The following is a 101,499-nucleotide window of genomic DNA, read 5'->3' on the forward strand; positions in this document are numbered from 1 at the left end:
TTCAGCATATTTCTACATGCCACAGAGCCTGATAGGATGTTAATTGCTTAATTGTATCATGCAGTACACCTGTTTGGAGGCATCTGCATTTGTTATGTTCATCCACTCATTTATTCAGGTTTTTCCTTTAAATTGTCACCTGTCTATAACTAATACTACTACTAATGAAAATCTAATGATGAACAATAATTAATAATAATAATCTGCTAGTGAATCTAATGGTGCCTTTTTTAAATCACCATAATATGACTATGACTAGGTTGTACGCTTAAGGCAGCAGCCTCAAGGACTGTAGCACATGCACTTCAGCAGTAACCTAATTAAAACTACTTTCTCTCTTTCTTCTTGAAGTCTCTCAGGTACTTTATATTTGTATCACTTCGATGGGGTTCTTGAAAGTCCTGAAAAATAACACAGATGAGATCTTTGAGCAAACAAAAGTAACATGACAGTGATCATCTTTACATTATTTCACAGAAGTCATGGATCAACTGTGATTTTGTTGTAAAGATGTTAATATTAAAAACATTCTTACTTTCTGGTCAGATACAGAGGTATATTAGTATAAATTGAACAATTTGCATCTGAATGTCCACCACATATTATGCAATTGTTCCAACTAACAAACTGGTAATATTTCACTTTTTCTGTTAACTAACAGTCTGAGTAATCATTGTATCAGAGTTATACAAGATGATAACAGTTGCAGTGATTCAAGAGATTGGTTTAGCTTATAGATTCCATATACAGGGCAGCAGCATGGAGCATTAGTCAGGGCTCTGGACTCCTCAGCACAGGGTCCTGGGTTCAATCCCCCTGCTGTTGACCCTTGAGTGAGGTACTGAAACTAGATTGCACCATTAAAAAAACAGTATAAATGGTTCATCCTATGTAGAAAATAATGTGCCGCCTTGTAGCAATTGTCACTCTGGCAAAGGGTGTCTACTGAGAAATAATTTTATTATTTTGTGATATTTGATTTGGAGTATTCTCATGATATACAAACATCAATAAGAGCTTACTTTGATTTCAAAAGCTTGGATCACAAACATATCATGAAAGAAACTACAAAAATGGCTGAAGGCAGGAACCTCCCACCAGTCATTCCTCTCCAGTGTCAATGCGATGGCTATTGGGGGTGTGCGCAACATTGCAATTTGGTTACGATGTAAACTTTACACGCATATACACACTCAATACACTATAATATTTATTATACAATATACATAGCCTACATAAACATATATTAAAGACTTAATAAAGTCTTTATATTCGGCAACAGTCAAATTACAAATTATATATATGGGAATAGTCCTGAAATATACAAAATTAACTAAGTGAAAATTAAATGATGCTGCAAGAAACAAATGTGAATATAGTGTCAATATATCTGCTCCCCAGAGAAACTACCAGAAGACATGCATAAAGAAAGAAATTCAAGTGATGTGTGTGCAGATGTGCCTATAGTAATGAAAAATCCTTATATACAGAAAATGCAATTAAACGGCAATGATTTTCCTAGAGAAGATTTGTAGAATTATTACTGGATTTAGAAGTATATTTTCATTCCAAATAACTGCTTTGTAAAACTTTGTCAGATTTAACTTGCTACAAAATAGACCTGACCAACTTGAGAACACAGGACAGCTGCATTAGAAACAATGTGGACTGTGGACATGGGTATGGGTTCAGATATTTGCCCATGTTACTGAAGTCGACTGCGGGTGCTGGAGGTGTGATTAAATGATGCTGTTCTTAACTGTGCAGAAAAGTTAAAGTTTTTAATGCTCTAGTCTAATGTACAGTGCCTTCCAATGCAACTGACCGGTCCATTTGAACAAACAACACAACCTCAGTGTCCTCGTTTAGTAGGAAATTTATTTTCATGTATCAGAAAATAATTGCAGTGTGTAACACAGCTACACTTGAAAAGCAAAACTAGTCAAATACTGTATGCATATTCTGGTTAACATTGAAGCAAACTTGTATTAACAAAGAAAGGAGATTACCTCAAGATATATATAGTATACAATATGTAATCAACATATAAATGTATAGTTTTTTTTCCATAAACAATGAAAAGTGTATTACAAAGATACATGAAACAAATTCAACCACAATATTTTCTTCTGTGAAAAATACAACTATTAGTGAGATAAAATGTACATTTGTAAAGAAAAAAAAGTATAAAGGCAATTTCATTTTTTTTTATTCAAACAGAGAAAATAGTTAAGGTCATTGCATTTCATTACAATAAAATATGTCACAAAAAGCAGTATTAGGATTGCACCAACTCCAAGTTCAGACTTATAACCATTGTTATAATAAAAGGAGTCTTTAAAGCAAAAAAAGTAGATTTCTATATTATGTAAATTTATTTATTTAAAGAATTTAATGACACTGGCTCTCTTTACAAAATTTACAATAGTCTATATAAATTTGGCATTCCATTACAGAAATGGATTGTTTTTTATATATATTTATTTATATATATAGATAAATATATATAAATGTATTTATATATAATTACCCCCACCATTTGTTTTTTTATTATTTCTTAATGACTGATGACAGGCAAAAAAAAATATTAAAGCATTTCATTTCCTGTGATTTAAAGTGTTTTGATTCCTATGCTAGTAATCCTGTTCCTATCTAGCGCATGCTTTGACACTTTGATCCGTCACGGAAGGCTCTTTAAAGGACAAAAAAAAATTAGAAAGTAGAAAAAAAAAAAAAAAAAAATGTTGGCCAGCATTAAAAACATGATTCAGAATATTAAACAGAGTAAAGTCCAACTCTATTGTTTCAGCACCATGTGCAGCACATCCATTGTTGAAGCAAAGAATGCCCACTTGTTGTAAGAGCTCGCCTGGCACTGCAGGATGCCAACATTTTATGATGTCTTTACTGTATATCAATTAGTGCTTTAAAAACGGTAGATTTAAAAATGTGTTTAGTCGATCACACTTTGTTTCATTGCTACAAACAGGTTTGCTGTACTTGTGTCAGAAGTTCACCAAATTTGTCAAACAGACTCTCCACCCATTTGGCATTTTTCATACAGAGCTGAACAGTCTCTTCCTGTCCCAGATCCTCACTCTGCTTCTGAAGCGCTGCAATCTGGGGACGGAAATCACAAGATCATCATCAATGCCAGGGATGGCTCGTTACTCGTTGGAGAGCAAGGACTCTTATGGTCTTACATGTTCTCAATTTCAAAAGATTGATGTCATTACCATTAACACCCTTACTCACACCCACACGTGCACAGACACGATTTGAGAATTCAAACAATTGAGAATTGGCATGATGTTATCTTTGTAATGGCTTTAATTAAAGAGATCTTTGCTATGGACTGTAATTGTGTGTGTGTGAAAGGGTTAGAAGAGAATGATGCATTGTTAGCCTCTTGCTCGGTAAAGCACCATACTGTTACAACAAAGGAAACATGCAACTCACCTCATCTTTGCACATCAGGTATGTGTGGTATTTGTAATGTTGGAGTGCATGGTACAATGAGAACCACTGGGTTTTGTCCTTGTCCACAGTATATTCCTGCAGGAGGAAAACAATCTCTCAGGCACGGTTGAAAGGTCTCCTGGCCACTTGGCCAAGACAGTATGATCACTTAATGATGAGCGAACTGAGATTATTGTATGTAACATAGGACAGTGTTTGTCCTCATAATAAATGATAAAAACAGTAAAAGGGCCAACTGTGCACTTGATAGAATATGATCAAGATATTTCTGTCTCTTGAGTTTTACTCCCCGACTTAAAGAAACAATGCGTTTTAACTAGAATTACACAGTCCAGAAAAAAATCATAGCACTAAACATCAGCTTTGTTATTATTAGAAAATGGGAGGGAGGTTAGATCTGACAGGGTTGCACATGTGAACAGAGCAGACGAATCTGGTCTTCAGAGTGTGAAAAAATAACACCCTTAAATCATGTCTTGTTGGAGAGCGGAGGGGTTAGTAACATTAAAAGGTTTCTTAGGAACTGGCCATGAGACCTTGAAAACATTCTTGGTCCTTCTCCCACCTCCGCCCTTGAGTTAAGAAAAAGCCTGGCGGCTCGGGGAGGAAATTGAAAGGTAATGCCTTTCAAAATAAAGATAACCTTTATCAGGTGTTAAGTGCATTAGGGATGGAGGAATTCATTACACAATGTAATGCACTGCATTATTATCAGCAGTGTGTGGGCACTCAATGGTCTGTGAGGAAGTGATGAATGAAAAATGAAACCCCAGCCCATTACATGTCTTGGACACCACCTAGTGCCCTAACTTCACATTACAAACTATTTCCCTTGTTATCCAGATTAAAACCACTTACAAATAGAAAGACCCACAGTAAGGGTTCATTCAAAACAAGAGTCACGATGTAAAAGCTTCTGGTTGAAAGACTTACTAGTGGCAGTTTGCTAGAGGCTTTGGCAGGTCTCAGCGTCTTCTTATTGTAGGATTTCCCACTTAATCGGACTTTAAAGGAAGGCGTCTCCCCATCCTTCTTTAAGTCTGCGACAACTGCCAGTTCTGGAAAGCTGTCCAATGCGTTCTGGGAAGGAAAGTGGAGATGGTCACATGTTAACTGCATTCTGTGTGGGGAATTATATGTACAGGCTAAATATCCAGAATCTATAAACAAATGGAACAAGCCTCAACTGGAAATGAAGCCAACCACACTTACATGTAAACGCTAAAGGCAAATATGAGGGCAAAACCTCACGAACTAGAAATAAGATCATTTCAGCAGCTGTAAAATCTTTGCTTTTTCAAATCGGCATAAAGGCTCTACCTTGAACAGCTGCCCAACACGGAGCTTCGGAAGGAGCCTCCTCCTGTTATCGGTGATCATCCCATCAACCTTCTTCATGTGTGGAAGCAGCAGTTCGTCTGAAAGGTAGGAAAACAGACAACGCTTAAATGCTGGCATGGATTTACTTCAAAATTAAAACTGATCAACTAATGTGACAAACCCATCAACCCCCTTTTTTAAAATTTGTATTTATTTTAATAAATCAAAACTATACGGCATCTATTTGAATGTAAAGGAGTTAGGGCTTTATGAACGCATTGTACGGCTGTAACAAACTACTATTTTGTTAATCAATTAATCTGTCGATTACTACTTCGATTAATCGGATAAAAATAATTCCAGCATTAAATGCATTTTTTTTTTTTTTTAAGTTTTGAGTTTTCCCTCATCTTGCGTAATGCTCTCTTTAAAACAACTTGAGACTGCAGTTACAAAACCAATAGAAAACATATGTGCAAAAAAAAGGGCTTTATTGCATATAGTGTATATATTAACAGGTGTTTTTACATCGATCTAAAAACACAAAGCTGTTTTACTCTTCAGTTTGAAAGGTGGTAAACTCTTTTGATTAATAATGAAAAATAAAGTAAACATTAAATTCAGTGTTTAGAGGCTTTTCTACATCAAATAGCTTCCACGGCAGTCCAATACAAGAGACAATGCGAGTATGCATAGTATCACAATATTTAAATTTACATGCACACTGGATGATGCATACAATCATAACGTGCTTGAAAAGAGAAAAACACGAGTGTGTTCATATTCCCTTTCCACCTCGCACACTGACTGTGAAACGAGTGCGATTCAATCTGATTTTATGTCTCAAAAATGACATCGAACAATGAAACGAGGAAGACGTGGATTGGAAAAGCTTATGATCTGCGTGTCTAACCACGAATAACTACAACAGAGCAAATACAGACAGACAATACATGGCAAGCTTTTGTGGAGGATCCGGGCAGGAAAGATACCGACTGTCTGGTGTAGCTAGAATTCTACAAAGTGGTTAAGCACAGATCAACAGCAACGTGACTTACATTACTTACACTTTTAAATAAATAGTTTAACGTTGAAACATGCACTGCTTTTGTGTCTTTATGGTGAGGTGTAGTTTATATGCAATATATATGTTTTTTGGTTTTTTTACATATTTTGTAAAAATGATGTAAAAGCTCCTTATTTCTTCAGCAGCCCTATTGTAAACTCAAAACAAAACTCAAACATTTTCCATTTGTTTTTTCATTTACGATTTATATTTTGAATTCAATATTTACGGCACTAATTTGATCATATAGTCGGAGTCTTCTGCAGCGCTGCGCCGTGGCAGTGCACCACACCTCCAGAGGCTGCGAGAAGCGCCCCTACATTTCAAAGAAATGTCTTAAAAATTGCCCCTTTAAATAAGTTTTTAAGGATCTCTGTTACTTGCAAGTTTTAAAATCCTGTTAGCCTTTTTTTCTTGCTTGCTCCCCTTTATTGGCTATCCTGCTTGTTTTCTTGCTTACTTTGTCTTTTTACTGGTTTGACTCTTGCTTGAGTGTAGCATACAGGTATAATAAGAATGCGTTATAAATAAAATGTATAATATGAACATTAATAATAATGTAGTTGAGGAGGTAAAGAAACAGGCGTAAGTTGTTTGACACATACCAGTTCAAGAAACGGAAAGGCGGTGTACTCAGTGTGGTTTTAACGGATCCAAAGTGTAATAATGATATTATTATTATTATTATTATTATTATTATTATTATTTGCCATGTCGTTGATGAACACCTTTTTGGATGTCAGAGTATAACCGACGTGTCAGATCCAGCGCCCCTGCCTGTACCAGCCGAGCTCTTCCTCCCAGTCTTCACGGCTCCAGTGTTTTCTCTTCAGGTGCTCATGCATCATTGTCATCAGTGCTCCATACTTTAGAAGACTTTCATGGCTTTCCACGGGTGGAGCTGCAGCCGGCGCCGTCTTTAAAGTTTTTTTTTTTTTTTTTTTTTTTTTTAAGTAGCTGCGCCCCAGTAGAACCAGATAATCAATGATGAAATTCGTTGGCAACGATTTTTAATTGACGTAATCGAATTAATTGATTAGTTGTTGCAGCCCTAATGCATCGCCTATACTAGAGCATGACAATACAAAGACTCCTGCACTACAATGTACGATGCTCTAGCCTAGAGAAAACATACAGCAATTTGAGGAAGAACATTTTTAAACTGATGAACACATTATGAATAAGTGCTTGAATCTATTCAGAACATCATTAAAAACAATTCCTGCAATACATGCTTGATGACACTTTTTTTATTTTATTTTTTTATTTTTAAGTCTTCCAATAAATCTGAACTCACCGTTCTCCTTTTCCAGTGCCTCCATCATATCTGCATCCAAGGCCACGCTGATCAGGAGCTCCACGTAGCTCTTGAACGTCTCCTTCATCGTCCTGGTGTTCAGGAAGCGAGTGGCAAAGGGAACGGGAGGAATAAATTCTGAAACGCCAATGAGAACAGACATTCAGCGGTAATGTCAAAGGAGCTGGAGACAACAGTCAAGGCTATTCAGAAATATGGAAATTGCAATTACGACCACTTAGTGCATCTTTACGTATACAATACACACTCAAAACAACACAGTTCATGTGACTCATCACCAAATTAATCCACTCCCACTTTACAAAAGAGAGAACAGCACGAGAGCACGACTCACACTGTAGGGATTTATGTTAAACCAAAAAAACAGAAGCCCAAAAAAATCCCCTTGGAATGCCCCAAGACTCACTTCCCCTGTGAAATGGCCCACTCGGACAGGACTCGGGCAGGGGGATGCGAGACTTACCGTCGTCTTCGCTCACGGCCTCTGGGGATGACTCCGAGGGAGATGAGGAAAACTCCTCTTTCCATTTTTTCCGCTTTTTAGGTGGAGGTTCTGCCTTGACCTTGGGCTGCTTTGCTTTGGGTTTGGAGGTGGAAGCTTTGCTGATCGCAGGTTTAGGGGCCATGGGGTCAGGTGCGGGAGCAGAAACCGATTTGTTACTGAGCATAGACTTGGATTGAGATCCCCTGAGAGACAGACAGAAAAACATGTAAACCTGTTACATTAACACCACTACACTTTAAAGTAATAATGCATTTAGGTAAGACTGAGTACAACAACAAAAAAACAGGGCAGCAGTAGTAAAGACTTCTGATCAAATAAAGTGATACAGTATCTAATTGTGTAGATTTGTGTAGTACAGATTTACAATGCAAGATTAAGATTTTGTCACATGTGCTATACAAACCAGAACTGCAAGGAATTGTTATCCATCCTAATAACCCCCCCAGCCACTAAAGGATGCCCAAGTATGATCCCTAGCTACTGGGAGCTGAAACCTGCCCAGGATCCAGATTAACATAATTCTTGCTCATCAAATCTCCTAGATAAACCCAACATGATTAACAAATGCATGTATTACAATACTAAAACGGACGCCTGCTTCATACCTCATTGAATGCATTGGCTTGCATCTTGGTTTCCTGTTGCAGACCCTGACATATTCCCTCTTGTTCACAGTGTCTATAAACTTCACATACACTCTCCTATACTTGGTCTTTGCATCCCCAAAGTAACCAAGGTACTGCAAGAAAAAAAAACACAGGATTAAGTATAACACAAAGGCACAGTACAACAAAGACACGAGAGGTAGTCTTTCCCTTTCCATTCAAAATGACCTTGCACAATTTATATTGCATCTTAAAATGTACATAAAAGTTTCTTTAAATTTGAGGCACTTCTATTGTAGTGGCTGTGTGTGCTTACACTGTTAGTTGCTGAAAATACTCGGTTCCCATCTCTCAGTTCAGGTACAAATTTCTGCAGCAACGCCTTCTGTACTTTCCAGATGGCAGGAGGTTCCCTTCCTGCTTTTAGTGTTATCTGCTCATGAGAAAAGCCAAATGTTACTGCTCTGTGTTGAAGACGCACTTCAACAAATGTGGGCTGTTGAACAAACAATTAGCAAACCATACATGACATTGTATTTTCCACTTCATTAACGCATTTCTAGGAGTGAACAGGAATAACCTCCAGGAGATGCAGAATAATTATTGAGAGTGCTCTAATCTCTCACATCTCAATCAGCATGACTGGCTACAATGACATACGTTGATAAAACCACAGTGTAAATCTACTTCTCCTTTTAAGACACCTGCTAAGAGCATAACATTACGTTTTACAGAAATAATTGGTTTTATAAACCCATATTCAAATTAAGCCAGTGCTTTATAATGTTCCTTTACGTACAGCAGCGCAGCGGTGCTAAGTGTGACAGAATGCACTGCTTCTCAATACATTATTTCTCCTACTCCTTCTCTCCATAAATGCAGGAATGTGCATTATTTTCCTTTACGGTCGACAATAATCTGTCACTAACCCCCTCTTAGGCTAAGAGGATTATATGAGCACATCTGTGAAGATAACATCAATTTGTGATCTTTCGCATTAAACTGCCCTGTTAAAATATTAGCATCTGGACCCAGATGTGAAACACTTATTGGCTGACATTTCCTTCCACCCCCCCAACAAAATGGAGTTTTAAATATTACTCATCCTACTCCTGCTTCTGGAAGAGGTAAAAAAAAAATAATAATAACGAGAAGAGATCTTAAAAATAGTGCGAGAAGGAACTGCAACATTTTACTGTAAACAAAACTGTTCGCTGTGAAAAGGAAGCTCGTATGTTTGTTGTTGTAAAAGCTGTTGCAATAAGGCGATACTGTGCAGAAACCTGCTCCTCCCTCTTTCGAGCGATTCGAACAGCAGGTGCTGTCACAGCATTCACTGACTGAGCGCCTGTTACCTTTAGGCAGTCTATGTCCTCGATCTTCACAACAAATTCATCCCGCTCTCTGTACATGCCCTCCCCGCCACTGTCTGACTGATCTTCATCTGTCAAGCCCTCTATCGCCACAGATGTCAGTTTCACAGCTAGCTGGTCAGAAGGAATGTCCTTAAGCTCCTCGAGTGCTGGGTATTCAGCTGCAGTGGCTGGAGGTTCCTGCGTCTTTAATACTGAGGAAGGCGTGCTTGGAGATTGTTCTTGCTTTATTACAGCACCTAGGAGAGTCTTCTCTGCAACCTCTATGGGAAAAAACAAAACAAAAACACTTGTACAATTTATATATACATGTTTTGTGCATAAATGTATTTTTTATTGAGAAGCAAAATAAATGCATTTTAATGTTTGGTACATTGTCAAGTCTGAACAACGGGAGACTTGCGGTGGCAGGATCATGAATTTCCAACACTTTGTTCAAATAAATGGAAGCGTGCTGAATTTATAGTCACAGTTTACCTGCACTCCAGTTTCTCATTCCTGGCAACGATGAATCATAATGTTAGTTACCTGGCTTGGTCTTCTTCTCGGAGGGCTCGTCCAGTGCAGAGAGCGCCGATGAAATGCTCTTCTGGAGGTCCTGATTCTTTCCTACAGAGTCATCTTCATCAGAAGAAAAAGATGGCAAGGTCTCCAGGTTCTTTTTGAGTTCATCTTCAAGTCTCTTGGATGGACTGATGACATCGGCCTCTGGAGAGATCAGCGATGTGGGGGGAGGCTGAGGCTTCACTGGCAGCGGCAGAGGATAAGGGGGCCGTATGGAGGCGACGGGTGGCTTTCTGGTACGATTGGGCATTCTTATCGGAGGAGAGGAAAACTGCTGTTTAGGTCCCGACTTGAGGAAGTCCAAAAACGATCCAATGAATCCCGTTTTTACCTCGGGCTGTTTCTCCTCCACCTCCCGGATTTTTTGTCGTATCCTCTCCTGATGCTGATAGCCGTCATAACAGTTGTCTGAGGTGGATGGTGAATTCGTGTCACTCCCTCTGGAGTTCTGGCGCTTGCCCTGGCCACGTTTCATTGGTTTCTGGTTGCCGTTTTCATCCTCTGCCATCAGCTTCCCAGGCCCTTTAGCCTTGCCTTTTTTCTTTGGAAAACCATCAGGAGAAAACTCCAGGATCACCTCGTCCGTCTTGCTGTTCATTCTTCCTCTGGGCTGCACTGGTACTTTACCCTTTGGCTCCATTTGCAGCTTTGTCTTATTCAGGAGTCCAGTGGGGTCATAATCTTCACCAGTTAAATTAAATTCGTTTTCTGAAACCACACTTTCATCGCTTATACTCCTGCCACTGGGGATGAAGTCAGCATCATTAGTATGGTTCAGAGTCCTGTCATCTGGTATCTCTTCGTTGTCCTCCTCCGACTCTTGGCTAGTGCTTCGTGGCTTTTGTAGGGAACTCACATTCTTATCTCCAACTTCATGCCTAGAGTTAAGTGACGGAGATGTCAATGCTGACTGCATGTTTGAATCCGAAAGCCCTTGGTGATCGAGGACTGTCTTGGGCTGCACCGCCGACACTAAATGGATCCCCATGTTTAGCTGACCACCATTTAGAGTCATGCTCATATTCTGTGGGTTAGCAACAATCGAGTGCTGGGAGGTGTAATTGGGGGAAATGTGTCTGGTCTCAACCACCTGAAAATGTCCCTTTGAATCAGAAGGGCTTCCAAGCGCAGGCATGTCACCTTCTGAGGAATCTTGAGGAGTAACCCCACAAGCTGCAGCTGTGGCAGCTAAAATATCATCCACATTAGACAAAATGTTCCTCTCATCTGCCAGCAACATTGAATCAGGAAAACAGATTGAACTGAGAGCAAAGTGATGCTTAGATTCATGCTGATTTGGTTGGCTGAAATTATCTTTAGGCGACAAATGCTGCTGTAGCGATTTGGAAGATCCCACCACATCCATCTTCATGACTTCCGAATTTGGAGGAAGAATCTGCTGTTGGTGATTCTGACCACCATTGGCATTTATGATCTGATCGTCCATTTGAAGGTACTGTGTCGGGAGCTGTTGCATCGTGGAGATCTTGGAAGGATCAAGGCCTGAGTGAAGTAAAGACTGTTGGATTAAAATCATCTGCAAATCTCGTGAGGGCTCCAGCAGTACCTGAGCACTAGGTAGACGTATGTGCTGGGTTTGTCTCGAAGCATGATTTTGACCCTGCTGTTGCTGCTGAGCACTGATAACCTGTGTTTGATGATCCTGTGACCGAGACTCCTGTACCTTATGCAAGAGAGAGTGCTGCTTCAACTCTTCTGAACTCATGGTAACATGTGATGGCTGTGTCATATTAGAGTTTTTCTTCAGGTCTTGGTTCACTCTGCTGTTGGCACTAGTAACATGTTGTCCATGGTGGCTCAGAGAACTCATTCGGTCTTCCTTTTTAGATCCCTGAAGGGCAAGGCTAACAATCTGATCTTCGGGCCGTGAATTGCTCCTGATCACGCTTTGTGAATTATACCGGTCATCTGTCTTGGAGACCACATACACGACACTATGTTCTCCGATGTCACTTTCTGCAAGAGTTTGGGCCGACGCCTCAAGGGAAGCCTGCTGTAATGCTTGCAGATCCTGAATAGGGAACTCATCTTCCTCCTGCTTAGAAGGAACAAATAGGTTTGAGTCTGATTTTCTTTTACCATAGGATGGCTTTAATTCAGTTGAGGGTCTGTTGTTCTGCAAGGCCTGGGAATGGGAGGATGGAGAAAAAGTAGGTGACTGGACTGGAGGAAGATACTTCTGAGACTGTGGCGAGGATCCATTTTTCACCTGACTGCTGGGTGAAGAATGCAATAACATATAGTTCTGGGTAGGGCTTGAAGCTGGCAAATTCTGGGCACGAGTGGAAGAAAATGAAAGCGATTGTGAGGTCAGAGTAAGCGATTGTCCTGAAGCATAACTCTGTGAGGGACTAACCGATGAAAGACCCTGGGACTGTGCAGAATAGCTCACAGTAGGCAAACCCTGAGAGTGGCTGGAAGAATAGCTTTGAGAAGGATTTACTGAACATAAACCCTGTGTTTGAACCGCATATTGTTCATTGTGTCCAACTGAAGACAACACCTGCTGCTGCTGCTGACTGGAAGAGTAACTAAGCGTTTGACTTACAGAGGTCAAGTTTTCTGACTGGCCAGAGAAAGAAGTTAGAGTTTTATACAAAGAAGGCAACTTCTCTGACTGACTGGAAGAATAAACCTGTGAATGGCTGACACTGCCGGGCATGGTTTGTGAAGTCACGTAGCTTTGCGATTGGCTTTCTGACATTAAGTTAGGCAGCTGTGCTGAAGCGTATGCCTGTGACTGGCTGGCTATCACTGTACTCTGCTTCTGCCCAGGAGAGGGGTAGCTCTGCGTCTGCTCATCAGGAGATACGCTTTGGGATTTAGTTGCCTTCGAGGACCGTTGAGTGTGCTTTGTTGAACAGTCTTTCGCTTTTGTGCTAGATGCAGACGAGAACCCTGGGGATGGGATAGAGGATGGATACGCCTGAGATTGCTCCAGTGTGGCTTGAGATGTCTTCTGCTGCGATCCTCCATTGCTCACCTGAGTAGTGTCTCCAATTGGGCTGCAGGGCATCGCTGATTGCCTTGAGGGATCCTGGAAAGTGACATCACTCCCACTGGTTAGATAACCCTGTAAGGAATGCTGAGCACTGGACAACTGTGCCTGAACTGACTGTGTGCTGGAAGGCCGCTGATGGTGCTTGATAACACTACATTCCCGCTGAAGTGCTCTTTCTATGGAGGCAGTCGAACCTGTAAAGACTGATGTGCTGTAAGGCTGGGAGGCCTGCTGTGCACTGCCTAGTGACGAGGGCAGCAAGCTGAACTGAGGTTGCAAAAGATGAGGGGCCGATTCCTGGGCTGAACGATATGTTGAAGACTGAGGCGGTATGCTGGTACTCAAGACAGTGCTTCCGATGCGATCGAATGCCAAAGCGGTGGGAACGGTGCTCTGCGAGGACTTGATCTGCAGTAGAGGGTCGTGAGGAGACAGCAGGCCATTGGAGGAAGGGCTGAAAGTCGTGTCCTGCAGCGTCAAAGAGGGGGTAGTGGCAAAGTTCCTGGTGGTGAAAGTATTGGGGTGCTGATAGGCAGAGAGCGCCGACGCTGGGGGGAAAGTTCCCGAAGCTGGTAACGCTCCAGTCACAAACAACTCCGTAGCAGCTGAAGAGTGCATGCCTAAGTGGAGACAAAGACCAAACAAAACTAACATGAATGTTCTTCAAAATAAAAAGCCTAATAACACATGTATGACTCTATACTAAATGTGCAAAAAAAAAAAAAAAAAAGATGGACATTAAGCATTGTGATGTTTTCAGATCTCCGCACCCGGGGACACAAATGGAAATTGGGCTTCAAGGCATTCAAGACAGAAAACAGGAGACACTTCTTCACACAGAGAGGCGTCACAATCTGAACAAACTCCCCAGCGATGTGGCTGAAGAGACAATGTGGGATCATTCAAAAACAGACTGGATAGGATCCTTGATCACTCAGTTATTAATGGACACCAAACGAGCACGATGGGGCGAATGGCCTCCTCTCGCTTGGACACTTTCTTATGTTCTTATTTGACTTGAAGAGAATGCAGCAAGGAAAACGCTTGCTTAGTCCCACAGAAAGCATTGATTTTAAACACAATGAAACGTTTACCTGTCTGCCACGATGGAGTCCTGAACTGGGGGAGAAGGGAGGCTGTCGCAGGGCCAGCCTGGGGGTTACGCGACTCAATAGCAGTGAGGAAGTTCATGACTGATGTTTCAGTAGTGTTACTGCCAGCAGTGTGCAAACCAGTATCAAATATTCCAGACAGCCCTGAGAATACCAAAAAAAAAAAAAAAAAAATGTATAAGTATGCAAAGCTTATTTTAGAAATGAAATTCTGTATGATTTAATTGGATATATATTAATTATATATCTGCAGCAAGCCTTAGATGATTTTATAATCAGTTCCACTTATACTATGCATGGTTTGCCATGAATTTAATTTTAGATTTTGACACGTTTCTATGCTTTTCCAGCTATACATAATACGTGCAAAGTCTTTAAAGCAAAGCACTTGCGTATGTCTAGCTGCATGTGTTATTTAGCTGAATAAGACGCGACTTAATCTCCCACATGCTGTACCAGGAAGTACGCGTTACATTAATACAGTAACTACACACACAGGAAAAGCTGGAAAGAAAACTGGATACTTTCAGGAGGTATAATAAAGCGGGGGTAAACAAGACAAGAATTTGAGTGGTGACCAAATCAAATCGAGTTAGGCCTCTGGCACCTCCTCACCTGTAGGGTGATGTGTGGCGGCATATGTGGGCAGCTGATGGGAAGCAGCATACGTCTGTCTGTGGAGAAGCTCTGTGTCAGGATGTGTGGCTCCATAGCTCAAACTGCATACAAAAAAACAAGCCATAGTCAGGCAAAGCACCACAATGCACATCCACATCCGAGAACACATAAATGCTGTATTTCAGGGGTGATGATTACCCATTTAATAAAACACAATAGGTGCACGCTCAACTCTAAATTCACACAATGACAGTTTTATAAAAGTCAGCATATTATATGTTGATAAGCATGGCTGTGACATTCCAGTTATCGAGCAAGCTCATGCTCTATTAACTCTATACTACAGCATGTTAATATTGAAGCTCGAATGTAACATCAGCGTTGGTAACCCTTAAACTTCGATTTGCAAGATGGGCAAAAAATATGAATCAATAGTGATGTTAAGTAAAAGACAGATCATGCTAGGGAATATATTAAAGTTACAGATTAAAGTGTTGCCTTATTTTGTAGCACAGATAAAACTATGATATTATACAATGGATTATAAAGATTAACAATTTGAGTTTTTTTCTGTTCTAAATGCATTTCCCTCCCCCCATCATTCAGTGGAACATCTTCGAGTTATTTGATGCTTAGAACAGTGTGGAATTCCATTCAGTTCCACTAATACAAAAAAATGACATATAGGTGGGGTCCATATAACTCTCCAAATTATTCACAAGAGAAACAGAATGTAATTTGTAGGATCTGGAAGTGCGCGAGCGTTTCGACAGCAACTTTCACATCATTAATAAACAAACACTTTTAGGACTCTGATCTTTCTTCCTTTAAAATTACAAATTAGAAACTTTCAAATGATGGAATTAAATTCAAAACATCGTGTAGGCTGACTGTCAAATTATTTTTTTTGTTTGCAAGTAAGTACAGAATTTTGGTTGCGAAACACATGTTTCCAGCTCCTATTAGATCAAAGATATTGCACAATCACTTGCAGGTAAATCTAATTCGGATGCAAGTACTGGCCTATACCACAGAAATGACATACTGATTTGAAACTAGACATTTGTATTAGTCGGGTATGTTGCATTTGTCAGTCAAAACGACGCTGTGACAATTACAAATGAGGTACAGAAGTCCCAGTTAACTGGCACGGATAAGCACATTAGGCCAGAATTGCTATAACATGACATTTTCACAACCAGATTGAAATACTAATATCTTCCTGTGCAATCAAGATGAATAATTAATAGCAACCTTAAGCCTAGCAGGACTATTAACACCCTGGAAAAAAACATCAGTTATTTTATGGATCTTATAGTTATTTTTTTTTAATTGAAATGAATGAGCTAGAATAGTACAGGAATAGTATTACAGAGTAGGCCTATTTGAATTTAAATGGACATATCACCTAGGTCATTATTTTCTTGGGCTTTATTTTCAACGCATTTCCCCATTTCATATACACAAAGTGTGAAACCTTTCTGTTTAGTATAATAACCATGATGATGATGATAATACATTTACAAAGTTAAAAAACAAGATATCCTTTCGTCAGTTCATGTTGTTAGTTCCCATGTTGAAGTCCAGGGGTGAGGGGCAGGAACGATCTTTGCCCACCTTAAGGTCTTACAATGATATAAATACCTTATTTATCCCCGTATACAGGTGTACACAAATCAGCATGTCAATATCCAAAAATGTGATCCCTGGCAGTAGGAAAACATCCAGATCAGGCATTAGAGCCCTGAATAAATGCCTGTGTTCACCATTAATTCACTTCTCAGGTTATGTTAATCCAGGGACCTGTTAGCTCCATGCAATGGCACATCTCAAAGAAATACAGAATTGTTCATATTCAGTGTAGACAGAGCTATGTTTTTATGTTGCCTTCCTCCATTTGTTTATAAATATACAGCAGAGAGGGATTTGTTTTATAAACCGGATTAGGGTTTTCTAACCTTTTTTTGAAGCTTTAACATAACCGACAATGTCAACCTACAAACACAAAACATCCAGATCTTTTCTAGCCTCAGAAAGCATGAGATTTAAAAAGTATTAAGTATGACACTCACATTACACTCCCAAATAATGAATTTAAATAAGAAAAAAATGTAAATAGAACAATATTAAAATCTAAACGGTTAAAAAACATAACACGTTTGAAGAACCCCTTTTCCAATGCAAATATATATATATATATATATATATTTTTTTTTTTAATAACTACAGTTAATATTTATACATTTCTTACACAATGAAGAAGGAAGATCTCAAAAGGTTACACATGCATTTTCAGGTTGGCAGAATTCGATATTTCATGAATGTTTATCCAGGACAGCATATTGTTTGTTTCATCCAGTACTAAGACACTAGGAAAACAGGGAGCTCTCGTACGAACATGTCCCTTAGAAAACAATGCACTACACAAATCCTTTGCAGAACCAATTCTTAACATTGAATAATATTAACACTAGGCCTATATCAGCAGCTCAGAAAAAATAAAATGAAGAAACCATTAATACACATGATTTTAAAATCTTATGATGGAAAAAAATAATATTATAAAGAACACATACATCAAAACTTGTTGTACCCATTGACAGCCAGTGTCACGGTGTGATTTACATAGATAATGGCCTCGGTAACAGGTGTCTGTCCATAACAAAGTAGCCAAGTGTTTCTCACCACGTCAAGTCACTGAGGAGTTACAGATGGCGCTCTGCAGTCTCTACAGGTAAGGAGTCTCAGTGCCATTTAATCCACGGCAAAGATCAATACAGCTACTTAATATGCTGTACACCAGCAAAATGGGTTTTAGATAGTTCTATCATCATCATTATTTGTTACAAAGTGTATATAATACATCATAACAAAATCAGAGGGACCAGAAATGCATCCTAATTAGTTGGGACATTTTGCTTTCAAGGCTCAAACATGACAGTATTAATATTATAATGGAAAGATTTGAACCACTAAGTTAAAGTGTCTGACACATGGTCACTCTCCTGCATCAATGTTCAGATATTCAAGAAAAAGCCAGATCTTAACTTTATGTTATTTATCTTTGTCCTTGTTCTGAAAGCCTGCTTTTTCATCTAAATATTTGGCCAAGGTCCCCATCCCAAGAATCAAAATGCAACAAATGTTCCAGGTAGTACACAGATGAAAGTTCAATGTTTCACGTTTCAACAAAATGGGTGTAATAAGAGCTTTTTCATTAATGTAAATGAGATGAAAAGCTACTTGCCAAGTGATGGCTTGCCAGAAATACATAATGAATCTACTCTGTCAAACCTACTGACGCCAGTCTGTAAACTCCCTTATTTCAATGCAGAAGAAGTTGTCTCAAATAGCTCCGTAAATGTAGCCGTTTTGTTGAATAAGAGCTATCTCAATATAGCGCTTTTAAAATAGTACAATTATAGATCCTTTCCTACTTCCAAGGCTGTAGATCATTGATGTTGTGGTATTAAAGTTTCCTTTATGACTCCTGTTAGAGCAATCCACCAGTTAAAAATTAGAGATTAGAAAGAACAAGAAAAACACCCATTCTACACAGTGTCATGTCATTTGACGAAGTGGCAGTGACTTAATAGGAAGGTTGACAACAACAACAAAAGAATAGTATAGGAGAGATGAAAAGGCAGAATTAATCAGATTAGAGTCTGAATAAGTTCTTTTTTAAATGTGTACTTATTGTGTAACATGATTATTAGCAATTGTGCTACATTGCATCCTAACGTTTAAAAAAGTAAACAGATTTGCGCATTAGCCAACATTCCCCCAATGGCAGGATATGAATTGTTTGCTGATGTAACTAAGCCTCATACCAGTTAAACCATACAATAAAAACTCTGCAGATGTGACTAGCGATGTAGAATATGTACCTGTCCATCACCTCTGTTGCATGAAATAGAGCTAATGTAAATTTCAACCTCTACAGTAATGTTGAACAATTACACTGTTGCACGAATGAGAACAACAAATGAAAGTTACCACCACTTTATTTCAATGGCTCAGGTCTCACTTAATGAAGTCACTTTGCTCACTAACTCATGAAATTAGCAATCTGAGCTGGTTGCAGTTCCTGAAATTTGGGAAATCCCTGAAACTGCTCCAGCCTGCAGACAATACAGTGCAAGGCCAAAAAACACACTTGTGTGTGCCCTATAATACACACACTGCAAGTGTCCTTGCTGTTGTTCTCTTACAAAAAATAAAGCTTTTCTTTCTCCATTAAGAGCTGCATTATAAAGGTCCTGTAAAGTACACTGAAGACTTGATCAAATATCAATACACAGCGAACAACACCCACCCATGTGCTGAACTTAGAGTAGAATATGGGAGCAAGCAGCACAAAGCAAAGGGGTGGCTCCAAGGATCTAGACTGAGGTGAATTGATGTTTTAAAAGGGTTCTTATGAACTTAAATCCAGGACTAGAAAATAGAAAGCGGTTTGTACAGCTATTGCTTCGTTTATCTGGTAAACCTACACAGTACTTTCTGTGTAGTTGCAAACAAAGGCAAAAACATACTTCACTGTTCAGGCATCAGGACCAAATTTATTGCCAGCAAAATACATCAGGACTAAAACTCTCCTATCTTTTTATTATAAAATAATAATAAAAAAATTAGTACTCGACAGTACAGAACACCACTGAAAAACTAAAATCACTAAACATAGCTCTCGTCTGTTATTATCCATTTACAGAGAAAGCCAGTGTTACATTGATGCAAGGCCTCAGGTACACACTGTTTTCTTGTGTAAATGAGGCTATTGGCAGCATGTTAGTCATGGCTCAAAAAACAACGTATCACCCTGAATGTGACTTATATAATGTTCAAGGTACAGTTTTCACTAGCTGAGCTACTACACATGGCAATCCTATTTCAGATTCCAACAATTCCTGTATTAGGCATTCCTGGCACTATTGCTACATAATAGTATTGTGGTGGCAACATACCTATACTCTGACTGCAAAGGCATGCAAAGTGGTTTGTTCCCCTTTTTCCTGGAATGTTTGGCTGGACACTGAATGTTGATATACATTCTCAAATTTGTATATTAATGTCAAGCACGGAACTGCCTAAACAGATCAGTGAAGTGCAAAATGTACTTGAAATTAAAAATGAAAAAGAAGATGGGAGTGTGGGGGATCCACACAAACAAAGATATTTCAGTTAATAAAAAATAAACAATCCTGTTCAAAACTATTGCTGAAGATTATATTTACTGGTTGAGTCCAAAAGGGAAAAAGAAAAACTGTGGACGCCACAGATTTATAGTACAATTTAGAGTAACAATTCAGTAAATGCATTTCTCTATTGTTATTACTGGTAATATTAATTATTTTAGATCATAATAAGAAAAATACTAATCAGTTATTATTTACCTTCTCATTGTGTGTAGCATTCTAGACGTGTGTTAAAAAGTAACATGACGTAAATAAATACATACATAAATACAAAAGTGTACTCTTCCCTCCCCTTCACTAAGTTTTCTTCAGGGCAACTCCTTTTTCTAATTTTGCACGTCAACACGACTTCCATAATGGGCCATGTTGCAGGATAACACTGCTCCGTTGAAAGCAACAACAACAATAATCAAAATAATAAAACGCTTGCCAAGTAAATGAACAATTTCTAGTATAATAAAATACGAGATGACTAGTATGTGATGTTAACAAATCGTAACAAACGGTGTCACTGCTATATAACGGACACAATCAATGTCCATGATTATTCTGCACTTAATTTTGGAACAATGCATCCTTTGATGTCGGAGTTCTGTTGACAAACAAGGCCACGCCTCCACGTCAATTTCGCTACGTGTTACACCTAATTTAGCAATATTATATACATGTATTATTAATTCACATTCCTGCAACAATATCGAGTTATTCCCTCCGGTTCCCTACTAAGTAATCTTACGAGAAAACAGAATTGAAAATGAAAACATGAAAGTGAGCATTGAAGAAATAAATCCCTAAATACATCATATGGATGTATACACATTTTACCATAAACATTGGTAGATTACGAAACTGCAATACATCGTAGGGGACGCGTAGGGAGAAAATGATCAACAAATCTAGTACTAAGTTGCACAGTATCCCCCCCACAACCCCCCACCCCCCAAAAAACCCGTCTGTGACAACTTGTTTAAAAAATAGATTTACTCACTATATACATTTATTTAAGTTACTTGTACTATTCTCGATCGGATCAAATTTTGCATTTCCATAACATTCACCATCGACCTTTTGATCAATGTTTACGTACCCATATGCAGATAGTCAATTAAGTTGCAACATTGTAATAAGTGTGTCACAACGTCCCGATTTCCCAAAGTCCTCCATTTCCTTCGGATGCCCCACTCGCACCTCGGACTAGGACACAAAGAGGAATAACAATCCCCAACTCGGTGTCCCAAATGACGCCAAGTAAACTTTACAAGCTCGACATCTTGTCGCGCTAGGCCCTGCATCACCGGGATTTTCTTGGGAAGGTGACCCGCCCTCCCCGCCTCCTCTTACCTAGGCTTGATGCTGGCGGTGTTGCGCTCGTAGGCCCACACCGCGGACTGTTGTGATTGAGCCAGCGGGTCTGCGAAGCTGGAAGTCGGGTAGTTCCTGTCCATCATCCGGCAAAGATTGGGAGTGATGCACTTTCCCAGTAGAGCTTCCTAAAGCACGCACACATACGAGCACAGGGCCGGCCAGAAACCATCACATTGTCTCGGAGTATAGATCGGGAGCCGCCGACTCGCTGAACGGTAGCACGGGGTCGGGGGGGGGGGATCCACACAGTGACTCTTAATATCAGATTATTGTATGATGGTCATTATTGTTCCTGTCCCTCGGTCAGTCATGATGTGGGTAACTGCATGGTGCTACTTGGATCTGATCCCCATGTTGGTTTATTTCCCAGGATGCACCTCCCTACCAGCTGGGTTGCATGTTACACTCATTATCTGTCACTGAGCACAAGGGAGAGGCAGGTAATGCTTGGAAGTGTGGGCACAGAACATGGATGCCAAATAAAGACACAATCTGATGGTGTTTGCATCTATTAGAGTCGTCTTATTGTGTCTTTTGAACTTCGGCTTTAAAGGTTTAATCTTAAACCATCAATTATTTTAGGATAACAACTGGACATGCGTTCACAGTATTTAATAGAATCCCATATTTATACTCTAGCCTTGAAGCTGTTCTCCTCTCTCTCTCTCTCTCTCTCAATTGAACGTGTTTTTCATGTCATTAACAGGTGCACTCAATACCAGATACAATTGATTTGTGCTATTCCATGATATATCGTCAGTCAGTTTTATCTGTAGGAAATCATGAGGACATATTTAATGTTCAGTATTATTAACAGATTATTATAAGCGATTTTCAAATAAATGAACACAATCAGTGTTATCTGCTATGTGTTGTGTGTCCTATAAATGTGTTACAGTACATTAAACTGTTGCATAGTCTTAATTCGTTTGATTGTTACTTACAAGGAATGAAAAAGCTTAAAAAACAAAACATATTTGGAACAACTCAAAATACTGTAATACCCTAATTCTTCATTACCCTGGGTATATTCCTCTTGGCACATCAAACCCTGACCTGAATTATTTATTGGTTTTATTTATTGAAAGACAAGCATTCAAGAAATATAATTATTGTTATCATAAACATTTTTCACTTTCATGATATAAGAGCATATGCAAGAAGGCAAGTTCATTCATTCAGCTCATTTGGCTCTGATAGTGAAGTTATTGATCCAAGAATCCCTTTATGGAAAGATCATAGAAAATAATCACAAAGTAATCATGAATCAGCAACATAATCTATTGAATTGCTTTTGGAATACTATTGTGTATTTTAACTCTTAAAAAAACAAAGAAATAAACAAATCTAATATTTACATTTCAGATTAAAAAATATACAACCATTTAACTGTTTATTGTAGCTCATTGTATTATAGCATGGCATAGCAATTCAACTAATAAGACTTCACTGCAAGATGATATAATGCTGGAAAACATTTTCAGAAAATACATAATTACTCATCTGATTTAAAATAAATGATCATATACTTCATAATGTAATATAATATCAATCTATCTACCTACCTATGTATGTTTTAATGTATCATGTATGTATGTATTTATTTATGAATCTGTTGTCCTTTAACCGTTTGAACCAGATATGAATATCTCCTGTTGAGTGTCTGTGTGGTGATCGATTATAATTTCCATGTTCCATATCCCTGATGTATCTCCCTGTACCATCTGGAATGGAAGTCACAGATTTGGATATAATAGGACTGTGATTCATATTATAATCACTGTGCTAAACTGAAGACATTCAATTTCCATGCAATGAGATTAGCTTTGATTTGGGCATTGATATACAACAGCAACTTCCATGTTTAATTTATGACTGGAGAAATTCAAATCAATCATTGGACATTTTACATTTCATGTACAGGATTTAAATACCTATGTTAATTTGGATTTTTATAACAAGATCCATTCTTAAACAATTAGCTATGCATAAATGAACATTCATTATGTCATAACAATTTTCCTTAATACTTCGCTCTCATTTCAGTTTTTCTTAATTTATATCTTCATTTACACTAAACTGAAAAGGAAAATTCTCCCAGATTTGAAAACAGATTAAGTAATATACAGCATTATTGTATTGCGGTAAAACTTTGTATATGTTTTTATTACATAATATCCACTTTTTCAATGTAATTCTTTTTTTAAATTGCCATAGTTTTTGACAGTTAAATAAAATAATGTTCACACTGAATTTAATTGTCAATTCTTTGTTTTTTTATATGTGTGAAAAAAGTATTATTGTCTGGCCTAAACCTCTTAGTGTGTATCAGAAAAGTACACCTTATGGCATCTCCTTCAGAAACATGACCTAATTTTTACGCTACGCTATAGGAATCTTTAAAGGTAACAGATTCTTGTGATTGGTCAGAAATGCACAGAGCTTGATTGGCATTTTTGTTTCTGTTTTGCATTTTTGTAACCGGTTTTTGAATCTCAGTGAAGCAGGCAATGTCTTCATCAGCAATATTTGATTACAGCCAAAGGTGAAAACTGCTGCTACACTGCAATAGGGAGCGCAACAGGAAATAGTGCACAAGTCTTTCCACTACACCTTGTGCTTAACATGTTTTTATGAAGAGAGTGTATTGTAAGCAGTACTCTCTTGTGGCCGCAGCTGCAGAATACTAAGTGACTACTTAAGGTTTGAGTATTTTAAAGAAATGTAATTTTTTCCACCAGATTAAATTAAACGTTTTCAAATAGCTCAGCAATATATTTCCAGAATCTTGTATTGGAACTCATGTTAATTATATGACACAATTATTAAATTACCAGCAACAATAATGTAACGTTTGGATCAAGCAACAACTGGACTATAGTAAAAATATATAAATAACTACACTGGTGAAAATAAAGTCTTGACTCTTTGATTGAAGATTTTCCAGTCACATTTGTGTTTAATCCTTTTTTGACTACCAGACTGGTGCTATAGCTTTGTGTATTTGCATTGTCTTCAAAGCTGTTCAGTGCTCATACTTTGCACATTATTAAGCACAATACAAAGAAGTTTATATACACTTAATGGCTTAAAAAATATATTTTTTATTTTTGTTTTGTAGTCATAAAAATGTAGAAGCAATGCTGAATAAGTCTTGATTTTTAACTCCAGTAGTTAACATCAGAATGCAAATAGAATCATGGCACTACTTACTAAACACAAAAACAAAGTACAAGTTTTGTAGTAACAAATCAGTGAGGCTATTTTAAAGGATACAAGTTCTGCCATGGTTTTTGCCCAATACGTATTGATCACACACTGTTCAATAAACTTAGAAGAATCCTACAACTAAATAAAATGTTATTTTTCTTCTATTATCCTGTGGGAGCCAATTATTTTCTTTATTCCTAAAAGTGATAAACATTAATTAATTCCTTTAGTTGTTCCAAATACTGGGGAGATGAGCATCAAGATCTGCAGGAGACATCTGCTGACATCTTATTGTGTGATTCAGTCACAACTGTGCTTTTTCAATGCAAATTTGAAAGCAGCCCATGGTGGCATACTGTACTATTACTGCACACTTCAGAAAACATGTAAAGGCAGCACAATGATGTATAAACCTCATGGAAAACACCATTCTGTTGCAGTCAGGTGTTGTAAACATGGCCTAGTTAATAAGCTGTAAGCTGCAAACTTACTTGTGTTCACAGATGAATGCACAGACTCGAGTTCAGTAAATATTCACTATTTAATTAAAGCTCTTTACATAAATACATCTCAAGCAGTTAGGAAGGGTATTGATACAACTTATTTATTATCTTCCAATTAACTGTTACAGAATGCATAAATGACTAAAGAAAACATACAGCATACTGCTCTATCTGGTACAACCCCCCCATTTGTCTTAGATTAATACAATAAACTGTAAGATGACACAGAAAGACTCCATTGTATAAAATGGTTAAATTAATAATAATAATAGATCTATTTGTTTAAATTACAGTTTTTGACACTGCTCTTGGTCTGATTTCAACATTTTCATTACATTTATTTTGTATCATACCTATGTTTAGATGCCACTTTCCCATATATTCAATTAGTTGGGCCTTCAACAAAATTAATATTAATGGTACACAAGAGGTTAGCACTCAAAACTGGATGTAAAGGTCTGACTAAAAAAAGTATTTTGTAGAAAAACAGGCATAGCCAGAAAACATCCGTGCTTCCTTGATTTCGTTTTGACAAAACTAAAACTAAATATTTTCGAAAAACAATCTGGCACTCTGAAGTACATGCACGCTAACACCGTGACCATTACCAAAAGCCATATAAAAATACTCCCTATCTAAGAAATATTTGAGCAGAAAATATTCCAGACAATACAGTATTTAATAAGACCAAGTTAATCATCACTTTATTTATTATTTAATGACCTCTCCTGTACTCATTAAAAATTTCTTAGGGATGAAGGAAAGGTAACCCAAATTGCTTTTAGTTCATGTGCAGAGTAATACATGCAAACTACAATCTCTAATAATAAACAACTCATTAGAATGCTCTGGTAATCATGACATGGAAGTATGAAACACACAGCCTCTATCATTATTATTTTTAAACAGTCCATCTCATTTCACCATGAACACAACAATCATATTTTATTTTTTCCCCTCTCATCAGTTAATGAGTCGCTCAATTCCAGAACGCATCCATTATCTAGATGATCTCTTTATATTTTTTAAATTAAAGGGTCAGCCATACTGAGGTATTCAAGTTGAATATATATTAGTTTATTAATCAAATATATTAATAAATGCATAAATATATTTTAAGAAAATTACATCTGTTTTAATAAGTAATTAAGTGCTAAAGTCTACTAAACACCATGCCCTTCAATTTTACACAAATCACAGATCGTACCAGCAGTCCGCACATTGGAGATAAAACAGCACAGAATGAAATCACAGCAGTAGCTTGAGGCAACACGTTAGCGGCTTTTCCCCCACACCTACTCCTATGGCATCTTTTTACAATCATATGTAGCCTCTAAATATAATGTACAACGTTCATGGGGAAAATACCAGTGAATAAATATACGTATATAAACACTGCAAATGAAAAAATCATTACTCTGTGCCCAACATCTATTATTGGCAAGGATTAATTAATACTTGACATTTTTGTAGTGTTTTGCACACAGATAAAAACAGCTACAGCAACAGATTGTCCCCAAACCCACTTTTAAAATCCTGCAAAAAAGATTAAACAATTCTATTTTAATATAGTTTACAAATAAAACACGGCAGTTGCATCTGAGCTTTATTAAAGAGAAAAAACACAAGAAAAATAAACTTTAAAAAAATCAAAAATTCAAGCTACTACATTTATAGGAAGAATACAAAATCTGTGAATTAAGCTAACGAAGACGGATGTCTTTTAAAATCCTCAGAAGCCCCCCTTCCTGCTATCGCCGGATACTCCCGGGTCGGGATCTAGAGACAGAAGACAAAAGCGTCAGTATGTTCACTAACTGCATGACATTCATTAGCTCAAATGCATAGTAACTACAGAGAAACAAGAAGATAAAATGTCTGTGAAGGGCAGGAAATAAAGTTTGTAAATATGTGAACTGGATGTGTTGATTATTTTCACTGATGTCAACATTAATATTATTTTGTTTGGTACCGCTACACTTACATCTCCACAGCCAGGGTTCAAATGAAGATACTCTCACTAGGAAGGCAATGCTGATCAATGCAGCACTCAGAGCCTTCTACTGAGCGGACCCGGATATGAACTCGAATCTTCTGGTTCACAGAGATCAGACAGAAAGCCTCATGGGAAGAGGGTTTTCAGAACAGAAATCTAAAATGTGTGCCGTGTCAATACCCAGGGTAAGGTGGGGGGGGCGCGTCGTGAGGTCCCGATTTGGCGATGGCTTGTTCATACGAAGGGAGGCCCGGACACATTTCCTCAGGAGGCAGGGCGACTGGCTGAAGAGACACTTCTTCTAGCCTTCTGATGATGAGGGATGCATTGCTTCGTCTTGGACGGTCTCTTACAGAACTGCAGCGCAACAGAAGGCGTTAGATGACAGAACCTTCTCAAAATGGCAACATTTTAACTGGAGCACACAGCAAATCAAATACAAGATCACATTTACTCATTTAAACATCAATCCATTCTTCAATTACTCTTCACAAAACCCTGCATTTTTGTTGGTTGGCTTTCTTGCCTGGATCTCATAGAAAGCCCTCCCCCCTATTAAAAATAAGGATTATAATTTGGGTCTGGTGATGGATCAGTTTGGATATAATCCAGGTCTTTGAGCCACTAGGAAGATTGTGTTATACAGATTATAAATGCTGATGTCCTTACCCAGGTGATCGGCCAGGTTTGCACTTTCTGTTACAAAAATACCAAAACAGAAGCCCAATGACGACAACGGCGATTCCAGCAGCGATCAGACCAATAAGAAGAGCGGTCACATCTACCCCCCGAGATGACTGGCTTTCTGCACATAAATATAGTTTTTTATTTACAGTTAAGTTGTTCCTCCAATAAAAAAAAGTTAGCACAGACTTCATTCATTTCAAAACAAATAAAGGAAGAATGACAGAATTGTTGAAGTCCAATGTAAATATAATGATCCACTAACACGACATTTTCCTTTTGGTACAGACTCAGTTTCAGCATTCGCCTGGCGGAGCTCAGACCTCTCTCTAGGCGTACTGGGATCTATGTGCTCATGAATTTAAAAATAAAAACTGAAAAACTGTAACAGGTCAGTGAAATTAGATTAAGTGCTGAATGTATGTTATTATTTCATTAATGTTCCTTACCATGTTTTTTTATGTATTCTTTCCAAAACGTGTTCTGTAAAAAATAAAACAAACGTTTTTTCAGATTTTTTCATGACCACATTTATATAAACCCTCCTGGTTGATGGACAGCACAATCAAATATAGGTCACAGAAGAATAAAAAGGTCATACAATTTCAAGCAAATGATCTTGCTTCCAGGCAAGCTAAAGATGATCTTTATTAATTTGTAACAGAAATTTTGAAATCGATACTTCTGATTTCGACCTTCTCCTTAACAAACTGCAATGCTACTTTGCCTCTATCATTTGATAAAGAAAACACATTGATATCCAGGCATAAACAAGCAGAACATGATGGTTTTCTAATGAATGACAAGACAGGTTTCATTCTTGGTTGGCCGGGCATGTTATAACTGAAAAACTCAACTGTTTTGGCCGTATCTTCAAACACTTCCCGGGCCTCCTCAAAGTTGCACAGCTCTTCATTGCACTCCCTCTCCAAATTGCCCGGAGTGAACAACTCGAAATCGAAACGGTTGGCCAACAGGTGGCGTCCAAGAAACGTGGCCGCTTCATTTTCGTTCACAAACACTAATAATAGACAAACGAGATGAACACCTTTACAGCGTCGAGAGAGTCAAGTGAACCAGGACAATGAACATGTGGGAACAGAACATTAATATGCGCTCATATACAACAGTAGTTATTGCTATTAAATATACAGGCTACATCACATTCTTCTCATGGAAACACACACACACACACACACACATATATATATATATATATATATATATATATATATATATATATGATACGTTACAGGAGTATCCGCATTGTATTATTTGCATATTATAAAAAAAACTTAAATATATAGTATACTTTTGAGACATTAGTCCAAACATGATTTCAAGCTGCGATTATATAGACTATGTATACACACACGTCAACAACTACTGCACCATGCACAGTGCAAAAAAGGCTCCTTAAAGATTTTTATTTCCCTCTAAATGAATTGATTAATTATTTATTCATGTTTTATACGTAGGCCGGCTAGGACAAAATTCAAGCACTGCTACGGACACGACACAACAGGGGCAATAATATGTTCAAAGTCCCAAAGGGTGAAATTATTGATAATAAAAGACTGCCATGATTCCCCTTGTTAGCCAAGTATCCCATCTATGTCAAACAAAACGTAAAGCTATAGTATATCGTCTATACTTGAAATAGGAGCTGTGTGAAATGTATAAATTGTGAAATACCGGATCATATTAATAGAAATGGTCGATTAACTCCGTAGTACGTGTTGATTGCGTAATTTCAGTAAAAAAAAAAAAAAAAAAACTATCCGCTTTGAGTGAGTTGTATTCGTAATATTTTTTTATTACAAACCACTTCTATATAACTACTCCTATATATGTATTGGCGGCATGCAAGGGCCGGGTTTTTACTGCCTACTAGACATCTTCATAAAACAATAACACATTGAGCTCCCTCATAACTTTGCACTTACCATGATCTGATATCTGTTCTTCATTTTCGACCTGAGATAAACTTCTTGTACATCTAGTAAACCCAGAAGAGATTAGCTGGCAAACTACCACCAAACGCAAAGTCATTGCCGGACACCTGTACAAGATCATGAAAACATCAATGTATACACCATAGAGAAACCATTTCGAAAAACATTTCGAATAAACCGGAGACATTCAACATTTATATTAAAATACTCACAGTGTCAATGACTGGATAATTAATCAACTTTAAAGTCTACATTCTAAAAGTTGCCTACATGAAATAATGTATCAATGATAAAGTCATTAGCCTACCTTGCCTTTCCAAAAGGGACAAAATACATTTTCTGCAAACACACGAACAGCTACATGTCGTTTAAAAGTGTATTATTTATATGTACGAATGGTTGAATTAGTTTTATACATTATATGTGTTAATTAAAGCAAAACTACTGAACAGCAATATATAGTCTCACCCGAAACTACACAACCTGGATCTGTAAACGCTCAAAACGAAACCACCAGTCACTGAGATAAGCTGTGTAACTAACTCATATATTTTTGTTTCAAATATTGGATTTAAAATGACAATAATAAATCATAGCTATATACGTAATTATTTAAAGTGAAATGCGACAACACTTCCCCCCGTATTATAGTTAAAACAGTAGGAAACAATTAGTTCCACTGTCCATTTTCTTCAGCTGCTATGACCTCACCTCCTGTCTGTCATCACGCTGAGCAGCACCTGGCCAGGCCTGACTAGCAGAGCTGCTCACCTGGATAAACCGATCGATGGTGCAGAATCATTCAAGGATCAGCCTAATAGAACGACCGAAACTGGAATTACATAATACAATGGACAACAACAACAACAATAACGTCACAATTCTCACATTTTCGTGATATAGTATTGTAGTATATTTTAATTGGTTTTATTTCAACCAAAGTGTTCTTCGTTCCTTCATTTGCTGTATTATATTATATTTTTATTGATAATCTTAAAATTGTCTTCCGTAACCAAGACACTTAACCATTCATATTGAAGGGAAACCATCCACACATATCGCCATGCATTATATTTATTTTGTACGAATATATTCTCAAGCAATCCAAAAAATACAACGTGTTTATTATGTTTGATTTTTTGTGTGGTTAATTCAGTTAAAGTCTAATAATCATGAAAAGAGCTTATCATATTTCCTATTGTAGGCTATTCCTATTTTTAAAACTAGATGGCAGCAGTAAACTGATATGCTGGTATTTGAACTGTTGATGCAGATATCAGTTTAATATAACATGTCTGTGTTGTGTTGCAGAGGCGTAAATGCATTTGTGCAGATCTGCGCACAGGTAATGCACACTACAGCGACCGCCGCCACAAATACAGCATCGACACAGACAGCATAAACGACTTAAAACACAAACAAACGAAACAACTAGATATCAATCAACCCTGGTGTTTTCATGCTGGTTAAACGTTACAAAACCTTTAAAAAAACAATGTACATCTTGCGACATTTACATCACTTTACACACACTTTAATTTCCTGAAATGTCGATGGGAATTGAAGATCTGTTAAACCCTGATAATTACATGAACGGGGTGACATTGCCACACGATACCAGAACATGTTTGTTAGCTCTGTGCTCAGGGTTGCCAGACACTTCTCTCAAAATTGCAATGGGAGTTTCCCCCCATTTCACTCTAAATCCGCCCTTTTTCAAATCATTTCCCTCACACCACGCCGCCGCGATCCTTTCCCCTATTTCCCGCTACAAATTAGTGTTTTTCAGAGCTGCCTGTGATTGGCTGGGTTCTCACACGTGATGTACAATGCGCATGATGATTGGTTGATCTTGCTTATCTACTCTCGCGAGAGGCCCCGTGTCTCACAGCCGGGCGGCTTTCGACGGGCGAGCGGATAAATCGCAGCTCCTGCCAGTATATCCCGCTTTATTGACTTATTTTACCACATTTTTATTTTCAATGTGGGAATTATCCAGTCTATATACACACTTTGTCAGGTAAGTCATGGCCAACATGTCTGTGTTTTTGATTAGAAGCATCTGGGCCTAATTATTAGTCTGCGTATGAGTCCCGAACTTCATGATACCAATAACGTGTGTTTTTTGCACGGATATGATCAATAATTATTTATAATCGATAGAAAACACCAAAAATCTAACTGTCAACAATGACGGTATACAATCCCCACGGTAGGGTCGCCTTAAGAAAACAAATACCGCGGTAACCATAATATCATCAGTACGGTATGTGAAGCCACTTACTTCTCTAGTCTACAATTGTTTAGATAATAAAATAATACACTCAACTTGTTTACTATAGTAAGGGGCTTTTTTTGTCATCTTTAAGGCCGAGAGGGACAGCAGAAATAAAAGGCAGCCCTCATTATTATTAACGTTAACCACGTGTTTAGCACGCTACCCCACACGGTGACTTAGTTACTGCATGTTTTACCACAGTACACCACACTGCAATCTCACAGGGGAGACCTGGTAACTTATGACATTTATTTTTCACTAATTACATTTTTAGCTTATCTACTGCAACTTTCTCTTCTTAATTGAGCTCGTATTTGCATATTAAAAATGGGTTGTTATGTAAAAATAGATTTTTCCATGGTCAGTAATAATAACAATAACAATAATAATAATAATAATAATAATACTTAAATATACTTATACTAGTAACTTACATACTATCACGAACATTAACATCTCTGCTATTATACTACAGCTTCTAATCTACTTACCTTTACCTTTACATACTGATACTGATGCATATGAGCTACTTCCTAACCTAAATTATACCTCTGCTACTTTGATTACAACGTATCACTGATATTAACCTGCATGCTACTATAAAAATACATATCCATTAATATTTCTTGCAAATACTCGTCTCATGTGCAAAGTATCTTCTATAATACGATCGTACAGTAAACATAAAAGAGGGAGAATGGCAGCTTGAAAATCTTAGTGTTATTAATGGCGATTAAGTATTACAAGTGTCTCAATATGTGGATTTTTGTGTTGGAATTGTTCTTTCTCAACTAACTTAACCTGGAGTCCATTCGCAGGTCCGTGTTTATGAAAATGAAATGCGTGGGAATGTGTAGTAACTGAGCATCAAAAGGTTATTTTAGCTTCCCCACTAGGTGGCACAAAAATACACACATATTAAAACCAAATACGATGCTCCGGTCTCTGGATTGCAGAATAGGCTACTACTTTCCCAAGGAAGAGATATGGTTCCACCTTGGGCTGTGTTTAAACTGTAATCTTGTTTTTGTACCTTGATTTTTGTTACAAAGTATACAAATGTTAATAATAAGAATATTAATAAGATCATTGATGATAGACTATTCTATATATTGATCTATATTTGAAAAAGTAGGAGGCAGGGACAGGTATTAATGCTCAGGGCTGATACGTGTTTTAACACTTATCTCCCACTTGGTGTACACTTTTATTGCTTACAATAAACATGTCCAACATGACCTTTCTTTTAAGTTATATTCATAAATCTCATCATTGTGTTAGGTCATAAGTTATCATGGATCAAAGATGAGCTCTGACCACTCTATTTTAAAGTGGTAACATAACGATTAGGTTTACAATCCAACTTTAATAGTGGGGGGAAAATAAGTGTAAAAATATAGGGCTTATTTAATGTATATGTATAATTAACATTGTATGATGAAATTGCTATTTGCTACTGTATGTTGTGACCCTTACAATATTTAAAAAAAAACAAATGAGATTAATTTAGGTATTTACTTTACAGTGGGAAACACTGTTTTCCTTTTAAACGAAACCTCTGAACTGCTGTTTAAGATTTAATATCATTGAAGATGATTTCTTGTTTCTGAGGAACTATATTGCATTGTTAATACACACAGTATTACAAAACTCTTCTACTGGACTTAAATTGCTATTTTATAGGCATTACAATCAACAGTCCTGATAAATGGATTAAAAAAAATGATTAAAAGCATATTATTGTTTGCCCAGGGGCACTTGTTATGGCCATCTTGCCTTCATTACATTCCTGAACTATATTGCTGTATAATTCATAAAGGTAATACAGACATCATGTTGCTGATAGGAATTATTCAGTTTTATGGATGGTGTCCTTTTAATTTTGCCTTTCATGGATTATAAAATTGTTTAATATCTGCTGAAGTGAATCACTGGAGAAGCAAATAAAGCCATTGGCCTCAGGTCACAATGTCATTTGTGATAGTAGCAAATTCTAACAGGATCATTTATTCCTGTACATGATTGATAACAGCATGGGTTAAATGGAGAAAGGTTCCCTTCTATTAAAGGATCATCTTGAGTGAAGACCTCCCACTTAAAAGTCAGGCACAATGAGGAGACAAGGGACTATCTACAGGTCAAATTAAATAACTTATATAATTTAAGCAGAATGACAGTGCAATTTGTCCATTCACTGTTATTACTCTGACCCCTATTAGACTCACAGACCAGTCTCCTTTCCACCTTGAGGAATTAAAACTTTCAAAGTAAACACAAATCCTAAAAAAATCTGGACTAAATCTTGTTAATAAGGGATTATACAATGTTTTTTTATTTTTTAGGTTTTTGTTGAATAATTATTCAAATATCATCATTCATATTTTAACTCTTAAGTTCACTGAATTATGGAGTGCAAGTTTACATTGTCTTCTCTAATCAAGTTTTATATTTGCTGTGACTATATTTGAAATGTTGTACAATCATTCATATACATTCATGAACGATGTTTCATTTGGTTTATTCCATTATTTGTTTATTTAAAAAAGATTATCTACAAACCTGTCATGAACATTTAAAACAACATATTTAACATAAGTAATAGTACCACAGGAATAATGTGTACTTAATTTTTCAATCTTTATTCAGCTTTCATTCAAAGCGAGGCTGCCAGATGTCAATATTCATGATTTGAAAAAGAAACACATTTTTATTTTGGATGAAAAATCTGTGAACTACTCAAACTTAATTCACAAATGGATTTAAATAATATGGCTTCTGGAAATGACTTCTCTGAATCCCAGGTAAACCCAGTTTTATTTTGTTAAAGTGCTAAGAGAAAATTGTGTTCCAACTAATAATGTCAGACTGCATTATAGTTTCAAATGAAATAATCAAAACATAAAATGCTAAATATATATATTATTTAATGTGCTGTTTTTAGACGAAGATTATGCTTATTTAGTAACATATTACTGTTGTGTTTTCTTCAAATTACAATGAGGCTACAGTAGTGTTATCCATTTGTACATTTACTAATGTTTTTATTTTAGAAGAAATTTCACTACAAGAGTGGAGAAGACCTTTTAAAAGTGGAGACTTCATCTTCCTTCAGTCTTCATGAGTCAGCTGATGCAATTATTCCTGTACAGGTTTTAGAATTTAAAACGCACCTTTTGGAGGCAGTTGAGGAATTACGTATACAGAGGGTAAGAATAATATTACATTTCTTGCTGGTTTTCTTTGGATAAAGCTTATATCATAAAATGTCAAATTAACTTCTTAATTGTTCCTGATAATGAACTCTACATGTTATGTTAATATTTTGTATGTAAAGGTAAATGCAAATTCAATTAAAGAAAGACATTTGCATAGATTAGTACTACACAAAATCATAATCTAATCTTCAGAAAACATTCCAGGGAATTGAGACTTTTAAGGCTGTATTGCTAATCTGCAAAATATGTGAATTCATGCTACACAACAGACATTGCAATCCAAATCATGCAATACTTTCATGCCTTTATACTCTAACAAAACCGCAATGGACATGCATAATCAGTGACATTGAGATCATTTCTTTCCTTCTTTTGTAATTCTTTTCCCACTGTTTCTTTTTCCCATTTGTTTTGGGTTTCACTGGGTTCATAGAAACTAAAGGTCTCTATTCGGCAGAGTCATGAGAAACAGAAGAATGTAATTTCGTAGGAGGTGTATTATGAGTTTTTAGAAGAGGGTAAAAGGACCTAGCAGCACTTTTTGGTCATCTGGACATAAGCCAGCTGTAGTCAGACTTCACATCAGTTTAGGGTCATGAAGCAGGGACCTGACCAATTCTCATACTTGCCTGTAAAACAGCCCCCTGGAGCAAGCACTTTAAAACTGGTCGGACACGTTTTAAAGGTTATAACAAATAAATAAACTATTGAATCCCTCCACTTTTATTGTTATGATCATGTTTTTGTAAAAATACATTAAATCAGCATGTTCCCCAGGCATGCCATAAAAATAACATTTTGGGATTTCTTTGTTCTACTGGTGTGGGGATGAAACAGGATGTCTGGTCTAACATCAGTTTCCAACTGGCACCCTTCTCTGTTATTGTTATTATTATTATTTTAGTATTATTTCAGTCATATGCTTCTGTGTAACTGAAGATCCTTAAATGATCCAATGTATTTATAGATAATTAAAGCAATTAAGAACCATATTATGTTTTTTATTTTTTTAAATTTTTTTAGCACTATACAGTTACTTCAGGATTGAGGAAAAATACAAAATTTGTATGATTTCAGAATTTTAAAGGGTGCCAGAAGATGGCTGTGTGAGTTGGAGTTTCACTTGTTTCCCCACTTATGGCACAGTGGTACAGCCTTTGTCTTAAGATTTACTGGGGTAACCAAGTTTAATTACCTCTTTACAGGGCAAAAAAAATCTATTCATTATTTTATTTCAAACTGTTAACTGCTTTATCTAGTGTGCAGTTCTTTGGAATTTGCCATGCTGGTAGCACACTTTAATGGGAACTTATAAATAAACTGCATAGGTCTACTCCTACATACGTATAAAAAGTCACAAGATGTATAAAGCAATTGACTTTTACCTACCTTTGAGGAGTGAAGGAGGATAAGGATGCTTCTGTGCTAATATCAAAGACCTAATACACTAGTGTTTCTTACAGTTGCTGATTTAACAAAGGTCTGTTAAAATATAAATGATAGTTTTCTCTACTTGTTTTGTGTTTATCCTTAAAAATATTTGATAGAATATTCTACTGATAGAATAAAGATTTGCTCACTCAGAGACCTCACTTGAAAATAATGTGTTGTACCTGCCTCGTGACTTTAAATTAGCAGTTACAGCACTTTTCATTTTTCTGTAAATTTTTCATTAGACAGTCTGCCTTTGGTAATAATTATGAATGCTAAGAGAATGATACACTTTTAATATAAGAAAAAAATAAACATGTAAGGAATTACATAGCTTGATCACCGTGGTCATGTGGAGAAGGGATCCTAAATGATGGCACTGTGTACTAAGAAGATATTATATAATTTACTTTTTTTGTTACTAAATGTGTCTTTTTTTTTTTCATTCAGGACACTGAAATGCGATTTGAAGAACAAGTTAATAAGCTCGTACTGGAAAAACAAGAATTAGAATGGCAGAAGGTACATGCATTCATACGGAAATACATGAATGTTATATACTGTATCATTATTGTTTGAACATGATCATTATAACCCCATTGACAGAATAACAAGACTTGGCAGTTTATTATTATAGAAATATTATGGAGAATTTAACTCACATCTTGCTTACACACTATCCAGGTTATCAAATTCGTTAAGCTTATTTTCTCTATAGATTATTTTTTATTTAATTAGTTGCAGAAATGATTTCTCTATCTGTTGGACCATAAAAACTCTAGTGCAGTCTGGTAGTATTAAAGTGTTTATTAGAAATACATTAAAATGGCATTTACTTGTATTTGTGATGCATACATTCACAATGCTTTTGCCATAACTGTTGGGTTTGTGTTAGATGAAGGTTGACTACCAAATCAGTTTTCATTGTTAGCATCTTGAACCATTTATGACAACAGAAAAATATCAGTGCCTAGACTTCCTCTGGGCCACTCGTTCTTATGATCATTTTGTAAAGTCTCAAGTAGCAGTAGCAGTAGCAGTCTCAAGTGTCGTTTTATGGTGCCTAAATCAGTGCTGGACACATCGTTTTTGATGCAGTCTAGTGTTTTTATTTTTTTATATTTTTTTATTGTGTGGAACAAATTAATTCTCCCAACACCTTTAACTATCATACATTTTTCATATTGAATTTCCAAAATGCCTGTATTGTGCTATGTTGGAAACATTTGAAAATGTTTGGAAAACACATAAGAATGCTAAGGTATTTGTAGTAATTTATTCATAGATTTATGACTGATTGGTAAACATATGTTTCTATGCGTATTTGTGTGGTTAGAAAAGTAATTAAACATTCAAGTGATTCATGCATGTTTTTTTTAACTTCAGGAATCCCTTCAAAATCAGTTAGATACTTTAAAAAATCAGCACACTGATGCTCTGAGTGCTCTCAAAAAACAGGTGATGTAGATATCTTTCCTTCATTGCCTTTGAAGTAGAAGGTAACTTTCTTTGTACAACAAATAAAATAAAATAAAAAATCTGTGATTTATATTTCTTTTCACAAAATAAAATGTTCTTCACTATGAAACTTGATTTTATTGTTCAGCACTGCTTATTAGTGTAACTTTGAATTGATATTTTACCTTTAGAAGTTATCAGATAAGTATCTGTTTTTTGTGAAAGTATTCTAAACACTGAAAATGAATAGTTTCAGGCAAGAATCAGAGGAATTGAAGGAGAGAAGGTACAGTGATTTTTACTATAATACAATGGCAATGATTTATTTTTTATCAAACTGCTCTACAGACTCTCATAATACAAAAATATATTGTTACTACAGATTAGTCTTTAGAGTGTTATTTTTCTTATCTTATCCTTTTCTTAATTTGCTATTTCACATCGAATCTGCACACCTTTCTTGGCATGTTTCAGATCAATCACTGTATTTTCACCTTTCCAATAAATAGGGAAATCACATTTAATAGACTTCTTGTAGATTTTTGCTATGTAAACTTGTCTTTCAATTGTAAGGGAAAATACCTGCTAACTGCAGAATTGAAGGATAAAGAGATGAATAGCCTAAAGGAGGAGCTAAAAATATTACAGGTAATTATTCATATATCACTTACATATTCCATACTTCATGCACATGACACACTGGTAGGATGGAGTAGTAAAGTTTCCTCTGGCCTCTTCTAAGTAACACAGTGGAATTTGTTTATTAAGCCAAAGAGATGACACAGCCTGATACATGCTAGCACTTACGAGGTCAGTAATACCAAGCTGAAGAACTGCGTTTTGCGTTTCAGTCACGGAGTTCATGCTTCTATTATTTTGAGACACTGAATGTAATACACTGATTTACTTTATCAGTATATAGTCTTCATTGTAAGTAATGACATATGAACAGTGTATATCCTATATGACAGTAAATACAACGACGTTTTGTCATGCATGCACTGATTGTTTAACAAACTAGGCTTAAAACAAAAAGCAACTTGACACAATATTTGTTTCACTGTGTTTCTTGTGTGCTAGAACAAATTGTTGGTCAGTTACTTAGTGATATTCATATACATTTTTTACTATCTGAATCGAGAACAGTGTTGTAGAAACGTATTATCCAGATAACAGTATAGTTGTAATAGTTCCCTGAATTTTCTAATGTTCTCTGTTCTTTTTTTATTCATTTAACTTAAATATACTTTTCCTTCCCTGCATTTTGTTATTTGTGAATGTTTCATCTATGGAATGTAGTAATTTTTAGTTATTTTGTAATGTTTTGACTATATTCCCTGTAGTCTACTAATTGGTTTTGCCATGGCGTCATATTACTATGTTCACATTGTTTGTAATGTTGCCACAGTGTTATTTGGTCAGCTGGGTAGTAATGTCATTGATATATTAATTGACTCATACATTAAAAGTAGTGTGAATCACATCAGAGAAGTATGTAGCCTAATTTGAGAACAGTTTTAGGAAATTATGAACTGCTTCTGGTGGCCAACAGTATTTTGTAATAATAATAGTTTTTTTCTACAGTTGTTCAAGTACAGTTTGCAGAAGAAACTAAGTGAACTGGTAAGGACTCCAATTATATATTTTGTTGACAGAGAAATGTGGGAGTAAGAGGAGTTAAACGAGAAGTACAAGAAAGCGAATGGCTCATCAGTAGTAACGGACAGGGAGTATGTGACACTTGGCCCTCAAATGCTGCAGAAAAAATATCACTATTAAAATATTTTATAACATCTTGTCACACTGTTTAACCTTCGTATGGTCAAAAACAAACAGCTTGAAACAGCCGAACATCTAGGGATGACAGAAACAAAAATCAAAGTCCTTAAAGCGCAACCTTAAATTTTGTCATCTCAGATGACAATGTTTACAGAATCACTGCAGCATAAACAAACTTTACCTGACCCTAAATTACAGCAAAGGTACACTAACCCTCTCTGATGAAGGAAAAATCTTAAATTTCCTCTTGGATCCCAGTATTGAACAATTACTTTAACTGGCAAATTATTATATGTTAATGGAGTTGCCTTTTACAGGAACAGAAGCTACAGTTGCAGACACAAGCCAAGGACAACCACCTGAACCAGCTGAGTGAGGTTGAGAAGCATTTTGTAGCCATCTCTCGTCAGTGTGTTGCAGTTAAACAGGCGCACGAGAAGCTAGAACTAAATGGTAGGCCACAATCATTAAAAAAAAATGTTTTAATTGAGATGTACTATTGTACTTTTCAGACTGCAATAAAGTTATATGAATAGTACACATCAAAATGTATACATTTTCAAAGTATCATGTACTAAACAATTTATTCAAAACATATTTATAATGGGAGTTTTACTATTTACAAAAAACAAAAACCTGTTTTATTTTTTATTTTTTTATAAACCACTGATACATTTTATGATGTCTAGGCTACTGGTGCTAATTTAAAATAGCCAAGAAGATAAGATGTTTTTTATCCAGCATAGCTGGTCTGGAGATTGTTTAACTTATACATATTGTTTTAAGGAATGTAAGAAAGCCTTACCTTACATTGTGCCAAAACTTTTAATCTTTAAAGTTACATATTTTGTTGTAATGGAGAATTCATTATTTGCAACCATTAAAAGTAACTGATAAAGGTTCATTAAAATAGCAAGAGGATTATCCATACATTTCAGACAAAACAAATGGTTTGTTGTATTTATAATGTGCAGTCACTTAATACATAGTACTAGGATAACAAATATAAATTAATTGTGACACATTTAACTATCTTAGTATTCACATTATTTTTGAAGTAATAATAACAAAGTATGTTTTCTGATTAATCAGAATAAGCAGGATTGGGTCAGCAATATTAAGCACATTTAATTATTTAAAATTGTTTAAATAGGTTTGTTAAATGTGATAGTGGCTGTACAAATGTATGTTTTACAAACTACTACAGAAATGTACATTTGACTTGACCTTGGATTTCAGTCTTTTGAAGTCTGTATTTTCCCCTGCCTTTTTAACATTTCTCAACAGTTGAGATAATGCTGCTTTATTCAGACACTATGTTGTTCTAAGCCAGAAGGACCTGCCTATTTGATGAATCATGGTGTTTGTACAGAAAATGTGATACTTTTCACAACTTTATCGAAAAACAAAAACATTTGTCTTACAGTGGAAGAAGCAGTGAGGCTTAATAAGAAATGTACGGTTGTGAACAGAACTCAGGAGGCCACAATACTCAGTCTAAAGCAGGTAAAGATCTTCGTTGGAAATGTATGATATTGTTGACCTTATTTACATCTTTCTCACACACGGTGGGTTTTTATTCTGATCGTGTAAGAACCTGCATCACAGAAACCTTTTTCATCCAGTACAAAATTGTATTCCACGTCAGTATAGCCTTTTATACTTGACCTTTGGACCAATAATGCCTAAGCTAAAACAGACCCTCTAGAAACACTTCATTGTTGGCACTAAGCCATACTGCTAGAAGTACTACAGGGGGTGCCTTCTCATCCAATCCTACAACCTGCCCTTCCACAAACGGATGAGAGTATATTGTCCCATGTACAAGTTCTTACACATTACCTTACCTCCAGGCAGATGAAGCCACTGAATGGGAATCTTTTTGGAATCATATCTCCATCTTATTATTCCTGAGATATTTATCTTGAAAAATAACTTTCTAGTGTATATCAAACTCATGTTTATTAAGGAGACTAAAGGCATTTGTCGGAGAGGTAAAATGCCTTACAAGTTCAGGTGAGATATTAATGAAAAGGTGCAATAATGTATCCATCAGACTTGCATTATATTTATCATTCTTATTTTACACTGGTTTATGACTTTGCCAAGAACATTTGAGGAATTGCTTTGTGATAAGGCTGGATTCCAGTTTTTCAGAGAAAAGTTAAACAGACCAATCTGCGCTGCCAGATAATGCTATTAGTGTTGCAAATGCTCGTTTCACTATGATGGCATCATAAAGAATTCTTGATACTATCTGTGAACGGCATTCATAACCTCTGCTGTTTGTCTGAGTAAATGTCAGGGTTCTGCAGGAGAGAGGGATATGAAACAGACAGCACACTATTAGAAAGGGAGTGGCGCGGGAAAAGAGGGCAGGGTTTCTTCAGATTCAGATTTAATTGTCATTAAAAAGAGATGAAAGGGAGATATATTTACACCTTACACCTAACTGCTTTGATTCAAAATATAAATGAATAATTTATAAATAAAACAGACAAAAAGATATTCAGCAAAGATATTTTCTGTATTCCTCTTTCCAAATGTGTCTGTTTCGAAGTATAAAGCTACTCGCTGCAATCCATTTTATCTACTGTCAATAAAAATTTCAAGTTGGGTTTGATTGCTGGTAGATTGTTCTTCCTTTTTTCTCATGTATTGTCTTTATTGTTTAAGAAAATGCTAGATTTTATACTGTCCAAAAGTCTAATTTGTGTTATGTTCTCATAAAGGATTTGGAGAAAATGAGTAATGAGCTGATTAAATTCAAAGTGTCGTCTGTTTGCAAAACTGGAGAAGAAAGCATCCATCAGACATTACAAGACCAACACATACAACAACTTCAGCACAGACTCCACATGGTAGAATGTTTCTATTAACTTCTTTATTATTATTATCATTATTATTTTATAATGGTGGGCTTACTATTTTCAATGTCTTCTGTCATGTTTAAGTTTTTAAAACATTTATATTGTTCTTTTGATGGCTTTTTCTAGTTTTTATGATGTAATAAAGGAACAAAAGAGGAAACCACGAACATGAAATTATTATTCTTGAACTGCTTTTAGTACTTAATACTCAAATGTGTGTTTATTCTTATGAAGGAAACTGAAATTAACAAAAGACTGACGAAGGAGAATGCAACCACAAGAGCAGAAAAACAGGTGCAAATGTAACTTTTTTTTCTTTGTAAGATAAATCGAATAAAGTAATTCTTTATTTTCAAACGTATGATTAAGTATGCCCTGTGCTTTCCTACTGTTTTGAAAGCATTAAAGAAAACATTTACTCAGGGATCTCAGTGAGAAAATTCACAGTAATAAAAATGAATAAATAGTTTATTATAGTTCTGCAGCATCAGATGTCATTAACACACGTTCAGTGTTTGCTGTTTGTGTTCAGGAGGTTATGAACTCCCTAAAGCATGCCCAGCAGCTGCTTCAACGGCAGACCGAGGCAATTGGCCGAGTGGAACTTGAGTTGAATGCTCAGAGAGAGGAATATCAGGTCAGGGTCTTTAAATGTTCATTTGTCTGTGTCTGTCTCAGATAATAAAGAAATGAGGTCTTTATTGGCAGAAACTATTACACAAACTCATGTAAACATTTTCTATATTTTTTTTAAACAAAGATTGTGTTAAGGGATTTTGATGTTTTTCAGGTCCTGTTTTTTTCCCCTTTTTTCTTTTAAATCTGCTCTCTTATCTTATTTGTTTATGTGAAGAAAAAAAGCAAGATTCTATGCATTTCTACTTATAATATGTTATTAATAGCATTCCCCCCCACATATGTCTTAATGCTATTTTAACATTTTAATACTTATAATGTTTTTTTATAATTACATGTGTATTTGTGGTCTTTCATACAGGATTTGAAGCATTTTCACATATTTTAGAAGTCTGTTTGTAATTTGTAGGGTACTGTTACACTGCTATTCACAGGATACTCGATTAAGCTAAACTAAAAACTAAAAACTAAAATATGTGCTGTAATTGGGATGTCATGAATCTTTGCGGATGATATATGCTATAGTTTCTTAAAAGTATATGTGATTGATGTTTTGATTGTATGACTTTAATTTATTTTCTTGTAAGAAGCAATATTCTGTTAGCAAGTTTGTTGAATTTTATGTGCATTATATTGCTTTATTTCCTTTTCATATAAAACATTACTGTACCTTACTGTGCTGGTATGTGCCACTATCCCTTTCAGGTTATCTTAATGAGGGTCTCCACTGAATCATTCACTTCTTCCGCCCTGTTCAAAAATGTTTTCACTGTTGTATGCTCTTATATCATACTAAGTGAAACCTTAAAAATTAAAGTGTGCAATTATCTTTAATACTTACACTAACTAAATAAGATTAAAAATACTTTTTTGTTTGCATGAAATATGTTGTAATGATGTGAACTGACTTTGAGATTACCTGAATTGATCATCATGACAGTAAATCTGACATTGAGACAACCCAGAGAACTTAAAAAGTACAACTTTCAACAAATACGAGTAATTTAGTCTTGCACCGGAGAATTTAGTACCCGAGTAGCATTCCATTAAGAAAAGTGAAACTGTCGAATGAAGACAGTGACACATACTAACTTTATGATTAAAGGAAAACAAGTAATCTGTTTAAACATGACTGAAATCAGTAGATAAAAAGCCTGTATTATAAGTATTTTCTCTAATATTCTAAATATTAGAGATTTAGAAAGATATTTAGAGAGATGTTTGTAGTATATCATAATTAAATGATTTTGGTTTGTGCTCTTATATTTAAACATATCTGACACTTGAGTATTGGGGGGGAGGGAATCTGACCTATGCAAATGCTTACTGGATAAATTTATATGAGGAATGAAATAAATGATGTAAGACAGCTGCACATAAAATGGCATCCCATTATATATCATTTTATATTGCACATTAGGAGGCATGAACTGCAACTGAATAATAGTAAGTGTTTTTATTTCCCCTTTATAGCCTTTTCTTCTTTATAACCTCCTACGTGTTTTCAGTTAGCTGGATTAAATGCACATTTTTACTAATTTATTAAAATTATTGTCAAGATGACACATCCTAACTGATTTGTATGGCGCTCTCTGCATGTTTAAAATCCTACGTCCAAGCTAAATAAACGCATAAAAATTCATTATTGTTGTATTAAAAATTTCTTGGGTGATTAATTTTATTGCAGGCCCTTAAAACAGACAATGAACTGCTCAGAGAGAAGACCCAAGAAAAGGAAGACAAATGTGCTAGTCTGATGGAGGAATATGAAAAATTTAAAACAATTTGGGGAAAAGAGGTAGAGTTTTGCAATAAGTTGTTCTAAATCATATCCTAGGTCTACTCTAAGGTATAGGTAGATATTTGAATTGTCAAATGTGTTTATTATGCTTTTAATATTTCACATGGTGCTATAATATGTTGTATTCTACCTATTGTTTTAGATATTACATGGATTTTAATACCAAGCTTTTGAACACTAAATTCTCTCTAATTTTGTGGATTCTATTGTGTTTGTAAAACAGGAGGAGCGTATTAAAGATGAGATACAGACAGCACAGAAAGAGCTTCAATCTCTTAAGGAAGTTTATGATTATCTCCATGAGCAGAACAACCAGCTAGCATCCTGCAAAGTCCACCAAGCAGAACACATTCAAAGAATAGAGGTAGATTGGGTTTTTCCCCCCATTTGGTTCTGGTATTTACTCCTAAAACAAAAATGTTATTTAAAAAAATGTAATGACTTCCACTTTACTGGATTAATTCATTTTGTGGTTTTAATGGTGTCGAATTGGCATCCAAACAAAATAATCCGAGTGCATCCGGAATCTCCATGTTTTCTCCGTTAAAGGCATTGACAAGCAATGACTTCATATGAACTTCCAACTTCCTGGCTTAAATATTTTCAGTAGGAGTCAATGGTGCAGACATTGCTGAATTAGATAAACACACATAATATGTAAAAAAAAAATACATAATTGTTACTTCATTCATATTGTGAAAGGCATATTATGTTGAAAAATGTGCTTTGAAAAAAGCAAACCATTGACTACTTTTTCACCACATTCCCTCTCACTGTTTCTCTCCGAATAGGATACTTTAAAAGAAAAAATATGCAATGCTGATGGAAAGATTATCTTTGAAAGGAATGAAATATCCAGTGTATCTGATTGTGAAATTAAGGAAATGCATACTATTCGAGAAGAGAAAAACTCTCAAAGAGAATCTGTTCAATTGCAAAGCAGCACAACACATACTTTGACAGATAACAGTGCTGATACGATTGAAGGCAATGAATGTTCACAAGGTATGTTGCGTGAATACTGCTGATGTTGATACTAAGTTTATTTTTTCATTCTCACTTTGTCTTTGTTATTGGTATTAGATATCAGAGACATGTATATTCAGTGTTAAGATTAAATAGACTGTTGCTGAAAATATATTCTGCCAGATTTGGGTTATCCAACAACATACTAGTGTTCATTTGTCTGTAATTCCCAAATCTCACTTTCTTTCTATATATATGTATATGTATATATATATATAAACATAATTATCAGCTATTCAGTTTAATGTACCATTTATATACACAGATAAATGCGCAGATGCCAGTTTCAAGGAGCCTGTGGGGACAGTGAATGATGAACTTCCAAAAGCAGACTACCGTGTGGTTATCAACGTGCAGACTGCCGATGTTTATGCTTCTGGAAGCAAAGACACAGAGGGGACTGGAAGTATTTGCTCTACAGCAGACTTTGCTAGTGCAAATCTCAAGCCACAAGGAAGTCCTGATACCTTGGCAAAAGTCCCAGTTAGAGAAACTATGATTTCAGACAGTGCTGATGCATTAGGTGTCTATAGTGCAGATACAGGTCAGCAGACAGACTCCAGCAAACATAAATCTGGCATGGGTGAAAGTCATCTAGTTTATGGTATGCTTGATAAGAACTCCACAACCACCACCACAGTGTGCAACAGAGGTGACTATATTGGTGAGCTATCCAGTCCCAGAGGCCAGCTTGTCTATTCTGTTGAAGTTGACCAAGTAGCTGAGAAAATAAGGTATAGAAAGCAAGAGCAGACTGCATGCATCCCTGAAACTATACTCCAAAACATTGCTAAAGAGGATAACCAGAAATTCGCTGAGTGCACTGAGTGTAGTCCTGAGGTTACTGCAGATAAAAGTGATTTCAATGAAACTCATCCAGCCTATCTTGAAACCCCCGACGTTCTTTCTGATCTTAGCACCACTTCACAAAAAGATACTACACATCAAAGAGAAACTCGTTGTTTAACTCCAGAAGAGAATGAAGTCAGCAGTTGTAAACTACAAGATGACACAGCTGTGGTTTCAGCTGTAGCAAAATGTGACAAATTACAAATCGAGGACCAGATGGAAAAAGAAGACAACTCCCATTTAACTTCATCACCGTTCCTTACTTTGTGTCAAAACAAAATGTTGCACACTGACACAAGCAGTACAGCTGAGCCCCAAAAATCCCTTTTAAAGGAGCAGATAATAAGAGATAGTGTGCAGGAAATTAAGCAATTGCCAGCTGATATTAGGCACATATCACAGGACATCCATACAACCAACAATATTGAGGTCAAAACAGGCAAGGTTTCTGAACCACAAATATGTCAGTCAGAGATCAATGCAAAGGATGTATTTTCTGGTAGGGATTTGTCTGTCAACACATTTGTAACATTGAGCAGCACACCATGCCTTAAAGAAATAAATAGAAGTGGTAACTCCAGTGATCACAGTTTTTTACATAATGCCGAAAATGCAACAAATGAGGAAAGCTGCCAAGCTACCTGCTGCAGTGAAGCACTTCAGTTTGAAACCAGCAAGAATGAAATTGTATCACCAACACGTGAAAAGAAAAATGACAGTGAACATCAAGATACCATGAAGTACACAGGAGTAGAAATTGTTTTGCATTCATTTGACAATATGCTTGTATCTGGAAACAAACGATTTAGGTCAGCATTTGAGTTGGGGTCTTTGAGAAATAAACCCCTCCCAGTGCCTTTGCAGTTCCAAGAATTTGTTGCTTCTTCAAAATTAATACAAGATAAAATTGATAGCAGCAGGACCTCAAAACCTCCGATACCGTCCTTTTTAAAAAGAAAATCGGAGTTGCCTCCTGGATTCGAGGAGTTTCATTTAACATCCACAAATCCCAAACATTGGAAAGATCATAAACAGGCCAAGAAAGGTAAGATGTTTTCTTTAGGAAAATGAAAGTAAATGGCAGCTGGAGACTTCTCATGCAAGTAAGAAAATCCAATAAAATTTCAATCTAATGGTATATTTATAAAATTAAATTATATTAAATTATATAGTTAAATTATATACGCGTATCTTTTTTATATTGTACAATGGTGTGGTTGGTCTTTGCACACAGAGTCATAAAAAATATTCAGTAGTATTCCTGCAATTCTGCAACTGCAGTGCATTTATTTTATTAACAACTTAATTCATCATGAGGTACTCAAAAAAGTATTCCTAATAAAAAATAAAATATTTTTAAGCATAAATTCTAATTTGAAGTTTACAAAAAAAAATTGTCAAAGCTTCCGGAGTTAGTAATTAAAGATTTTTTTTAAACTAGATTCCAAAAGATGTTCCCTTGCACAGCAAAGCACCCGTCACCCCTTAAAAGGAATCTGAATGGTTGGGTGCTTCTCTAAGCCATGAGATCAAAGTATACATCTTTATATTTTATTGCTTAATGTACAGTACAATGAGATACTGGATCAGATTTTATATATGGCTAAGGTAAACAGAAAATCCTCTTTTGTGCCTTTTTTGTTTAAATAAATAGTAATAGATCTTAAGATCAAAGATAACTGAAAAAAGCATCTATGGAATTACACTTTGGCTAGCACTAAGTGCAGTTGCTACCATTTCCTCTTTGTCATTCAGATTCCCCCCCAATTAAAAGGGCTGCTGACATGTTGAATACTTCCAGTTTTCATCTTTGCCACAAGAGAGATCCTGGAGAGGAAAGGAATGCAACAGCACAGACGTTTTGTGAAATATCCTCAACTCCAGAGCATGTAAGTTGACTAAAAAATATTGTACAAAACAACCCGAGTGAGCTAATTTTATAGATATGTGTAGCAACGAATGCATCTGGATGGTTTAAGACCCCTTCAATTTCCCAAAAAATACCAGCAGGGCAAGATGGCAGCATTTTTCACAATTAAGGTTGATAGAGAACAGCGGGAAATAGTCACAGCATATAAATCAGAGAGATGTTATCCAGCACTTTGCTGGTTGGAGGAGGGGAGAGACAGCTCACTGTGTATCCCATTGAAAACATTAATTGCTGGAGAGAACCTGTTAGCATGTTGATTAAACTCTTCCTACAAACAGTGTTTGCCAAAAACTTAAATCTGAGGCCAACACTGTGACACATCCTTACACATCATATTCAGCTTAAGAAAACAATATTCTTTGACATCAACAGACATATCTTAGCTACAGAAGGTTAAAGATGTATGCATCTTAATCTTAAAATATATTTTGAGATTTTAAAAACAAAGCACATGTCTATGGTTTTCTTTGATAATTAATTTTTTTGCATTTGATCTGAAAAACACTGATTCCAGTACTTATTTCCAGGACATATAAACTAACATTTCAGTGTGTTTACAATATTAAGGGGAAAAAGGTTTACAAGTGGTTTCATCAGTTAAAATCACAAACTATATATTGATGTATTTTTTAAATCAAACTTTTTCTTTTTTGAACAAAATACTCCCAATATGTTGTCTCCATTTTTTTTTTTTTTTAAGACAATTAATGAGTATTTTACAACTGCTTGCAAAATGTTCAGTATACGGCAAGTTAAAAACATTTGGAATTTAAAAATACGACAAAAATCAAGATACAGGATCCGGGTCCACATTTTTTTTTTTCCAGTATAAGGGAATTTGTCTAAATGAAACATTCATAAACATGTCTCTTCAGGATGTTTTATACACCAAGCACTATAAGTAGATGAGGATGAATTACCTGTGGAAATAGTTACTAAGTGACATTCATTAATCAATACCTTACACTCTTTCGCTCAGTTTCACATAACATCCGACAGTGTCATTCTATTAGAAACAGGTGTTCCCCATTGAAAGAAAATTGCTGTAAGATGCAGCATTGACACATACAGGCCTCTGGTAATTCACTCACACCCAATGTCTCCAAAAATATTTTCTGACAGTAGTGCTTTATTATGATTAATGTTAAATAACATTAAAGGTCAAAGGGAGAAAGATAGAGGGGACAGACAGAAAAGATGTTTGTTTCAATGTACAGCATCTTTTCCTGAAAACACCAGAAAATCTTATTCCATCTTCTCATCTTTTATGTGGTTTTCTAGGTCTTGTATGTATGCTTCATCATAATCACATGCGTATACGATATAATAATCATCACTGTATTGTAGGAGACGACTCAGGCTGCCAGGTTTCCAATTCCTCCACATGGCTGTTTGCCTTCACAAGCAGAGCCCAATTTAAACACCACTCCTACCACCGTGTCAGATGCTTCCTACAGACACGTAGGAACTTTCTCTGTACCGAGTCCGGAGGTGGCGTGGACCGAGTCTGATGACCTGGAAATTCAACAGACCCAACTCAGTGACCAAATCAGTGGGATTGAGAGATTTTTAAGGTTGGAAAGACTTAGTCACACAAAGAAACGGAAAGTTGATGGAAGAATCAAAGAACAGAAAGGTACAACCGAGCAGTAGCACCCGTTTTTACACGTGCTTTTCCATTAAAAGCAATCTAAAAGCTTCAGTAACAAAAAAAACAAAACAAAAAAAACCTGTAGAGCTGAAAATGCTAAAGATGATCGCTTTAAGCTTTCATTGCCAAGTGTGCGTTTCTAAATACCTAATTGAAGCCGAGTGCACCGCATACGAATACGTATTATCACATATTTCCTTGACAAAGCCAGTGAAGCAATTGCCATGACACCAAATCTCCACCAGCTCTGAGGTTTAGGCTACATGTTAAGGCAGGTGTTTTCAGTGAGGGTTGGCGATATCTGTTAAAGACTTTCCCAATAATCAACAAGACCCGAGCAGAGCAAGTTCCATGAACTGAAGAGTATGTTTTCTGAGCTTTAATCGTTTATTGAATTTCAGGACTGTTTCACACAGGGAAATGCTCATTTTTAAACTACTGTATTCCTTCACGTTTCCAATGTTGATGTAGGTTTTATGAACAAGAAAGTTAATAAAACAAAGTTAATCTTCCGTTTTTTTATTTTGTATATATAAAAATGTCAAAACATGGTTTTGAGATTCTATGATGTGGAGGAAAGGCTGAGGAGGCTGTTTTTCACTGTGTTCAGGTTCTGTTTCCAGGAGTTGAGGCTGTCGTACAGCTGCTGCCACTGCTGCTTTCCAAAGGTCCTGTGTGTACTGTGACTGTGAAATGAGAGAGAGCGTTGGCTTTACTTTAATGCATTTTCACAGCACTCTACACCACATCTCAATAGAATAACCACACACATTATCATGTCATGTCATTAGAAATGGAGCCGTTTTATGCTGAATGAAAAAAGGTGCATGAATATATATATAATATGGGTATATAAGTAGTAATCACATACTGAATTTAAATGTATTCATGTATTTAGAACTTAAAAAAAGGCATTTTGTATGAGAAAACCATTAATCAAAACCCGAATCGTTGTTACGAACAGACTTCACAGTTAGGATTAAGAACAAAGCAGATATAGCGATAATGCACAGAAGGAAGTCTCGTAATCTACAATAGGCTGCTGCATTGTTGAAAGGATCACCGTAGCCTTGACCTAGCCACTGAAAACAACCCCAGACACATTAATATTCCAGTCCAGGCTGGGTCATTAAGGGAAGTGTGCTGGAAAAAAAGGCTGCTTTCATTACACTGGCTAATTACATTCATGCCTAAACTTAATAAAAGTATGATAAATTACCAGATTTTAATTGTAGGAAGACAAAATTAACACTGAAGTACCTTATATCAAATAAGCAAAAAATGAAACCGATAAAAGCAATTAAATTAAATAAAAATAGAAAAACCTACCTCACAACTACCTTCTGTTGTGTCTGGTCAATTTTGCAATAGACCATCTTGGTTCTAACAGCTAGAAAGGAGAAAAAAAATATCAAGTTAATAGAATAATTTTACATCATAGAATAATAATAATAAAAAAAAACCTCGACAATTCCATTAATGAACATGGATCTTTAAAACATACTTGCACACAAAAACTATTACAAATGACAAAAAGGGATGGACTAGTGCATGATACAGTCAAGATGAAGGCCACTCAATTTCTTTGGTCGGTTGCCAATTCAGTTCCTTTAACTCCTGTCTACAAACACATCCTGTTTTTAAAGTCATAAAAACAGACACACGAGTGGATGGGAAACATTAATTGTGACTTTTTCCAATAACGTTAATACACTTCAAAGAAAAATAGGAAAAACAAAACTGGCCATACCATCAATAACAAATGCTTCAACATCTTCAGCACCAATCTGCAGTTCTTGCTGGATGGTATCAAATGAAATCTCCTTAGACTCCACTGCCATGCCCATGAAAGTAAGAAGCCTCATTTTGGACATGTTTTGTTCATGTGACAAACCTAAAAAATACAAGTTATACGTGGCATTCAGCAAAATACAACAATTGTTAATTTCCTGAAAATATCTTAATTTTTCATATTTGAATTAATACAGTTATTAATTTATAATGGAAAGATTAATAAAACTAAATAAAAATAACGTCTTGTTTGAGCATACAAGAAACTATAACATGTAGTACACACTATTTACACACTGCCACGGCATAAAAATAATTAACAAGGAAGAACCACATACTAATTCCATAAAGTTAATTAACACTAATTATGTCCAGAATGATCTGGCAGTGGATCAAAAAAAAAAATGGAGTAGAGAAAACATAACTCATTTGCACAAGGAACACCGGGCGCATCTACAACTTGACTTAATTGTAATATACAAGCAACAAGAATCAATTAATGCACATTAACCCTAATTAACAAATGCAAATGAGCTTCTCATTAACTTAATGCTGTGAAGAGGCCGCTGAGACCAGATGGACATATGTTAGGGCGATACAGTTGACAAAATATGATGTTGCATTTGGCCCAACTTGTCAAGATGGATAAATGAACACTTTGTATTGATTTAAACGTTTACAGACAAAACTCTTCCGTGTGCCTTCGATTCAGCAGTACACATTCTGAGATTTGTGGCCGATTAGGCAAGCCTTGTCAATATAATAAGTAGGTTTCATTGCTGTTGATTCGTTCTCAGTACAGGCATTAAGGTCACACTTAATTAAAATGGGGGAAGCATGCATATTTGACCAATAAAATGACTTTTCCTAACTTTTATACATGCATTGTGATAATGATCAAGTGGCAGCAAAGCAATTACTTAGGTTTGAGGGATGAAAAAGACCACTAATTTCTGGGCTCATCACAGTTGTGTATGTAATGGAGGCTCCCCCCCAATAAATTCACTGGTGCTATGAAAAGCATGTTTGCCACCATGTACAAAGGTAAAAGGCTCATACAAGTGTATTTTTATTTATAAATAGAGGTCCATAATATTTCAGACGTTTTTAAGATTAAAATCTGAAAGACGTACACTGCACAGAGTATAACGAAATTCCCCATCAACAATCAATCCAGACTTTGGGTCCAAATCAACCTTCCTACCACTGTTGAGGTCGTTAAAAATCTAAATACACTAACTCATTATTAATATGTCAAAATCTTAATGCCGTAATAAAGAACTCTTATGTGTGAGAGTGGCTCGGCAGGGCCACTGACCCTTATCCTGAGGGGGGACAATAGGAGAAACGTAATTTTAATACACACTAGAATATGAACTAGTGCTCCTTTGCAACAGTCAATTACACATCAGTGTGGGGGTGCCCCTGTGTTAATTACTATTCCTTTTTATATGGTGTGTAAATAAAGAGGCTGCTGACATTAACATTCCATCAGTGGACCCTGAGTGCCAAAGCAAATTAGCCAGTGCATTGCGTGCTCTACAGGCTCCAATGCACTCGTTTAACACTACAATAACACTCAGTGCTGGTTAAACAGGTAAATGGGGTTATGCAAACTCATTTCATAACTTCAGTTTTAATTATAATTAAAAAAATAAATAAAGTGCAAGAGACTAATACTGGAAGATATATTTCAACACTACGCTACAAACGGCCCACCACTTCATTGACTGATCACACGTCACACATACAGGATCATTTCATTTCAGTTCCGTCAGGCCCACCGCAAAACTACAGTTCTAGATTTAAAGTGACTTTCCAGAGTCAATTGTGATGCTCGTGTTTTTTTTTTTTTTTTTACACCAATTAGAATCCAGGCTTTTAAGGAAAGTCCACTAATTGAAGCAGTCATTGAGCCATGAGCCATTTCATCACAAAAATGCCGTCGGGGACAAATTCCAAGCTTACCAAGAGAGTCGATGAAGTCCTTGTTGTTTTGGTAAAACTTCACATAAGCTACCAGCTTGGCACTCACAAAGATGGTCAACAGCTAGTAAGGAAAGAAAAACAAACTATGGACACATTCACCCCTTTATAAATGTGCACAGTGGTAATCAGTATGCATAATGCACTGATGTTGGATTAAAAGCAGTATAGCGAACACAGGGATCATGTTTGACTCATTTAATAAACATTCCTGCATATAAACAAATGCAACTTTACAAAAACAATTATAATATTGAGTTCAGTGTGTTTTTGAACAATACTGTTAATTTTAAGTCTACAAAAACAAAGTGTGGAATTGAATTGGATTCATTGGTTTTAATATTTCTTAGTTTATTATGCAACTTACATCATGGATGAGTTCTCCTTCCAAAAACCGCACCGGCTTCAGGGCCAAGAGGTGATCAAACAGGAAAGTGTTGGGGTCTTTTAAAGCACGCACTATGCACCTGGGGGTAAACAAACTGCGATTCACACAACTGACAGGCTGCAAATAAAACAATTTGTTCAAATACATATATTAAAAAAAATGTATGGATAAAAAAAGGCACAGACATGAAGTTCAAACAATGTCAGAACAAAGTATGTATAATAAAATAAAAGGCATGTTTTGTTTGGAGAAAAATAAATAAAAAATCAGATTCAGTGCAGCTTACAATTGCTAGAAAACATTTAATTTCAATAATGCTATTAAAACACACCTTTATGATACCGTACAGACCTAATATTCGTACGTCACTCAATCCATAATGTGAGTGCAAAGTGCCCATCTTGGCACTGTCCAGTCAGACCCTGCATACCTGTGAGCGTCGTCCCTGGCTTGTGACGCATTGTCGTCAGTGTAGCTGCCCAGCAACTCCACCATGACTTTGGCTGCATGGTCACTGCAGTGAAAATACAAAATCAATCACTAGTGTTTCTACACAATCACTCACAATCACTTTCTTTTGCTTCTATAATCCAACTCCCCTCCACCAAACCCCCATAACACACAGCACTGTAGTAGAGATCGGACATATTTCTCAGCTCTAAAAGCAGCTTTTGTCACCTTTATTACAGTTTACCTTTTTTTACAGTCCGCCAGCGCATCATACACAAGTCTCAGAAGAGTGTGCTTCTTCTCAGTTGTAAGGTTCCAGTCCGTTATCCATTTTCGGATCTGGCGGAAAGATGAGAGGAAAGAAATATCGTTGGTGTGAGCAGTGGAGGCCGAGGGACACTGCGAGGGATGCAGGCTGTGGCTCTCCCCATACCTGATCCAGTTCAGTGGGGATGAAGGCAATGGCGTTGCAGGTGGCGGCTACTCGGATCAGACCGCAGTACACCGTGTATCTCACAGGGGTGTTCTCATCCATGCCATGGAAGAGGTTGCTCAGCCTGGATTACAAACAAGCAGCGTAGGGAATTAGAGGCACAGAAACTGGAGCAGACTAACTCACAGCACAAACAATTCTGTTTAGTGTTTAGATCCGCAACTGAATGAGTGAGATACTGGGCACCAAATGTGAAGCCGATATTAAGTATGTAGGTGTGTATGAAACATTCACTTATTTAGATCAGTAGAATATGCCATTTTCACAGGATTCACAAATGTACACGAATGAGAGAAAGGGCATCTCACAGCTGCATCCTGAGCGAAGGGCGCTCTCCCTCTCGAAACTTCACCAGCTTCTCGCACAGACTCTCGATCAAGGCTTCCTGCTTGTCAGTCTCCAGGATCAGCAGCAGAGACACAATGCTGTTCATGACACTCTCCACGTCTACAGGAGGGGAAACAAACCATGATGAATCCATCCAGCCAGACCTGTGGGGTCATTTACTGACCAAAGACCACACTCAGTCTTCTGCAACGCGTTACAGGTGGAAAGTACAAACCTTTGTCATCGTCCTTGAGACACACATCACAGGCTTCTATGATCTGGGCCAAATCCACATGCAGACCCCCTTCAGAGTTCTCCTCTGAAATCTCAGCCCCTTTGGATTTAATGTAGGCTCTCAGCTCTGAAGCCTGGAAAGAAATGAAATGGTTTTAAAATAGCTGTAAGGAAGAATGAAGAATGAAGTAATGACACATTAAGCAACATCCACCAATACATATCAATAGCCACAATATTACAATGACCTCACGAAGCATACACTTTCCAACATCAGGTATTCATGTACATCGGCTAAAACAGATCTCTCTCCTGTATTACAGACGGTGCATTACCAGTCATCCTGCACAAAACACCCTGACAAACCCTTTTCGCCCCCGGATGGTATTCAGCAGAACTGGCGGACATTATCAGTTACAGACATATGTTGGCAGTTGCACTCGCAGCTCTATCGCAGTGTTATCATCAGCTGATTAATATGCACATGGATGAGAGGAAAGCTCTATGCTAGCTGGATGTCAGTACAAGTCTTTATATATTACAAAATCCCCCCTTAAATGTTGTCCCATCGTCCAGCTACAGACACCGCTTTGCCATTTTGCGATGATGCTCGGGCTACGCTTTACACCACTAGGCCTCTACATACTCAACGGAGGACACCGTTACACCCTAAACGAGATCCACACACGACTGTAAGTCCCACAGCTGAGCGGGATGGAGGGGAAATGTGATGTATATTTACCTGGTCCTCCTCAGTTATGTCAATGAAAGCCGGGACGCTCATTTTGAATGCGCTGATGAAGACCTGATCTAAAGCACGCCACTGCAGCGCAGAAAGTGCACCGGAAAGAGAACCTCGCTTCCCCCAGCCGGCACACGTTACAGCTTCCGGGTCAGCGTCTTAAAGCGGCAGGATCAAACGTGGGCTGCTTGCTGGACGCCTTTGATTTTATATTTTTGTATTTATTAAAAGCGTTTGCATAATAATATATAATAAGACAATATTATTATCATTATTATTATATACAAATCATGCAAAAGAGACTAACCATATACTAACCTATACCTGAGTTTGTTCTGTAAATGGTAATACTATTGCCCTAACAAGTATTAAAGTATAAGTATAAAGTATTAATGATTTAAATGTCAAATAATGCCATTCACTGAGAAGCACACACATGCACACACATGGACAATCGTTTTTAAATGGCTTTAAACTGGAAATTAAGGGCTTATATGTCTTAAGTGCAGTGCAGAATAGTACTGAAGTATTGTGTAGTGTGATATAGTGCAGTGTAGTAGTGTAGAGTTATAGAATACAGTGTAGTGGAATATACTGTAGTATAGGCTTACACTAAACTTATCCCCTTCCTACCCTGTTCTGTTCCACTTTCATCCTGCTCATCCAAAAAATTGAAAGAACCCAGTAAATGTCACTGTGTTCATTATTGCACTGGTTTGGCTTATTGGTGCCCCGTGCCACAATTAGCTTAATTTGAATAAATGAGACAATCAGTTCCTACCACTTGCCTAATAGATAATGTGAGGTGTTAGACAATCTTCAAAATTAAAATGTTGGAACGGTACTGAGATTCTCTTTGTTGCAAAGAGAAGGAGAGCCCTCGTGGGTGTGCCTTTGAATCACCCTTCATCCAATGATCGGCTTCTTTGTGTTGCCATACATAGGTGTCGAGATGTGAAATTAACATGCACATGTCCTTTACGACCGTCTAATGGTGTTGTTTACCATTAATAATAGGGTTCAATTTAGGTTTGGCTAGGAAACGTCCCAGAAAATGTTGATTATGGTTCGGATGGAATTTCTACTGGCTTAACAAAAAATGATAACATTGGAGATTGGGTGTAGCAGACAATGGAGGTGCCGGGGAGTGTTGGGTTTCGGGCTACTATTAGGGCTAATAATGGGGTTGGTAACTTAAACCCATTGTGTCTCACTGTTGAATATCAGTTCTGTATTGCTTAACCACAAGGACAAATTGTCTAGTAGGCTTCGAGAAAGGGTTCTATGAGAGTTTTCGATCAATAAGCTCCTAGCAATCAAACTAACGAGATATGTTGAATGGTCTCCTGTCATCTGTAACCATTCTTCAATTCTCATGTTTTTATGGTCTAAATCTGAAGAGACAGCATTTGCTCTGACAGAGGGAATTAAAATGCTCTGATCCACAGTGGTCTTCTCTCCACTTTCATGAGAAAATACTGATTTTTTCAACTGTTTTTAGAACATTAGTTGAATTTCCTGAGGTTATAGGAAGCTCATGTTGTCAAATAATGCCTCTTTACTTCAAAAGCCATCACAATAAATTATGCCAGGAAGTCCTATTAAATTGAGGGGAAAAGTCCTATAAGAGAAGCTGACTGCGATCCAGACTGTTTCAACCGTCTTCCCCTTCCAGTGAAGTCCTGCAGCTGCTCTACAAGAAAATACTTACATCATAAAAAACTTGTACATGGATCATTTCTCTAGTAAAAGGTTTATTTAACAGACATCCGTTAAATTTTTTTCTGGTCTTAAGGATTATTATTATTATAATAAATATTTACAGAAATCAAAATAAGTTTTACTGAAACCACTTACTAAGACTTATTTTTATTCAAACACTTGTCACTGAAAGCTACAATTGTTCTTTCAAATAAAGCAATAACAGTAATTGGTTTCACAACAATGTAATTTCTTTTGAGAATACATCTTTCTTTTTTATATATAGATTCTCTGTTATGCACTGGAAATAAACATATTTGTCATTGCAACTTGTTTACAAACAGAAATACAGACACATACATATCAATATATAGACATATAGATATACAGTATATATTAATATTGAAGAGAACCTAAACAGTTGTACCTCAACCTTTGGCCACATGGCATTTCTACAATTTATTATCTACCTGGCTTGTTCCTGCCCTGTTCAATGGCTTTCAGTCTCTCTCTGGTCTCTTTCTCAGATTACCCCTCATAGTGCAGTGAATAAATAACTTCAGCCAGTTCACCACTAGCAGGGGTCGTAGGGGGTTTAAAGTGTACAGGTCACATCATTTATCTGGTCCTAAAAAAGTCACATTTCACTATTCCGTAATTCTGTCTTTAGTTCAGTTATCAATCTTTTAATTATGAGATAACACTGCAAGATGCCTTCAGAGAAAAATATGAAAGTACCAGTGATACATCAAGGAAGATTTTATTGAATTACGCTCCGTGCGGACCACCATGTCAGTCCCATACGTTTTTAATTTCTGCGAGGATGTGAACATCACATGGGTACATGATACTCCCACTGCCATGAGATCTGTCACTGCTGCCTATATATCTCATGGAATAACTGTGGTCTATAAAGGATGAACCATTTTGGCAGAGATTGAGGGAGCACTAGACTAGGTTTTAATCGGGATGCCTCCTTGCATTACCGCCACCCCATTGAGGTGTCAACCCATAACTCTCCCTCTAAGAAGAGTATCGCCCGAATGACGAGAAGTGCTTTATCACTAAAGGCAAACTTGTAAAACAACTGATTCCCAGCCCTCCTCTAAGATTGTGCTCCCTTGTCAGTCTGAATTTACTGTACCTGAGGCATGAAAATAGACTGCATGTCTGGCATCATAATAATGAAGAAAAACAAATGTATTTGGTTAACTTGTTTGAAAATGAATCAAAGTCGTCACTCAGTCTTTCACGTGACTTGTAGAACACTTGACACAGTCTATTGACAACTGTTGACATTGAAAAAGTCAAAATGCCCATTACTTATTTATTTTAGTATTCTATTCATATGAAACTATAATATTTGGTTTCAATATTTTTCCTTTTCAAATTAATTACTAGATCCTTCTTAGATTATTTTTGTTAAATCCATTCACTTTTTTAGACAAGTATAATCTAATAGTGTCATACTAGAAAACCTCCAGTACCTTTTGGTTTATTGCTGTACAAGTGTGTTGTTGTATTTGAATAATTTTTGGGATGTATGATACAAGTCAGCACAAAGTCTGGTGTATAAAAATACCAAGATTGTAAAAATAATGTCCAAGTGCATTGACTGAAGTACTGCAAATGTTATGTGTTTCAATCATGCAAAAGAGTGATAGCATCCGAGAGTTTGGCAGAGTTCCAGTGTTACATCTGCTCTCAGATTGGAAATTAGCTTTCTGAAAGTCAAGTGTATTTACAGTAAGTATTCTTCTAAATGATGTTGTATCTTTTCTTTTCACACAACTCATTGATATGCAAGGACAGAATATTTTGCTTTTCAGAGTACGTCAATAGAACAACTTGGAAATACCCTTAGTGCTGCTTGGACTTGTGTCAATTTTTAATTTAACCTTTTTTAATGTTTTTCTTAACAATAGTTGCAAATCAATGTCAATGGGCCTGATGACTTATTTACCTGAAACACAGAGGTTGATGAACAAAATATGTAATGAAAAGAAGCATATCATGGAAAAGAAAAGAAAACAGATATTTTATTAAAGGATCTTCCTACCCAGAAAAGGAAGGAGTTTTCAAAAGGAAATGTAATTTAACAATGAGATCTCCTCTACTATGAAGCTACACACCCTGAACTCGGTTGTTTGGTCAGTACTGTTGAAATTGCACCGGAAAGAGATATCAAAAGACTGTTCAAATGAGAACTACTTTGTGCAGTATTTCAAAACAGGTTTATATGATATGTTAGCAACCAGCAAGTGCCTGGTACTGGAATTTTTGTATTAATGTTGCCAGTAGTCTGACTCTGTATGTGTCATGTACAGAAATTTATAGTTGTTTCTTAGAAACCTGCTTATATAACCTAACAAATTGTAAAACTAGAAGTGAACAAACAGTTTTCAAATGACCATTGTATGACATAGTATTATCCTGAAAACAAATCCAAAAAAATCTACAAAACATGCTACGTACTTACATATAAATACAAATCTGACAGACTTCTGTACATACACACACACACACACACATATATATATAGGTGTGAAAAAATGCTGTAAAGTAAGAATGCTTTCAAAACTAGACATGTTAATAGATTATATTTATCAATTAATTAAATGCAAAGTGAGTGAACAGAAGAAAAATCTACATCAAGTCAATATTTGGTGTGACCACCCTTTGCCTTCAAAACAGCATCAGTTCTTCTAGGTACACTTGCACAAAGTCAGGGATTTTGTAGACATATAGTCAGGTGTCTGATTAAACAATTATACCAAACAGGTGCTAATGACCATCAATTCAATATGTAAGTTGAAACACAATCATTAACTGAAACAGACACAGCTGTGTAGGAGGAATAAAACTGGGTGAGGAACAGCCAAACTCAGCTAACAAGGTGAGGTTGCTGAAGACAGTTTACTGTCAAAAGTCAAACACCATGGCAAGACTGAGCACAGCAACAAGACACAAGGTAGTTATACTGCAACAGCAAGGTCTCTCCCAGGCAGAAATTGCAAGGCAGACAGGGGTTTCCAGATGTGCTGTCCAAGCTCTTTTGAAGAAGCACAAAGAAACGGGCAACGTTGAGGACCGTAGATGCAGTGGTCAGCCAAGGAAACATCGGAAGATGTCAAGCAGTGCCATCAGCTCAGAATTGGCAGAAAACAGTGGGACCCTGGTACACCCATCTACTGTCCGGAGGAGTCTGGTCAGAAGTGGCCTTCACGGAAGACTTGCAGCCAAAAAGCCATACCTCCGACATGGAGACAAGGCTAAGCGACTCAACTATGCACAGAAACATAGGAACTGGGGTGCAGAAAAATGACAGCAGGTGCTCTGGATTGATGAGTCAAAATGTGAAATATGTGGCTGTAGGAGAAGGCAGTTTGTTTGCTGAAGGGCTGGAGAGTGGTACACGAATGAGTGTCTGCAGGCAACAGTGAAGCATGGTGGAGGTTCCTTGCAAGTTTGGGGCTGCATTTCTGCAAATGGAGTTGGGGATTTGGTCAGAATGAATGGTCTCCTCAATGCTGAGAAGTACAGGCAGATGCTTATCCATCATGCAATACCATCAGGGAGGCATCTGATTGGCCCCAAATTTATTATGCAGCATGACAACGACCTCAAACATACAGCAACAGTCATTAAGAACTATCTTCAGCGTAAAGAAGAACAAGGAGTCCTGGAAGTGATGGTATGGCCCCCACAGAGCCCTGATCTCAACATCATCGAGTCTGTCTGGGATTACATGAAGAGAGAGAAGCAACTGACGCTGCCTAAATCCACAGAAGAACGGTGGTCAGTTGTCCAAGATGTTTGGGCCAAACTACCTGCCGAGTTCCTTCAAAAATTGTGCAAGTGTACCTAGAAGAATTGATGAGGGTGGTCTCGGATTATTAGGAACACCATACTAATACTGTGTTTGACCCCCTTTCGCCTTCAGAACTGCCTTAATTCTACGTGGCATTGATTCAACAAGGTGCTGAAAGCATTCTTTAGAAATGTTGGCCCATATTGATAGGATAGCATCTTGCAGTTGATGGAGATTTGTGGGATGCACATCCAGGGCACGAAGCTCCCGTTCCACCACATCCCAAAGATGCTCTATTGGGTTGAGATCTGGTGACTGTGGGGGCCAGTTTAGTACAGTGAACTCATTGTCATGTTCAAGAAACCAATTTGAAATGATTTGACCTTTGTGACATGGTGCATTATCCTGCTGGAAGTAGCCATCAGAGGATGGGTACATGGTGGTCATAAAGGGATGGACATGGTCAGAAACAATGCTCAGGTAGGCCGTGGCATTTAAACGATGCCCAATTGACACTAAGGGGCCTAAAGTGTGCCAAGAAAACATCCCCCACACCATTACACCACCACCACCAGCCTGCACAGTGGTAACAAGGCATGATGGATCCATGTTCTCATTCTATTTACGCCAAATTCTGACTCTACCATCTGAATGTCTCAACAGAAATCGAGACTCATCAGACCAGGCAACATTTTTCCAGTCTTCAACTGTCCAATTTTGGTGAGCTTGTGCAAATTGTAGCCTCTTTTTCCTATTTGTAGTGGAGATGAGTGGTACCCGGTGGGGTCTTCTGCTGTTGTAGCCCATCCGCCTCAAGGTTGTACGTGTTGTGGCTTCACAAATGCTTTGCTGCATACCTCGGTTGTAACGAGTGGTTATTTCAGTCAAAGTTGCTCTTCTATCAGCTTGAATCAGTCGGCCCATTCTCCTCTGACCTCTAGCATCAACAAGGCATTTTCGCCCACAGGACTGCCGCATACTGGATGTTTTTCCCTTTTCACACCATTCTTTGTAAACCCTAGAAATGGTTGTGCGTGAAAATCCCAGTAACTGAGCAGATTGTGAAATACTCAGACCGGCCCGTCTGGCACCAACAACCATGCCACGCTCAAAATTGCTTAAATCACCTTTCTTTCCCATTCAGACATTCAGTTTGGAGTTCAGGAGATTGTCTTGACCAGGACCACACCCCTAAATGCATTGAAGCAACTGCCATGTGATTGGTTGGTTAGATAATTGCATTAATGAGAAATTGAACAGGTGTTCCTAATAATCCTTTAGGTGAGTGTATATATATATATATATAATATGTATATGTATCACATCTGTTGATGCATGTATTTACATCAGACTGCAACTATTTAGAGTGAATTCCAGAACAGAAATGATTCATTGTGTTAACAGACTCCTCACCATCTGTTGTCTGACCGCACCTATTCAGCTGCTGCGGTGGCCATGGCATCAGCCGATGTCTGGAACATCCCCTCCGTGTTGTGGATCGAACCAGGAATCTGAAAACGTGCAACTGCAAATTTGCTTCTGTACTTTTCTGTACATTTCCTGCTGCCAAAGAGAGTGAAAAGAGCATGACGAGTTAGTAATGACTCAATAAAAATCTAACGTTATGGCTGAAAAACAAACAAAATCCAGCACTGAATTTGTGTGCATTTAAGATTTTATAGTATGTAACAATTTTAAATGAGCGGGTTGTAGGCATAGTTAAAGGAGATAAAAGCTAGGTTTAAGAATGAAGAACATGTACATAAACTTTCTTCTTTATTTGAAGGTTCAGTCTGTGAAGCTCAAATATTTCACCCCTGAATCCAATTGTGTTGGGTTAATGGCACTGAGTGTGATTTTTAAATATAGCATTGTTAGTAACATGCAACCTGGCCACTGCCACACAGTATGTGTCCTTATGGTTTTGTGTATAGTGGAGCCCTCGCATTCTTACATGCTGAACTGAATACTTTCTTACTGTACGTACAAACTAATATCTTCCCCTGTGTCTTAATGGCCTATAACACTAAACTGATAAGAGTAATCCTGCTTTTTACCAAGTCAATCTGGAGAGATAAGAACCATGAACACTGGCCTTACATGTTGCTCTATGGATGTGCATCATTAGTTTAACCCAGCGACCCCTGACTGTGCCCCTTTGATTAATGAACCCGCTGGGTCGGTGTGTTGTCGCCGGGGAAAGCACACAGCATCACTGAAGACATTCTCAAACCCAGCCATTGCTTGACAGATTTAACGAACTGTATTATGTGCTTCTAACTCCTAAAGAACACCGATCGTACTCACAGCAAATCATAACCTAATTGCAGATTTGCAGATGTTGCTGTCAATGTGCAGGCGTGTTGTTCATGTTTGCATTTTCAGCCTGGTTTCCCACCTGACTTTGAAGCACAATTCATGTTTTTGCCTGTGTTTTTGTTTTTTGTGTGTGTCTCCTATGTTGTTTGTTTATATTGTCCCAATTACTGCTGTAATCCAGAAGCCCAAGGCCCTTATATTGGACCCCAAGTGGCAGAAAATATGTTACCTTTGGATTTTCTGGAAAGGCGAAGCTCTAAGCTTCTTACACAACAAAACAATTTCCCCAAACCTGCGACGTCTGTCATTTTGGGCTAGGAGTGTGTCTGGAATGGTCATAATAAAACAAGGCCTTGCATGCTTACATAATACCTTGACATCATGATAGTGAACTGACTTCTTACATCTCCCCTATGTATGGTTTGAGTTCTCTGGATACAGGAGACATTATGGCAGGCTGTTCCTTCAGTACACCTCCAAAACACGAGGACACTGATTATACTTAGCGTCCCATTCAAACACAAGGGGAACTAGACGCTCTGTTTAAAGATGACATCATTCATTTTTATGGGCAGGACTTGACCAGTGTAGAAAGAGCACAATACTTCTCATTTCCAGAGCCTCCTTTTTTCCCACATTCCCTTGCCTGGTGCTGTTATCTCCCAATTAGCAAAGACAGTCTCATTTTTCAACATGATACCCCGGGTCCCCAGTTCCCATCATACATCCTGGACTTCAATAGACAGCTGCACGTCTGAGCGAGCCGCTGGTATGCTGCTGGTGGACTGGTGTCCTGGGCTCAGCCCGGCACTGGCTGCGTCTCCTGGAGGCCCCGGCTAGGGTTTAATGGGGGAGAACCAAAGCCTGGTGCAGGTGCCCTCCATCATACTGTTACCGCGCTGAGAGACTCATCAAAAACACTTTCTATTGGCCTGGGCAGCCATCCGGTGAAGGATGCGTGGTGAATAACTCAACTTTCCAGAAACATCTTTCTGTTTAGTCCTCAGCCTAACAGAACAGTTGCTTATTTATACTGGTTTTGTCTCACATTCCCTCCAGCGTGTCCAACCCCGAGCGCCAACTGAGCTTGAAAAGCCAGCTTGACCATTCATTGTGGAAAGTGTTGTGTGATTCGGCGACTGAAAAAATTGTTCTCACTGCTTGGGATTAAAAAAAAAAAATGTAACCTGTGTATATGTTCCTTTCAGTGAGTGAGTTATGGATAAAAAATACATACATGTGTCATGCCATGGACTCCCTGATGGACTGTGACGGGTGCATTGTTAAAGGGAATTGATAAATGAATTGTACTTTGCCAGCAAATGAATTGTAAAATATTGAGAAGAAGCATTGTTCTGATTGCCTTATTCAGGACTGTTTGATGGATTATACACAGGTCAACCTTTATGACCTGTCAGATTATGAGAAAAATGAGGTCAAAGGTTTTCAGATTAAAATCATTGCAGTTCCTAGTCTACTGTACTGTAATGATAAGACATATCTTGTTTATTTTCAGAAATGGTGGAAGCTTGAACAATATTATTTCTAAATGAGATGCAAGATACAGATACAGACAGTACATACAAAACCTGCACAGCTTACATGAAATACAAATCCCTCTGTCTGCACTGTATACAGAAAAAGAGTATTATCTATTATGAAGTTTTATTCCCTTTTAAAATGACATATAACACAAGTTCCTCTTCTAATTTTCTCTTAGGAAGTAAGAGAAGTCTACAAAGAATAACCTGCTTTTCAAACGTTAATAATCAAGAAATATTCCTCTTGTCAGAAGAAAACCTTCTACATTTAATGTTATTTTAAGCCATTATTTTGGGAAGTGAGGAATGTGCATTACTCCATTTTACCCTAATCTATGGAGAGAGAGCTACGACATTCCAGGAATTCGGATGATTTAGCTGGGAATGGACCAATCAGTCTTAAATGCATTTCAATGGGGTTTGGGAATGATGGATTGGTTTCTTGCCATTTGAGAGTGTTTACATAATGAACATTAACAGTCTTTAAGGCCGGTGATTCTAAAGCAAGGAAAAGAGACATTGATTTGCTGGGATTTATCGTTTGGATTTAATATATGATCAAAGAACTAAAACTATGGCTGGATATCTTTCCCAGTTGAAGGCTTTCTATAATTCATATGAAATACACCGCAGCACTGAGCTTGATAACAGTAAGTGGAGTTAGCCTATGGAGTTATGACAGTTTAACAGTTGAAATCCCTTTATGATATGAAAGCATGCTATGAAATTTAGCAGCCAGCTCTTTTACAATATACAACTGATATAATAAACAGGTCTCACGATGGGTTCTCTGACCTGGGGATCCAGGACATTGGTTTCTTGGTTTCCTTTCTTTGTAAGACTTACTGAATTAAGTTTGTTTTTTAAGCTTGGATAGTTAATGGGAGTCTACAGTGTCCATGCACACAGAATCGGTTCTGAGCCAGCTTTGAGGTGATATAATCTAATCTAATATATTTGTATTATTTTATTCTGTATATCTAAATCAGTACACCATGAAACAGAAGCAACAAACACAGCAAATGGTTAAAGAACTAAGAAATTAAGCTTGGTGAACACATAGGTACAGAATAAATATAGACTTCTCTAAAACAAAAGCATATTAGTTTATTTAAGCAGTCTGCAATGAAGTCCTGTAGTGAGGTGTTGAGTATTTGGTCAGATAGAACCATTGCTTTATGGCCAAAACATCACACACGAGTGAGCCATAATCTATTGGACTGAAATATGGCATTATGGTTTAATAAAAGCAAAACTCTCATCATTTATTATTACCAGATTTTGATCCTTCAGCTGAAAACAAGCTCGACATGTCTCTCGGCGCAAAGTTCAGGACTTTCTATCTGGCATGAGATAAGCGGTTGGGAATGATTTGTAGGCCTGGTATGTGATTCCTTCTCAGCCTATTCCTATCATGCTAATGCGCAGATGCTATCTCAGAAGCACAGTTCTGACCAAACATAATTTCTGCTGTCTTTTGGAGTGAAGCCAGCATGACTGAATTTTCATCCTCATAAAACAAATTCAAGACTGAAATATTTTCCTTCAAAAGATGAATTGTGTGTTCTAAGTATATATGTACGTTACTTCAGGCTGATATTGCTGGTATTTTTCATTATTATATATTTTTTATTATTTTCTTATACACTTGATGCTGCAGAATAACGCAAAATGAACGAACTATATATAATTTTAAAAGAAATATACAATAAAAGTGCTGTGATGAAAACAAAACAAAACAAAATAAGTTGAAAAAATCCAGACACCTATGGTTTTGGTTGTGTATAGACTTTAATGCTTTTTAAATACATAAAAAGAACAAATGTTTATGAGTTTAAAGTCTTATCTAGTGATTCTATTTTTATTTCCTTTGTTCTGTTTAGTAAATCCCATTAAAAATAATTATTTTTTATGTTCTTTTTTTAGTACAACTAATTGGACACAGAAATCCTGCATTCTCCTTGATATATCATTTACACTTTCTAATGAAAAGGCTTATCGTCTTTTTTTTTCCAGCAGAAGAAACAGTTTATCACTCCTTCGTCATTCAGCAGCTTTTTCCAAGGACATGTTCATATTTCTACGCGTTGAGAAAGAGATGAAACGGTTGGCTAGAATATCCCGGCAAAAGCTCAGTGAAGTTTTGATTGTATTGACTGGGTGCCATAAACAATTAAACGACACTGAATTGGAACATAGAAACAGAGGATTGCATTGTATTATATTGCATTGTAAGGTCCAAAATATGAACAAATGAATGTATGTATTTATTAGAAAGCAAGAAGACAACAACAATTATGTGGACGAACAACCAAAGCAGTCCACACAGTGTGTGTATGGGCAGAATGCAGCACTTGAGCAGTTCTCCCAAATGTCTCCATCCAAAGTTATCCATCTTCCAGTGACCCGGGCTTTAAAGAAGACACCATAATTGGATCTTTGGCAAAACTCTGGGATCAAATTCTATGAAGTGGTCCAGACATCAGATGCAATTTACAGCCAAAAGAAAATGTAAATCCTACACAACACAATTTGGGTGTGATTAGAAACTATATATTTTTGCGCAAAGATTATCTTTTTATTTTTAACAAGTATACGCTTTCATTCTCACAGCAACATACCAAGGCACGTTAACGAACACGCTTGCAGCTGGTAGTACCACTCTGGCTGATGTTTCACAACCTCTTCTTCCTTCTCTTGACTGTCTGTTTAGGTAATGTTGGACTTGTTCCCATATCTAGTTAAATACAGAATCCCAAATACTTCAGCTTTAAGAAGAAGTGCCAAGGTTTTAAATACTTAAAAGGAATATATAGACAAGCTTAGTTTTTTCCCCTTACTGTAGCATTATATCCTCCATTTGTATAATTATAAATGTATCTTAAAGTGTAACATTGTGATTTGAAATACTTAAACATATGCATTTTAAGCACCCATTCCCATTCCGATATTTGTGCATTTCACTTGAAACTGTCCATGCAATGCAGACTAATACTTCCATATTCATACCTTTTCCATTTAATACATCGAGGTGTCCATGTACCATGTGTGTAATTGCATGATCATTCTTAGACACCTGTCTGTCTGTCTGTCTATATATCTATCTATTTATATCCTGTTTCTCCTGTTTCTCTATCATTCATTTATGTTTTTTGATATAAAACAGAGAATTCATGTTTACTAAAAGAAAGATTCCCCTCCAGAGTAAAAACAGAATTGTGTCATTCAATGCCTGCCCCTCTGTGGCCGTTACATTGATATGGGACTGTTTAACAGCATGGATGTATAGAGAGCAATGAGCTGAAGAGAGCTGTTTAAACAAGGCCTCACAAGTCCCGTGCTCGGCCATTGTGCATTCCCTCCAGTGCTGGACAGTTTGCTTTTTAACCTTACAAACCTTGTAGGAATGAAACAATGTAGCTGTCGAGTAGCTGCTTCTGCCACCTGCATCATGTTTTCACAGTTTCCCTAATTTATGCCCGGGCCTTGTTATTCTGAACTTTCGCTCATATCAAAAGATAGCAAGAGGGAGTGAATAAAGCTTCATTGACAGACTGAAACAACTTTCAAGCCTCAAACAAAAAGAGGTTTCATTCAGCCGAACTATTTATTTTTTATCTTATTTTTCCATTTGCAGTTTCTCCGAAGATAGATGTGGGGCATTAAATTGTGAGAAATAATCAGGTGGTTTCTTCATTACATTTAGCACGTGTGGGTATGTATGTGTGTGTGTTTTTTGTAGAACAGATCTGCTGCCGAAAGTCTAACAGTAGAACATTGTCCTGCTGCTGATAAAGACAAATTCCATTGTAACAGTCAGGAAAATGTAAATCCTACATCATGACAGATGCTGTAACTGACCCTAATGTGTGTTTTTTCGTACCCAGGACCAGTGGGGAGGTTTTACTTTAAGTTTCAGTCCTAAAAAAAACAACTGTTACATTTTTATGTTCTTTTGCTATTTAAATACTCAAGTTGGTGTGTCAGTGATGGTGATGGGATACAAGAAGCAGCAAACACAATCCTGCCACTGAGCACAAGGTTTGTGATTCATGGGAGAGTTAAAAGATGTCACTTTTACAATACAAGGGTATAAAAATAACAAACTAACTAATTGCATTTAGTGTTTATAAACCAACTTCTTTCCTGTCAGAAAATGAAAGTCAAGGAAATGTTTTCTTTATTTAGTTTGTACCATTCTATTTTTTTTTCTTAAGTAATCTGTGCTTTAAAATAATAATAATAATAAAATGTGTATTTACTGAAGATTGCAGGAAACAAATATGGCTCTCATTCATAAATTAACCAAAGAAAGAAACAGATTGATAGCATTTTGTTTTTATTGCTGAGGTACAGATCTTCTGTGATAAGACATGCTGAGTGTATAGCGAACATATTTCTGGGGTCAGTTAGATTGCATTTTTGCTGGAGATCTCTTGGGCAAAACAAAGTCAGTTTTTATTTTAAGATAATTTGTTGTTTGTAGAGGAAAAAATGCATTATAATGACCAAGGGAGCCATTAATTTCCTATGCAATTATTTAAAAGTGGCTCTTTGGACATCTAAAAAATGCTTTTGAGTTCCTGGGGGATATTAAAAAGCCCATTTTCACTTTTTATGCTTCTAGTCAGAAACAGATTGATCTGCTGCCCCTTTGTCTTTTCCCAATATCTGCTCATGTCATCAAGGTTTACATCTGAGCGCGGCCATTTCTAGAAGCAGAAAACTTCTAGTTTACCGAAGAGAAACAAAGACGAGGAATTCAGTCTGAAGCAAGATTCGGCCCTGCATTAATTTCAGGCATGTCGCTGTCATGTGTACTAAATCCTTAAACTAAAATATGCATCACGGATATGTACTGTCTGTTTTACAGTTTCTCAAAAAACACCAAATGACAAACTCAGCTCTTGAATTTGGCAATTCAAAATGTTGTCTTTTCCAGCCTATTGCATGTTATGTCTTTATAAAAACAATGTTTTGGATTCTTTGTTTAATTTAGTAATCATACATAAATATAGCAGGTTATTCACAGAACTGCGATGATTCTAAGATCAGTAAAGTCAGTCTGGATTCAGATTGTGGTTGCTTTCTTTAAAGCTCACAAAGTTGTCGACTTGTACATTCCTATTGTTATTTTTTATTTTGAATTGGTACAATACTTATTTCCTCTACAACATGTCGTCCACGTGTGATTCTTTCATTAGCTTTCGAAAAAGGGAGATGGGGAGGAAGGGTTTACGTAAGGAAGCAAACTGCACATTCATCAACAAAGCCATACTGAATGCTGAGCTTAGATGTTTACACTGTTTTTTATCTTCAGATGCAGCATGAATCACAGAGCATTTAGCAAATGGCTGAAACTGAACTTTGCTTTGGAAAACTATCTGGGTCTTAAAATAGGCCATGGTTAGATTTAGCCTCTCTTATTCATGTCATACTTCCATTTCTGTTATCTTATTTTATTACTGTGTATAAATAGAGATAAATGCAGTGGAGGAAAAAAATGTACGTGATTATCTAGGCAGCACATTTTAGAGATGGTGTATTGCAGTGGAGACAGTTCTGTTTTTCCACAGCTGGCAGACTCACTTGACTATTTAAGAGCAGGTAAAGAGCGCTCGGCTTCTACATTTCTAGGCTATAACTCCACACTAGAATCATGCAGGAAATGGAGTTTCTCAACATGTTTTTTTTTCAGATAATGGCAAGATAAAGGACTTTGACACAGTGGCTTTTCTTACATGACAAGAGTTTTTTTTTTCTTTTTTCAAGTTAAAAGTTGAATCTAGGGTCAGTAGCTTTCAGCATAACCCCAGACTAGAATTCCAGATGGTGTAGTCAGAACTACCGGCAGGTCTCAGTTCATCAATTTCATGAGCTCTGGATTTGTGCTCTCCGTATGGGCCCATCTCCCATCCACTGTGTGCCCTTAATGCAGAACAAATTGAGACATATCCTGCATAATTGGTTCCAGAATTACCACAATTTACAGGAATGGAAGGAGGGGGGGTTAATTGAAATCTAGGACCAAAAGATTTGGCATTAGGAGTGGGAAACTAAATTCAACTTTTAACCACAGTATTGTTATCCAAAATTCATGAATTGCTGCAATAATAAAGATGAATTTCACTTAGACTGCACCTACTGCAGGAGAAACAGGACATACATACATATATCTATATATATATATAGATAGATAGATATTGCTGTAGGATCTACAGACAAGAATGGTTATCGTTATTATTTTTTGATTCTGCTTTAAATTACTACAAGAAATACAAATAAGTAAGAGAAAATCATTTTAATGACAACACTTTATCAGGTAACTTTCGTTAAACATCTAATATATTTATTGTACATGAAGCAGTGCATTCTGTTCACACATGGTTCTGCTGTATTCAATATTATTAGTACTGTTTTATAAAAAGTAGTTTGGTGAATTTTCCATATGGACCTTAAGGCAGAAAATACCAATTTGAAAAATCAGTACTGTTTATTTTATGTTGAAGCAATTATTAAAAAATTAAATATGACATTCTATCTTTACATTCATAATATACAGATATTTCAAATGGAGTTCTGTCACTGAGTGCTGGGCAAGACCAGAGGCAGATGAGCTGAGACAAGTTCATAGCTGAGTACATTAAAAGGGCAAACAGAGGTACTGGTCAAGGGCAACAGGGAATACAACACTGTGTGAGAAAAGTAAAGTAATTGTATAAATACACAAACATACAATTTGGTAATTTCTAGGAACCCTTTTTGACTAAGTTTTGGGGTTACATAGCAAAGAGAATTCACATCATCAGCTCTCATTACCTTCGGGAATTTATTTTATATATGAGGTGTTCGTAGAAGACTATAGAGAAAGAATAGTTTTTTCCTTTTGTCAGACAAGCGCAAATACAGGAGACACTTCTTCACACAGAGAGGCGTCACAATCTGAACAAACTCCCCAGCGATGTGGCTGAAGAGACAATTTGGGAACATTCAGAAACAGACTGGATAGGATCCTTGATCACTCAGTTATTAATGGACACCAAACGAGCACGATGGGGCGAATGGGCTCCTCTCGATTGGACACTTTCTTCAGAATGAATGAATCAGTATGGTGCAATAATTATCTTGTGGATAGCGAAGTTCTAGAGACTAAAATAAAATGGTTAAAGATTTCTTAGGCTTTTAATTCTAGACAGGCTGCTAATTTATGAATTTATTGTAAAGATCTTTCAATACAAAACTAAATGTTCAGATTGTACCTGCTTTGTTATGGTCGACAAGTCGACACCAAGCTGAATGTAATGTTCAGTTTTAAATGATCCACCAACATGGAAGTTGTCATATTTGGCTAAAGACATTAAGATATACATGTTTAGTTTTTGGTAATTGTTTGGGACCTGGAAAAGAGAAATCCTCAGCCTTCTGAATTCCAGGAGTTATAGGACCAGTGGAGCTCATGGAAGAGGAACAAAAACAGATAAAAAGAATGATTGCTTTCTGTATCATTGTGAAATCCAAATGTCGTGTTTCCTGACAACACACTCCTTAATTTAATGTATTATTTAGTGGTTTTGGAACCCCATAGTCTTGACTTGATGGCGTATGCATTTAACTATAAAAGGAGGAGGGGGGTGGGACGTATTTGGTCACAGTCCATTAAAAACCCAACTGACTTTACATTTCACATGCAGCAATCCCTTTTGAAAGAGTGAAGCCACACTTCCTTTTTCATTTCTGCAAGCAAATAAATGGGAAAAGGTGAATACAGCCAGGAGCCTAATGTTTTCTAGTGCTGCTTGATGAAAATCCAGTTTAGCATTCTTCTGTCCTGCCTGAGGGCAAAGACAGGTCACTTCCACTATTTATTACTTTGCTAAGTTAACCCACTGAGGAGTACATGATTCCTGACAGATTGCTGGGTCCTTGCCTGTTTTTACAGTTGTACATTGGTTGTAAGGTTACAAAGGAAACAGAGCGAGGGCTAACTTAAAGTGTTTCTAAATCCCCAGCGAAGATGAGCTAACAGACTTTGACCATACTTTCTCTTGATGTCGATGACAGTGAGCCAAGGTTTAAAGAGGGAGTTGTGGGGCAGAGGGAATCCCTATTCCTCCGAGTAAACCCCTTCTGATCTCCAAATTGTGCTTTTTTGGGGAAACGTGAAAGTCCTGCTATTGTTTAGCTATACTTCTCGTGCCCTTATCAGTCATCTACATGCTCAGTTTGAATGTATCTTATTTTCTTGCCCTTGCAGCACAAACAACAAACAATTGACATCATCCGTAATGTCTGTTGAAATATATTATATATATTATAAATATATATATTATATATATTATAAATATATTGCGAAATTCAGTCTTCTCTATCAAGTGTTCTCTGACCGAGGCCTGGACTTCATGGAACAGTCAACCCACCCCCTGACCTCACATGACAAATCCAGTCCTTGACACACAGTTTCCATTGGCCAGATGGAAAGAAGCCTCTTGCAAATGTAAAGCATGGAGTTTGTAATCTGAGATTGAGCGGTGAGTGAAAGTCTTGTGTTAATCCTGGCCTGAGATTGGTTACGTTTTCAAAACATTGGAGTCGGTAAATATGTTGTTTAACCCTCTGTGAATGATAGTTTGTTTGCTTTGATTAAATTTAACCAGTTGACTTCCCAAATTCCAACAAGGGGACAAAATGTATTCTCCTGATCTTGGTATGAAGCAGGTATTCACAAAATATAATAACGATCATCTTTACAGTCCTTTTGGTGCCTTTAAAATCCACCATGACTGTAGTGTTGGCCTACAATACAACAGACCCAGCTGAAGTACAACGCGACTGTCTTGATATACCTACATATGGAGACACAAACATACTTATATTATTGGATATGCAGTCCTATCAGTTTAGCTGCTGAATACTGTGGATAATTTCATTCAGATGCTTCTTTTAATATTTTACAGACTAGGCTTTGAAACAGATTCATTATTTTCTTGCCTGCACATGGCTGTGCTTTAATAACTCCAGTCCTGATGATAAGAAAACACATTCCCCCCTCTTTTATTTCAGTATGGTGGATTGTGTTTTCTTTTTCTTTTGATACCCAACAGACTGAGGTCACCATTAAGTCAACACCTGTGGGTGAGCTTTAAACAAACGACCTTAACTGTCTTTTTCTATGAAACAGATAAAGGTCCCCCTCGATATTCAAAACAGAATTCCCTCTGTGTCCAAGCACATTCATCAGAATCGTCACCATTGGCCAAGCAATTCATTTTACCTTGAAGTTAAGGATGGTTTCTATTTTTAGTTAATTAGTACGTGTCAGGCATTCCTATGTCTTGATGATTAATTACTAAGATATGTTTATTAAAAGTATCAAACGTAGCGGCGTCCTCTTATCGTTTTGCAGGTACAGTAACCCTTTTGACCAGAAGGAAAAAGACAAAGCTCGTATGTTCATGGGACCCATGGTATTTTAAAAGGAACCTCTATTATGTACCTTGGGATGCTAAAGTGTAAATGTCCTGCTAGTTCTTTGGTTGAGAGATGTTGAGCGACGATTGGGTTATGAATTAGGTCAAGGTTAGTTTTGGAGTCAGGTTTACCTGGGTGGGTAAATAAACTGTGTGAGAGATACCAGAAAAGCACACCTTAAACCCGGGGAAGTTGGTACTCCTACATTGCCAAACAAATGGAACAGGGCTTGTTCTGAATTGATGACAGAATGGATGTAGAAATTAATTTAATACATGACCCTGGAAACAAGCTGTGCGCCAGTTGAACACAAAATAGTGAAGAACACCTGTTTTCTCACGAACTGTGAGTGTGTGTCAACCCGTGTTTTATTTGTTTCGTTAACAAGGTGAAAATATGTATTCTACTGGTTACTAGACATACTTTTATTATTATTATTATTATTATTATTATTATTATTATTATTATTATTATTATTATTATTATTATTATTATTATAGTAGTATTGTTATTCATTGAGCACTAAATGAAACATATGTTTACATTTTATTAAACTTTTTATTTTGGACTGGATGGATGAGGATGTGAACCCTGTATCATTTCATCTGCCAGGGTCCCAGGTTGTGGTCATGTATTAAACATTTTAACACCAAGGCAGTAATACTTTTTTTTTTTTTTTTTGATTGGAACCCAGTTTCAAAAACGGAATGAAACGGAAAGTTTTCATGTCCTCTTTTCCGTTCCTTTAATTGTTTTTATAATTAATTACATTTAACCATGTATTTTACACCTGCTTTTATGAGGAATCGTGCCGTCCTTAAAGAAAAACAAACAGCAACAAAAACATGAATAAAAAAACATTTAGAAGTTGATACACAATAAAAATAATTATAAATTGAATATTAATTATTTAGAAACAAATGATATTAATCCACCTGATTTAATCAAATCGATCTAACCTCGATCCTTATGGGTGTCCTGTGTTTTAGCTTATTATTTTTGCTTCCTAATGGTGTGTCATTTGTCTAAATGCTGTTATTCTACTAATTAAGTCGTTCTTTAATTTAAAGTTTAGCCGGTTTGTGAGAAGCATTCATGTTATTGATCAATTAAGCGGTAAATTTCCAAATATATAGAATATTTATATAATATTATTAAACTCTGTAATATTTATAAGCTCTAATTGTATGTTGTTGCTGTTGTTTATATTATTATTATTATTATTATTATTATTATTATTATTATTATTATTATCAGTATTATACATAATAGTAGTAGCCTAGTAGTAGCAGTATTGTTAGTATGAATATTGCTCATAAAATATCCACATATTATTGGATATACTCGTGGTGTAAAGACACGCAAAATGGTATATTAATACTATATAAACTGCTTCTTAAAACTTAAAAACATCGAAATTCAGAATTTCATCCGCTTATATCTAACAAGGCTTGGAAGAACTAATAAAACCAGTCAACAGACTTGCCTTCTAAGCAGACCGTAGTTTAAAAACTGTATGTATGTATGTATGTATGTAAAAGAAAAAGGATGATTTTAAAACCTCCCGTTAAAAGATCTCCAACCATCACGCTTTGAAAATAAAACCCTTCATCATGGTTTTCCTTTTCCTTTTCCATAAGAGCTTTACATATATGCATTGACTTCGTTTACTTATGTGTGTTTGTGGTGGCACTCCACAATATAAAGCCTATTATTGTGCTAACAATTAATTTAACCAGCACTAGGTTTTTAATTTTGATACAGTTTTCGTTACAATTAAATATAATTACACATAAGTATATAGGCTAAATAATCCTTACATTAAGAACAATGTGTAGGTCTTGTTGCTATAGATCTTACTTATCCATTCAGTGTTTTTTTTTTTTTTGCATGATTGTTTCATATTCACGTAATCCACAGAATCAATAGCCTATATAAATGATGAATTTCCCGAGGTGCTATACACCTATCTATCTGTCTATCTATCTATCTATCTATCTATCTATCTATCTATCTATCTATCTATCTATCTATCTATCTACCTGTCTATCTATCTATCTGTCTATATATATATATATATATATATATATATATATATATATATATATATATATCAAGCAAGTAATTGTATTAAGTATTTTATTCATTTTTTTCCTAGGTTATAACCCCGTCACACAATAGCGCAAATTACTACATGCACATATATAAATTAATAGAAAGAAATAACAAATAACCGAAGAACAGTCCAATGTATAAATATTGAAACCCTTTTAATAATAACGGGGGGGAATAAAATAATACAATATTAACTATTGGAACATGTGACAACGTTTTCAACAAAAACAACAACAATAATAATAATATAAATCAACATGTTATTAGATCCTTCAGTTCAATGTTTGCCCTACATTTCACACTTTCGTATATGTTGTTGTATTTTTGCTGTCTATTCTTCTCTCATAACCAACCTCTTAATATATTCACAATTAGCCTATATAACACAATATATAGATCACAAATCATACAACTATACTGTGTTCCCTTCCCTCCGCTTTGATGCATTGCGCACATTTACACAGCGTATCTTCCGTTAAACTGTGCTGTACGCAAATCTGTGTATAATGCAAAGACAATGTCAGGATCTGAGACAATGATAATTAAGGGGTTAATGTCGGGTTTAAGGCTGTCACCTCACCTAATGCATTGCTCTCTCGCTTTCTTAATGTGACTCTTCAATTAAGGATCAATAATGCTCTCAACACTGTACTTACTTATGCGGCAAACTAAATAATTAGAACAAGAACTTATTGCATATTACAGTATATATATTAAACCACAGTCAAGTTCTGCTTTTAAGGACGGAGAAGAATAACCCATTGTAGTTACTGATGGTTAATTACATGTATTTGCACTCACACTCATATGTATATATATATATATATATATATATATATATATATATATATATATATATATATATATATATATGTGTGTGTGTGTGTGTGTGTGTGTGTGTGTGTGTGTTTCATGAATAATAAAAAACAAACAAACAATGGTTTGGTTGATCTTGTGTTTCCTCTAACATACAAGATATAAACTCCAAGAATGCTACCATGACAGTTAATGTAGACTGTATATATTCTAAAACAGAATATATATCTCTATTTATAATCACAACAGAATACAAGTTAATACACAAGGATAAGCTCTTGAAGACAAGAAAACAATGAACGATTCAGACTTACAAGCGCCTTTCCTAAGTCAAGAAGTAAACATTGGGCAATAAATACTTACAAGCCACGGTCTCCTTTTGCACAGTCAGTTTAAAAGTAGGTTTTGCTTGTGTTAGGAGTAAGTGGAAAGATGTAAATGCTGGGGATGAATTATTCCCCCCCCCCAACACATCCCCAACCTCAACCAACCTCCCCCCCTCCTACACACACACATACCGTGACTCACACCCTGCTTTGTGTAGCACTGACAGTAGATAGTGAAAGCCACAGTAAGGTTAGGGAGTGAATGGAGTGGAGGGCTCATCCTCATTGCTCATTGGTCTGACTCCTCCTACTCCAGAGTGAAGCTGTATTTGAGCTTTTCAGGACTCCAAAGCAAACAGACACATGAGCGAAGGAGTCTTGGGCAGTTCCTCCACTGACACACTCCCCTGCCCGCTCCCCGTCACTGACAGCGCGCAGCACAGACAGACCACCACTCATCCATTTGCATCAGCAAGGACTTCAACCTCCAAGAGCTACTCCAGCCTATATGGACTATTAGATGAGTAGACAGCATTTTATTGCTCTTGTGTGGACCGAAGCATGAGAAAGAACTGACATTTATTGGCTGCTTAGAAATGCTTTCTTGGAGTAGCGAACTGAGAGCTTAGCTACTTTTTGAATCTAAGAATACCTCAGAGAGAAGGGAGGTTCACAAATACAGACATTTCTATTCATCTAAATATCTGTTATTGACTTTTACGTGAGTATAGTGATATTTGGTTGGCTTGGTGAAATCCAAACGAACGAACACCAACAGAAGAAAGTTAGTCAGTTACAAGCTCTGGGACAGATGGGTTCGGATGTGCGAGATCTTAACGCCTTGCTCCCAGCAGTCTCCTCTCTGCCAGCAGGAAATGGGAACTGTACCTTGCCAGTCAGCAGTGCGCCGCAGTGGGGGCCAGTTCTGGACTTTCACACAGGGACGCCCTACAGCTCCATTGCACCCCATTCCTTCATCAAGCAGGAGCCCAGCTGGAACTCCACGGACCCCCACGATGACCACTGTGGCCTGAGTGCCTTCACAGTGCACTTTTCTGGCCAATTCACAGGTACCGGAGCCTGCAGATATGGGGCTTTTGGGGCTCCGCCACCGAGCCAACCTCCACCCAATCAGGCAAGGATGTTCACCAATGGACCCTACCTGCCCAACTGTATGGAGACCCAGTCAGCCTCCAGAAATCAGGGTAAGACAGCTGGTAGCACTGAACAGCTCCTTACAGATCTGGCTTATTTAGAAGTTTGATCTTTATTCTCTCCTAAATGGAAAAAAAAGGATTCAAATGAGAATGTATTTTGGAGGCAGATTTCAGTTTGCATATTCTTGTGTTATGTTTTATGTGTCAGGTTTGGGAACACCAACTGCCTGTCTTTTATAAAGCAAAGTTGAAAGATATTAATGTATTAAGTAAGTATTTATTTATGCTTAGGTTTAATTTAGTAAGTAAAGTTGTTTTGATGCAGACATCCTTGGAAGAACTCCATAACAATATAACTCCAAAACAAATAAGGGTCTAAATTTGTAACATTCAGAGTATTTTTAAATAAGACATGATCACTTGTACGCTTTTAATACAAAAAAAGACATTTATTAAGTGTGCAAATTTTGATAATTAAATTAATATAGGAATTCTAAACAGCGTAAGAAAATTAAATTTATTTTCATTGTGTTTAACATTAAATGATTAAAGTGGAACCATTTAGTTTCTGACAATCCTAAAGTAAAACGGGAAGCCTTACATCGTTGCATAATATTTCTTCATTAAACAGTGCAAATAAAACATGAAACTGAAGTTAAATGTAAGATTATATGACAAAAATGATCTATGTTGCTATGATAATTAATTTGATTAAACACAAAAATCTATCAGACATTCAGTTTAATGTAGCCTACCTTCTGAAATTAATGAAGGGTCCGGGCCAAATGAAACCCCTGACACACCTGCTGAGGTGGGTTTGGCAGACACAAAACCAAGTACTTGAAAGGGTTTGCATTAAGTAGAAGGAAAATAAATCTTGTGTCAAACAAAAAGCCGCTGTCAAGCATTGATTTTGTAATGTTTAAATTGGTGGGTGAATTAATGTTTTGATCTGGACAAGGCCTCACTCTGAATAAATCCACCTATAATTTGAATCTTAGAAAATACACTAGATTTTTTTGTTTGTTTAAACGTAATGAATGTTGAATTGTAGAATGTAGAATTAATTTGATAATATTTATAGAAGTTTAATTATGAATACTATGAATACGTATGGCTTCTGGCATAACGATTCTGTATTGCAACATAATCTAAAAATCGAATTTACTTCAGGTTGTTATATTAATCACACGATGCAGTAGCATTTTCACCAATAAATGAAACCAACCATACAAAAAAAAAATCTTTCTGACACATGAATGAGTCATTTCCATATTTTCTTGTTTTAAATTTGAATGTATAACAGTATGAATAGCATTCTTTTTTTAAGACTGAAGCTTGGATAGATTATGTATATACGTGTAATAGGCTTGTAGCTAATTTTGCATATCGTTGAGAATACATCTGTGCTTAAACAGATAATGGGTGATTAAATCTGAGTTTCAAAAAGAGATGTTTCATCTAAGCTACAGTCAAGGTTGAAGCTCGGTACTTAAAACACTGTCAGGGCGTGGGAAAGATGTTACCTTGGCTTGTGAATTGGTTTTGGCAAAGTCTTGGAAAATAAAACTTTCCAAACTTTGTCCATTGCTTTTTCATCTCAGCCCCTTCTTCCTCCCAGCTGCACTTCTCCTAATAACTGGATTCTTTCTGAAGATCATAGTGTGCAGCAGATGTACAACTCTCAATTATTTTCAGCACATTTTAATCAGTCCCGGCTTTGATAAGGGCCTAATTAAAGAGCCCTTGCTATCAGAAGATGTTACCCTTCTACCCCTATACCCTTCTTATCGAATTCCACAAGTTTGGGCCAGGCAAACACAGGAAAACAGGGCCTAAAAACAATCCGCTCGCTGCATTGTTTCGAAGGTCACCAAATGGCTGGACCAAGCCACGGATAAAAGAATCTGTTTAACTGTGTCATGTGTTTATCAAAAGGAGAAGAAGAAAAAACATGAATAAAGCAACCACTATTTCATGAGTTACTGGGCTGATAAGAGTAGTGAAAGACAGCTCCACATGCAAAACCTCTCCAAATTCGACCGGATCGTTCTGAACGTGCACTCAAATTTCACGGCACCAAAAATGTAATTGTAGTCAGCAAAAGAGAGTGTTTTTTTATAGCCTTGAGATTGGACTGAGCTTAAAATGCAATTACCCGGGAAAAAAAAAACGAATTAATAACAATATAGATTAATCTGTCCCTACACCTTTGTAATGCCTATTTTGTCCATTATTATTGCAGACGATCATTATCCGAAAGGCCACATGTACTTACAATAGCATTATGCATATATTTTAAAAAGGGGGCAGGTTTGGAGTGTTAGCTTGGCTATAACATTTTAATTGCTTAATCAGTGGCAGTTAATAACATATCATCCATTTTGAAGTACCTTTCATGTTTTCCCAGCTTGTGTTTTAATGCAAAACAAACTTGCTGCCTTTCCATAATTTTCTCTGTTGGATCTGTATATTGGTTTTCTGAAGATTTATTTTTTAATCTTTTAATACTATAAGTATGCCTAGAAAGGTGTCTGCAGTAATAGTCATACATGCATTCACTTCCCATTCAAATGCATAGACTGATTGTGAGACGACCAATTTTACAATATATTTCCTATTATACCGAAGCAAAAAAATAATGGAATAAATATATTTCAGTTACATTCAGTTACAGTACATCATAATGTAGAGTTTTATGCTTCCCTGATTTAAACAAACCATTGAACGTTTTTATAAATTATGTAACCTTTTACTTTTAAATATCACATGTAGTATGTAGAAGTACCTAATAAAGTATGTTATTTATTAAATAATTTGTCATTCAATTGGAACACATATGGAAGAGTTACATTATACAGAGCTAGTGAGAAGTAATTGTGAAAATAATACATTATTTCATTTAGCTATTGAACTATTTATTTACCTATCTATTATTCAATTTTTTTATTGTATGATTGATTATATGGTTACATTTTGTCCTAATGGTAATAGCCTGTTCTTCAAGTATTGGCCTGATTAATTTCATGAACTATTCCAATTAAATAATTAATTTGTTATTATTGTTATTGAGATCTTTGAAAAGAAAGTTGGCCATGTAATCTCATTTACAGTGAAATTGGCAGTAAACCTGCGTGTCAATGAGCAATGTCTTTAGTGTAGGTGTGAACAGCTCACAGTTTACAATACAGAGAGTAATGAAACCATTGTTAAAACAGAGTTCTCTGCAGATAATTGGTTCTACAGAAACTCATTGAATTAGCTAATTTCCATTGATAAGGATCAGGCGTTCAGGAGTCAAGAACCCATATAAGAAAAATACGACCTTTTAATTAGTTTTGTGCCAAAGCTGTTGTGAAAGTGGTGTGTTGTAATTAATGAAGTTGGCGTTGAAAAGCCTGATTTACGAGGCCCAGTCAGCGTGGGGTCAGGGGAAGGCATGATTCACTCCACTATGGCACATCTCTTCTCTTGCGAAGTTTGTTTGTTTTCACCCAAGCAATTTTTACGCTACAGTGGTAGGCAATACTTGTATGGCATCAGTCATGCAAACGCTTTACATTTCACTTATTAATACAAGCAAGACGGAAAGTGCGGATTCTGTGTCATTTGTGCCCTATTAACACTGAATTGTACCATGGCATGACAAACAGAAAATAACTTAATATCTTTTACTTCAGGGAATTCCACCCTTTATATTTTATATTTGATTTATTATGAAATTGTTCTGATTTTCTAATAGCAACAGGATAAAAAAATAATACAGTCACATACGCCATTTGAAGCATTTTTTTTTATTATTGAGTTTTTGTTTTAAGTTTTATTTTTTACTACCCTATCAGAGCAATTGTCAATCCCTGGGGGGCCATGTGTATGATGCTGGTTTTAGTTCCAACCGAGTCCTCAATGACATAATTGATCTAATTGTTTAATTAGCTACATACATTTAAACACCTAGCCAGGCCAGGATATTTTATAAGATACTGTACCTTGAATCAAATGCACTTTTAGATCAACTGTAAAATACCTGAAATATATCAAATTGAATAATTAATTAGACAAATAATGCAATTGAGTACTCGGTTGGAACAAAAACCAGCATACACACAGCCCTCCAGGAATTGAGTTTGAGACCCCTGTTTTAAATCATAGGAGAGAGATACCAAAGAGCCAGGACAAACTTAATTAGGAAAAAGTTAAACACTAATAAATTATTTAACAACCAATTAATTTAAATATAAACAATATATACTACTGAATAATTGCTTTTCAAACAAGTAATTTGGTTGTTTTTACAGTATCACCCGTCTGTTACATTCATTGTAAGACACCTTTTTTGTGTTGAAAGCAAAGTAATACTAGCTAGCACACCACTGAAGCTGACAGATAAGTGAGGGGGTTGAGAATGTGTGTGTTTTTGTAACCCATTCCCCTGTTTCCTCACAGGTTACAGCGCGGTGGCTTTCGACGGGACTCCCAATTACGGCCACACTCCCTCGCATCATGCGCCTCAGTTCCCCAACCACACCTTTAAACACGAGGACCCCATCAGCCAACAGACCAATATAGGTAATAATCAAATCCAGCCAGTTGCTGAACACTGTCCACCTGTAGCTCAAAAGAGATATAAACCAAGAGTAGAAGAAAAACATAAATATTGTCTAAAATGTCTCAAAATAATAACATATTTGATTAAATGGATCGTTTTTTGTTGTTCAGATTCTTAATGTGTTAGAATGCAGGTATCTGATTATTATTATTTTTAAAATGCTTTGTATGTATTGATAATGCTTTTTAAGTGTATGGGAGGAGACTGGTGAACAAAGAACAGATGTTTTTCTCCTTCAGAAAGCCCCATAATATCTTAAATCAAACATGTTTTTCTTTCACTTGAAAGTGCTTTCAGAATAAATGTTAATTAATAGTGCCATTGATTTGCTAATCAGTATTTGAATTTAGCATACAGAAAACAATTGACAAATTATGTTTGATGTCTTACGCTCTTAGCCCAGCTAAAGATAAAAACGTCACCTCCGATCTCACATGTCAGTGCAATAAATAAGTCATTGCTTTTTTTTTTTCAAGTCAATGTGTTAAATGTCAGTGAACCACAATTTAGTTTGCTGTTAATTTTTCTAACATAAAACACATTTCGTCTTCTGGAAATTATAACTTGAGGAAGCAGCCAGAAGAGTGACTCCTGGAATGTTTAGAACCGCCCTGGGACCGATTCACAATATTTGCAGGAAAAGAAAAACAGAGATCCTTCATTTGTGCTTTGAATGAGCACAGAAAGGATTAATTTTGCTGCTTCAAAGAGAACTTGGTTGTTTTCATAGCTGTAGTATATATGATTATATTGGATTTTTAGATCTGTTGTTATTTATTACTTTATTTTTTTACTCTGTCATTTTATATTGTTGATGCTTTTTATATATGTTTTCATATTTCTGTATATGTATTTATATATACACATGCATTACAAATGGCAACACATGATACTGTGAAACACATCCACCTTAAATGCTTTCAACCTTACTACTCCTTTTTAAGGTATAAATGTGTTGTTTTTGACCTACAAAGCTTTCAATTATATTCTTACATTATACATTCATTTAAAATGTTAAACAGTATTGTGATTTTATATCCTAAACATTTTAACAGAAAAACCTCTATCAGAAGTATCTATCTTTACCAGGTAGTTGGAAGTGTTTGCTACCCTCAGGGACTCGAATGCACTCACTGAAGTGGCTCCAGTGGGGGTGCCAGTTAGAGGACGTACAGAGGAATGATCAACATGTGTAGCTGCATTAAACAACAAAAACAGAGGAAAAATATAATCAATCATTCATGGAAGGGGAAAGTCATCAGTGCAGTTTGAGGGGAGCTTAGGGAGCTGTGTGTGTGTGTGTGCCACAGTGGCGCTATGTGTGTGATGCTAACCTATAAAGCGTGGTGTTTGTGCAGGAGAGCAGCAGTACCCCGTGCCTCCCCCAGTGTATGGCTGCCACACCCCCACCGACAGCTGCGCCGGGAGCCAGGCGCTGCTCCTCAGAAACCCCTACAACAGGTAAGCTCTGACTGAACAGCCTGCTACCAGACTGATGGGCAGCTGCTTAACCAGCCTGTAGGGCTACCCAGAATGCTGTCTGCCAGGCTCCATGGCCTCTGCTTTCTACTCCACAAGCACATCGCGTGGTGTCACTGAACTTAAGCCCTGGCTTTCAGATGAGTTGGTAATGGCTCCCAAAAAGCTTGAACTTCCTCCTTTGCATCTCATCTAAACAGCTTTAATCAGAAGATTCTTTGAAGCAACAGAGTTACTACAATTAAAATGTTGCTATAAACATAACACAAAAGTGTTTTCTGGTCTATAAGGAGTTTGGGTTCAGCATGATGTTTCATTGCAGGTAATCTGGGTTAGTTTGCTCGCGTCCTGTGGTGAAATTGAAGAGACGTCAATAACTAATCTCTCAGTTCAGTTCGTCCTGCTGTATCTCAGTTTGTGCTGCTAGGTAACACAAGAAACACACTCTACAGGAAAACCAAACAACGAGTTTGCCCGTTAGATGGTAATGACATCATTGTCAGTAAAATGGATTCGGACCAGTACAAGAAAAACAAATTGACTGGGATATTAATGAAATTTTCAGCAGCCATGTTGCCATTGAATGCTGTCTGACGTTGAGGAAGGAGGCTGTGAGGTAAGAGAGGAAGGAAGAAGGCTTATTTGAGAAAGACAGAGTTCACAATTTTAATAAAAGACCTTCACGTAGACGGCTAGCAAAATAAAGACATTTATCACTTTAGACATTTTGAAATGGATGAAGTCAATATTCTACAGCAGTGCTGAACTGTGCCACTCGCCAGAATCAAGTCTCTTTTTACAACGTAATATAATAAAACTAACCGTATTGTCTCTAGACACAATATGATTTATTGTTATTGTTATGTGATGTTTAAAACAATGTGATTCTAGAATGATTATTTGCCAGGTATTTATAGACATTACATTGTAATATAAACAAATGAATATATATTTTAATTTCTGTAATTCCTTACAATAAACTAAATCCTAAACACTATATTCCTGATTTTACGGCACTGTTGTATGTACATCATACATTTTAACCTGTACCTGTGGTTTGAATGGCATAAATTAAGTCTAAGAAGGAATAAGCCTGCAGAATGTAACTATGTCTGCTCAAAGGTCAAGAGTTGTTCAGCAGCACAGCAGGCCAAAGTAAACGCAAAATGATCTACTGCTGATTTCCTTTTGAATTCCTCATCCCCATTACTGCCGAGTGGCCTTTAAAACAGAGAAGTCCTTACTCTGTAGGGTGCTTTAACTAATTCCTGGTGTTATTTATATGTGAAGCCGTCTTACTCCACACAAAATGAGAACGCATTCCTCAAATACCATCAACATGTTGTTTTCAACCGAAAGAACATCAACATTTAAAAATAACAGAATTCTGGAGATAAGAGCTTGAATCATCCACCTCCAACAGTAATAAATAAATAAATACATACATACATAATAGTAATAATAATGATAATAATAAGTAGAAGATAACTAATTCAGAGGCAAAAATTTTGTGAGACATTTTCTCGTTAGCGCATTTTAACTAGTCCCCTGCAGTGCAAACAGGTGAAATCGAAGGAGAGATGAATCTGAACTGAGTGAATTAATGGATTGCCTGATGAAAGGGCCAAGGAGAACAACAAACAGTCAAGATTGTGGAGGAGGCCCCGTTTATAAATGAAGTGTCAAAGGAAAGAAAGTTGAGAAAATCTGCTGCCATGAAAAGTACGGGGCTGGCACTTCTAATAAAAAGTGGGTAACGGCAGGAATTAATTACTGCAGCATTACGTGAAGAATTTGTGGAATTGCACAGCGCAGTGGCACCGACCAGCACGAGCTGCTATTGCACATCAGGAAACGGCAGGAGAGTCCAATCATTTCTGGGTTGATATGCTGGATATTGCAAGGGCATAATAGCGCCGGAGACAACGTAATGGATCACAGTGTCCGTTGCTTGTGACAAATGAGAATGTGCATATTTTAAACTTGAAGTAATTAAAAGAAAAAAAAAAATGAACAAAACTCAGACTTCATACAGAAACATGTCTCCGTAACCGCTTCTACGTTAACCTAGAATTATCTTTTTTATTTTAGAAGTGTTTGAAATCATCTTTAACGTTGAAATTCATTTTTTTATGTAGGTTGCGATACGTTTTTTTGGTATAAACTACTTGCTAATCAGGATAGCTGGCTGTCCGTTTCACAGGCCTGTGGCTTGGTCAACATCACATGCCAAGTTAACTAATGGTCCTGGTGTTAGACTTTTTAATAATGGATAGGTATTTCAGTTTGAAGAGTGGTAGGATTAGAATAATTTATCATTCCTCAGTGAGATTTTGTCTTTCTTTGTCTAGCACATTCATTACTTGTTACCCAGGTTGTTTCCCTCTCATAAGCTATTTTTCAGTTAACGTGCCTTTTGTTAGATTCTCCTATGGTGCCAATCTGAGCTCAGATCTTTGTCTACTGGTTCTTGCGTTTAACCCCCTCTGTTCTTGATTTTGCGACCTTCAAAGGAAATTCAGTTTTTTATTTTTATTTTTTTTCCCCCCGGCAGTGATAATTTATACCAAATGACCTCACAGCTCGAATGCATGGCGTGGAACCCCGTGAGCACGTTAGGAGCACCAATGAAGAGGTAAACATGTCAGCCCTGCCTCGTCTGAGTCAGAAACTGAACATTCATGTAGTGCGAACTGGGATGTCAGACAAGTGATTCCTGTGCAACGCCCAGCCCAGTGCAATGCGGTTTTACATCCTTTGGCTTTGATATCCATGCGACCATTTATTGATCTCTGCTGCATTACATGCATAAAGTACAAAAATGAAAATGATAATTCCGTGTTTTGAGGAATTGGTGTTTTGGTCATTTGGAAACCAAGGGTGGTAAAATTAATCATACAGAGTTTTGACCAGATTTAACTAAATGCAATCTGACAAATTAAGAAACACCAGTCTGCTCTGTTCTGTGAGGTGCCACTATTTCTCACAGAACAACAGAAATACACCTGATTGAAAATGGCAATACAGAAATCATTCTCTTGCAAAACTTCTGGTGTCTGAACTGCCACAAACCCACGCTCTGAAAACATCTCACAGAGTTGTCCAATGAGGTGCTTCCCATAATAGGAACTCCTTCAGTGCTTTCAACCTTCAGTCTGGCAACCCCCTCCCAAAACAACAAGAAAACAAAACAGAACTGTAATATCTACAATTTTAATTTCTGTTATTCTCCAGATTCTTACAAATTGATCAATCTTGCTGGCTTTAATTGAACTAATCAATGACCTGCCACTGTGACCACAAGTGCTATCAGCACTATCAGTAGTCTTGGATGTTTTGCATGTCTTTAAGACACAAGGCCTATTTTGGTAGGCTTTCATTTCTTGTCGGCACTCTGGGGAATTAAGGGTTGAGAAGCTAAGTGTTCTGGAAACTTCTGCACCCTGTAGCCAATGACAAACATTTTCACGAGGCTCCTCCGTTCCTATCATGTCCTAATGCGCAGTATATGGTAACGTACAGCTCCAGTTCTCTGACTTGGCTCCTGCCTTAAGCCCTGCACTCAGAAACAGTCAGCATGTGCCATTAGACTCTGTTTTGTCTGTCTTGAGGAATATATCCTGCAAAGCAAAGCAGCCTTGACCATGGTCCAAGATATAATAGCAAGGAAGAGGTCATCCTCCGGGAATTATAGAACGGATCAGGACACAATGGAATGGCTAAATACACGCTGCACAGACTTACACACTATCAAACCGTCCAAACCACTCTCACTCTGATACAGTTAGGTTCGCAAAGTATTTGACCTGCTGACTCCCAAAGTGCGGAAGAAAAATGGCAAAGTGAATAATCTGCCGTTCAATCGGGAATTTTTTGGGTTAGCCAAGCTGTTAACGGCATAAAAATCTGTTCTAGACATGGTCTCATCTCTGGGGATGAAAGCCAAAGTATTTGTGTCTTCTGCAGATAAACTCTGCAGTTCACAATATCTCAAGTTGCAGTTGTCCTGAACTTGAGGTGTTTATCTCTAAAACGAATGAATGAACTGTTTTCAGTCCTTTTCTTATCCACTTTTGAGCTCCACTGCTTGAACAAAGAACTCTTTATTGGACTGATAAAGTGTACAAGAAGGAGAATTTGTATTAAAATAAATGTTGAACTCATAATTGTAATCTGTCCCTACTTATAATAAGTTTATTAATGAAGGCCAGAGGAAAAACTGTATGAAAAATTGGGAATGTACAGAAATACAAATTATTGCTAGGGAGAGGTGGTGGGATCAGTGTGTAATCTAATTCTACTTCTCTGCCACTAAGTATGTGTCAGAAACCCTCGAGTTGTCATTGCTGTCTCTCTGTTAACTAGCTCCATCTGAGTCATTCGTTGCTGATAAGTAGATGCTAAAGAAGCAACACAGTTACTGCAGAGTGTATCAGAGGAAAAAAAAGATAACAAGCTTAGCAACTTTGTGTCAACTTGAGGTCAGGTTGAAGGCCCCATCTCAGCCATGTGTAGGTATAAATTGTATTTTGATAGGAAGTTTCCATTTGTCTTTCTTGAAGCTCTACTTTTGATTTGTGCAGAGGATTTATGGCTCTTTAGCTCCAAGAGCAGTTCTCTGAAAGCTCAACAAAATGTAAACTCATATCTGCAAAGTCCCTTAAGTGGTCAGTGCTTGTAAGGACAATAAGATGTTCTGACAACCCAAATTCTATCAAGACTTTCATGGTACAAATGAAAACTTAAAAAAAAACTTCCAATGTATTTATCCCAATTACATCACATACAAGCATATAGTATGTTTTGTCTCTCCAAGCTGCAGCTGTTCCTTGGCAGAATCATAACAGTTTTGTTTGTGGTGAGCCCAACTATTTTACGTCAAGCCTCTCCCCCTTGGTTTGCATCACAGCCCTAATAAGAAACCCACACAACAAAGATCCCTTCACAAAAAAACAACAGGACTGCAGATACTTCTCTGTCCAAAAACAAAACACATGACAATGGAGATAAAGACTCTGGCATATCAGACCAACAAACCTCAGAATAACAAAAGGCGTGTGTGTGTGTGTGTGTGTGTGTCCGGGGGGGTAATACATTTTTTTTTAAAGAATGGGTGTGAATATCTAACCTGCATAAATATGTATTCTCAGAATGAGAGGCCAAAGCAGACTGCAGGTTTCTCACGCAGCAACCAATTCCTGGGTGTAGGTTCTGCTGTTGAGTCAGTTTAGGAGCTTAAATCAATATTAAGGCACATATTCAAAAACTGTTGTTTTTTTCACAGCCACACAACTGGATATGAAAGTGATCACAATACGCCCATGGTTTACAGCTGCAGCACCCAGTACAGGATCCACACTCACGGCGTATTCAGAGGCATCCAGGTCAGTCGCTCTGCCAAGTGTTCCAGAGTTCAAACAGAGGTCACAGACTTGCTTCCACAGGCTGTTCCATCTATTTTGTTGAAGTGAGAGACGACTCAGCCAGGGCTTTTGTTTTGTGTTGTGGTTCCAAGGCCAGGACAAAAAGTACATAAAACTCAAGTGTGCACAAAAAGTATATACTTTTATTAGATTACTTTACTTTTCGGTGGCTGTTTTCCACATTTTCTTTTCACTTCGACAGTTCAGGAGACATGCGGCTCGAAAAAGTAAAAGTGACGCAATGCAAGTCATAAAATAAAGACGCTGCCAAAACGGTGGAGACGTTTAAAAGGTATTTTAGAAAGAAAAAGAAAAGAGGGATTGCCTTCAAGAAATCCATTAGCAATAAAGATAGAGTTTCCCCTGCCTTGCCAGAATTAATAAATCATTAAATCTTAATTAATGCCGTCAAGATTCTGAGAGCAGAGATTCTCCAGAGAGAGAGTCTGGAGATATTTGAACTCAAACTATTAAATATACTTTATCCAGCCCCCTCAAAATACTTAGAATAGAAGAGAGAGGAGGAGATAAGATTTGTCCAAATACATTTTGGATCAATAATATTTATAAGCAACAATAAATATATCCTTCTTCTGTAGGATGAGCCTTTGTTTGCTAACAAAGCCAGATGGTTTTAATTCGACATGTCGTAGGACCTGGCTGTGGTGGAGAGATTCTTAGTGGGGACCACAGATAAGCAGAGTGAGAAAGCCATAAAACATTTTTATCATTTATCTATCAATAACTTGCAGAATACATTAATTACACTGCCTAAACATAAAAAAGCCCATTATGCAAAGCTAGTACTAATTAGGAACGGATGGTGCTTTTACTGTAGGCTAAAGTGTTGTTACTTTAAAAGCCCTTAGAAGATTGCATTTTGAGATATTGTCCACCTAAGTAACTATTAACATTTAAATAACAAACTGGTGATACAATTAAATGCAAGTGAGGTATCATGTGTTTCATATAACATATAAAAGTTTGGAGATTAATTTAAAATATTATTTAATACCCGAGTCATTTTTATAATACATGTATTTTTTATAAAACAACCAGTACATCATTATTTCAGAGTTGAACTGTTTATATGACTGTGCTAATGCAATAGAGGGGTTTTCACTAAAGCTGTATTGCAATGAATCAACAGGATGTGCGAAGAGTACCTGGCATCACTCCGGCCATCGTGAGGTCATCGTCAGAGACCAATGAGAAGCGACCCTTCATGTGCGCATATCCTGGATGCAACAAGAGATACTTCAAACTGTCACATCTGCAGATGCACAGCAGGAAACACACAGGTAATCGCCGACCTGCTACTGTGACACCTCTTTCACAGGAGTCTCTTCAGAGAGAAAATCACGAGAAATGATACCCCTCGGTGCTCAGTTATTCTGTGTGTCCCTGCACCCCAGGGTCGTTAAAACCAAGAAGAATAAAACACTAATTTACATGACTGAGATGATTAAGATGGTTCATATTGAAGTGCAGTCAGACACTTTCTCAATAACCAAATAACATCGTTCCCAATGAAGGGTGTGAATTCTCTTGAATTTCGATGTATTCGTATTGACCTAAACAATAACAACATTGGTAACTGTAAGGGCGAAAGACACAACCACAATGAACCACTGACACACTGATTGGAATTTCTCGGCAGATATTTAAATAATTTGTGGCTTCCAGAATACTTCAGCGCTTACACAGTGGTCTGGACTGCAACAGATGTGCAAGTGCTGGGAATAATATTATCTAATATTGTACCAGTAAATTGAAATCTACCAAAACATGCAAAAAACATCATGCGTGAGGGAAACATAATTGCATAATCAGCTGGGCAGGTTAATATCTACTGGATGTACTTGGCAAGGTTTTCTCATTGGTAGGGAAAATGTGACAAACAATAAATGAAAACACAGATTCTTAATTCAAGAAAACAGTGTCTGTCTGGGTTGGTACCTTGAACAAACAGTTGACAACAGTCATGGAAGAACTGGGCTTGATAAGACAAGGACAAGTAAAGCACTGAGAATGGCAGGAAAGGACAGCAGTGGCGCAGCATATGAAGGGTTTTAGTGATCAGTGTTCTTCTTCTGTATAGTGAACAATGGGTCCCTGTTTCTTCCCCACATGTTAAGGTGAGAAGCCCTACCAGTGCGACTTCACGGACTGCGGGAGGAGGTTCTCGCGATCCGACCAGCTGAAGAGGCACCAGAGACGGCACACAGGTCAGTAGTCTCTGTCACACCTGAGTGTTCGTGTTTGCACGGGGAAGGATGTCTTTCTAAGTTCAGGGCCATGGCTCCACAAGTAGAGAAGCCACCTTCAGATCCATAGAAAAAGCTCACCTTGAACACTAACAGAAACTGCTTGTGAGACTTTAAGACTGTAAGACAGTACAAAGACATTATTTTTGCTAGATCAGAAACAGCTGGTCCTTTGGGTTATTTTCATGATGAGTAACAGGTTAAATACACAGAACCATGGCTTTATATAATACCCTGCTGGTGTCAAACTGATAACTCTATGGCCTTCACTTTCGTATGTAGTCTGGCGTCCCCAAGCAGCAGCAGACACGATGAAGACGTGGTGTTAAGTGTGTCTTCTGCACTCTCCAGCCACCAGAAGGACCTTTCTCACCCAGTGTCTGTTGTCTCCTCTTTCTGTTTACACAGGGGTGAAACCATTTCAGTGTGAAACCTGTCAGAGAAAGTTTTCACGGTCTGACCACCTTAAGACTCACACCAGGACTCATACAGGTAAAACAAGTGCGTAAACTTTTTTTTTTCACATTTATTTATTCTAATCATGTTCCACACTTGAGTAGACCATTCAGAGAGCAGAGACTAGGATACTAGGATACTGTAAAACGCATGGCCACAGTTGCTATCCATATAAGTTTAATTTACTTATATTTGACTTCACATATTGATACTATAAGACTAGAGTCTTATTCATGATCTGCTCTAAGAAGGTTCTCTGAGAGCGCCAGGCAATAATAACTGATAAGATGTAAATATTGTTAACGGCTTGAATCGATAGTTTCAAGTTATTTAAGAGTGCAGCTCAATCTATTGTACTGGACTGCAAGACGCATGCCTTAATGTCAAATATCCAGATAATTGATTGTTCTGTTTTTAGAATATACCATTATTCAGTCTAGTGGCTTTTACTGAATTCTTAAAATTTTTTCAACTTTTCCTCCCCTCCTGTGGACTGAATTATCCCTTCTTCTATCGTTACAGGTGAGAAACCTTTTAACTGCCGATGGCCAAACTGCCAAAAAAAGTTTGCGAGGTCAGACGAGCTGGTCCGACATCACAACATGCACCAGAGGAACCTGACCAAACTCCAGCTGGCACTGTAGAGACTTTGTAAGAAAAGTGAACCGCAAAGGACATTAAGACGTAATATGGAAACACTGTTTTCAAACAGCACTATGTTGCCAGAAGCCAAGAAGGGTTGCAAGACCGTGTAATGACAGATATTATCGCCATTTGTTTTCCTCATGTACAGTACTTTGGAAATCATATTACCATGTCTGTCACTTTTAATCTCCCAGTCGCTGGGCCTTTAACCTACAATTACGATTCAACTAGAAACTGATACATTCCAGTTTATAAAAGCATGATCATACACATTAAAAGGAAACTGTGATTTTATTTTTCTTTGGTTGTTGTTATAGTTGATGAAACATAATCCTCTATATGTGTGCTTTTATTTTATTATTATTATTATTATTATTATTTGTATAAATGTGTTACTGTGATTAAGCTAAGACTAACTTATTGAAAATTCTCCATAGAAATATTGGCTACTGTAAAATATTGTTAGAAGGATTGTGTATTTGAAACTGGACCCCAAAATGTATATATTACACAGCTACCAATCCCAATGCAATTGTATTTCATCAGACAGATTTACCCCAAGTTTTTACTTATGTGTTTTGCCCCGGTGATCACTTTTAACGGCTTCATACAGGCATTTAGCTTCTGCCACTACAGCTCGTATCACTGATATGGCAGAGATTATACTCTTGTTTTGTTTTTAATTGTTAAATGTGATTTCAATGAACCTGTAACATTTGGAATTTGTAAAATATGTAAAAGTCACACTGGCTATGTGGCTAATTAGCTGTGATAATGTCAAAGAAAAAAGTGCTGGTCCACAGTATTCATTTAACAAACGTTTCAATGGAAAAATATAACTTAAGTCTTAAAGTTTCAAATAGAACTGTAAAAAAAACTTTGATAGCTTCAGGAATTGTATTAAGATGTTCTTTTTTGTTTGATTGTTTTGTTTTTTAAATGTGTATTTACATATTTTCGCTTGGAATTATTGTGTATATATCTGATATAACATATTTGCTCACTTTATTAACTAGAACATGTATGATAAGTAGGCACCTCACAGTTTGAATCATTCCCCTCCTAAATGTATTGATAACACTAAAAATGTATCCTGCGTTTGTTATTTTTTCACCAAGCTTTGAATTAAAGAACACTTCAAGAGATCTTTGTGCGGCGGCAGCTGTGTCGACTCAATCCAGGTATCGGGTTTCTCCAGCCTCGTCTAATAGGGACTGGCCAACGCTCTGAGGACCAGTGACCAGCACTTAACCTGACCAGGTCTTGACCACAGTTAATTCACCTGACATGAATCTCAAAGGAGCTGGAGAAAAGTTCATCCAGGTTAAGTTTCTAAATAAAATCTTTTAAGTGCAACATTTGCTTATTTTATCTTGCTATGGATGCCCTTCTTGAAATTCCTCATAGGGCTAGAAAAACCACATGGCAAAGAGCTGATTGTTTGTTCCCTCTCATACCCGGGTGTCATGTCAGCAGTCCCAAATCATTTCCTCATCGCACTGAACACATTCACTGCTGCTTCAAGACAACAACACTGCAGTTGTTTTACACAGCTAGTAAGTGCAGTGCTGAAAGAATAAATCCTTTCTCTTCAGTAGACACAAACAATTTGATCACGACAAATATGCAACCTAAACAATGTTAAAGCTTTTTCTTTTATTTACCATGAAATGGGAACTTCCAAATCATTCTTCAGCATTTTATCATTAGAGCACAGAGGGGGTGTATTATTAATTGACACTACATGCAGTTAAGAGCCTCAGTTTTCATGTAATTGTTCTGAAAATGCATAGAATCCTCAATATAAATATACGAAATAGGTATTATTGTACAGCATACAGATTTTCCATTTGGATTTGTCCAACAAAAGAAAAACTAATTATCCTTTGTTTTTCTACCACCATGTAGGCTACTGTTTGTTTGTTTTAAATAATTATTTAAATTGCTGTTTTAAACTCACACACAGCATAAATAGCTCTTGGGGGGTGTAGCACTTTTATCACGCAGAGCCTGAAACCCCAGTATTGTGTGATTGTGGGTACCTTTCAACCCAATTGGCCAAGCGAAGAATCCTGACATATCTGAAAAGGACAGTAGTTAATCTCTGTCCTAGATGTCAGTTACAGAGCCCTGCTTCCATACCTTTGAAGTAGGCGGGCTGTTTTTCGTTTGTCTTTAATTAGAGAGAGACACAGAGAGACTCATGCATAAACACATACGCGCTCACCCAAACGTATCAATCTATTTATCTATTTATTTACATCTATCTATATATATCTAAATAAATATATATATACCCTTAACTATTTTCATAAATAGCATTTTCCAAATGTCTTCTTATAAATAAAGTTAGCAGTTGCTATCAACTTCCATGCAGTCTCAGCCGTGTCCTGCTTTTTCAGAGAGCCACAGATGTAAACACATTTATCAGTCCTGCGGTGTGCTACACAAATTCATTAGGACAAGGTATGATATGGTGCTGAAACAGAAGGCTAGTTTTCTCTGGTCACCTTCTGCCTCTGAACTTTACAACTGATAAAAAAAACAGTCTGCAGAGTTCATTTATTTCTCTAGGCCATCTGCATCCAGTCAGAGTCCGTGGCGTTTAAAAAAGCCATCCATCAGAATCAAACCGATACAACTTTCCCCTTGTGAGGAGAAAAAGGAGACAAAAGAAACTAACATGGTTAATAAACTTCATTCAGGGCAAAAGGCCGTCCCTGGTCTAAACAACCCACTGGCAAAGTAAAATACAGAAGCATTGAAGTTTGCTCTTTGTTTATGCAGTGGGTGCTTTTCTCATCTTTCTGTTCTAATGACATCACACAATTTGACATCGGCTGCTAATATTTCAAACTAGCCTTGTCTTTTTTCTAAAGCTATATTACTTTTAGATACATGTTGTAATTCACAGCTTTCCTGAACGTTTTCAATGATATGGTGCCACAGTAGAATATTTGACGTTTTCTGAAACAGAAGTTGCTCTGCTGTTAATTTATAATTATACTATTTCTATAACTATTTCTGAAAGTTGTTTAGCAAGAAAACAATTAATTAAATAAATATATAAATAAAAGGACCAGTAGTTCAGTTTCTTAGTCATTAGTCGTAGTATATTGTCCTTTATTAGTAAAGCTGGTAGATCTCTGTTTTTATTGTTTATCAGACTTTCAGTCCTCAGCAGTACAAACCATATCTTCTTGTCTTTTGCCTTTTAACAAATCTTGTTAAAAATATAGTATTTTATTACTTGGATATCATATTTTGCTTGCTTTATTGTTTTATTGGGAAGATTGACTATATATATATATATATATATACACATTTTACAAAAGGCTTTTAGTTTTACTTTATTGTGAAAGTGACATTCAAATAAATTATTTTATTTTATTAAAAGCAGATAATTTCTCACAGTACACTTTACAGGCTACAGTAAATTTAGGAGCTAAAACAATATGCTTATAGAATCTGAGGGAAATAAATAACGGACATTGAATTATGAATTAATCTGTGAAACTGTGTGATATTATAGAAAAGCAAATTATCAATTCATAAAACTGTATTTGATAGAAACAGCTCTGTGACTAATCCCCGCTTGATCAACATTTAACGGCTCTTTGACCAGACAGCTGTTGGAAAGGGTGACAAATTTATGATTCAACAGCAATTTTATTTTTTACTTAAACCACTTGGTAATTTGTGGGAATCAGCCCACTGATTAGATAACGGACAAAACACATGAGTGCAAATTAATCAAATGAAATGGAGATGACTTTGGAATTTTGTTTCCAGGATGCTCTGTAGAGACACCGTCGGCCATTAAAGGATTAGTGTGCCCCCGATACGAGGGCCGATCAAGAGGATGTGAAGTGTCAACGGGTGTAAATCACCGAAGATATCGCCAGAGCCCCGTGGACAAAGGCCGACTGTAACAGCACCGGGTATTAAAATGGAGAACGTGTCAGCGCGGCGAACATGGCAGGGAACATAACCTCGGCAGGGGTGAACAAGCTGTATCTGCTACAAAAATGTGCTCTTATAACCTCTCCCTTATTTTTTATTTTAAAGCTTACTTACACGTCTCCTGCTCTGTAAAATCTGACCTTGGGCAAAAATTAAGTTTTCACAAAGCTTGTTTGAGAAACACACACCTAGGCTTCTTTACCCCACACACCACCATTTCCTTATTTATGCATTTCAACTACATTTCATTTTCACTTGCACACCGAACAGCAATCATTCTTTTCTATCTGTGTATCATACGTATCACCTTACCTATATCAATATACTCTCGCTGCTGCGTATAATCTCCTGCATAACATTTTGCTGGATGTTTTTATGAACAATGCCCCAACAACTGTGTATTGTTTGAAACAACCTAGTGATATTCGTAGTGATATCTTTTTTAGATAACAAATACTGAATATTATCCATAATATTTTCCTGACACTCTGTTCAGTTCTGCTCTCCGTTATTTCCCCATTAAACAGTCTAGCACAAGATACAGCCCCTACCAACTCGATTATAAGAACTTGTACCTATGCAGTAATTGGAATGTAAATTCTTCTCTGTTGAACTGTTTATGGAACACTCAGTGTTCATAAGAGACGCTTCAATGGGCCTACGTGTCGTATAAATAGTTAGAATTGATTTATTTTCCCAGTTTAAGAAGGGGGAATTCCTGTCATTCTGCATTAAATCTGCAACAGTCTATCCCAAGCTTTTACACAGCTATTTTGTCGGTAAGTCGGAGCAAATCTAATGGATCATAAATAGTTTACAATAGCCGGAACGCTGAACCGCAGTGGAGCTCGCCTAGGCCAGGCCTCATCAAAGAAGTCATACTGTTGAAAGTGATATCATCAGTTTCAGCAGCCTGTTACCCAAAGGTTCACTGCTGTGTACTGCTTTCAGAAGCTGCATTCTTCCTCACTGTGTCAGAGGGAGAATGTGCGATTTCAGGCGCTTTCCTTGCAGGACGGCAGGCTCTCTTGGCAAAGGCTTTCGCAATATATGGGAATTTCTGTACATCAAGATCTGGCCGTGAGCAGCACTCTACCAGGGTGTACCATGCAGCGACTGCGCCTTATGACAAACTAGAATGCATTATACTCTGACATGATACAGTACATCTGGCCAAGGTCTTTTAATCGAGAGTGTTAGATGATTTGTGTGCCAGTCCCTATGTGAACAGGGAACCGTGTACAGCAAATGGTACCTCAGATTGTTAAAAGACATAATGCAAGAGCAGCACTATTAATTATGTCTATTAATCACCACAGAGTAGGTGCACAAGACTGGTTCCACATGGCAAGGATACAGAAAGCTACCAAATTCCCAGGATGTACATTAGGTGAAACATTACCGTATGTCGAAACAATTACACAAGTCCATCTTATGATAATCAGTATGGCTACCTCAGCTTGAATGTGATGAATACACAACCCATACATTGACAGGCATGCAGAGGAGTTGTGTCCCGGGCGAGGAGAGGATATTAAATACATGAAAGATACTATTGCAATCAGAATGATTCTTGTAATTCTCTGCCACTTCCCTTAAATTATTTGATGAAAATATATTGATGACAGAGGTTCATTATGACGTTTTAATTGGCCTCCTTACTAATAAAGCTGTGGTGTAGGCAAGAAAGAGGAGCCAGGTCTTCTAGGGGGTCAAGGCTAAAAGAATGTGATGCAGAGCAACTTTAAGTTATGTCTGGGGAAATGTCAGGAAACTCCGGACAACAGCAACTCTCAACCGAACTGCAATTATCAGTTGATTACTAAAGTTGGCTTCGTTTTCTCTCTCTTCTCTCATTTTATTCAGGAAGACCAGTTCAGCTATTAGGATAAGACTTCAGGAGCAAGTGCGTGTGGTGGGGGGGGGGGGGGTGTAAGCCAACGAGCTGCCAAAGCCGACCTGGGGGAGGCAGGGGGATGCAAAGTAGCTAATGCAAGGGAAGGAAGAACGTTTGCCTGTGTTACTATATTCGGATAACAAAAATAACGGAAAACTGTAAACTTTGTTCAAGACCACATTCTGTTCTTTCTCTTTTTTTAAGCAGAGTCCTGATAATAGTTTGGTTCACAAAATTCCCAGTGGCTCCACATCCTTCATGTCATACAACTGCACAAACA

At 36.9% G+C, this 101,499-nt stretch overlaps 5 protein-coding genes across 10 annotated transcripts; 2 read left to right on the forward strand and 3 right to left on the reverse strand.

The window, feature by feature from the left end:
• Positions 1-1,860: 1,860 nt before the first annotated feature.
• Positions 1,861-21,906, reverse strand: qser1 (glutamine and serine rich 1). The gene is made up of 13 exons (XM_066700493.1): positions 21,520-21,906; positions 14,981-15,084; positions 14,348-14,509; positions 10,196-13,873; positions 9,650-9,930; positions 8,611-8,727; positions 8,295-8,428; positions 7,648-7,871; positions 7,164-7,301; positions 4,801-4,898; positions 4,414-4,560; positions 3,460-3,555; positions 1,861-3,120 (listed from the first exon to the last, which is right to left on the reverse strand). Exons 1-13 carry the CDS (start codon positions 21,624-21,626, stop codon positions 2,980-2,982), a joined length of 5,427 nt encoding a protein of 1,808 aa, XP_066556590.1. The 5' UTR covers positions 21,627-21,906; the 3' UTR covers positions 1,861-2,979.
• A 3,369-nt stretch (positions 21,907-25,275) lies between these two features.
• Positions 25,276-30,697, reverse strand: prrg4 (proline rich Gla (G-carboxyglutamic acid) 4 (transmembrane)). Of its 3 annotated transcripts, none has more exons than XM_066700495.1 (7): positions 30,603-30,697; positions 29,883-29,998; positions 28,794-28,957; positions 28,386-28,419; positions 27,922-28,057; positions 27,433-27,609; positions 25,276-27,035 (listed from the first exon to the last, which is right to left on the reverse strand). In XM_066700495.1, exons 1-7 carry the CDS (start codon positions 30,614-30,616, stop codon positions 27,008-27,010), a joined length of 669 nt encoding a protein of 222 aa, XP_066556592.1. In that variant the 5' UTR covers positions 30,617-30,697; the 3' UTR covers positions 25,276-27,007. The 3 variants fall into 3 exon arrangements, with proteins under 3 accessions (XP_066556592.1, XP_066556593.1, XP_066556591.1); XM_066700496.1 differs by lacking the exon at positions 30,603-30,697 and adding an exon at positions 30,360-30,596; XM_066700494.1 differs by lacking the exon at positions 30,603-30,697 and adding an exon at positions 30,199-30,596.
• A 679-nt stretch (positions 30,698-31,376) lies between these two features.
• ccdc73 (coiled-coil domain containing 73) lies at positions 31,377-50,817 on the forward strand. The gene is made up of 17 exons (XM_066702945.1): positions 31,377-31,911; positions 34,816-34,970; positions 35,220-35,375; positions 37,266-37,337; positions 38,202-38,921; positions 39,858-39,896; positions 40,370-40,505; positions 41,479-41,558; positions 42,785-42,913; positions 43,157-43,216; positions 43,455-43,559; positions 45,246-45,356; positions 45,583-45,723; positions 46,151-46,364; positions 46,651-48,279; positions 48,990-49,123; positions 50,512-50,817. Exons 5-17 carry the CDS (start codon positions 38,739-38,741, stop codon positions 50,815-50,817), a joined length of 3,267 nt encoding a protein of 1,088 aa, XP_066559042.1. The 5' UTR covers positions 31,377-31,911; positions 34,816-34,970; positions 35,220-35,375; positions 37,266-37,337; positions 38,202-38,738.
• A 501-nt stretch (positions 50,818-51,318) lies between these two features.
• eif3m (eukaryotic translation initiation factor 3, subunit M) lies at positions 51,319-57,369 on the reverse strand. The gene is made up of 11 exons (XM_066700497.1): positions 57,227-57,369; positions 56,486-56,618; positions 56,232-56,370; positions 55,864-55,987; positions 55,675-55,769; positions 55,411-55,494; positions 54,960-55,059; positions 54,575-54,656; positions 52,566-52,709; positions 52,145-52,205; positions 51,319-51,501 (listed from the first exon to the last, which is right to left on the reverse strand). The coding sequence occupies exons 1-11, from the start codon at positions 57,266-57,268 to the stop codon at positions 51,378-51,380; spliced, it is 1,128 nt and encodes a 375-aa protein (XP_066556594.1). The 5' UTR covers positions 57,269-57,369; the 3' UTR covers positions 51,319-51,377.
• Positions 57,370-79,589: 22,220 nt separating this feature from the next.
• wt1b (WT1 transcription factor b) lies at positions 79,590-96,504 on the forward strand. 4 transcript variants are annotated; one of them, XM_066700499.1, is made up of 9 exons: positions 79,590-80,528; positions 84,927-85,049; positions 86,448-86,550; positions 89,123-89,203; positions 91,853-91,952; positions 93,142-93,292; positions 94,130-94,219; positions 94,667-94,750; positions 95,237-96,504. In XM_066700499.1, exons 1-9 carry the CDS (start codon positions 80,135-80,137, stop codon positions 95,356-95,358), a joined length of 1,248 nt encoding a protein of 415 aa, XP_066556596.1. In that variant the 5' UTR covers positions 79,590-80,134; the 3' UTR covers positions 95,359-96,504. The 4 variants fall into 4 exon arrangements, with proteins under 4 accessions (XP_066556596.1, XP_066556595.1, XP_066556599.1 ...); XM_066700498.1 differs by having other exon boundaries at positions 79,591-80,528; positions 94,667-94,759; XM_066700502.1 differs by lacking the exon at positions 89,123-89,203 and having other exon boundaries at positions 79,592-80,528.
• The last annotated feature ends 4,995 nt before the right edge of the window (positions 96,505-101,499 follow it).

The sequence above is a fragment of the Amia ocellicauda genome, chromosome 4 (assembly GCF_036373705.1).
Source record: "Amia ocellicauda isolate fAmiCal2 chromosome 4, fAmiCal2.hap1, whole genome shotgun sequence".
NCBI lineage: Eukaryota > Metazoa > Chordata > Actinopteri > Amiiformes > Amiidae > Amia > Amia ocellicauda.

What these genes read in the sequence shown, in the direction of transcription:
- qser1 (XM_066700493.1), bottom strand. Translation starts at nt 21,626, where the DNA reads ATGATGGACAGGAACTACCCGACTTCCAGCTTCGCAGACCCGCTGGCT. An exon ending in AGGACATAGACTGCCTAAAG is followed by an intron (nt 8,728 to 9,649) that starts GTAACAGGCGCT and finishes TCTCATGAGCAG; the next exon opens with ATAACACTAAAAGCAGGAAG. An exon ending in GGCACTGGAAAAGGAGAACG is followed by an intron (nt 4,899 to 7,163) that starts GTGAGTTCAGAT and finishes CCTACCTTTCAG; the next exon opens with ACGAACTGCTGCTTCCACAC.
- prrg4 (XM_066700494.1), bottom strand. Translation starts at nt 30,227, where the DNA reads ATGTATTTTGTCCCTTTTGGAAAGGCAAG. An exon ending in GTCCCTTTTGGAAAGGCAAG is followed by an intron (nt 29,999 to 30,198) that starts GTAGGCTAATGA and finishes GATCTTGTACAG; the next exon opens with GTGTCCGGCAATGACTTTGC. An exon ending in AGAATACATAAAAAAACATG is followed by an intron (nt 28,058 to 28,385) that starts GTAAGGAACATT and finishes ATTTATGTGCAG; the next exon opens with AAAGCCAGTCATCTCGGGGG.
- ccdc73 (XM_066702945.1), top strand. Translation starts at nt 38,739, where the DNA reads ATGTTTCAGATCAATCACTGTATTTTCACCTTTCCAATAAATAGGGAA. An exon ending in AGAAGAAACTAAGTGAACTG is followed by an intron (nt 39,897 to 40,369) that starts GTAAGGACTCCA and finishes TGCCTTTTACAG; the next exon opens with GAACAGAAGCTACAGTTGCA. An exon ending in CGAGAAGCTAGAACTAAATG is followed by an intron (nt 40,506 to 41,478) that starts GTAGGCCACAAT and finishes TTTGTCTTACAG; the next exon opens with TGGAAGAAGCAGTGAGGCTT.
- eif3m (XM_066700497.1), bottom strand. Translation starts at nt 57,268, where the DNA reads ATGAGCGTCCCGGCTTTCATTGACATAACTGAGGAGGACCAG. An exon ending in GCCAGGGACGACGCTCACAG is followed by an intron (nt 55,060 to 55,410) that starts GTATGCAGGGTC and finishes GTTTACCCCCAG; the next exon opens with GTGCATAGTGCGTGCTTTAA. An exon ending in TGAAGCATTTGTTATTGATG is followed by an intron (nt 52,206 to 52,565) that starts GTATGGCCAGTT and finishes TCTCCTTTCTAG; the next exon opens with CTGTTAGAACCAAGATGGTC.
- wt1b (XM_066700498.1), top strand. Translation starts at nt 80,135, where the DNA reads ATGGGTTCGGATGTGCGAGATCTTAACGCCTTGCTCCCAGCAGTCTCC. An exon ending in CAGCCAACAGACCAATATAG is followed by an intron (nt 85,050 to 86,447) that starts GTAATAATCAAA and finishes GTGTTTGTGCAG; the next exon opens with GAGAGCAGCAGTACCCCGTG. An exon ending in GACTCATACAGGTAAAACAA is followed by an intron (nt 94,760 to 95,236) that starts GTGCGTAAACTT and finishes CTATCGTTACAG; the next exon opens with GTGAGAAACCTTTTAACTGC.